Below are 144,179 nucleotides of genomic sequence, written 5' to 3'. Positions count from 1 at the left end.
TTGTATCGATTTGCACTTTTCATGCCATGTATTAGCATGCGCTCTTTGTACCAAGCATGCTAATGACATTTAGCCTATTCCCGCTTCATATTTTTCACTTTCTTCTCTCTTTGTCAATTTTTCTTTACTTTCTCGGAGTGTAAAAAAACTCGGATTAACCGTCGCAAATAACAAGGCTTTATATGCAAGATAATCAAAATTGTGTTAGGAAGGTTGAGCAGTTCGCAAGACTAGACTCACCTCGTAGACTTGTGAACTTGTAAATTTGTAGTCTTGATGGTTAGATTGATAAGCCTTGAGTTGTTCGTAGGATTCATAAACTTAATGGCCTTGCCTTGCAGAGAGAAGGGGCTTGAGCACTACGCTGGACTGGACTCACATTGGCAACTTGAAGACTTGATGGAGGTCGAGCAGTTCATTAAAATGGACTTGCCACATTGAGCCCAAAGGCGTGAGCAGTACGTCAAACTGGACTCACCCTTGGGGATTGGAGACTTGATGGAGGTCGAGCAGTGCATTAGACTAGACTCACCCTGTTGACCCCCCAGGCACGAGCAGTACATCAGACTGGACTAGCCCTGGGAAATTCGAGACTTGATGGAGGTCAAACAATGCGTTAGACTGGACTCACCCTGTTGACCCCACATGCACTAGCAGTACGTCAGCCTCGACTCGCCCTGGGGGATTGGAGACTTGATGGAGGTCGAGGAGTTTGTTAGACTGGACTGGCCGCGTTGACAGCGTAGGCGCGAGCAGTACGTCAAATTGGACTCGCTTGAGGGATTGGAGACTTGATGGAGGTTGAGCAGTGTGTTAGACTTGACTCGCCCTGTTGACACTGCAGGTAGGAACAATAAGTCAGACTGAACTCATCCTGGGATTGGATACTTGATGGAGGTAGAGTAGTGCATTAGACTGGACTCACCCCATTGACTCCGCATGCGCGAGCAGTACGTCATACTGGACTCGGCCGATAGGATTGGAGACTTGATAGAGGTCGAGGAGTGCGTTAGATTGGACTCGCCCCCTTGACCATGCAGATGCGAGCAATACGTCAAACTAGACTCACCTAGGGGGATTCGAGACTTGATGGAGGTCGAGCAGTGTGTTAGACTAGACTCGCCCTGTTGACTCTGCAGGTGCAAGCAGTTCGTCAGGCTGGACTCGCCCTAGGTGATTGGAGACCCAGAGAGAGATAGAGCAGTGCGTTAGACTTGACTAGCCCCGTTGACCCCGCAAGCGGGAGCAGTACGTCAGACTTAACTCACACTGGGGGATTTGAGACTTAATGGAGGTCAAGTAGTGTGTTAGACTAGACTCGCTCCATTGACCCCCTAAGCGCGAGGAGTACGTTAGACTAGACTCGCTCTAGGGATCGGAGACCTTATAGAGGTTGAGCAAGGCATTAAACTAGACTTGCCTCGTTGACCCCGCAGGCGCGAGCAGTATGTCAGACTGGACTCGCCCTGTGGGATTGGAGACTTGATGGAGGTCGATAAGTGCATTAGCCTTGACTCGCCCTGTTGACCCCGTAGGCGGGAACTATATATTAGACTAAACTCTCCCTGGGGGATTGGAATCTTGATGGAGGTCGAGGAGTACGTTAAACTGGACTCGCCCCGTGGACTCCGCAGGCAAGAGCAGTACATCAGACTTGACTCACCCTGGGGGTTGGAGACTTGATGGAAGTCGAACAGTACGTTAGACTGGACTCGCCCCGTTGACCCAGCAGGAGTGAGCAGTACGTCAGGCTGGACTCGCCCTGGGGGATTTGAGCAGTGTGTTAGACTTCACTCGCCCCGTTGACCGCATAGGCGCTAGGAGTACGTCAGATTGGATTCGCCCTGGGGATTGGAGACTTAATTAAGGTCGAGTAGTAAGTTAGACTTGACTCGCCTCGTTGACCCCGCAAGCATGAGAAGTACGTCATATTGGACTCGCCTAGGGGATTGGAGACTTGATGGTGGTCGAGCAGTGTGTTAGACTAGACTTGCCTCATTGACCCCGCAGGTGCAAGCAATACGTTAGACTGGACTTGCCCTGGGGATTGGAGACTTGATGGTGGTCGAGCAGTGTGTTAGACTAGACTTACCCCGTTGACCCTGTAGGCGCAAGCAATACATCAGACTGGACTCGCCTTGGGGGATTGGAGACTTGATGGAGGTAAAACAGTGCGTTAGACTTGACTAGCCCTGTTGACCCCGCATGCGGGAATATAGACTGAACTCACCCTTGGGGATAGGAGACTTGATGATGGTTGAGTAGTGTGTTAGACTGGACTCGCCCCATTGAGGCCGTAGGCGTGAGCAGTGCGTCAGACTGGACTCGCCCTGAGGGATTAGAGACTTGTTGGAGGTTGAGAAGTGCATTAGCCTTGACTCGCCCGGTTGACCCCGTAAGCGGGAACTGTACATCAGACTAAACTCACTCTGGGGATTTCATTCTTGATGGAGGTCTAAGAGTGCATTAGACTAGACTCGCCCCGTTAACCCTGCAGGAGTGAGAAGTACGTCAGACTGGACTCGCCCTAGGGGATTCGAGACTTGATAGAGGTCGCATTAGAATTCGCTCGCCCCTTTGACCTTGTAGGCACGAGCAGTACATCAGACCAAACTCACCCTAGGGGTTTGGAGACTTGATGAAGGTCGAGCAGTGTGTTAAACTGGACTCGCCATGTCGAGCCAGTAGGCGTGAGCAATATGTCAGATTGGACTCGCCTTGGGCGACTCAAGACTTGATGAAGGTCGAGTAGTGCGTCAGACTTAACTCGGCTTGTTAACCTCGTAGTCGGGACAGTACGTTAGACTGAACTTACCTTGGGGGATTGGAGACTTGATGGAGGTCAAGCAATGCGTTAGACTAGACTCGCCATGTTGACCCCTCAGGCGTGAACTGTACGTCATATTGGGCTCGCCCTGTGGTATTGGAGACTTGATGGAGGTCGAGCAGTCCATTAGACTGGACTCGCTTCGTTGACCCCGCAAGCGCGAGAAGTACGTCAGACTGAATTTGCCCTGTGGGATTAGAAACTAGATGGAGTTCGAGCAGTGTGTTAGACTGGACTCACCCCGTTGACCCCCAAGGCGCGTGCAGTACGTTAGATTGGACTCGTCCTGGGGGATTGGAGACTTGATGGAGGTCAAATTGTGCATTAGACTGGACTCACCCTGTTGACCCTATAGGTGCGAGCAGTACGCTAGACTGGACTCGCCCTTGACGAGTGGAGACTTGATGGAGGTCGAGCAGTGCGTTAGACTTGACTCGCCTCGTTGACCTCGTTGTCGGGAACAGTACGTTAGACTGAACTCACCCTGGGGGATTGGAGACTTGATGGAAGTCGAGCAATGCGTTAGACTAGACTCACCATGTTGACCTCGCAGGCATGAGTTGTACATCATACTGGGCTCGCCCTGGGGTATTGGAGACTTGATGGAGGTTGAGCAGTGCGTTAGACTGGACTCGCTCCGTTGACCCCGCAAGCGCGAGAAGTACGTCAGACTGAACTCTCCCTATGGGATTGGAGACTTGATGGAGTTTAAGCAGTGTGTTAGACCAGACTCTTCCGGTTGACCCCCAAGGCGTGTGCAGCACGTTATACTGGATTCGCCCTGGGGGATTGGAGACTTGATGTAGGTCGAGTTGTGCGTTAGAATGGACTCACCATGTTGACCCCATAGGTGCGAGCAATATGCTAGACTGGACTCGCCCTTGGCGATAGGAGACTTGATGGAGGTCGAGTAGTACATTAGATTGGACTTGCCCCATTTACGTCGCAAGCACGAGCAGTACGTTAGACTAGACTCGCCCTGGGGTTTGGAGACCTTATGAAGGCCGAGCAGTGCATTGAACTAGACTCGCCTCGTTGATCCCGCAGGCTCGAGCAGTACGTCAAACTGGACTCGCCCTGAGGGATTGGAGACCTTATGGAGGTAGAGCATTGCGTTAGACTCGATTCATCCCGTTGACACCATAGGCACGAGGAGTACATTAGACTGGATTCACCCTGGCGAATTGGAGACTTAATTAAGGTCAAGTTGTAAGTTAGACTCGACTCGCCTCTTTTTGTTGACCCCGTTGGCATGAGAAGTACGTCAGACTGGACTTGCCCTGAATTGGAGACTTGATGGAGCTCGAGCAGTGTGTTAAACTGGACTCGCCCCCGTTGACCCCAAGGCACGTGCAGTACGTCAGACTGGACTCGTCCCATTGACCCCGAAGGCGTGGACAGTGCGTTAAATCATACTCACCCTGGTGATCCCACAGGCATGAGTAGTACGTTAGATTGGAACCCCTTGGGGGATTGGAGAGTTTATGGAGGTCGAGTAGTGCGTTAGACTGAGCTCACCCCATTGACCCTGTAGGCGCAAGTAGTACGTCCGATTGGACTCACCATGGGGACTTGGATAAAAGACATTACACTCCTGGGAGACAATCACAATTTCATTTATAGTTTTCACATCATCGAAATCAAACACAACTTAAACTTTCAAATAAGAGTACTCTTACAGGTGCTTGGCCTTTCGCGGGCTTCCTGGGTCCTTCGTTCATGAGCCTTTGAGCTTATACAGGCCTAGGGAGCTTATTGGGGAGTGGCTCTTTCTTGGCTTCTCCCTCACCCTTGTCGAGCTTTTGAGGAGATGGCGGGGACCAGTCATCGTCCAGGGGCATATTAATTTTACCTCGCCCTTCGTCAGCTTCAAGTCTTGCACATAACATTCCTGTGCCAAAACATGCTTACCACAGATCTAGCCTACCCCCATTGGGGGTTAGGAAATTCACATTCAGATGCTAAGTTGATGTTATCACCTGAAGACTGTTGAGTGTAGGTTGTCCCAGTATGGCATTGTATAAGAATGGGGCCTTCACCACTATGAAGTTAATCATCGTGTAGGCAGTGTGGGGGGCCTTTCTGGCTAGGACTGAAGGAGTGAAGGTCCCTACTGGCTGAACTATGTCCCCGTGAATCACCTCAGCTGCATGGGTGCCCGTCTCAGGTGGTTGGGATCAATCCCCATCCGATAGAAGGTATCCCAAAAGAGGATGTTGGCGAAGCTACCATTGTCGATGAGGATGCTTCTGGCGAAGCATTAGCCACCTGCATTGTCACCATTAAGGCTTCACCGTGGGGGTAAAGGACCCCTTCTTCGTTGGCCTCCCCAAAAGTGATAGTTGGTGCCAGCGCGCTCCTCCTCCGCTTGGTCGAGTGATGTTTGGCCGAATACACTTCCTCAAATCCCGCCTTTATGGAGTGGGCTTTTCTATTGGAGGAAGTTGGCCCACCCCTAGCAAACCCCCAGCTATGGTCCAAATCTATCCCATAGGGGCCTTTTCACAGAGTGGCGACCGAGGACAGTTTCTCAGGGGTTCCCACTTCGCCCAACTCCTCGGACTCTCGCTTATCCTTGGCCTGGTGAACCTCCCCCGGCTCCGTTCCTATTCTTCCCGCCGCTCAATATGGTACCCAGGAGCCGGGTACACTGCTCTCCCTCTCTCCCTTGAGAGGACTTGCTGTCAGTTGTATTGTGAGTTTTGGAACGGTGGTAAGTTCAATAATGATGACCACCATCTCGATGGTTGACTTCTCTGGTAGAAAGCCTGTTCTCCTCCTGCATTTTCAATTGAACCGGTCATGTTGGGCGCTCATCCAGATAGTGGGGTGGGAGTCCTCTCGTCCTCTGGCCTTGTCTGTAGTCTTGGATTGGGCCGACTTCTTGGACTTCCTATCTGCCCGCACCAGCTCCATCTTTCTTAGCAATGTCAACGCCTGTAGCATGTCTTCAGCATTTATGAATCTGTTAACTTGGTCCATGAATTCTTGTAGTGTGGCAGAGATCTTCCTGGCCAACTCAGCCATAAATGGGTTCTCGAGCCATACGCTACCTAGGAGGGTGGCAAGGGTGATCTTCCTTCTTGATCATCTATGGTTATGCATTCCTTGTTGAATCTGGCCAAGTAGGCTTTCAAGCTCTCATCCTCTTGTTGCTTAATGGTCAAGAGGTAGGCCACCAGACGTCTTCTCCTCATGCTGGCCATAAACTATGTGATGAATAGGCAAGCTAGGTCCTCAAAGCTATAGATTAAGTTTGGTGAAAGCGATAGGAACCACGCCCACACTACGCCTTTCAAGGTCAATGGGAAGGCCTTGCACGCGATCTCACAGGGGAATCCGTGTAAGGTCATATGAGCCTTAAAGATGTCTAGATGCTCTAAGGGATCCTTAGCTCCATCGTACAGATCCATCAGGGGAACCCTGAACTTTAGTGGTAGTGGCATGGCCATCACCTCCACACTATAAGGCAAATTTGTGCTGGTGAGCATCTAGTCTATCAAGGAAGAGGCTCTCACCTTTTTGGCCATCTCCTCGTATTTGTCCATGAGGTTGTAAAGCTTGTGCTGCATCTTCTTCTTGTCTTTGTCATTAGCATCCATCCCTCCCACGGCTTGTGCCTCACCCTGTCCATTCTGCCTAGGTTCGGTATCTTTAGGTAGCTTGTTATCATCTACCTGTAGGGCTTCGTTTTCCTTCTAAAGTGTTTCCACTTGCGCGGTCAGGGTTTTTATCAACTTCTCCATCTCTACAAAACGCACTTCCATGTCTTCCAATGAGGCTTCAGGTCCTCGAGTTGTCTAAGAACGAGTCGTTGCTGGCATACAAAGGACACGTTATGCCGATAGGACGGATCCCACAGACGGCAACACTGTTAACGTCATGTTTCATATGCTTGCGACAAGGTCCTTACAACTCGAGTCGGGGTCTTCACCTGCAAACACAACGAGGAAGAAGGTGGGCTCTTGGTGGTCTAGGGAACCTCTGATGCCTAAGTTAGTCTCTTTGTCTATATATTAGGCTGGAGTATTCAAAGTTCAGAGAGACTTCTTTGTACCTGGTGTGTAACTTTTATACGAAGTCCCTAGGGAACATTATGTTTTCCCTATCAGGGTCAAGTTGTCTCGCCCGCGTCCATCTTAGCATCGGTTTTTAATGCAATGTGGTGTTCCGAGGTCTAGCTTTTAATGTGGTGTGGTTCCTAGGATGGCACTTTCAATGCGTCATGGCTTCCAAGGCACGTCCCGACGGTGGGTGAATGACACAGTCACTTCTGGTCCCATTTTTTAGAGAACAGAGGGTCGTCCGGGTCTTCCGTTTACTTGTCGACATTAGTCTTTTAATGATGGGTGCAACAAGGAATGGTAGAGTCGGCACCTCACACCTGTTTCCCCTTATTTGGCTTCCCACGTTGCATCTTCCTTGCTCTGATGCTACCTTGAGGGTTGGACCCCTTTGGAGACCCTGGGGCCATTGGAGGGAAAGGTTAGAGTTAAGGTGGGCCTCACCATCCGGCCCAAGTCCAGCAACATGGGCTATTTGGAAAATGGCCCTCCAAGTGCAACCAAATATGTGAGTAAATAGAGATTAAAAAAACAAAGACCAAAGAAAAAGGCAAATACTTTGTATTTGCTGGCCACCAATGGTGGTGGATTGGCGACTTACTCATGTGTATAGGTCGCAACTCGTGTTCATGGGCCGTGTTCATATCATGTCCAGTCATGAGTATTAGACTATATGGATTAACCCGAGCATAACCCATTTTATTTAATGGATTAAACCTTAAAACCCTAACACTACCCAAATAAATAATGGGTGATACGACACGACCCATTTTAATCCATTTCATATATACGAGTTGAACTGACCCGTGTATTTAATTTTTAACTTAATTAATATAATGTCATATATAATACAAGGATGATGTGATGGCCCGAGTTTTTGTCTAGGCTTGGCCTTTAGAATTGTTCTAGATTGCCATGGTATTTTAGGAGCCTTAGTTACTTTAAAAGGCCTTATGTAATGCCCCGATCCCAAAGGTCCGGAGAGTTAGCTCTTAATATTTAATAACAACTTTAACAACACAATTATAAAACCCAGAAAATCCCATAAAATGTTAATTCATTTAATCAACCAAAATATCTATGTTCCTTCATGAGAACAACAAAGAAATTCTCAATAACATAAATTAAAAACTCTCCAAAAACTCGAAAATATTCTTAACTCATCAAATCAAAATAACCGAAAATAAATCAGTTTACTAACTACGACTCTCAAGTAAGCACTTGTACCCTCGGACACTTATTCCACTACGATCATCACACATTGTTAAAACTTCCTACTCTTGTTCTCCAACTGAACCATCAAAATTATCTGAAAAATATTTAGAGATAAGAGGTGAGTTATCAACAACTTAGTAAGCAGATGACATATACTAGTGTGTAAACATGAGCATTTACAGAGTTCAGAATGTAGAACAAAATATTTTCTTTCAGAATGCAGAATTAGAGTATTTGTTTTCAAAATACAGCGTCAGAACATGTTATCAAAAATATCAGAGTGAAAGTTCGAAAATATTCATAACCAAAATCCCTTTGGCATAGCATAAACTGAAACATCACATCTTATCTTATCATATCAGAACAGATACCATGTTTAACCACCGTGATAGGGTTGTGCAAACCCCGGTAGCTAACCAAGCAGAAACAAAATGTGAATCTTCCCCTTATTCATTCTCGGAGCCCCAAGTGTACACATAGGAAAGACCACGCAAAAAACCACTTTGTTTCCAAAGCGGGTGCACCAGAAACAGAAAAGTTGGTACCAACCCGAACAGAGGCCACATTTTACACCCGTGGTAAGGTCAGAACATAAACATAATTTTATGCACAAAATTTCATATTCGCTCTCTTTTGCAAGGTTCAGAAACAAAACGTCAAAAATAAGCTCATGTCTATACCAGTCATAACAGAAAATACTTTTTTTCTTAAACAGAATCTCATGAGTAATGCAGAACAAATAACTGAGGTAGTTCAAATTTCTTTTCATAACCAAACATGTATATTTTATAAAAAAAATCAACCTCAGCTCATTGTATTTTATACAAAATCTAGCATAAGAATCCCACTTACCTGGACTTCTTAGCTTTTTAAGAATTTTCTCAAAATGCAGAACAATTATTAATTGTCACCTATAACATAATAACGTAATTCTCATAAATTTCCAATCGAATACATATTTCAATATTTAAGCCTAAGATGCTAAAATAACCTATTTTAATTCTTTAAAAACCTAACCTCACGTAATTCTAAAATATCGTCACATTTTTTAAATTCATCAATGTCTCAATAATCAGTCCGAACAAAACACAAAATCTAACTTATTTACTAATGAGATCAAATTATAAAATTGGGTAACATAATTATATAAAAAATATATTAAGGTATACAAAGCAAAATAACATTTAATTAAAATAGACTTAATTAATCTCTCTTTAAAGAGTTCAAAATAAAAGTCTTGCACTACATTGTACTTCTAGAAATATATTAAAAAAAATATAATAGTACTAATACCATATTACCAATCTTTGTTATTATCATTATAAAAATCATGTATTTTCTTAAGTAAAAGTTAACCAAGACCATTTATTAAAAACATAACCAAAAAAAAAAAAAAAAACCTCTCACCCGAAAACATAAATATGGGAACTTTCCCCACATATATATATTAGGTTAAAACTGGTAAGTACCCAACCGTTAGGTTAAAACTTTCCATATATATCATATATATTATGTACATATATATAACTATAAGAATAAACCAGACGAACACACATACGGGATTAACACCCAGTATGCGGCGGCAGCAACTTACCCAAGGGAAACAGAGGCACGTGTGGAGGGGTGAGGCGCGACGAGGCTGGCTGGAGGGACTGAGGTGGCGCGATAGAAGAGCGGGAGTGCGGCGGAGACTCCGTTGAGCTAGGTTGTGCACGAGCGAAAGAGAGGAAGTGGTGAGTGAGAGAGAGATGGAGAGAGAGAGAACGAAAACTCATTGTGATGCAGTGAGGCGTGTGACGGTCTGGGGCTAGGCGTCGACCAGGGTAGTGTTCGAAGGTGAAGGCTCATCCTCCGGCGTCTTCTGATGGCAATGGGGGCGAAATGGAGGGGGGCTAACGACGTGGCTCACGGTGGGGATGCTTCCCCTGTTTCGGCGTGTAAAAACAGAGTATTACGTGGGGTTTTTCCTTCCACGACTGGGCGACAGTGGTTGGCTCAAGTTGTGGCTTCCTCTGTTTCGGGGGTTGAAAATAGGGGACCTGCAGCGGCTTGAACGGTGGCTTAGGGCGGTCCCTACAGCCGCGTGGCTCTCCCTCTTTTTGTTGCACTGCTACACAGTGGGTGACAGTTTCAACGTGGCTGTTTGTGGAGGCGTGGGGCTGGGTTTCGGACGGCATGGAGTCAAGGAGGAGGTGCAACTGGGTGGCTCATGGCCGTGCCACTTGGTGGTTGTCGTGGGCATGGGTGCAGAAAGGCTATGCGAGATGGAGGCGTTGGGCTGATTTTCGGACGGTGTGAAGAAACTGAGTTACGGTGCTGCGGCTTGGTGTTTTGTAAGAAGTATGTATATATATATATATATAGGCAACGGAAAAACCCTAGAGAAATGAGGTAGACATGCGTGTGCATGGAGTGGTAAATACATTATAGACGTGTAAGCTTAGGACTAACGTAAAGAGAGGTTGGGATGAGACTTTTATATCAAGGACAAGTTTGCCCCTAGGGATTTTGGCTAGCATACCCTCTAAGTATTCCATTCGCTTGCCACTTGTCACTTAATGTATTTTGGATCAATGAAATGTGAAGGGTCACCTAAAGAATAAATATGGGAAGATGAAGCAACACCTTGGGAATGGAAAGTGGAAGGGACGACTAGGGCTATGGCAAATTTTATTTGTCGTCCATGCCAAGAGTTCCTTGATGGGAATAGGAAGAGACATGCATGGTTTTACCAAGTTACCCCTTGAGAATATATTAACTTGTTAAAGAAAAGGAAGAGCATAAAAGAGAAATGAGATTTTCGGCCAAGGAGGGAAGCCCAACACGCCACCTCCAAGAATGTCCCTTCCCAATGCAATCTAAATGGAGAACTCCAACAGGTTTGCGGTTTTTGAGAGAGGAAGAAGAAGAAACCTTGCCACTTGTCTTTCATGCAAGGGTTTTGATTCAAACAAGGAGGGAAATGAAGGGTATTTATATAAAGAGAAGGGTTCATGCTTAGGAGACTTTTCCCTTGCCATTTTTCAGATTTTGCATGAGTTTCCACTCTCTCCACACAATTCTCTCAAGTTCCCTTGAAAGCTCTCTCATTTTCTTATTCTCTCCAACCAAACAAGAAAGATCCTTGCAAGAGAAGGATTTCGGCACTACCCAAGGATTTGCAAGGTAAGGTTTGGTTTTCCTAAGTCTTTCTCATACACAAATCTTTTCTCAATCCGAAAAATGAGATTCAAATCTCATTAGACTTTGAGAAATGATAGAACACACTTTCTTCTATTTTCTTGGAAATAACCTAGGGTTTCTAAGAGAAACCCTTGAGACCGAATAGTGAAGGGGAAATTTATCCTCCATGTTTCGACCATCACATGTATTCTTGGCTACCTTAGGTTTTGTTTTACCTTATGAGTGAAATGAAGAGGGTTTTAACCTAATAACCCTAGAAGCCGAATGGTTTAAGACCAAGTAATGCCCTAGAAACACACACACGCACTCAAGAGCATGAGATAGGATTTTAGATGCTCTTTCTAATATGGTATGTTTGGATTTACAACTTGCTAGTGTTTCTTTACAAGGATTTCGTAAGTATACACTCAACCTACTCTTGGTTAATACTTGCATATGATTGTGTAAATCTTTTCATTACCATGTTTGTTTTGGTTGCTATTTCTTGATTACTTGTTTGATTATGTTAATATGATCTTATAACAATCTATGGAAGGAATTATATGCTTTGAAATTGTGATGAATATACCATGAAATACTTCTATATGTTTCAGTTTTCACATGTTTAAGAATGATGGAATATGTATCATGATATTTTGGCCATACCATGTCTTGAATGCTTCGGACCTTTGTCAAATGTTATGATTTCATGCATTTTTTCTCTATGCTTTGATCCCTATGTTATTTGCTTGAAGTTTGGAACATGTTTTTGTGCTTATAAATTTCAGCCTAAGCAAGTTCTTATGGTTCTATGCACATGATTTGATATCTAACATGGTTTATGTGATCATGCTATAAAATGAATATGTTATGCTTGGTTATTTCATGCACGGTATTTCATATGTCATATGTCAAGTATAAGTAAGCATGTTAAGTCTCATGTCACATGCATTTGGGGAAAAATGTTTTCAAAGAAGTATTTTCAAAAAAAGTGTTTTTCAAAGAAAAGAGTCTAAACGTTTTATCACGACCCCAAGTGCTAGGGCGGGAGAATGTTCTTGTGGAACTCCTCTGTCCACTTTGGAGTGCTTAAGAATGGGGTGGTAACCCCTGGGTCGACGAAGAATAGTCGACGAGCCTCGAATGGATTCTTTTTAAAGAATGCTAGAGCGAGAAAGCACCTAACGCTAGTGGGTGCATAAGGCATGTAACTCAATGAAGTAAGGTCGAGTTAATATGATTCTCTATTTATAACGTATTCATCACTGTGTACAGACCATTGATGGTGCGGTAACTAGTAGGAACACGCGGTGCAAAGAGGAGAACCTTGTTGTGTCCACCCTCTGAACAAGTATAAGAGCTCATATAATAAGGATCACTCGATGAAAATCTTGTGATATGTTCTGATAAGGCAAATTTTGAATAAGATCACGTGAATAAGAAAGTTAAGAAATTTTTATGAAACGTTTAAGTCTCTGTTACAAGTCTTTTGTAAATGGTCAAGTGCATAAGTCAAGTTTTGGTTAAGGCATAAGTCAAGTACATGTCCATGCACGCATATCATGATATACTTTTTATATGCTTGTATTAACTGTGGTATGTTGTGTGATTACTTGTTGAGATTTCTCAAAATCTCATTATGGTAGTTTCCACTACCACTCCCCAACAGGAATGGTAGAAGTTGTAACAGGTACCCCAAATACCCAGGAAACATGAACCAGGACGGTTCTCTAATAGAAGACGAGTTCACTGTTCAGGCTCGTCAAGACTACACTGCAGATGTATTAATTCATACGGCTAAGTTACTCAGGGAGATTTTACATAGTATTAGTAAGACAGAAATTGACACTACGATCTATCAACCCTCTAAGAATTTGAGGTTTTGCTGGAATATGGATCAGTTGTCTACATATTTAGAGCAAGCCTCTAAGGCTTCAGCTGACGCGAAGGCACTAGCAAAGGATTTAGGTCTATTACCGCCCGAGCCTCGGCAATCCCATGGGGTCTTTCAGTGTCTATCTCCTGATGGGACAATGGTTATGAAGAGTACTGATATTTAAGTTTTTTGTGGACTTATGTTTCTTTTGTGGGAATCCCGTGTTTTGAAAATTTTAAAATTATGCTTTATGCTTTTTGGAATATTATGCCTTTAAGGCCTATGTTTATGTTTTGGAAAATGTTTTGGGCTATGATATTAGTTTATGGTGCCATGTGCTTTGCAATTGCTTATTGCGTTGCTTAGTTTATTCGACTTTCATTAATTGTTTTCCGCTACATCGTTATTGCATATTGCTAGTGTACTTAGGTACATAGCATATTATCTGTCATGTATGAGGGGTGTGTAGTCTTGTATTACATGTCCCGGCATCTCAATCACTTTCCAATCCCGAGCAGGGGTTGGGGGCGCCACAGATAACTATATAAATCATTCATAATTATAACTGGAATCATAATAAATTTTTTATTATCAATATCCATAATAATAATATATAAGAAAATCAATAATTTCATAAAATAAATTTACATATTAACAAAAAAAAGCTTAATAGTTTGAGATATTAAGTAGTCAAATACTAATATTAATATTACATATTCTCACCCACAGCAAAAAGATTAAAGACTAAACATTTACAAATTTGAAATTGAATTTATTCGTGTTATACATGTTGATTGTGGATTTTGTAGATTGACTCATTTATTAACTGTCTTATCAGGTCAACTCATTTTGACCCAACTTATTTATATCAAATCCAAATCTACTTATTTTGTGTGTGTGTGTGTGTGTGTGCATGTGTCGAATTCATGAGCCATGTCACATATTGTCACCCTAATCATGAGGGCCACTCAAAATAGCTCAAAAAGATGACTGAATCAGGCTACCTCTGCGATCGAGTACCACTAAAGCCACCTCTATTGGTGCTAGTCATTGCAGGCCATTTGTTTTATTTTTTTAAAATATTGTTTGTAATTTATTTGGTCATTTATATTTCTTTTATTTTTTGATTCTCATTGTATTTTGTTTACTTCGTTTTTTTCTGTAGTTTTATATTTTATATTTTTGTTTTGAAATGCTATTAGTTATGTTGTTTTTTCTTAATTTTTTCTATAATTTATATTATTTTAAAAGTATTTTATAATTATTTTCTTATTTTTAATAAGGATAGCTGATGTAGAACTAAAAAGCCATGTGTCAGCTTTTAGTTGATACATGACTATGAGTCACGCAACAATTATGCTATTAGAGAAATAAATGGAAGAATTTATGTGGTGCCCTGGCCCCGACTATAGTTTAGCGAGGAATCGCGGTGCCCGAGATGCATGTCGAACGAGCTACATTCTTAACGTAAAGTTGGAACTTGTGTATTCATATGCCAAGCACATGTGTATATCAAAATCACAGCGGAAAACAGTAAGGTATTTGTCAAAACCCAATAATATTAGTACTAGAGGTTTGTGCATTACTCTCTCATCATTAATAACGACATCCATAAGTTACTTTCACTTCATCAACAAGGCAATTATAGGACCAATATATGTTCATTTCCCACCTCAAATAATATTATACCATAGGTTGTTCGTCGCCCAAATACAATAAACATCCCAAATTTACAAAAGATTACAAACTTATTGGGGATAGGCCCCCATGGCTACTCCTCGAACTCCATTGGGCCTTCCTCTTCAAGGTAACCCTCTTGAGCTATATCTGCATAAAAACCTATGGTTCCGAGGGGCGAAACTATAGTGGGACTATCAAGACAAGATTTCAATAAAACCTCAATAGGTTAAAATCCATAACAACATTAACAATGTAAAACAATGGCGATGAATATGAATCCATAAGCTTTACATAATAAAAGATGAAACTATATGTATCATAAGTATACAAAGGAATGAATCCTCCAAATAAAACAACATAGCCATGAACCATTGTAAACCTTACCGACCACCCAGTGCCAAAATACATAGTAAACATCTCATAACATATCATATCAATTTCTGAAGCCCAGGTCCAAATCAACATGTCAAATATCTCCACCATATCAACACGAGGGATCTCTCAACCTAAGTCAACATGTGGTATCTCTCCACCAAATCAACCTATGGAATCGTTCAACCAAATCAACATGTAGAATCTCTCCACCACACCAACATGGAGAATCTCTCAATCCGAGCCAACACTTGGAACCACTCCACCGCTCATGTGACACCCATAATCTCCGCCTGTGTTATAACATGGACTTGGAGTATCAAGATGTGTAACACATAGTCACATATCCCCGTTTATGACAGATAACATGCAATGCATCCTATAATTCACCTAGTATAATGTAATAATCACAGTGAAAAAAGGTAACTTGTAGAATTTTCGTACCAGAATAAATTAAAGCCATAACTTCATTAAAATAACTCATTCACGTATCATTTAATTGCCTGTAATATGAGGTGTGTACATAACACATATAAACAAATGGAGAATACATATCCTTATTTAGGTCGTGGTTAAAGGGGGTTTTAAAACGGAAAATATTTAGAGCATCACTCGGATGCACTGAATGGCTTGTAGGACCATCTCTAGGAGCATCATAATTAACTCCAACTGGCGATCTGGGTCTAACCCCTCCTCAATCATCCTCAACCAGGAGTTTGCATTTATAACCATTTCTAAGTCCTATTACAACTCCTAACCTCCCAAAGGGAATGGCAGTTAAAACTAATAAAGTGAAATTCATTGAAATCTTAGTAAGTTAACATCCAATGTACACAAAGATAATATAAACATGATAGATAATAAACATGTGATGGATGCATGAAATGCAAAAAAATTCATATTGGTTGCCATCCAAATTCCTCAACATCTTTTAGAAAAGACACATTTCCTTACAGAGGACATTTCATACTTTTCACTTTTCTTCGATTCGGTCCTCTTTTTTTTTTCCTTCTTTTTTTATATCTTTCTTAATATATGGCATCATCATGGCTCCCCTTTCTTTCTGCACCGTGAGTACCTGTTGGTTATCATAACTCAACTTTTAGTTGAGATAACATCATCAGAGTTGCACAGATAAATTTCAATGCATTGATCATAACTTTTCATAACATGGGCACCCACCAACATTAGGTGTCATAATTCGACAACTCCCTGGAGTCCTTTAAAGAGGAACCAGTCAAAGTTCGTTGACTATTATTCGTTAACCCAGAGGTTACCACTCGATTTTTAATCACTTTAGAGTGGACAGAGGAATTCCACTAGGATAATCCTCCATCCTAGCATTGGGTCGTGATAAAAATGGTTTTCATGCTTTGCTCATGAAAAAACATATTCTGTGACATGTGTGGTTCTTTGTACAAGTATCAAACTTTATGTAGAATGTCATATTTTTTTTTGCATTATGCTAAAGAGCACTTGTTTATGCAAAAATTCATAGTAACCAACACGTGTGACGACCAGGATTTTTGCTAAGCTTTTTATACATTTTATTATATATTGTTAATTTGGGCCAAGAGAGTTTGAGAACCCAATTTGAAATTTGGTTTGGTACTAGGCATCTAAGGCCTTGAGAAAGGCCCAAGCCCATGAGTAATTCGACCTCTATAAGGGAATTAGGGTTTTGAAGCCCAATAGAATTAGGGCACACGCCCAACCCAATTCCTTGGATGCCACATGTCATCCAATGAAGCCTACAGCTAGGATTTGATGAATCTAGATTGAACTGAGAGAAGAGAGGTGAGAGAGTTTAGCGTTTGGTCTTGCACACCTGCCATAGAGGATCACCCACCTTCTTGCCATGTGTCATGCATGCAAGAAGGCTTGCTTGTAAGAAGTATTGTGACACTTGCCACTATTAGAGGGAGGTTTCTAGAAAAGAAATGATAAGGCTATGGAAAGTTGGAACTTAGGGGAAGCCCAAAGGGCATGCACGGCAATCATGGGAGAAAGGTGATTTGCTTTTTGACATGGGTCATGCATGCAAAAGGGAAGAAGAGGATGTCTTGTCTTGGGAAGGGGAGAAATCTACACAGGAGATGGAGAGTCACACGCCTAGGGTTTCTAGAAGAAATCTTGGTGGGAAACTCATGAGATGGACGGCACTAAGAAATCTTGTCACTCACATTGCCCAATCATATTTCTCCAAAACTTTGGGAAGATGAAAGAACACCCTGAGAGTTGTAGTGTTTCGGCAACCACCTACACTCACACACACTTCACATGCCACTTGGCACACATGCACACTTGTAGGAGATTGAGGAAGATCATACCTAGATGAAAGACCATTTTGTCATGAGGTTCATTAAACCTAGACACAAGATAAAGGGCATTTAGGGGATGGAGGATTTCGATTTTGAGAGGGAGGCCCCACTTGTCCAAAAAGCTCCCTTGTGTTCCCAACATAATCCAATGATGGGAAAGAGGAAGAGGCTCAAGAGTGATGCGCCACTTGGCATCAATGCAAGAAAGTTTAGCTTGTTCAAGAAGCGTCTTCTGCCTATATAAGGGAGATGTGCCAAAAATCCTAAAGTTTTTTTTTAGTCACTTGGTGAATTTCTCTTGAAGCTTTCAATCACAACATTCTCTCTACTTTCCATCATTTTCTCTCCATCCACACTACACTCACTCCTTCAAACACCATTTTATGTTCAAGAAAAGCTAGAGGATACTTTCTAAGAAGGGAGTCACGCAAGGTAAGAAGCAAGAACATTCTTTTTCCTTACACTACACACACGGCCAAAGGAAGCAAGTTTCAGACTTAACTAAGTTCACCATGAACATATGCTCACACACACGCACCCACGACCAAGAAGAATATAGTTTTGGTTCTTGTGTAGTTTCTCACATGAGCATACCCATGCACACACTCGGCTAGATTAGGGTTTCTGTTTTCTTCTAAAGGGGTATAGATTCAATTTCATTGCTTTAAGCTCGTAAGCGTGATGTTTTGAGGAAAGAAGGCCACGACTTTAGTGTTTTTATGAACCAAGGTTTTGTTTTAATGCACAACACTCACTAATGCACGGTTTAGGGTTTAGAAAGAATGGACTCTTATGACCTTATTACTACATTTTTCAGCTTGCTTATTTTATTGGACGTTGGATTTTTGTAAGTAAATTTCTAACTTGTACTTGGATATTTTATGTATATGTCATGTGAACTCGTTTGTTGTTTGGTTGCATGTTGGTACTTGAAATAATGATACTTTTCCATGTGATATAATCGTTTCCTTGTATGATTATCTAATATATGGTTGAAATGGTTTATTGTTGTTAGTTCATAGGTTGAAAATGGAATGAAAAGCCACCTTTAGGGTTCGGATTGCATGATTCATGGATAATTGCTACATGACTGAATCTTTTATAGGATTAAGCCCATAAAATGCTTGCCTTTCTATAAGTATGTTCACTAGCATATTTCGGCTACACATGTATGTTCATTGATAAAAATCTATTAAACACATTAGAAGATTCTAAGTTCGTGAAAAGTTGGGGTAATGTATATTTCAAGATTGTTAGGTCTCGGCCATGACCATGGAAGAAGTATTAACATTATGTGATTGAAGTTCTAATGTTTATATGTTTCGGCCACTACATGTAAAGTTTGAATGTTTGTTTCTTGTTTGTTATTCAAATGCCTCATAATTTATGAAAAAGAACATGATCGCATGTTCTAATATTTTCAAGCCATGACGCGAAATGTACATGGATATGCATGTTTGTTTGTTATATGGTCATCATTAAGCTTCAACATTGCATATGTCCCATGTAAGTTCTAAGTTTCATAGTTCATGTCACATGCATTGGGATTGTGAATATCTTTCAAAAAGAAAATGAGTCTTTTAAAAGTTTTGTCATGACCCCAAAGGCTAGGACGGGAAAAATGTCCTAGTGGAACTCTCATGTCCACTCAGGAGTGTCTAAATGGAGTGGTAACCCCTGGGTTGACGAAATACAGTCGACGAACCTTGAATGCTTCTTAAAAGAAAGGATGCTGGAGTGGGGTTGCACCTAAAGCTAATGGGTGCCCTACAGTGAAGGCGAAAAGTGAACTGCCGTACTATGAATGATTAAAAGTAAGACGTAGTCACCTTGGTCAAAGTAGCCAATAGTTGATGCGGTAACTAGTGTGGAACACTCGGTGCATAGGGGAGCCGTGAGGTATCCATTTATAAGTTAAAAGTCAAAGAAAGGCCTTAAGCTCAAAGTTATGCTATTATGATATATGAACAAGAACCCGAGCTCACAAGTATGTTAAATGAACAAGTATGTAAATGACGAAAATATATTTTATGAAAGAAAAGAGTTATGAAAGCCATGATGTACACGATATTTTAAAAAAAGTCAAATGCATAAGTAAAGTCTCATGTCCATGCATTCAGCTCAAGTTTGCTTAGATATGCTTACGATATTTGTTACATGATATTTGTTTACTTACTAAGATTTCTTGAAATCTCACTGTTGTAATTTTTCACTACCATTCCCTTACTCGGAATTGTAGAAGTTGTGTCAGGTACACGAGACCCTTAGGTATGGATGGGATATGTGAAATAGTGGAGGATGAGTTTACTATGGAGGCTCACCATCAATCCATTCTAGATTTGCTTAAGGTCACAGCTCAGCGACTCAAGAAGATTCTAGCGTCTCTTAATGAGCCAAGTGTTAGGATTTCGTCCCTAGATCCCAAGAAGATTTTGAGATTTAAGAATGATATGAATTTTGAGTTGGGATATCTTGAACAAGCTCATAACTCTACTATAGAAGCAAAGGAAGTCACTGTTGAGTTGGGATTACTGCATTCGGATCCCCAAAAGACCAGGGGAGTTTTCTTGAGTTTAGTCGAGGATGGAGCCTTGGCTTTGATTCATAAGGCTTATTGATAAATGACCTATCTTAATAACATTTGATGTAATGGTCCTACATTTTAGGAGTCTCTTTTGGAGCCATTATGTCTTTTGATGACTCTTATGAAATTTTTGCTTTGGGATTTATGTACTTCAGTACCATGATATCTGTCTTATTTATTGATCTAAGTAGACTTTCTGTTGCGATATACTGCATACTGCTACTTATCATTAGGTGCATTGTATCTTAAATGTCATGTACGAGGGGTATGTAGTCTTGTGTTACATGTCCCGACGCTTCAGTCTCTATCAAATCCCAAGCGAGGAATGGAGGCGTCACAACATGTCATGTAATGACTGAATGCTGATAACGTAATATAAGACATTTCATGATCAAATAGCATTTGTAACATGAATGTGGCATTTACACAAAGTCTTATAAACATTATCCAAGAGTAAATTAGAAGCCAACTTACAAACTTATTGAATTATGAAGGTGGTGGTTGAAACAAGAGATATGTTACAAATTAGAATCTTAATAGTCATTAAAAACTATACACTTAACCCATTAATACCTTTTCTTGCTAAACCTCACTAATCCAAGTGATTCTATAACTTCTATGTTTTCAACTTCTATACAACTCTCAAGTATCTTGAATTAAGTGTTTACCATGATTTTTCAGGTCTAAGTCGTGGCATATACTCATGCTAAATATCATAGAAATCGATACCAATTGATCATGCTATCATCCTTGTGATGCTTTTCATCAAACTAACATTAAGGGATGTTTGGATTAAAAAACACTACCAACTCATCTCATCTCATCTAATCATTACAAGTTTTCCAAACTTTCAAACAAAATATAATAAACAATTCAACATTTTCAAATCCCAAAACTTAAATCATACTAAAAAATTATATTCTAACTATATTTTATTCAATTTTCATCTCATCTCATCTCATCTCAACTCAACTCACTATCCAAATCTCCCCTAAATCATTAACCAAATCCTTCATGTGAAACTTAAATTATACCTTAACATGATGCCTAATATATTCATAAGCAACTTAACCAAAACCATCATGATTCATCTTTAAATCACTAGTAACCCGAAGCATGCTTGATGATCAACCCAAGATGTTTGATAAAATATCTAGCATGGCATGTCAGAACCAATCATCACACTTGATCTTTTAAGACTTTTACTATGTTTATAACTTCATATCATAGCATATCATGATCATTTATCAACCATAATACAACTTATTATGCTAGCATCAAGGCCTAACCCGAGCATGCATCTCCTATCTTCTTTATATACATTTTTTAGATTAAATCCTCATGTTAACAAGAATACATTCTTAACATACTTGTTCATCAACCCATCAATATATCAAGCTAGACTACTTACCAACTTGAGGCTTTTCTTCCAAGTACACGGCTATGGCTCTCTCTCTCTCTCTCACACACACACAGAATTTTCGAAACTTTTCTATATAACTCAAGTTCTTTTGCATGTAGTGTGGAGTGAAGTAAGGGATGACGGGTGCTATTTATAGGCTCCATTTGAAGAAGGAAAACATTCAAGAAACCGTAGTTCATCCGGAAATTCACCCTTAGGTTTTACCATAGTGTAATCGGCTAAGGGTTATGATGATGTTCCTTCTTTGTTATTTTATGTGCAGCTATGAAAATATTGTCTACCCTAGGATGAAGTTGTTTTGAGTTTGTGGGGCATAAGGTGTAAGAATTTCAAAGGTTGAACAGATTTTCTTGTGAACAAAGTTAGATCATGATTGGATTCCCCATTCCTTCAAAATCTTTGCCTCAAACCATTTGTTTCTTTTAGCTAGTTCGGTTCTAATGGCTTAATAGGTGCAAGAGTGATTCCTTTCTTATGCAAGAAAGAGATAAGAGTGAGGGACACTTGTCTTCTTGGTGAAAAAGGTGGAAAAGGTGTGTGTGTGTGTGTGTCGTGTTAGTAACCGAGGAGAGCTATTTGGCTTCTTTCATTAATTTGCTCTTCCTTTAATTTCTTGAGGTCCAACCAAGAATCATGTGTCAAGTAATGGCTGAATAGTTTGCTACTACAATCTTTGCTTAGGAAACAAGGGGATGGCACAAGAATAGGAGGTGGTTTGTAAGCATGTTCATCATGGTGCTCGGCTAGATGCTAGGTGCTATAGTTGCCTCTTTGAATGTGTTTGATGGTGTAGCCTAGGTCTTCGTGCTAGGTCTTATTTTCCCCTTCAATGGTCTTCAACTAAAGTTGTTCATCTTCAAAAGTTTTCCTTCAAGTCTTGACTCAAACCACTAGCCTTACTCCAGGGGTACCCAATTGCACTCAATTGATACTTGGAGTGGGTTGCACGGGTTTGACATGTTGCTAGGGGACATGACATGAGTTGGCACTTCTTGCTTGCTTGAGATAATGTGTATGGAGTCTTGTTTGAGAGCTTGGTGGTAAGATGGAGAGAAGAAAATTCAAGATTGATGTCCAAGGTGTCTCTCGGCCGAGAAGGTGAATTTTGGCTTCCTCTATCCTTTTTCTTTCAACTCTTGACCAAATAGACTTTGTGGGGTCAAAGGGAGATCTAAATGCTTTGTAACTATTATTATTTTGTTTGGAGACAAAGCTAATATAGCCTAACGAGGGGTTGGCCTTGTTTGTTTGGAATGTGTAGGAGGTGTTAATGCCCACTTGTTTTTTAGTGACTTATTCCTCATGTGAATGTGTAAAGGTGTGCTGCCCCTTGTCTTTATTCATAGTCCAAGTCTATGGCTATGACATGTGTTATTACTTAGTCTTAGTTTTAAGTTAACTAATGCTTAATCTAATTAAAAGAGGCCAGGACTAGATTTTCAAAAAAAATTCCTTGAAGGTCGTTTGAAGTCTTGTGGCCGATTGTCCATCCCATGCTAGTTGACTTGATCTTTGTCTTGTTTTATTTGTCATACAAATTTAGAAGTTGTCCCTTTGAATTTATGAAGTGTAAAACTTGGCAGCCAAGTAGTCCTTTAGGCGCCACTTAGAGAAGTTGTAATGTACAAGGTGTTGAATTCCTAAGGTAATGGGTGGTGTGCAAGTTTCTAAAACTTGGTCTCCAAATTGGGCAAACTTTGGCCCCAAGTTTTGTAGGTTGGGCTAGGCTTTGGATTGGGCTTAATAATTTGGGCCCTGGTTCATTTGGTTGGGCTTAATCTTTAGGATTTATATTGGGCCTTGTCCCATTCGGGTTTGGGTTTGGTTAGTGGGCCTTTCATTGGTCTTGGCCCATTCGGGTTTGGGCCTAGTTGTTGGGCATCCAATTGGGCCTTGGGCCATTAGGTACTTGGGCATAAAACTTGGGCCTCTCTGTTGGACTTCACCTTGGGCCCATTCTAGGTTTTCTCCTAAAGGGTTGGAACTTTTCGCTTTTATGCTTAAGTGCACTTCCTTGTTAGCTAAGTTCCTCACAATGTTATGTGTTTTATCCTTAAGCCCACCAAGATAGTAAGTTCTTTCTTGACCTTTTCCTAGGGATTAAAAGAATGCTTTCTAAGAATTCTTAACTAAATGACGATGAAAATTACTTAACCCATATTATGGCTCTAGATGCCTCATATACTAAATCCCTTAACATGGTCAAGACTTCACAATTCTTATGGTCTCTTGGTATGATTTGGCGAGATGTTACAACTCACACCCAACAATTTGGTTTATTTACGCATGTCACTACAACTCCCCATCATTGATCGTCCACACACTCTGGCGCCCTTCACCACACTGTGGGTAACAACCACGGGAATGAATTCTTAACAAGTGATGCCCAGTTCCATGGCCGGTGCATTCATGGCCAAGCATCCTCTAGCGTCTGCCAGCAGAGAGGCTACAACGTATACCCGAGAGCGTCACCATCTCACTTGATCCCATTGTCTCCCAGCGACAACCAGGGGACGTTACTCAATTCTTAAATTCTCTTGAATAACCAAAGAAGCTCCATCAAGGTAATGCCCTATCCCGATTTAGGGTTCATGATACACACATGCACCCAAAACTCCTCTTCAAATTGATACATTAAGTACTTAAATCACATCATCAAATTAATCAATAATCAAAATGAGAAAATGTACATTTTCATGAGAGAATGAGATTGAGAAGTAGAAGATGAATAACCTAAACATACACATAAACATTTACCCACATTACTAGCATTGTTGGAGTGAACCTACTTGAATACTAAATGAACTCTAAGAGTTGTGCTGAAGTTGTTGACTTCCTTGTCGATGAAGACCTGGAGCTTAGTTTCCTCCTTGAAGTCCCAAAAAAAAGGAAGAGAGAGAATGTATTGAAATACTTAGAGATCTCAAAAGTGAAATGAAGACTGAAGGCGAATGTGGCACCTCGTTCCTCATGAAGGTCTAGGTTAAGATGCAGAATATGTTGTGGTGACAACACTAGCTATTAAGTACCAGAGAACTAAACTTCACAACAAAATAGGCTTTGCCTTTCATTAGAACTCAAGATATTGCATCATCCAAATATATATGAGGTTTATCGCCTTAAAGTAGCCAACCGATTACAAGTAGTAGACTTAACATTTTGAAACGTAACGAAAGGTACACGGTAACTATGGCAGGTATTGGGCTCTATACTTAGGACTCGGGTGGGTTTGACTCTTCTTCCTCAGACGTCGGGCTTAGATCTAGATCTGCATCAAAATCTATAGTTCCAAGCATAAAACCATAGGTAGGTTAGACGGCTATGACAAGACTACTACTGAGTGATAATGCTACTGAAGATGCTATGAACACTTTCATGAAAATACTGGACAAACACGTATATGCATAGTGAGGAATCAACTCACTCTTACCACTATGTGCATCCTCAAACATGGAAAGGTATCACCCTCTTCAGATTACGCATGTATATATAGGCATGGCGAGGAATCACCCTATTGTGACTTTACCCTTTCTTTTATGCAAAATATAGAAACACATTAGTATTAGTATGATGAGGAATGATCCATCTCCGATATAAGTATAAAACCTCGTAAAAACCAATATTCGGCTTGTTTCAGCACCAATAACATTTTTCCACCACACAGATTGTAACACCCATTTCCCTAGGGCTAGGAGTGTCACATCTTTTTCATAAAAATACAGCCCAACGACTGGGTGGGCCAACAATGGGGGAAGTCCTGTTGTCACTCTAGTGCTTGGCTACAATTGCTGGGCTTCATTATGCAAGGTTGCTCTGTTTTTGGCACCGTAAAACATAGGACGTGGGTCGGAGAGGCTTGTGTAGTGGCTTGGGGTAGTCTCATGGAGGCGTGGCTTTCAGTATCTTCCATGCGTGTACGACCGTTTGCCATCCATGGTGGCCTGAGGGGTAGCTTTTGTGAAGGACAGTAAAAGAGAGGGAAAGAAGAGATTGAGAGAGAGTTGTGTGCGCTAATGGCTGAAAGGAAAGAGAGTTACTAAGAGAGGGTCTGCAACTGGGATACAGAGAGGTTTTGACGTCAACATGGATCGGACGTGGGTCGGTCACAACGTGATGTGATAAATAGATGAAGGATAGGAGAGAGAGAGCAATGGAAGCCTAAATACATTTATCTTAATAATAATTAAAATTAATAGTGTAACAATAATGATAACCTGAATTAAAATTAAACATGTTATTAATAAAATTTGACAAAATTTATAAATAGTAATATATTAACAATATTTCTAATATTTTAAAATATAACTAAATAAATAAAATTTATTATTTGGTTTAATTTAGTTTCCACGTGATAAAAACCTCAATAAATAATAGTCCATGAGCTTATTCAAAATGATCAATTGAACCTAATTTAGGGCCCATTAAACCTAATCTAGGTCCAATAAAATTATTCATATTACATCTCTTGGGTCAAGTTGTTACACAGGTGCTCGTCACATAGATATTCGTTGCACAGACAGATGTTCATCACACAAACTGATATTCATCACACAGACTCTCACACAGAGATACTTGTTTCACTAGGGAATGCTTCTACCTGACAACCAACTCGAACATACCAACACGTGATATACAGGGGGATACTACATCTTGACTATCAGATGAGGCCAAATACAACACCGTTTCATGAGGCATTCTCCTTCTCGTGTGAAGCACATGGCAACATTTTGTGCGAATGGATCAAGGAATTCTCCATCTCTTCGCATGATTATATACTCATGCTATCGACTTTTCACCTAGAGATAGACATTTACACAAAGATAATAGGTTCCCACAGTGATTCATAGTCATGTATCGAAAATAATTAGCACATTCAAATATTCAAAAATTAGTGCATAAATATAGCATAAACATAGTGATCAAAATATTTATTCATGCTTTCAGAATGGGGAGAGAAGTTATAGAGATAATGCAATGACTCTTGCTCACAACATTCACCCCACATTACCCAACATTGTCTTAGAAGCTAACCTATCTTCCTACGTCAGAAGTCCTCTTGTCGCCTCTATGCTCCTTGCTTTTCACAGCAGTCGAATTCACAAGCTCTTGGTGAATAAAGTCTTAAAAGTGAGATCTCATTTCACGTACAGGTCCTTTAAATAGGATGGGATTGTCAGATGTCTTTTTAGACGTATCTCTGACTCCAAATGGCTAGGGCATGGTCTACACACCCCTACGGCCTACCAACTCCTTAGTCCTTCCATGAATGAGGGTTCTCCAGGTGACATCGGGCAATACTTTTGAGTCCAGATGACATGACTTGTCGTGCCTTCACCTTTCATTGCAGACTCACTCCAAATGTAACCCTCCAAATGGAGTGTAGTCATCTGTGTACGACACTCTCACCTTTTCGAGCCCTTCCATATTATCTCGAAAAGTTTCCATGTCTAGGATGGTCTGTCCTTGACTATTGCTCATCCTAGGTGAGTAATCCTAGCTCGCCTTGAGCGGGTAACTCTTATCCCATCCAAGTTCACTAGCCTCTTTAGCTCCTCGTTCTCGCCTTCACAGTAGGCAACTTTTCTAGCTTACCTATTAGGGCTAAGCAAAAATCCTAAAATCTGACTTCGCTTTGACAAAATGGAGTCGAAGTTAGATTTTTCTTTTTTAATTTTTCAGTCAGAGTTAGAGATGTCGCCAGACCAACTCCAACTCTGACTTTATACTTCGACTCTGACTCCAACTTTACTCTCCAAATCCGACTCAGAGATTGTACATATGTTATAAAAATATGTATTTATTTATATATTTATCATATATAGTAGTATAGTTATATAGTTATATAACCAGAACTTATATAGTTAAATTCAATAATATACTAGTATGAGCTAATTATTATAAAATAATATACATATACTGTAATATAATATAAATAGACTAATAATAGTTTAGTATTTGTAAACATCAAAGTATTCTACCATACATAATCAAGAATAGAAATAAGTTAGACACTAGTATTGAAATAAGCCTAGTATAATAAGTTAATAATACATAATATAATTTACTAAAGTATAATAACATATAATTAGATACTAAAAAGTCTAGTATATAATTAAGTTAGACATTAGTATAATAACTTGTAATACTAATGTATAATAACATTTAATTAGACATTATAGTATGTCTTGTATAGAAATAAATTAGACACTAGTATAGAAATAACTAATAAGTCTAGTATAATAAGTTAATAACACATAATGCTAATTTACTAAAGTATAATAACATGTAATTAGTCTAACTAGAAAGTCTAGTATATATTCCACACCTTCTACCCTTCAGCTACACTCCGTCTTAACACTCCATACCTTTCTTCCATTCCCAATCCTCAAATCCTCACCATGTCAATAGAACCAATAAATCTTGAAAAGCTAATCACCCAAGTTGAAGCCTTAACATGGAATGATTTACAGCTAGAACCAGCAAAGAACTTCTCAAATTTAGCATTGGTTGGGAAACTAATCTCCTCAAAGCCTCTCAACAAACAAACTTTTCATGTTACAATCAAGGTTGTGTGGGGCTTTGTTATAGGCCTCACCATAAAAGATATTGATATCAATACATTTCTCTTCACCTTCCCAACGAACCAAGAGAAAGACCGTGTCCTGGAAAATCGACCGTGGAATTTCAAAGGCTTTCACATGGTACTTCAGCAATGGCCTTCTGGTCACAATCTTCAAGAAATTCCTTTAAATTTCTCAATTTTCTGGATACAAATTCATGGCTTACCACTAGAAATGCTAACAAAAATGAATGCAATCAAAATAGGGCAAGTGATAGGTAATCTTATAAAGGTTGATTTTGCATCTATATTTGGAGTAGCACTGAGAAGATTCCTAAGGATTAAAGTGGAGATCAATGTCACTAAGCCTCTTCCTGGAGGTTTTGATCTTTCTTGTCCAAATAGAGATCAACAACAAGGATATTCTTCAAATATGAGCGTCTGTTAGAATTTTGCTACACATGCGGGAAGCTGGATCATATACAACAAGCATGTCTGAAATTCACCAATTCTCAAGATAGTTTGTTATATGGTCCATGGATGAGAGTTTCCAACACTAACAGTCGAAGAGGAAATCCCTTTGGAATCCAGCACCCAAGAACATGCAGTGCCACCACCATTAAGAAGGCCCAACTTACCTCCAGTAAGAATCGGAATTCCCTTGGGAAGACAGGAAGAACAAGGAATGGAAGAACAAGAATCATCCAAGAAAGATTCAAACAAATCCTCAAATCTCAAAGGGAAGGAAACAATGTATCCAAAGCAAATCATTCCAATGCAAATCACAACGGAAAAATCTCTACAAATTTTCTCTACCAACTCAAGAAGAAATCTCTCATCAAGTCCAAGTTTGCTCAACTAAGAAAGTCAAAGTTCATAGGAAAGTCAACTTTTCCAGGAACAGACGACACATGGAGAGTTTTTGTCACTTTCCAGGAACAACAAAACAGAGGTATTAAAAGATAGCAGCGGGGATATTTTTCCATCTGTCCTTTCTCCACCCTTGAGTCAAACAAATGCTACCCATCAATTCCAAACCTGTCTCCAGGCCTCCAAAACATCACAACAATCCTATTCCCACTTAATACAAACCACTCTTGACTCCCTATACAAAAAACCATCAAATTCAAATGGAAAAAATAGCAGACCCTTTTCTAGCCCATCCATCTTTAAGAGAATAATAACCCAGTTCGAAAGTTTGACCAATCTGATACATCAACAAAGCCCAACCCTTTCTCTACTGATAAACCCTTCAGGAAAAGCGTGCCTAGCACTTTGATCCACTAAAACTGACTGATCCATTTCAATAGTGGTTCCAGACCCAATTAAGCCCATTCCCACAAGGGTAAATTCAAAGCCCAATCTATCCCTTTTTTCGAAAGAAACTTCACCCTTTCCTGTTGACAACTACACATCCTTACTTCCCACCATCGCAGAGAAACCCCCATCACCAATGGTTAGAAAGAGAAATCCCACCAAAGAAAAGATGAGCATTTACCAACATTCAGCCTATTGTTCAAGATATCCAAGTGAAAGCAACGAACCAAAAACCAGTTGAAGCTCGTCACGAACCGAACGATGAAGCAGACCAAACTCTGGTAGTGTATTTGCATAAAACCAAAAAAGAAGGATCAGTTGGAAAGAACAAGAAGTACAACCGAAAATATTCTCCTTACCAGAGGCCCAAAGAAAAGGATCCAGAGGGTACACAATCTCAGAAACCTTTTGTTTACTTATCTGAGTCTGTTATTATGGCTGAGGAGGCAGGGCCAAACCTGCCCCAAAGCCAAAAATGAGGCTTCTATCTTGGAAAAGTAGAGGTTTAGCGCGATCCTCTACTAGACGGAGTCTTAGGGCTCACGGTTGGAGTCACCAAACTAATGAGGTCTTCATTTCGAAGAAAGTTTTGAATGATGTAAAAATGCCTGGTGTTGCTAATAGTTTGGAGTTTTCCTTGTATATACACGTACCATGTCATGGAAAAAGGGGTGAGCTTTTATTGATTTGGCGCCCAAGGGTTGATGTAGAACCAATATATGTTTATAGTAACATAATAGCTTTATTAGTGTATTCTGATCCCGTTTACATGCCATGGTTACTCTTGATGGTTTATTGTCCTGCTCAATATAATTCCAAGCCAATCTTTTGGGACAACCTAAATGCTATAACCACCACCTATCCTGGTCCTATACTTTAGGAGACTTTAAATCCCTTTTAAATCAATCAGAAAAAACAGGAGGAAGACCCCTGGCATCCTCTTCTTCTTCAAGAGGTCTTAAAAAATATATGGAAGAAAATGGGCTAGCTGATCTTGAATATTCTAGTCCTAAATTTACCTAGTCTAACAATCGTCATGGTACTGGTAATATCAAAGAAATATTGGACAGAGCAATTGCTAACCCTCAGTGGACTATTCGACATCCTAATGCAAAATTATTCCATCTTCCAATTCATGCATCTAACCATTCCCCTCTATTTTATACACTCAAGGAAGGGCTACCATTTGCAAAACTTTCAAGTTCGAAGAATTTTGGGTGAGAGATGATACTTGTCATTCTATGATTAAATCAGCCTGGGACCTCCACTTCAGTGGCTCCCCATTCTTTATATTCACCCTAAAACTTAAAGCAGTGAAAAAAAGCTCTTAAAAACTGGAATTTCAACCACTTTGGGCACATCTAAACTTGCATAAAATATCTGTCCAATTAGTTGTCTCTTATCCAACCCCAATCATCTTCAAACAATTTTTCTCATCAAGAGGAATCAATTAGAGAGTGTCTCAATGAACAATTAAAAAGAAAGGAAATCTTGTGGCATCAGAAATCTAGAATCCAATGATTGACCACAACTGATCTTAACACAAAATTTTTACGTCTTCCACCATGAGGAGAAGAAGAAATGAGATCAATTGTCTAAAAAATTCTTCTAATCAATGGGAGTCCAATCCCCTGAACATCCAATCAATGTTCCTAGATCATTTCAAAACCATCTTCCAATCTTCCTCACCTCACATCCAAGGGGACCTAGAAAATCTGTTCCCTGATAAGATAACAGAATCTGACAACAAATTTCTCTGTGAAGTTCCTTCAGATGATAAAATTCTTTCCACCATCAAACAAATCTCATCCTCAAAATCCCCAGGTCCAGATGGCCTTATAGGATTTTTCTATAAACAGTACTGGGACATAGTGAAAAATGATCTAAAAGAAGCCATAAAAAGCTTCTTCACTTAAGGACATCTTTTAAAAGAAATTAATCATATCTATATTGTATTAATCCCTAAGACTGATTCCCTTAGCACTGTCCATCAATTCAGACGCATCAGCCTTCTAAATGTTTGTTACAAAATCATTGCAAAAATCCTCTCCAATAGGCTAAAACAGATCATGGATAAACTCATCTCTCCTTACCAAACAACCTTTCTCCCAGGAAAAGTCATTCAAGAAAATACTATCTTAGCTTAGGAAGTCTTCCATGTTTTGAAAAATAAAAAAAGGGAGACAAGGACTTATGGCTATAAAGATAGACATGGAAAAAGCCTTTGACTTCATGGAGTGGGATTTTTTGTTTATCATATTCACTTGCCTCAGATTTCATCACATCTGGATCAATTGGATTAAGGAATGCATCACCATAGTTTCCTATTCAGTAGTCATCAATGGAACACCTTATGGTTTAGAACACCCATCTAGACCCCCTATCTCCTTTCCTCTTAATATTAGGGAGTGAAGTTCTCTAAAGGCTCATTAGTAGGTAGGAACATTTAGGAACCATCAAGGGGATCAAGATTAGCAAAAATGGAATACTTATCTCATTTGCTCTTTGTGGATGACCTTATCCTGTTTGGTTCAACAACCAACAGCCAAAATGCACAAGCATTCTCTGACTGCCTTGAAACATAATCCTCATGGTCAGGCCAATTGGGAAACAGAAGGCATAGCAAGAGATACAAGGTATCTCTTAAGAGATTTTGAAATCTAGGCAGCAGTCAAAATACATTGATTCCAAAATCGATGTGTGCATTCCATTACGCAATGGGTACATCCAACAATGTGTTTGGAAAAGTCCCCCTAATAAGAATTCCACAATGTTTGCTAGATTTTCATAGTGGAAAAGACCCCCCCCCCTTCCCACTTTTGTTGTTGACATGTATAATAAGTTTAAAACTCAATTTGTTTTTGTAACAAACAGTCTATTATTAATGAAGTTGTTGTCTTTTGCCAAGAAAAAAAAAAGTTAGAAATAAGTTAGACATTAGTATAATAACTTGTAACACTATAGTATAATAACATGTAATTAGACACTATAAAATAAGTCTAAAATAGAAATAAGTTAAACACTAGTACAAGATACATTCTACTCATGCCCCTGCAATCAAAGGTCTCTATCCTCTATCATGATTAAGACAAGAATAGTTATCAATTAAGGCTTGGTTTTTGAAAGATTAGATAGAAATAAGTCTAATATAATAATTTAATAACACATAATACCATAGCTTAATAACATGTAATTAAACACTATAGTATAAGTCTAGTATAACATTAAGTTGGATATTAGTATAGAAGTAAATCAGCAATGAATGATTTAGTTTTAATTTTTAATTTTTAGACAAACTAAAATTTGAAAGCACACAAACAATTATTTTTTAAAAATGGACTAAATATGAAACTAAAAAAAAATTCCAAATTTGACTCTACTCCGATAAGTCGGAGTTGGAGTCGGAGTCAGATCGGAGCCTACACTAGTCAGAGTTAGAAATCAGATTTGAACTCTGACAAAGTCAGAGTCATGTCTGTATTCACACTATTGCCAACCATGGTCAAGACACTCATCTCTACCTCTCTCTAGGACATGTCAGTCGAGCCTCCTACAAGGCACTTGCTAGCCCAGATGTTGGACTAGCTGCATTATGCATCACACACTGCTAATTCCTTATACTACTGGAGTGTTGCTCATGTTTTCCTTCTACTTGACTCCAAGAATGGTTTGTCCCATTTTGTGTTAGGTCTGGCCCTCAATGAAATATCTCTAATACATGTCGTGTTGTCAGTCATAGTCCCCACAATTCTTGTCTCTGATCAGTTGAAGGGAAAATCATGAATCTCGATCGTCCACACGTATGCTGGATTGAAGAATGGTAGAGAGCGAGTAGATTCATGGAACAAGACTTGCACGTCCTTTCAACTTGCCTTGGAAATAGACTCACAATCGGCCTCTAATGAAAATCGCCCACATGGTGTTAAGCCTTAATTATGTGGTCAGACGTATGGTCTACGAATTTGTATTCCTCTCTTCCTATGTGGCCTCCTGTTGAGACATTGTCATTGGAGTATAGGCCTTGATAAACTAACTGCTACTTTCCTAGCACTACTATGCTATTTCTGGGCATTGTAGTTCCCATACTATGTAGTATGTTGCTTGCCCCGAACTATTTATGTATTACACCTTGCTCGCCTAACTGCCTTTGTTTCCTTCTGCATTTGCTCACCTTATGTATCACTATTACACCTTTTGCTCGCCCGATATAACATGCATATCCCTTTGGCTACCTTGTTCGTTGCTCACCCAAGGTGACCTTCGACATGCTCAATTGTGCATCTCATCTCATGTCTTTGATAGCCATGACATATTGCTCACCTTATTGCCTTCCTCCCGTTTGCATTTGCCCATGTCATTGTCTATCTGTTACTCACCTTTTGCACTACTCGTGCTTTAGGCGAGGTCCTCACAATTTACCCAATATGCCAAAAATTAGAACAGTTTCTCAAATATTTATGTGGATAAACATTAACAATATGTTGAAATCCATTCAAATCCAAAAAAATGTACCAATATCTTCCACCAAGTTCAAACCTCAACCAAATCCTACCCTTCCACTAACAATTTCTCAAATCTTTCTAATAAGTTAGTTCATAACAAAGAACCTGATCCACACTCGGAAGGAGAAAAAAAATCATTCTCACTTCACATATTTGGAAAGCTTAGCTCCATTCTCATTCTCGTTGGGCTTTTTTTATTTTCTTTTTTATCTAAGAGAGAAAAAAATAAGAGGTGTGTAATTCCCCACCCCACCACCCCCCCCAAAGAAGCGAGCGGCTGGTGAAAATGTCTCGCCAAGTCCAAAGATGGATTGTTACTAGCAAGGGAAACACCTGGAACCGATTAGGTGTCATACCCATTTTTACACCAACAAATGAGGAGCGGTCACGTATGGATTTCAGTAAAATAGAGAATAGACCCACACGCAGATGATCACGTTTTTTGTATTCTCTTCTCTATGTGCCCGATCAATTGATCTCTCTCTCTCTCTCTCTCTCTCCCCTCTTCCTCTCTCCCTCTCTCGTACTGTGTAAAATAATGGAGAGCTCGAAAATGGCAATGATGATGCTCGGTTTTATGGCCTTGGGTTCCCATATGGTTATTGGAATGATCCATTGCATCTTGCAGAGACTTTTACTGCCATGAAACAAGAACAAGATGATGGAAAACTATTTTCTGGTACTCGGGTATCAAATTTGCTTTTGGGTTTGGTTTTCTGCATGTCTTGTTGCTTGTTTAATATAATGTGATTTTTTTTCCAACCATTATAATGGAGGAATTGGAATTCGGGTTCAAACATTATCCTACCATTTGAGTTTGCCAAAGACTTCTTCAGAGATTGTGGCCATGGAAAAGTTCCAGCAATTCCAAGATTTTGTTCCTTGTAAAACTCGAGCAAAATAGAAATTGCGTCCAACACAATCTGATCAGTTTTCGCATCCAACATGCCCAACATAAATCGACCCTAAATCGACCATAAATATGCACTAAATATTTAAATATGCAGAAGAAAATGCAAAATAAACAAAAAAAAAAAAAAAACTTAACAGGTTAATGGCTAAAATCCAGTGGGTTGCAGATCGGAGATTGGTCCGTTCCAAAGCACTTGACGGAGAGGGAGAAAAAGCAGACAGCACGGGAGAGAGGGAAAAGAGGATAAGAGAAAGGAGAGAGGACGGTGGGGGGAGGAGAGAGAAGAGAATCGAGAGGGGAGAGGAAAAGAAAAGAATCGAAAGGGGAGAGGAGAATCGGGTGGGGGAGAGCAGAGGGAAAGGAATAGAGCTGATTCAATAAGCTAGGAACTACTGTAAGACAGAAATCTCATATACTTTTGAGATTCTATTAGTCAGTGTAAAAATGGGCATGACACTCGATTGGGTCTTGAGCGTTTTCTCTACTAGTAACGCTTTGGTTTTAAGATAAAGGTTTTCTATTGCTAGGTCTTGGTATTCTAAGAGAGGCAGAGCCGAACGAGAAGAAATAATAAACAATAATGACAATATATAAATTCCTCACCGACATAGATGCTTTACACTAAGTAAACCACCATAACCAATGCAACCGGCTACATCACTTCATAACTACCGATTTCATTATTAATACAGCTCAAATTTACAACGTCCAAATCCCCACCAGCACAATCACACCCCCAATTCCCCTCTGCCTACCCTAACCATTTCCAATGGATAAACAAACCGTAACAAAAGGGAAAAAAAATCCTAGTATACAGGCAGGAATTCAGGACCAATGCCTACAAAAAGGACGTCACTGTTGTGTTTAAAAGGACATCAAATTTATAACTGCTACTATCTATAATTATAGCTAATTACATCAAATCCACGTAGGAAGAAAAATGAAGACTGTTCTTCACCTCGCCAGTCTGCTGTCCCGATTGAGGTCCTCCCAACTTATCTCCTGAGCACATTCCCCACATACTGTACTGCAACCAACTTTTGTGCCCTGGCTTCTAAGAGTCAGCAGGTGCGAAAGGTTGGTGCATTTCCGCTGTACCAAATGGTGATTCCTCTTCTCGGATTGTGAGACAGTTGCAGTCTCTGCTGCAGGAGGGGGCATGCTTGACACGGCTGGCCTTTGCTCACGTGCAGATTCATCCAAAGGAACTCGCTGCACTTCTTCCCACTCTAATGTTCTCTGATACACTTCCCAAGCCATGTCTTGCTCTTCTTTTGATAGTTTTTCTTCTTCATTCTCTTGCAAAAGGGTCTCGTGTTCATGGCAATTGGAAATCCATCTGGAATCATAGTAAATGCATTAAGAAACCCAGTAAATCCTCTTTTCTTCTTGTAATACTGAATTTTAATAAGAATACATGAAAAAAAGAAAGTGAACCCAACAATATCATGCAGTAACAGTAGTTTTAATTTAAGATGGTTTGGCTTCTGCCTGTGTCAAGCCTGGATGAAGGACGAGGACTGTGGTAGGATGACAGTAACCATATAGCTTCTGTCAAATTTAATCAATATGGATCCAATTTTTATGGATTAACTTACTAAATATATTTAAGATGATGCATCTTGGTTAATGTCCATTTTGTAATATTGTTATTAATCAAACTAGAATAAGGTAGCCAAAGTTAGAATTAATGTAACATTATGCTTCGTGATTCAAAACAAGAATGTAGCAGGGATGAGGAAACCTTTTAGAAAGATGGCCCGAGCAATGAAATTATTGGAGACCAAAATACTCGTTAGCGATGCAATATGCTACCAAGTAAATTGAGTTGTGGAGAGCCGAAGAGAGCTTCTTCAGACAAAAACCTAGAGTGCAATGGCTAAATCTTTTTTTTTTAATAAGTAAGATAACATTTTATTAATAGAAGCAAATAGGCATAACCCAAGTACACAGGAGGTATACAAGCAGCATACACCTAGTTACATAAAAAGGAGCTAGAAAGGGATACAAGAAAGTCATTGAAGCAAGTTCCATTAAGAAAACAAGAAGATGCCCAAAGAAATAAGTATGAAAGAAGAAACTTCCTAGCTCATCCGGAGGATGCTCCCTACTTTCAAAACTTCGACCATTCCTTTCAATCCATAAGCACCACTTGATACATAGAGGAATCATCCTCCACACATCCTCAATATGTGAATTGGCCTTGCATCATTGCCAACAAGCAAAAAAATCAACCACCCTCTTGGGCACTACCCAAACAATGCCCGTTCTATGAAAGATTTCTGCCCATAACATTCTTGCCACCTCACAATGAAGTAAACGATAGTCAACCGATTCTCGATTCTTCTTACACATATAACACCATTCCGTTACGACAAGACCCCTCTTTCTCAAATTATCCAATGTCAAAACTTCCCAAGAGCTGCAGTCCACCCAAAGAAGGCAATCTTAGGAGGCACCTTAGCCAAATAGGTTTCCAAGGGAACAAAGTATGATTTTGGCTCGACAAAGACTTGTAAATGACCAAACAGAAAACTTCCGATTCCAGTCTTCATCCACAGCATTCTGTCCACCTCATAATTACAAAATTGCAAGGAATATACAAGAAGTTATAAAAATCATAAATAATTCCAATTTCCCAATCATGAATAGCTCTACTAAAATAAACATTCCACGAAGGGAACCCACTAGAACGATCTAGCAACTCAGACACCGAAGCCTCCTGATTAAGGGCCATCCTAAAAAGAGAGGGAAATGTGGTCTTAAGAGCTGAATCACCACACCATAAGTCATGCCAAAAGCTGATTCTCACACCGTCACCAACCTCTAATTTAATAAACTGAGTAAAATCCTCCCATCCATTTTTAATATTCTTCCACAGACCAACACCATGCACACTTCTCACTTCATTTGAACACCAACCCCCTCGCAAACTCCCATACTTCAACTCAATAATAGTCTTCCATAAAGGTGATTCCTTCTTGGAGACCAAAACACTGCTCATCTTTTTCAGGCCATGAAAAGTCTTCACGGCAGAAGCAGAATTGTGTCCGTGTAGAGAAGATGGAATTAGAATGGAAAATCCTCACAAAGCAAAGCAAAGAACATTGTGGTTGAGTACTTCAAGAAAATTTTTTGTGCACCTCTTCCAGTACCTATTGATATGGAAACACTACAAGTGGCCCTTTCTTTAGGATTAACCAACTCACAGAGTGAGAATCTACTTTGTGAGGTCACATATCAAGTCCTCGCTAAAGGACAACAAAGCCCCGGGACCTGATGGATATAACTCTCCATCCACTCCGGGAAGCTATTGAAGGAAATAAACTCTACTGCTGTGACATTGATTCCCAAGGTAGCAAACATCCCAAATGAAGACTATCGGCCTATCTTTTCTGAAATACCATCTACAAATGTATCAGCAAGATATTGGCCAATAGAATGAAAACGCTGCTACCAAAGCTGATGGGAAAGCAACAAATGGTGTTTGTCAAAGGTAGAAGAATCAGGGACAACATTCTCATGGCATAAGAAATTCGAAATTATCATCGAAATAGAGGATCTCCCTGATGAACTCTTAAAGTGGATTTGATGAATGACTCAGTTAATTGGCATTTCCCTTTTTCAGTGCCGAGAACAATCAGCTTTCCTGAGATAGTGGTTAAGTGAATTGAGGAGTGCAACTCTTCAGTCAAATTCTCAATCAATATAAATGGTGAATTCAACGGTTACTTTCAAGGTTATAGAGGATTGATACAGGGTGACCCTCTATCACCTTACCTTTTTGTGTTAGTTATGGAAGCCTTTTTCTGGCTATTGAACAAAGCAGGGGTGGACGGGGCCTTTAAGAATCTTTGGAGATGTAAAAAAAAAAAAAAGCTCACTCATTAGTGCTTTGCAGATGATGACCTGTCATATTTAGTAAAGGTGACATTGGATTATAATTTACACAATAAAGGATGGCTTACCTAAATTCCAGAATATGTCGGGATTATCCCCAAATTGGGACAAAGGATGCATTTACACATGGAGTTCTCTTGGCGATTAAGGAACAAATAGGGAATAACCTAGGCTTTGCTTCCTGTTTGATATCTAGGCATGCCAATAATATCTTCCGTCTACGGAAATCCGATTGTGGCAAAGGCTAAGAGTTTGATTTGTAGGCACTTATCCTTTGCAGGCAGGCTTCAACTTATTAACTCCATCCTTTTTGCTATCCAAGTGTATTGGTCCTCTGTGTTCCTATTACCTAACACAGTCATCCAGAATGTGGGGCAAATCGTCAGGGCCTTCTTTTGAAAAGGAGTTAGTTTAAAACCGGGGAGGGGAAGGGGGAAAAGTCTCTAGGGACGTTATATGCATGCCCTAAAAGGATGGGGACCTTGGTGTGAAGCAAATGAATGTATGGAATCGTGTGGCTATTCTTAAGCTACTTTGGCATACATGCAAATGGAGGGAACTTCATGGGTTTGGCCATGTTACCCAAGCCCTGTATCAGAGCTCCTGAGGTACAACACTCACTTTACTCCTAATGGGACTCTTGAAGCATTGCTCAAACATCCCAATATGTCTTATACAACATTTGTGCTGAAAATCATGATAATTTGTTCTTCTATTGCTCCTTTTCAAAGGGAATTTTGTCAATTGTATGTCGCAGATGCCATATTCCTTGGGACTAGGACTGTAATCGAGTCGAGCCGTTCTTTGGCTTGCAGAGCTCGGCTCGACTCAAAATACTCGAGCTAGAGCCCGAGCTCGATATTGTTTTTTTTTTCTTTGTTCGAGCTCGACTCGGTAAGCTAAACTCTCAACTCGAGCTAGCTCAAATTGTTTATTTTTTTTTCATTTTTTGAATAAGATTTAATAATTAACAAATTAGATAAATAAAAAATCTAATATTGAATTTGTACAACTAACAAGTAGAACCTCTATTGAATTATACGATTTTAAAAATTTATAAATAATTAATATCTAACTAGTTGATATTTATCCGTAATAACAATATATTATATGCCTACATATATTATTAATACATACACATAATATGATAGCATACATCTATTTCATATATGGTTTCCACCTACTAGTATATAAAATTATTAAATTTTATCGACTAATTATTGTACAAATTATAAAATATAACTATGAAGTATATTCAATATATAGACATAAGTAATTAGGTTACATATTACATATTTAATTATAAAAGTGTTATGCTTATATTATTAGCTAATATATATATATAGATGTATGTATATATTTATCAATATATGAATGAACTTTAATCGAATCGAGCTAACAAGTCGACCTGGGCATAAACGAGTGGGCCTTAATGAGCCTTAACCGAGTCGAGTCAAGTTTTTTCGGGTATGTGTCATTTACTAATCGAGCATGTATCTGCTTTCACGGGCGAGTTTTTCTTTTTCACAAGTCGAGTTCGATTCGAGTTTAAGCAGGCGAGTACCAAGCGGGCTAGTACCGAGCGGGCTTTCGAACAGACTAATTCATTTACAGCCCTACTTTGGACCTGAAAAGCTGGCAGGAAACTATCCACCAGTTCTTGATTCTTAGATAGAAAGGACTAGGTACCTATTTGGCCAAATTGGCACTGGCAGGAACCTTTTATGAATCATGGCGGGAATGGAATAGCCATATTTATGTTAGGAAATATGGCAGAGGAGGGAACTTTATATGAGATAGCCTTTATTGTTAAACCCAAACTGAGCACTTTCACTGGTTTTCCCTCAACTAGCAAGAACAAAGATATCCTCAGGGCTTGGAGTATTTCTGATGATATTTTGGTTTAACTATATTTTGAATTGCTTTATTACATTCCTCATGATATTACCATCTGTAGTGAATATGCTTATATGCTTGGTATGTTCCTTTGGTTTATATGCCTAATCATAGCTTCTTGGTATGTGCAGTATGACTGAGATGCTGCTTGGGGAACCCATACTGATGCAGATTTTGGGCATAGGAGTTATTACTGTTGCTGACGCTTCATCAAATAGCTGTTGGTTTATGTATTTGCGGGATGCCCAAATAAACTGCTGGCCAGATGTGATGCTGTCCAAATGTGTTATTGTCTAAATGTCATTGTATTCTGTCAGTTGTGATAGTGCTGCTCATGTGTGATGGCCAAATGTGATGCTGTCAATGTCAATGTATTTTGTCTTTCAAGCATTGAGTTTCCTTGGGTGTAGTGGGTTTTGATGTGTATTTTGAGTTTTCTGGGTAGTGTCTTGGAGAGCTGATATGTACAAATCTCATTCTTTTGGTTAATGAATTTCACATTATCCAAAAAAAAAAAAACAAAAAAAAAAAAAAACAGTTCAAATGCACGAGTACTAGAAAACATAGCAGAGATTTCAATGAAGTTGATGTAGCAGAGATAAAGTGCAATGGAGGCTTACAGATGCACCAGTATTACAAACTTCCAAACTGGATTGAGTTCAATGCAACTGGTTGGCTTTTATGTAGGGAAATTGCCTACTAGCCTAATTTGTCCCTTCTATCAAACCAATCCCCAAGTTTCTAATTTTAACTATTGTAACACCCCAACCTGAAATTATTAATGGATAATTTTATTGGGCCAAGATTAAGTTTAATGGGCCATATTATATAAGCCATGAGCTATTATTTATTGAGGTTGGGAAGGAAATTTTAATTAGACCCATAGGCCCAAAAGCTTATTTTAAGGCCCGTTAAGGCTTAGTGTATAATTTTGGATGATTTTGGATGGTATTAATAGGATAATATTTTTTGAAAGCCCAGTTGAGATTTATGGGACAATTTTGAATAGGCGACGGGCCCAAAATTTATTAGGGTGGATTAATGGTTTTTATAGGGCACAATAATTGAGTTAAAAGCTTATGGAATTCAGGTGGTATGAATGGATTTATGCTTGATGATGTGCTATTCGAGTTCGTATGCATGGACCATTTCAGGTTGATCATCATTAGGTTTAAATATTGTTTGGGTTATAAGATCAATCTATGGAGTTAATGTGATTCTAGGGTTTAATTGTTGAATTATTTGCACATATGTACTTTTCTGGTGAGCTACACTATACAATTTCACACTATCTACAGAGTTTATGGTCCCAATTTGGGTAATGAGAAGCGGTTATTGTGGGAAGAGCTTGCAAGAGTGTGTGCTTGGTGGGATGCCCAGTGGTGCATTGGTGGGGATTTCAATGTGACAAGGTTCCCGCGTGAGACATCGGGGGCAGGCCATCAAAACAATGCAATGGTTGAATTTTCTGATTTCATATTTGAGATGAATCTAATGGATATCCCTCTCATTGGGGGTACATCTACATGGTCCAATAATCATGCTTTGTCTAGATTGGATTGATTTCTTATATCCCCATCTTGGGAGATGCACTTTTCCAAATGTATGTCAAAAATGACTACCACAGATATGTTCATATTACTTCCCTATACTGTTGGATTGTGGAGCCTTAAAAGGGGGACGGAGGTATTTTAAATTTGAGAATATGTGGTTAAAAGCTGAAGGGTTTGTGGATTTGGTTAGACAATAGTGGAGTTAATATCCGCTACAAGGTTTGGAGGGATTTGAAGCCTTGGAATGAACAGGTTTTTGGTAATGTAGAATCTACCAAGAAGACCTTATTACAAGAACTACAAGATTTGGAGGGCGTAGAAGTTGAGAACACTCGTAAAAGCCAAGTCACCTCAGAATTAGAAAGGGTGTTACTAATGGAGGAGATTTCTTGGAGGCAAAAGTCAAGGGCATTGTGGGTAAGGAAGGGGAACAAATGCACGAAGTTTTTTCACCGGGTAGCCAATTCACACAGGAGGAACAATGCCATTGAGTCCCTGACCATAGATGGCTTTGCTTTGTCAAGTCAACCAAGGATCAAGGATCACATAGCTGGACACTTCGAAGAGCTACTAACGGAACCTTTTGATTGGAGACCCCTGGATCAGATGGTCTAGATTTTGAGGCAATTGACCAGACAAGTATGGTTTGGCTTGAGAGACCTTTTGAAGAGGACGTACAACAAGTAGTTCGGAAAATGAATAGAGACAAAGCTCCAGGCCCAGATGGTTTTACCATGGCATTTTTTCAGATTTGTTGGGAGATGGTGAAAGAGGATGTCATGCAGGTTTTTCAAGAATTTTTCACTTTTGGGAAATTCAAGAAGAGTTTTAAATGCTACATTCATTGCTCTTGTTCCCAAAAAGGTTGGTGCAACGGAGGTGAAAGATTTCCATCCTATTAGTCTTGTGGGCAGTATGTATAAGACACTTTCAAAAGTTCTTGCCAATAGGATGAGCATAGTCATGAATAGAACCATCTCTAAGTCCCAAAATGCATTTGTTAGGGGCAGAAATATTTTGGATTCGGTTCTTATAGCTAATGAATGTTTGGACAGCAGAATAAAATCAGAAGTTTCAAGTATTTTATGCAAATAAGATATTTTATGCAAATAAGACATGGAGAAGGCTTATGACCATGTTAGTTGGGATTTCCTTATTTATTTGTTGAGGAGATGTGGTTTTGGAGAGAGATGGAGGTCATGGATGAGGCATTGTGTCAACAGTCCGATTTTCAGTTTTGGTGAATGGTGATCCAGTGGGATTCTTCAACAGCTTGCGGAAGTTGCGTCAAGGTGATCCATTGTCACCCCTTTTATTTGTTATTGTCATGGAGGCTCTAAGCAGAATGTTCTCGGCTTCAGTGGAGGGTGGATTCTTCTCAGGATACTCAGTGGGGGACACTAATCAAGGCTCTACCATTATTTCACATCTTTTGTATGCAGATCAAGCTCATATTCAATCGCTGAAGGCCATCTTGCTTTGTTTTGAAGCGGTATCCGGTCTAAAAGTAAATCTTTCAAAATCAGAGTTGGTTGCCGTGGGTGACGCTCGCAAGGTCAAGGGCTGGCCAGCATATTGGACAGTGGGGTTTCATCACTGCCTATGAAATATCTTGGCCTTCCACTAGGAGCATCTTTCGAAGCCAAGATTATTTGGGATGAGGTGTTAGAGCAGATAAGAGTGAAGGTTGGCTAGGTGGAAAAGGTTGAACCACCTTCAACCACCTCTCACCTTCCATCTGAGACGATTCCACGTCGCGCATCGTCATCCTCTAATCCCAAATCACAAGATCATCTCCCGAGATCATCTTGCGTCGTCATCTCAAGAAGAGAAAATGTTATACGAGAATAAAATGTAGACCTGATGTACGTTTAGTGCTTATTTAACTTAAACTACACCAGATCTGCGCCGACAAAACCAAAGGAATGGTTTCCTGAGAAAATCCCAGTGGTCGGACAGAGAATCGATGCCAAAGGAATCATTATAACTTTTCCAAACTTTCAAATAAAAAATAAAAAACAATTCAACTTTTTCAAATCCCAAAACAAAAATAATATTTAATTTTATAATATTTTTATTCAATTTTTTCTCTCATTTCCCAAAACCCAATAAATACTTGACTCAAACTATCTCACTACTATCCACAAACCATCTTACTACTATTCACAAAGTTCTCATCTCATCTCATTCCCCAAGCATCCCCTAAGGAGTTGGTCCACAGCTTTGCTAGTGCTCGTTGGCTTGCGAATACAGTGGAAGAATGTTCATTCTTGGAGGGAAAAAAAGAGTTTTGCAAGACGTATCACGATGGTGCCAAGGCACTGTTTGCTCACCGGCATTCTAATGATTTTGGATGATTCTTAGAAGTTACATACTATGGTTGCAGTGGGCGGCGTCGTCTTCTAGCGATCCTGGCAGGCATGGAAGGATGGGAGTGGAAGAGCCTTTCCATGGAGATGAAGCACATTTTGTCCATGCCTATCCCGGCAAACAAGACACTAGTGTTGGCTCCAAAATAGGACAGAACGACAGATAAGGGGAAGAAGATGAGTAAGCAGGTTTAGTCTTATGCAGAGGCTGCAATGGGTGGTGCAGGCATGGAGATTAAGCATTGTGGAGGGATTACATATGAGGATTTTGAAGATGAATTCATGGCATTGCTCACAGCTATTGAGGCTGGATATGCACAATCCAAATCTGATTCATCCCTTAACTTGGCTAAAAAAAGAGAAAGATAACTCAAGCGACTTATGCGGGCCATGAAAGATAAAGGTGGGAGAAGAGCTCTAACTGGGGGTGTCTCAAGGGGAGGGGCAAGATAGTTGCTTTATGAAGTCAAAAATAATATCATGGAATATAAGGGGGCTGAATAAGTATAATAAACGGCTCCAAGTCAAAAACTTACTTCGTCAATGGAAGAGTGCGATAATTTGTTTACAGGAGACCAAATTTGAATTCATCACACGGGAATTAGTTCGAAGTTTATGTAGAGGTCAACATGTAGGGTGGTCATACTTGCCGTCGAAAGGCGCATCTAGTGGCATACTAATTATGTTTGATAAAAAGGTGGTGGAAAGAGTGGAGGAATGTGTAGGTGAGTTCATTGTGGCTTGCTCTTTTATGAATGTAGAAGACATTTTCTAGTGGGCATTTGCTGGAATCTATGGCCCTAAAATTGGCAATTCTTAGTTGGTGGGAGTTACCAAGTTGCATAGGGGGTGACTTCAATGTAACTCCCTTCCCAAGTGAAAGAACGGGTGTGTCCCACATCACACCCGCCATGACGGAGTATTCTGATTTCATTTTGAAACAGGAGCTTATGAATATTCCATTAACTAGAGGTAAGTTTACTTCGACCAACAATCGAGAAATTCCATCTTGGTCGAGGATTCATAGGCTTTTGTTAACTGCTGACTAGGAGTTACATTATCCGAACGTAATTCAAAGGAGATTACCCAAGTTATGCTCTACTCACTTCTCTATCATCCTAGACTATAGAGGCATTCAAGGGGGGTAGAAAGTATTTTAAATTTGAGAATATGTGGCTTAAAACTAACGGTTTTGTAAACAGGATTAGACAATGGTGGTCTTCTTACAATTTCCAAGGCTCTCTGAGCTTTATAATGGCATGAAATTTAAAAGCACTGAAACAGGATCTAAAGCAATAGAATGAACAAGTTTTTGGCAATGTGATGCAACAAAGGTGCTCTTTCTTGGAGGAGCTACAAGGGCTAGAGGGAGAGGAGGCAAGAACTCTCCCTGAATATGAGAGAACCCTCAAGAGCCAAGTAGCCACAGAATTTGAAAGAGTAACATTGCTAGAGGAGATCTCTTGGAAGCAAAAATCAACGGCACTATGGCTTAAGAAGGGAGATAAGTGCACGAAATTCTTGCAGAGGGTGGCTAATTCTCATAGGAGGATTTTTTTTTTTTTTTTATTGGCACCAGGTATTAGAGAACAGCGTCCCGACTAATCCTAAGAGTGCAGAGGCCCTAGGCAAGGAGTTTCCCACCACAAGTGCACCTCGGGTAATTCAAGGAGAAAATCCTCCAGTCTAATGGTCCCTAAAGATTGTTTGCACCCAAAGGGGTTTGAACTTCAGACCTAAGGGAAGCATATCCCGAACTCTCATAGGAGAAATAACACTATTGATATGTTGATGGTAGATGGTGTAGTGTCCACGGATCAATTAGTCATCAAGAATCACATCACGCAGTATTACCAACACCTCCCATCTTAACAACACACTTGGCGACCGAAAGTGGATTATTTGACTTTTTCAGCATTAGATCAGTAGTGAGCAAGGAGGCTAGAGAGGCCTTTTGAGGAGGATGAAGTGGGTAAAGTAATCCATGGCACGGCTAGTGACAAGGCTCCAGGCCCTAACGGTTTTACCATGGGTTTCTTCTAAACTTGTTGGAAAGTGATCAAGGGCAACCTTAATGGGGTCTTTCAAGATTTTCATACTAACGCCAACTTTGAAAAAAGCCTTAATGCTACTTTCCTAGCACTCATTCCCAAAAAGATGGGAGTCTATGGATGTTAGAGACTATCGCCCCATTAGCCTTGTTAATGGGGTTTACAAAATCCTTGCTAAAGTGTTAGCGAATCGATTGAGTACGGTGATGGAAAAGGTAATTTCAAAGCCGCAAAACACCTTTGTCAAACGTAGACAAATCCTAGATTCAGTCATAATTGCAAATGAAGTTTTGGATGGACGACTCAAATCTAGAGAACCCAAGTTACTTTGCAAATTAGACATGGAGAACGCCTATGATCACGTCAACTTGAAGTTCCTACTTTATTTACTTGCAAGATGTGGCTTTGGGGAGAAATGGCAGAAATGGGTAGAGTTTTGCATCTCTACAGTTCGATTCTCTATCTTGGTGAATGGCTATCCGGTGGGTTTCTTTGACTTCTCCCGTGGTTTGAGAGAGGGAGACCCACTCTCTCCCTTACTTTTTTTTATTCTTCATGGAAGCTCTTAGTAAGATGATGTGAGTCTTGTAGAAGGTGGCTTTCTCTAAGGTTTTCCGGTGGGGAATGGAGATTATGGTTCCATGGATATTTCTCACATGCTTTTTGTTGACGATACTCTTATCTTCTATGGAGCAAATGCCCGGCATATCCAATTTTAGTTATTTATTTATTTATTTTTTTTTTTTTTTTGATAAATAAACAGATTTTATTAATAAAAGAATGGGTAAAATGCCAAGTACACAACTCTTATGCCCTAGCTAAGTAGACGCATTAGAAGCAAGGAAATCACGTAAGTCCATGCCATTAAAGTTCATGGCAATAGCCCAAGTACAAAGAGTTTTAAAAAATAAAACTTTTAGCTCCTCCACCGATCTCTCTTTGTCCTCGAACGTCCGCTTGTTTCACTCCTGCCACAAGCACCACATGTTGCATATAGAGATCATCTTCCAAACCGCTTTGATTTGTTGCATACCTCGGATAGTTGTTCAACACGCCATCATTGCCACCACAGTCTCCGGCATAACCAATGCTAGATCCAGTCTACTAAACACCTCGTTCCAGAGTTCTCTTGCTATCTCACAATATAAAAGAAGATGATCCACTGACTCACCCCCTCTTCTACACATGCAACACCAATCTGCTATGATTACCCTCCTTTTCCTCAGGTTGTCGGTGATGAGAATCTTACCTAGAGAAGATGTCCACACAAAAAATGAAGCTTTAGGGGGTGCCTTGTGCCTCCAGAGCCTTCTCCAAGGAAACTGAGTATCGGGCTCTTGTGTGAGAGCCTTGTAAAAGGAGCAAATAGAAAAGACGCCTTTCGTTGTAGGTATCCACCACATACCATCTTCATGCTGAATGTTCGGTCGTATGGAGTATATTAGGCTATAAAAATCTACAAAACTGCTCATTTCCCAATCTTGTGCCGCCCTACTAAAGTTAATATTCCAGTGAATCCACCCCCCCGAGATCCCCATAATTTCTGCCACTGTGACATCTTTGGCACTTGCAATCTGGAAAAGTGAAGGAAATAAATCTTGTAGGGCACTATTACCACACCAAACATCTCTCCAGAATCTAATCCTGGTTCCTACACCCACATGAAGTCTAGAGTGTCGATTGAAGACCCCCCACCCTTTTCTTGTGTTTCCACAGGCCCACTCCATAAGCCCCTCTAACTTCTCTAGTACACCATCACCCCCATAAACCGCCATATTTGTTTTCAATCACTGTTTTCCATAGGGCCTCTGGTTCCTTGTTATATCTCTACAACCATTTGCCAAGTAACGCCCGATTAAACAACCTCAAATTTCTTATGCCCAAACCACCATTAGAGATAGGACGACATACATTCTCCCACTTAACTAAATGGAACTTAAAACACCTCCCCCATTCCTCCCCCACAAAAAATCTCGTTGTAGCCTCTCGATACGGGCCGCCACTCTTGCCGGTATAGGGAATAGAGATAAGAAATAGGTTGGTAGGTTATAAAGTGTACTCTTGATCAAAGTAATCCTACCTCCTTTCGACAAGTACATTCTCTTCCACCATGCCAATCTCCTCTCTATTCTTCCGATCACCGTATCCCAAACGAAGGACGCCCTCGATGCAATCCCCAATGAAAGTCCCAGATAAGTCATAAGAAATGCAGCAATCTTACAACCTAGTGTTCTAGCCAGTTGGCACCATCTCTGATTTGTCAAAGTTCACTTTCAAACCAAAAACTACTTCAAAACATAATAGCAAGGCCTTCAACACTCGCACCTGATTTTGATCAGCTTTACACAAAATAAGCGTATTATCTGCAAACAACAAATGGGAAATATTAATAATACCCCTATCCGGGATTCCAATCGGGAAACCATCTACGAAATCATTATCCACCAAAGCCAAGATCAACCTGCTTAACGCCTCCATAACAATAACAAATAGTAAAGGTGATAACGAATCCCCTTGTCTCAAACCACGTGAACTCTGAAAGAAGCCCTCTGGACTGCCATTTATCAACACGGAAAATCTCACCGTAGACACACACCAACGGATCCATGTCCTCCACCTTTCCCCAACATCTCCCAAGTAGATAAAGAAGGAATTCTCAATTAACATGATCATAAGCCTTCTCCATATCTAACTTGCACATGATCCCTGAAGTGTCAGCCTTCAATCTGCTATCAAGACATTTATTAGCAATAAGGACCGCATCAAGAATCTGCCTACTTTTTACAAAGGCATTTTGAGTTTTAGTGATAATCTTCCCTATTACCTCGTTAAGATGATTTGCAAGCACTTTAGAAATAATCTTGTAAACCCCATTCACAAGGCTAATAGGCCGAAACTTCGTAATCTCCATAGCCCCCACATTTTTGGGTATTAATGCAAGAAAAGTGGTGCTGACTTTTCTCAAATTTCTCAGCCGAGAATAGCTCCTGAAACACCTTCATTAGGTCTTCCTTAACCACATTCCAACATTCTTGGAAGAATCCCATAGAGAACCCATCTGGACCAGGTGCCTTATCTTTGACCATTTTCCGCACTACATCAAATACCTCTACCTCCTCAAAAGCCCTCTCCAACCGAACCACATCACTCGGGCTCAAAGACAAGTCCATCAAGTGTAGGCCGCCATCCCACCTACTTACTTAGAAGCTTCTCAAAGAAATCAACTACATGATTGTGAATTACCTGATCTTCTCTACATTCTACCTCATCAATTTTCAGCACCTCTATGTTGTTGTTTCTCCTATGAGAATTTCCAATTCTATGGAAGAATTTCGTACTTCAATTGCCTTCCTTTAACCACAGAGCTCTTGATTTTTGACGCCATGACACTTCTAATAAAATCATCCTCTCAATATCTGCAACCAACAATGTCTTATGCCCTTGTTCTTCCTATGTAAGAGGCCGCCTCTCTTGCAGCCTTTCTATCTCCTGAATTTCCATCAACTTGATTTTCTTGTTTTCCCTTATATTTTCGAAAGACTGCATATTCCACAGCTTCAAATCTCTTTTTAAAGCTTTCAATTTATTTGCAAAAATGAAGCTGGGGGTACCTTGGAACTGGTAGGAAGACCACCATTGTTTGACCCTATCCACAAACCCATCCATTTTCAACCACATATTCTCAAATTTGAAATACCGTCGGCTACTCCGTAGACCTCCACAATCAAGCAAGACAAGGCAATGATCCGAAGATAAGCGAGCCAAACACTTTTGCCACACATCCGGGAAATGACTTTCCCACTCTGATGAAATTAGGAACCGGTCCAACCTAGACCGAGTTTGGTTATTCAACCATGTGGCAGGACCCTCTGCGAGTGGCAAATCCACCAAGTTCAAGTAAAAAATGTACTCTGAGAACTCCACCATTGCGGGCCTCACTCTTCTACTTCCGAAACTTTCGCTTGGGAATCTAACAACATTGAAATCTCCCCCAATACACCAAGGGAGGTCCCACCAGCTATGCACCCCTGCTAATTCTTCCCACAATAATCTTCTGCCAGAGTCTAAGTTAGGCCCATAAACACCTGCAAAAGCCCACAAAAAGTTATCCAACACACTTTTGAACAAGCATGCTACCGTATACCGCCCAATAAATTCCTCCATTTTCTCCACCACCCTCCTTTCCCACAACACCACAACCCCTCCTGACGCCCCGTAAGAGGACATAAATACCCAATCCACGTGAGAACCACTCCATAAACTGCGCATAATGTTCCTATTAATCATCTTCAACTTCGTCTCCTGTAGACACGATGCCAGCCTTCCACTCATGAATCAAGTGCCTAATCCAAAGACGCTTGTTAACCTCGTTGAGCCCACGAACATTCCACAACACAATTTTGGGTTTCATTGGGCAAAGGCCAACCCCTTCCCTTTTGGCCCTCCCCTGCTGGAACTACCCTCCAAGTTCATCAACCAAGTCAATCTTTTATGCTCCCGCAGTTTCTTTGATTCCCCTTTCCTTTTTTGTTGGTGCCCCACATCAATAGTTGTGAGCAGAGCCATGAACTGCTCTTTGTAACCTTCACACTCAATCCCCACCACTTTTTGAATCTCTTCCACCTTATGAAAAACCCAATCTGAGGCTTGAGCTGGGAAAAAGAAATTCAGTGGAGTAGGATTGCCCATCCTATTGTCCATCTGTACAGCCTATATCTCCTCTCCCAACGAAATCTCTTCCAACCCAATCTGTCCACAAACCTCAGGAATGAACATTTCATCCTCCACCAAATGCATGAGATCATCAGAGTCCTCCCCATCCTCTTCATCCAACTCAAAATCAACAAAGGGGCAAGTAGGCAAGTTTGTCAAAGTCAAACCCTCATCATCGCACCTCGTCGGCAATTTCTAGCCACCCCTCGACGGAGAAAAATCACCCATCTACGTCAGATTGCCCTTCACGAACTCCACCAACGCATTCTGATCACCCAAAGCCGGCAGTATGTCGTCGAAGGTCTCCACCACCACCATCAGCGTTGTCTGTGCACCCAGCGCCGGTACCTCCTCCATCGCCAAGCATCTCAGCACAGTCACAGGCAGCTCGCCATTGTTCCTCTCTGCACAGATGGGCCCTAGGCTGGGAAGGTTTAGGCCCGGGGACGGACTCACGCCCCCTTGACTTTGGGCCCAAAGATTTTCCTTGGACTTGGGATTCTTCTTGTGTTGTCTCTCGTGGAAATAGGAAACTATATTTGCTATATTTGCTAAGGATCAATGTCTGTAACTGAGCGTCACATTGTAGTAGAGCAAATTGAGCTAAAAATCCTGGAAGGCTAGACGAAACAAACACCCACCAAATTCACCCCTGAAACGTTGCCACATGTCGAATTGATGGACCATCCACAAATATCTTCTTGGCATCTTTGGCCCGATCATCGCTTTACCTTATCTTTGGATTTGCTATTTTTGCTCTATTTTGCCGTTCCCTTTTCTCTTCTATCAAAGAGGTATGTCCGGTTTCTGTTTAATAGTTTTATTAAATTTTAATTGCAAAATTGGCACACTAGGGTGAAGATATTCCTTGGCTATATCAAATGTTTTTTCTTCTCTTCCTCCCCGTTGATGGGTATTTTTCAAGCTTCGAGGAAATAAAATATGTACCAAATTTGTCCCTTTGAGTTTGGGTTTATTTAGTTACAAAGTTATGAACTTTAGACTCTTTTTTTGGGTATCTTGTCTCAATTGTTATAGGAGTTATTTATCTTAAGCTGTCATGCGCTACTTGCAAAGAAAATAAAAGAAAAGAAAGAGAAAGAAAGGGCCTCCTAACATGTAATGTGTTTAGACAATCAATCTTCTTTTGGAAAAAATAAAGGGCAAAAGTATTGTACTTTGTGGCTTATGCATCGAAGAATGAACACTTATTCTGCGCATGAGAGCTTCCACAATCAACATTAATACCTTATGTGATCACAGCTACTGAAAATCAAACTCAAATGTCACGCTAAACACATCTTAACATGTGTAGGAATAAATTGGGTAACAATGACAATCATCTCTAGTGTGGATGGTAATTGTGATGATCGAAGTTTAGCCAAACTCAAATCATTTCCATTTCTTAATCTGCTAGTTAGGTAATGGTGTCCTGCATAGACTTGTCTTTGATCGAATTGTGTAGTAAATGGATGTTCATGCATACTTTATTGATCTGTATACTATATTTGTAAATTGTTATAACTTTTAAGCCTTTAAATCTTTCAACTTTTTAATATTTTAGCGGTTTTTTTAGACTCTGTGGTTATAACTTTTTAAACCTTTCTGCTAATCATATAAAAGTGGTGGTTTGTTTCTGTTTCTCTTTTGATGAACTGCAGGTGGATTTGTGAGTGAAATGCTTGCTAGTGGACCTGAAGGACCCATACCATCATCTATTTCGGTTTTGGAAAAGTTAAAAGATTTGTGAGTGAAGATATTCTCGATCACTCTGTTAAATGATACATGTATTTGTATTTCTTTGTTGGTTATACTGATTGTGATTCTGTTTGTGTATTCCACACTGTTTGTGCATCCCATTTTACATTTATTTTCATAAAAAATTATTTTCCCACTGAGTTTTCTTCATTTGGTAATGATTATAAATCTTGATATTGAATTATAGGTAACTGCATGGAAAATTCAGTGCTATATAGATTTCCAATTTGCATGACTTTATTTCTTAAACTTTAATAATTTTTTATCTCAAAATGGTTATTAATGGAAACTAGGCATGCCCATTTGCACTGAACTAGATCGTTCTTACAATAACTTCTTAGAGAGTTCTATGCCACCATCATATCACAGAATTGGAAGCTACTTGTTGTAAAGCATAATCTTACTACACAAATTTCCTTGTATTCTCGACCAGAGGTGATGACAAATCAGTCTTACTTTTTCACCCAATCTGTGAAAGCACTGTCACTGTCCATTATTTGCAGCCTAGAATATTTTTATTGCATAATTTGTTGACATTATTTGCAGCCTAGAATATTTTTATTGTATAATTTGTTTGACATTATTTCCTTTTGAATGGACATGCAGGTGTGCTATGGGAAATTTCTATAGCTTGCAAAAAGACAATAGATATTTAATTTTCATGGGTCCTGCAGTAAAACAGCACCATTAGATATGTAATTTTCATCTATTGTAATTTCGTGTTTTGTAATGTAATGTATAAATACCAAATAATGTAATATGTAGTGAATTGCATTATGTGTTGCATGCATTTCACATGATAAATATTGAATTTCCTTTTTTTAGATGCATTTAGTTAACAAGGTAAATAGTTGTTTTACATAAAATTTAGTTTTCCATTTTGATATATTTTATTATTATGGACAATGTTCAACATGACTTGAAAAAAAATTAATTATATTTTGGCTTTATATATAAAAACAATTATGCTTTTCAACATTTTTCCTTGAAAAACTTGTAGTAGAATATAGGTTTGTAGAAAAAAAATAATTATGCTTTTCAACATTATCTTTTTCTTGAAAAAAGTTTAATAATATAGGCTTTTGTTAAAAATAAAAACCCAGGTGAAGCCCGGAACCCAGATTCATCCGGGTTTCAGCCCGGGTCATAACCTGGGCTAACCTTGTCTGGAACCCGGTCTGGGTTTGAAACTCAGGTTCCGAGCCAGGTATACCCGGGTATCCGGTCTGAAACCGGGATAAACGGTACTAATGGTGGGTGACGGCTCTCATGTTAGATTTTGGTATGACAAATGGTGGGGTCAACGTAGCCTCCAAGACACCTTCCTTGCCATTTTTGAGATCGCAAGAGAAAATGATGCAACGGTAGCCGATCTCTTGGTATTTTCTAGTGACTCCCCTCAATGGAATGTAGAATTCATTAGGGTAGCCTAAGACTGGGAGATGGAGACTATCACAGAGTCCTATGAGTAATTGTATTATGTAAGCATGACAGAGAATATCATAGATAAGATGAGCCAGAGCCCCTCCAAGAAAGGAAAATTCATGGTCAAATCGTTTTACCAAGTTCTAACGAGCCCTGGAATAACCACGTTTCCATGGAAGAGCATATGGCAGAAGAAATCTCCTTCAAAAGCAGCTTTTTTCGTATGGACAACATCTCTAGACAAGATCCTCAGCATTGATAATTTAAGGAAGCGTCGGGTAATAGTGTTGGACTGGTGTTTTATGTGTAAGAAGAATGGTGAATCAGTAGATCATTTGTTTTTACACTACGAGGTGGCCAGGACCATGTGGGATAATTTTTTCGCGAGAAATAGATTGTTATGGGGCATGCCTCTTAGACTGGTGGATGTCCTTGCAAGCTGGAGAGGCCTATGAGGCAATTCACAAGTGGCAACGATTTGGAGAATGGTTTCTATATATAGATGTGTTGGTGCATTTGGCAGGAAAGAAATAATAGAAGCTTCGAAGATCGTGAGAGAACAGTACATGAGCTTAGAAGTTTTCTTTTTTAAAACTTTGTTCTTATGGGTGGGGGCTATTGTTTTTAATGGGCTAAATGTCCATGATCTTCTACTTTTGATTGTAAACTCTAATTCGGTTATTCTCATGTATACTCCCTATGTACTTGGGCTTTGCATACTTCTATAAATAAAATTTCTTGATTATCTATCAAAAGAAGAAAGTCAAGATTCACCAAGAAATAAAGAAAATCAAAAACAAAAATCAAAGGCATCACTTTTAGAGAGCAGCAATAAAGCAAACAACTATGCAATCGTAACATCTTAAATTACTAAGACTAGGATCAGTAAGATGTGACCTTTCCTGCACATTGATACCAACCAACAAGTTACATACCCTAAACAAGTAACAATTGCTCTCAAAAGTTCCAGACAGCATGATCATAAAATAGTTATATAGAGAATAAATCAGGATTGGGACAAGTCACCAAACTAGACTCTTGTCAGTAGATACTAGAGAAAGAAACTACCTTGGATAATGTTTTCCAAGTAAACTTTCCATTATATTGTCTGAAGAGCAGCTTCCATGAGAAAGAGGCATTGCCTGCTTAAGAGATTTTCCAAGTTGGCCAGTCATATTGTTGTTCCTTGTATGACCAATCTCTTGGCCCAGATCAGTTAGAGTGTCCAGGTTCTCATCATCACCAAACTCAAAGAGATGCAACATCTCTTCTTTAGAAATAGTCCTACCTACCTGCTGTCTATCTAATACCCTCGCAGCCAGGCCCTCCTTTGTCACCTGTTAAAACCATTTATTTTGTTAAAGATCCAGTAAGAAACAAAAATCATATAAAAGCACTATGTTCTTCTACTACCTGGCGCTTATAAATTTTTTCTTCCATAGTTCCATGGGCCATCAGTCGGTAAGCAAACACTGGCTTTTTTTGGCCATACCTGAAAATATGGGAAATATTTTATGAGAAATAATCGATTCGAACCGTATCAAGCAAGTATTTATTTCTTGCTCCTTGAGGGAAAAAAAGGCGCAAAAAAACTCTGATTTGACTCCAACAAAACTGATAATTGTAACAACTTGGGCTTCCTCGTGGAAAGCACATCCCATGAAAAATTTGCATGGGTCTTTCATAACGAGATTTGAAAGTCATGGCTCTAAATGTAATAGTGCTAAGATTTTAATTGCAGAAATATCCCCCATTCCAGAGATTAGTTTAGAGTTTGACAATCCAGTGTCTCAGTTTGAGTAGTTTTTTCATATAATTTTATAAAAAAATCACTATTTTTCCAAACTCTGTTTCTAGTGAATTTGGCGAACTGTCCAGCTGCGGAAGCAGTTCTTTGGAAGGGCAAGCCCACGTAATCCTTGTCTTAACTATATCTCTTCTGTGACTCTGCTTATTTTTAACATACCAATCTATCAAGTACAATGCTTCTGTCATTTTAACACCCAAGAAAACAGTAAGTTTGTTATGAGTAAGGCCTGGTTTGGATAGAGAAATGCTTCCATCTCATCTCAATATCCAAACGCCACAAATACAAACAATTTTCAATTGCAAATCGTCAACTTTTTCATCTCATCATTATCTAATTGTTACAACTTTCCTAAACTTCCAAACAAAACACAAAAAATAATTCAACTTTTTGAAATCTCAAAACAAAAATTATATTCAAAAATTATATTCTAACAATATTTTAACTTTATAATAATTTTATTCAACTTTTTCTCTCTCATTTCCCAAAACCCCATAAAACAGTTTAACTCAAACCATTTCACTACTATTCACAAACTATCTCACTACTATTCACAAATCATCTCAATTCACTATCCAAACCAAGCCTAAATGAAAAGATGCCGAAACCCACCTCCAAGCCCGATATATAGCCTGAAGATCATATGTCGGATTCCAAGAGCCATCAACTATAACAACGCGGTTAGCGGCATGAAGATTAATCCCCAAAGATCCAGCTCGTGTTGAAATCAAAGTGCACTTCACCCTCCTATTCGTTGGCTCATTGAACCTCTCCACCAGCTTTTGCCTCTCAGAGCTCTCAGTTCTTCCATCTAGCCTGTGCAGAGATTCAAAGAAAAAAGAGTAACTTCAGAAATAAAACACTTGCGGAGGGCAATTCATATCCATAAAAACTTCAGTTAACCATTGTTCCATATAAAGTCATACATAAGAATCAGAGCTACACCTAAGTGACTACAAGAACCAGTGAAAAAAAAGCAGACAAACGGTGAGAATGAGTGAGAAAGAGAATCAGCAATGTCAGCATCTGCTGAATATTCCAATTGTGTGCATGCAGATATATATATTATATATATATATATAGACACGCAGGCATGCACAAACCACAAGTATTTTGGAGCTTTGTCTAAAATGGTGGTGTAAAATTATTTACATTGTTATATATATTGAACCACGATTGCCATTGCAAGAGTGGGCCGAAATATAAAGATATTTAAAAAAAAAAAAAAAAAAAGCATTAAACTTGAGTGTTTTTCTTTGTCATCCCTTACAAAAGACATCGGTTACCAATTAAATAGTCTACATCACTATAAAAAAAAACCCAAAGATATATCAAAGTGTTGGGGCCCAATCAAAATTGATCAGGTGTTGCCTGTCATGGTTTACCTTACATATAGAAGAGAACACAGTGACAGAAACCCCACCCTTTACTCGCAATCCATTCAACTATTTTGATTTTCTTTTGCAATTTATAACACCACAAAACTGCTTCATTCAAGTTAATGGCTTCAATTGTCAAGCATAGATATTCAAGAAGCTGATGAGAGAAACATCTGTCAGGTTGAAAATGTTTAGAGATATGTACCCACCTATACCAGTCTTTTCCTTTCTTCCAAAGCTTCCCACTTTTGCCACTACGGGGTAACCTTGATAGATAAAGTTCTATCAGATCTAAGGTCGGAATGCTCTGGCTAAAGACCAATACCTTATCCTCCATATCAGAAGACATGGTTAGGATTTCAAGCAACAAAACCATCTTGCCACTATAATCAAGCTCTTTAAAATTATTTTCATGAAGAAGACCATTCCACCAATCCTGAAAAGAGATAAATATCAAACATGAAACTTGAAGAAAGGTCATGAACATCACAACAATTATACACATGCATGAGCATGAGCACGTACAGATATATAAATATATAGAAATAAATACTCCTTTATGATTGTTTTTAGTTGTTATCTTTATGGTTTTTTAGTACTAACTATCCGGGTTTCTCACTTTCAATTTAGCAAATTCAACCAATTGGTTTGTAGATTAAAAAAACAAAGTTATTAATAAAGATATTCTCAATATACACATTAAAAGACGCTAGACATGTTGAATCAAATTAGAATGCAGTCAGAATTACATTACTAAGAATCAATATTACTAGGATAACATAGCTGTTTTGGTAACAATGCACTACAATTCAAAATTAGTAGATTAATCTTAGTATTCACATCTAACTTTTATATATAACTTTTTTTTGGAAGGTAACTTCCATATATACAGCTAGATGAGTTATATAGAAATATTATTAAAGAAATTTATTATTTATTGTAACTTTTATAAGTAGTAAATTTTTATTGGGCTAATTTAATCAATGACATGCAATTTAAAAGCATAATTTGAAACCGTTAATATGGTTTGTACGTCCCGCCATATTCTCTCTGTACAACCAAAATTCAGATGAGGAAAGTTTCATTTTTTTTTTTCTCTCCGATGATGGTATGTGGTATGTGACGGTGAGATTTTAGTAAGCTTGGAATCGTAGGGGTGACTAGAATGCTAGAATGGGGTTTCCTAAACACTTACTAATAGAATCGAAGGCCTTTCCATCTTCACGGGAAGGAAGTTCTTTGCTCATTACTGAGAGAAGCTGGAAGGTGATGAATAAGGTGAGAATGGAGTTGTCCACGGTGCAGTGGCTTGCCAAAGCACTAAAGAATTGTTTGAAGGATTGTTGGAAACGAGCGGTGTTTTGAAGATAGGGAGCGTACAATGGCAGAGCTTCAAAATTTTTTTGTACACACTTTAATGCTTTGGTTTTCAGCCATTGTACTTGATGGAAAGAATGCACATGACTTCTTGTCTTTAATCTCTTGATCTTAGAATGTATTTAGGTGTTCTTTTGGATACTTCATGTGTACACGGGCTATGCCTATTTCATTCGTATCAATCAATTTACTCTTATAAAAAAAAAATGATTGTTTGAAGGGTGCAACAAAGGATTTCTATACCACAATACGGGAAGGGAATCGCAGTTTCATAGCGCAAAGGTGCTCTAATATTCGCAGTCGGTACATGGCAATAGTGGAATACGGTGGTGGTAGAAGGCGCAACTTCATCTTCATACCATAGAAGGTAGAGGGGAAGGGATGGAGAAGGATGATGGAGACGTTGTGGGATTTTGTAAATGAAGGAAGACTAAACCGTAACAGGGGTAGAGCACCTATGGCGGCGGTTCCTCAACCGCAACATCGCTCCAACAGGGAGGTTCTGGAGGCAACATCAAAGCTGGTGCAACCCAATGACAAGGGTGGAGGAAGCAGTGTTATGGAAGTTCCGAGAGGAGCCTCTGCAAGTCTGGATAATGGATAGGGGTATGGCAGAGATCCTCATACCATAGGGACAGGCACTGTGCAATGGGGAGGGTGGCGGTCGCAGGCCAATTGTCGGCCTGGCAAAGGGGAGCGTACACAGTACGCTGCTGGACGTGAAGGAGCAACTTTGTCCACTTCAGGACAGAGTACACTTTTCAATACAATGTGAAGAGGAAAAAAGAGCTGTGAGTGTGGGCTTGGAGAAAAGGGGCTTCCAAATGGGATTCAGTGTTGAGGAACCTAGACAAGAGATGGGCTTGGTTACAAGAGGAAAGGATACGGGTGGCCTGGTTAAAGGAGGGCTATGCAGCAAGCTTCAAAGTACTCTGGGCCACTACAATGGGGGCAGAACAGAAGATAAAGGGAAAGGCAAAACTGGGCTTGGGTCCAGGATTTGGGCCGCAGCCCGTGAGCCAACAAAACCTCCAGAAACAAGCATGCCCTATTTGGAGGAGACAAGAACCAACCCTTGCAGGCCCATCGATAGGTGGTACCCTTCAACGGTGCCGGAGATGGTGCCACCGGTCTCGTCACAGGCAGAGGATCCAACGGAGATGGAGGATATGTTGACGGAGAGGGTTGTCTCCGCAGCAGACACAGGTTTTCAAAAACCCACATCGGTGGCAGTTATTTTCTCGGCAGAGAGTGGACAGAAGGTGCCAATAGGGAGGTGGACCTTGTGGTGGAATCTCCTCCGGCGAGCCTGTCTGTGGGATGGTCCCAGTCTTGGATAACCCACTTCTCGTATCGTTGGCCGACTGTTCTCCTGCAGAGTGTGGTCAAAATGAGTCGATGGAAAGCATAGAGGAGGGGGAATTGGAACTAGCAAGGGTTGGTGGTGTTAGGGAAGTCAATGTAGAAACCTTAAAGTTGACAGACCCTCTGCGTGAAATTACAGACTTGGAAGGTAGGTGTCCTCTTGTTGAGGAGAAGACATGGTTATTGGTGGCATCGAAATGGGCATCAAATGAAAGGGTTGAGATGGATGGGGAGCCAATGCTGTTGAAGTCTATACCTCCACGTCAGAACACTGTTTTGGACTACATTATGGATAAGGTTGTGTGGGGATTGAGTGTGAAGGCTTTGAAGAACAATTTATGGCTTTGTTAACGGCCATTGAAATTGGAAATATCCAGATCAAGAAATCTGGCGCAAAAAAACAAAGGGAACTCAAGAGATTAACTTGGTCTATCAATTATGAGGGAAACTCAAGTCTAGAAAGGTCAAAAGGGAGGGGGTCGACATTGTCTCCAAGAAGCCTAAGATTATATTATGGAATGTTTGAGGGCTTAACGAGATATATAAGCGCATGCGGATGAAAAATTTTCTCCGAGAGTGGAAGGCGGATATTGTGTGTTTGCAGAAAACCAGGATGGAAATATTTCAAGAATTATTGTTAGAGCACTGGCATTGGATTAGCCAAATGCCAATGAAAGTCATATTTTGAAAAATGTCCACTAAATTTCTGCTACATTGGATTAGCTAAACACAATTCAATTGAAAGATGAGCTACAATAACTTCATCCCTAGAGTCATATATGAAGGGAACTGTAGCATCCTCATTCGAATATTTTATTATCTTTTATGTTTTCCTTTCCTTCCCTCTAGTGTAACTTCATCCCTAGAAGGCTAGAATTACAATTCATTTTCCTATATTATTTTTTTATAAAATAATATTAATCATCTTTCTTTTATTTTTTGCATCTATCTATAACATGCAAAAATTATAATAATATGAGAAAATATGAATAAACTTTTAATTAATTATTTATAAAGTACAAAATAATGCAATAATCTTATCTTATAACAAAAATTTTTTTTTTTTTTATAAGTAAGAAGAAATTTCATTGATATAAAGAATCTTATAACAAATTATAATATAAGTAATGTTGATCTATATAATTTAATTAAAGAAATATTAATGATAAAAAATAATAATATTTTATTATTATAGAGACTATGATGGCTAATCCAATGTAGACTTTAAGTTTTGAGTGATTGGCTAAAAGTAAAAAAGTTCCATATTAGTCAAATTTTGAATATTGGGATGACTAATCCAATGTCAAAGTTATTAGAAGCTTGTGGAGCTGTCCATATGTCGATTGGGTTTTTCTGGCTTCGATTGGAGCATCAGATGGAGTACTAGTTATGAGGGATAGAAAAAAAATATAGTATATCAGGAGTACACAGTGGCTTGCTCATTTCAAAATGTGGAGAATAATTTTAGATGGGCTTTTGCTGGGGCCAACATTGGATAGCAGTAGAACCCTTTTATGGGGCAGAGTTGGCTGGGTTATACAGTTGGTGGGGCCTGCTGTGATGTACAGGTGAGGATTTTAATGTTGTTAGATTCCCAAGTGAAAGATCAGGATATAACAGGTTGCAGCCAGCAATATCGAGTTTCTCGAACTGTATTTTTTAGCTGGGATTGTTGAATTTGCCTCTTATGGGTGGTGCATTCACATGGCCCAATAACCAGTTGTGGTCAAGATTGGATAGATTTTTAGTCTCCCCGAAGTGGGAAATTCATTACCCGGAGGTATGTCAAAAAAGATTACCTCACCTATGTTCTGATCATTTCCCTATTTTGTTGGATTGTGGAGGAATTCAAAGAGGAAGAAGATACTTTAAATTTGAGAATATGTGGTTAAAGAATGAAGGCTTTGTGGAACGGGTTAGGCAATGGTGGTCCTCATATCAGATCCAAGGTACCCTTAGTTTCATTCTTGCAAGTAAATTGAAAGCTCTGAAAAAAAAAAAAATTAAGCTTTGGAATGCACAGTCATTTGATGATATAGGCAACCGCAAGAAGTCACTATTGGAGGAACATCATGAGCTAGAAAGGGCATTAGAGGGACGAGCCATTTCATTGGAGGAACTTGCTCAGAGGACGGAACTAGTCTCAGAACTAGAGAGGGTCACCATGTTGGAGGAGATTTCTTGGTAGCAGAAATCACGGGCGTTGTGGCTGAAAGGGGGTGATCATAGCACGAAGTTCTTTTATAGAGTGGCAAACTCCCATTGGCGAACTAATGCCATTGAAATGATGAATATTGATGAAGCTATTTGTACAGAGGTCCCGGTAATCCAGGACCATGTGGCTGGTTATTTTGAGCAGTTAGTTACCGAACTTGAGGAGTGGAGGCTGCAGATCGATGGGCTAGCCTTTGAATCCATTGACCAGCAGAATGTCACCTGGTTGGAGAGGCTGTTTGAGGAGGCCGAGGTTCATGAAGTAGTAAGAAATATGGTAAAAGATAAAACACCAGGGCCAGATGGATTTTCTATGGGTCTCTTCCAAACTTGTTAAGAAGTGGTGAAGGAGGAGACTTAATGAAGGAATTTCATGAATTCTTCTTGGTTAGAAAATTTGAGAAAAGCCTCAATGCTACTTTTATTGCACTTATTCCCGGGGAGATTGGGCATCGGAGCTTAAGAAGGATTACAGGCCCATTAACCTTGTGAATAAGGTGTATACGATCATTTCCAAGGTGCTCGCAAATCGACTAGGAGTAGTTTTGGGGGGATCATTACGAAACCCCTAAATGCATTTGTACGGGGAAGAAAGATCCTAGATTAATTTCTCATCGCCAACGAATGCCTTGATAGTAGAATAAAAGCAGGTAATATGAATCTCTTGTGCAAGTTAGATATGGAGAAGGCTTATGATCATGTCAACTGGGATTTTTTGTTGTATTTGCTGAAGAGATGTGGTTTTGGGGAGAGGTGGTGCACATAGATTAGATGGTGCATATCGACGGCGCGATTCTCAGTTTTGGTGAATGGCTGCCCAATTGGTTTTTTTAACAAGGGGATGGATCCCTTGTCCCCACTTCTCTTTGTCATAGTCATGGAGGCACTTAGTAGAATGATCTCAGCGATAGTTAACAGTGTGTTTTTGGCTGATATTTTGGTTGGTGACACACATCGAGGTACTATCCACATTTCTCATTTGGTTTTTGCAGATGATACCCTTATTTTTGAGAGGCAAATCTAAACCAGATTCAGGCACACCTACTTTGCTTTGAGGCAATCTATGGGCTAAAAGTGAATTTATCCAAGTCAGAATTGGTTCCAGTTGGCAACATTCGTACTATCCGATTATTGGCTAACACCCTTGGTTGTAAGATCTCTTCTTTCCCTATGAATTACCTTGGGCTTCTTCTAGGGGCCAACTTCAGGGCTAAAACTATTTGGGATGTAGTAATTGAGAAAATTGAAAGAAGATTGACAGGTTGGAAGAGATTTTTTTTTTTTTTTTTTTTTTACTAGTAAGTTGGAAGAGATTGTATTTGTCGAAAGGTGGTAGGATTACTCTAATTAAAAGCACTCTTTCCAATCTACCTACCTATTTTCTATCATTGTTCCCAATTCCTACAATTATGGCGGCACATATTGAGAAACTGCAACGTGACTTCCTTGGGAAGTCTTTGCTCCCCAATCTCTTCTAGTGGTTTGGGAGTTAGAAACCTAAAGGTGTTCAACGGGGCTTTACTTGGGAAATGGCTCTAGCGCTATAATACGAAGTTTTATGGAAGTTGGTGATTGATTATAGATATGGAGGCTTGTGGGGGGGATGGTGCTCTTAGGAGGTAAATGGGGTTTATGGTGTGGGTTTATGGAAGCACATTAGGCGAAGGTGGGGAGTCTTTGCTCGTCATACTAGAATTCTTATGGGAGATGGCTCAAGAACTAAATTTTGGCATGACATATGATGTGGGAATTGTTTATTTCGAATTTGTGTGGAAGATGCTTCATGTATGTTTTCTATGGTGCATTTGGCAGGAATGCAATGACAAGACCATTGAAGACAGGGAGCGTTCATTGGAAGACATTAGATTATTATCTGTTAGAAGTCTTTTTCTTTGGGTCAATGCTGTAGATTTCAATGGCCTCGATTTTCACGATTTCCTTGTTTCTATTTCTTCCTCCTAAATAGGTGTTATCTCTTGTATACCCCTTGTGTACTTGGGCTATATTTATTCGTATAAATATAATTTAAACGTTTACTTATCAAAAGAAAAATATTTGAAACTGTTGTTCTAAATATTACATATTAAAAGGTAAAAGATATATATATATATTTTTTGATAAGTAATATAGGTAAAAGATATATCTATTTATATAAAAACCTTATGTACTAAAATTACATTAATCACTATAGATATAGTTGATGGACAAAATTTTGAGATATATATATATATATACAAAAAATTACATTAATCAATATAGATATAATTGATGGTTCAAATTTTTTTTTTTTTTTAATAAGTAAAAGGGTAATTGATGGTTCAAATTTTAAGAAATATATATAATGATAATGTTTACAAAAAATAAATAATATTTATTATTGATGATATTTAAATTTTTTTATCATTAATTCATTAACAAATTTTTATAATCTTTTATTTGCAGATATAAGATATTCATAGGTGTTCGGAGTTGCTATTCTCAACTTTCAGGGAGAAGCCTATATCACAAAACATATATTATTATTTGGAGAATAGCCGTTACATTGAAAACATCCATAACCAAACAACTATTCCATTCCAATTTCTATCCTGCAAATCAAATAAGATCAAAATACCTGCGGTCACCTAATAAATTATAAAAACATGTTCAGTTTGATATATCTCATAGATATAAAAAATAGTAATATTACTAATAAAATCATGAATGCTAGCACTAACGGAAATGTTTTTGAATATGCCCTCATAAATGTCGACAGCACAATTTCTTCAAATTCTTACCTGTTGCAAAAAGCCACTGCCATTCTTGCTATGAAGATAATCATTTGTATTCTTCGTCTTCTCTATTTAGAGTTCAAACGTTGTCATTAGCAAGCTATTTACTCATAGGATCCAAGTACAAAGAAAAAACAAACAAGTCTGAGGTATTTTCTCCTCAAATAAAAATAATAATAATAAAAAAAAAAAATCTGAGGTATTGAAAACAAACAAAAACAAAAACGAAATGGACCCATGCATTCCAAACAAAATTACGCCAAATATAATTCCAAGTTTTCAATGCCAACTTCTAACGATTGCAGCGGAAGCATTTAGATATTTTTGACATGCCAGTATCAGTTGGCTAATCTCAATTAAGATAAGAACAGCCAAGCAAGATCCATTACTGGGAAACAATGATTTTTCTTTGAATTGAAAATAGTAATACACAAGCATAGCACCATAGCCAGTATTGATACACGGCATTAGACCTTTAACATAGTGAACAAAAGCAACCAAGAAGACAATCTCATCAGAATTGCCAAACTATGGGTGCTACCAACATAACTATTCTAGTTTCTGTAAGCATGGGAGAGGCTCAACACCAGAAAAATCAAAGTTGGCCTGCAATGATTTATATCTTTTGTGCCCAAAAATGATATAAAATACCAAGATGATCTTGCTTTCATTTGTTGAATATTTCTACAACAAATGAGAACAAACTTCTCATGGAAACCTAATTATGAGTGAAGCTTTTCGGAAAAGCTGCATCATCATTTCCAAGGCAAAAATTAAGATCCTAGGTGTATTTTTCTGTCCTTCTTGTTCGGAATGAGTAAGATAAAAAAATTTTAATAACAAAAGAGGGTGCTGGCTCAGGACACAGTAAGTATACCTGAATCCAAAGTGTATTTGATTAATTAAAAAGGGGAAATGGTAGGAATCCTACTACAAGAGTGTCAAAGTACCAGCATTACGTAGCTAAATACAAATATAGGTATTTCAAATTAAAACGAAATAAACAGACATACACAATCACGCAAAGACACCCAACTGGAATGCTTAAAGCATGTACAGGTTTTTCAAAGACAATTGTGTCACGATCTATCAGGCAATTAAATACATTTTTTTAGACATAAGATATAACAAAACAAGATAAGCAAGTGGTAGAATTTGTGTATAGAATAACTTATAACAACTTGCAGCATTAATTTGAGGGCGTGAGATAGCAAGCCAATAACTATCATAGTCAAGGACTCAAGAAACATACCAATAGACAAGTCTGGTGAATTACAGGAATCAAGAGAAGGGATAATAAATACCTTCAAGAACCATATTATAATCTATATTTTCATCACTAGAACTGCCATCCACAAGGAAATTCTCAACAGCAGCTTCACGCCTTACATAGTCTCTGTCTTCTTTTGTCAATTGCAAGATACCAGGATGGTTCCATATCTACTAAAAACAAAAGTTTTTCATTACAACAATATAAATAAACAATGCGGAAGACTTTATATACATCAAGGACCTCTGCTCTTACAGAAGATATGTTTATAACTCGCCAACATTAATTGGTTTAGAAGAATGGCAATATTTCAGGAATGATCAAACAGTTTCAGGGTGTTCATAATTATACATGAAAAATATACTTTTTTTTTTTTTTTTTTGTAGGTAAACATAAATTTTATTGACAGTATAGCATAGGCAAAGCCCAAGTACACAGGACTACAAGAGACAACACCTAGTTAAGAAATAGAAGCAGATACAAGAAAATCATGAAAGCTTAATCCATTGAAATCAATAGCTATCACCCATAGGAACAAAGTTTTGAAAAATAGGTGTTAAAGTTTTTCCAATGTCCTTCCTCAATCTTCAAAATACCAACCATTTCTTTCCATACATGAAAATAAAATACTCATAGATAGTGACTTAAAATGCTAATCCTTGATGAAAATCAATTGTGGTAAGAAAATAAAAGATGTATGGCGGAGTTAGTATACTTACGAAAAGTCCCTTTTCTTTCTGAAGTCCATCACATTACATCTCTAGGTACACTATAAAAGGGCATTTTAACTCATTGCTTATATTTTTTATAATGAGAAATCCCGGAGACCATGCAAACACGGCATTTCTTTAACCTAGCTAAACCCAGGATCTGTGTAAAGCATCCCCATCACACAAATCAAGTGAACATTAGCTTCCCACCGATGGTGGTCCCTACAAATTTTTTACACCCAAGGGTTCGAACCATCTGGAGGGAGCATATGTAATGCCCCAATGGAAGGCCCAAATCACATGGTCTATACTCCAAAAGGACTAGTCAATGATACAATTAGAGCCCCATTAAAACCTTATAAAGAGCAAGAATTTCTCCTTTCCAAGCAATGTACCTACTTACCCCCCCCCCCCCACCCCACCCCACCACCAAAAAATTCCCAACGTCCTCGTCGGACTTATCCGTTGTAGTTGGCATGGCTAAAGTCCCACATTTCTAGTTGGGATAGTCTCTGATACCATTTGTAACGCCCCAATGGAAAGCCCAAACCACATGGCCTATACTCCAAAAGGACTAGTCAATGATACAATTGGAGCCCCATTGAAAATTTAAAAAGAGTACGAACTACTTCCCAAGCAATGTGGGATCCCATACACAACCTACCCTTATCCTTATCATATGGGGTATCACAGTATACGACCAAGACTATGGCCCTTACCACTTTAGCCAACCCCTAGGGTTTACTTATATTATCCATTGAACACCAAAGAGAACAGATTGCGTGATTGACCTTCCAGCCATAAAACCAAATTAATTATCTGATGCTGTTGTTTCACATGTTAGCCAATGATCAACCACTCCCTCCCAAACTTTTTCAAGGTGAGACTCATAAACTTAATCCCAAAAATTTCAAGCAACTTTGGACGTCTTCATTGTTCTTGTAAATAGGCATTAAAGCTTTTCCTCCAAAAGCTATAGTGCTTCAAAAGTTCAGTTTCCATGGCCACTCACCCTTTTCTTCCTTCAAGTACTCCTCGTACTTATAGAAACCTCTTAATATCATCCATGCCTTTCATTCCAATTCTTTACTTCGGAATTAAAGGATTTGTTCTAACTATTAGAGTAGGTAAACCATTCCCTGTCTGTTTTTACTGCATTCTATCTCATCATATCACATTTTGTTTTGCTATATTTGGGAATCACCATTCCTCCTAATCACCATTAATTTTTTTTTTATAAGTAAGAAGATATTTTAATGATATAAGGATAGACATAACCCAAGTACACAAAAGGTATACATGTGTTTACACCTATTTAGGAACTAGAAATTGTTACAAGAAAATCATGGAAGCTGAGACCATTTAAATCTATAGCAATGGCCCACATAAATAAAGTCTTCCAGAAAAAGATCTTAAACACTTCCAATGAGCGTTCACGACCCTCAAAATGTCTATCATTTCTTTCACTCCAAATGCACCAAAATATACAAATGGGAGTCATCTTCCACACAGCTGCAATCTATAGTGTCCTTGTGATCCCTCTCCAACTTGCTAGTAGTTCAACCACCCTCCCTAGCATTACCCATCCTAATCCCACTTTGCTGAAAAGGTAATTCCATATGGCCCGAGCAAACTCACAATGTAGGAGTAAATGATCCACTATTTCACCACTATTTCTGCACATACAGCACCAGTATATGATTATAAGCCCATGTTTTCTTAGATTATCAATGGTCATAATCTTCCCCAAGGCTGTTGTCCAAACAAAGAACGCAGTCTTAGTAGGTGCTTTACTCCTCTATATGTTCTTCCAAGGAAAATTATGCCTAGCTTGAGCTGTAAGTGTCTCATAGAAAGAGCAAACCGAAAATTTTCCTTAACTTGAAAGTCTCCATTCCATCTTATCCACCACTGTAACAGCAGGAGTAAAGTTATATAGCCGGTTAAAGAATTCCACCAGAACACCTACTTCCCAATCATGCCAAAAACTAATTCTACTGCCATCCCCCATACACAGCCTAGTGTTGCTAAAAAAAGACCACCAACCTTTCCGGATATACTTCCATAACCCCACTCCATACGCCCCCCTAACTTCATTAGAACACCAACCCTTCCTTGTACTCCCATACTTCATATCAATCACCACCTTCCATAAGGCTTCCCTCTCATAATTATATCGCCACGGCCATTTCCCAAGAAAAGCCTTATTAAAAGCCCTCACATTGCGAACCCCCAATCCACCATCCCTCAAAGGAGTACACACCTTATCCCACCCAAGTAAATGAAGTTTAAACTCATCACCTAGTCCACTCCACAGAAAATCTCATTGAAGTTTCTCAATCTGAGATGCAACACTAGCTGGAAGAGGAAATAAAGACAAGAAATATGTGGGAAGGTTTGATAGAGTACTCTTAATTAGTGTAGTCTGACCCCCTTTAGATTGATACAACATTTTCCACCCAGCCAGCCTATGCTCTATTTTCTCTAACACCTCCTCCCAAATAGTCTTAGCTTTGAATGTTGCCCCCAACAGAAGACCAAGGTACTTCATCAGCAGCGAAGAGACTACACAGCCCAGTATGTTAGTCAGCCCCCTAATATTGCTGACATCACCCACCGCAACCATCTTCATCTTAGAGAGATTTATTTTTAACCCGGATACCGCTTCAAAGCAAAGTAAGATAGCCTTCAAAGATTGAATATGACCTGGATTTTCCTCACAAAATAGCAGCGTGTCGTCTGCAAACAAAAGATGTGAAATAATGGTGGAGCCATGATGATTACCTCCTGCTGAAAAACCTGAAAAAAATCTGCCCTCTACTGAAGCCGACACCATTCTGCTTAGGGCCTCCATGACAGGAACAAATAAGAGAGGTGATAGTGTATCACCTTGTCGCAACTCCCGCGAACTATTAAAGAAACCCAAGGGATCACCATTTATAATTATAAATTTTATAATCTAAAAATTTATTTTATAAATTTATTCTTAGATTAAATTTTAATCTAAGAATAAATACCTATTAATAATAAATTTATAATTATATTAAGTATTGAATATTGAAAAAATAAAGTAGCTAATTGACTAGCTTGTGAGGTTAATGAAATTACTTGTGAGGTTAATGGAGTCGGGAGCTAGCTGCTGCTTGTATAATATGCAAAGAGATCAAATTTCAATTCTCAGCAATTGGATACATTGTAATCCAATGTAATATAGTAATTACCGCTCAGTGTAAGTAAAGTTTAGAAATCAAATTAACAAAAAAAATAAATAAATAAATAAATAAGGAAGAAGAAGCAAAGTAATTAGGAAAGCTTAAATAATCTAAATTTTTACTCTTCAAACAACACTTGCTGACACCTTATTACTGTAATGTGTCCAAGTGTAAGCATACGGACAACAACATACCTGAGCTAAGGCTTGGTACCCAGCAAAAAAACTTCTCTTTATGATCCGTTCAGTAGAGACCTTGTCCTTAGTGAATCCATGCACATCAAGGAATCTCTTATATAGTTTCACTTGTATAGGAGAAAGCTTTACAGCTATTACAAAGACAGTTTTAGGTGGTAGGTCCTCCTTCACCACATTCATGTCCATTCTCTGGAGAAATCCTTTCAACTGTTCATAGAGGATATGAGACCTTTGGTTCATAATTTTCACATCATCAAGAGTAGAATTAGTATGCTGACCATTCTCTATAGGATTTTGGAAGCTGCACAGAAGGAAAAGTGTAATTAAGAGAGATGGAAATAACTAAAGATAGGCCACAAATCAGGGTAAAGGAGGTGAAGAAATCTTGCCGGTTCCTAAACTCATGGCTGCTTCCAAGAAAACCCTCTCTTACAAAATCAACCATCTGTTTCAAATAAAATTCCAGAAAGCTTGAAACACATATAATACAATGATATATAAAAATTCAGAAAATGGATGGCCATCCTGTGAACTTACACAATAATATTCCATGAGATTGTTCTGAAGAGGTGATCCAGTTAATGCAATTCTTCTCTGGCATTTCACTTGTTTCAAGGCTTGGGTTGTATCAGCCCTAGTATTCTTAATAATATGGGCTTCATCACAAACAAGAATATCCGGTCCATCCTAGTGATTGAAAAGCAATTTTGTCACATTGTACAATAAATAAAAGAACACGTGGGGAAACAAAAGCTGACCAGCTAGAAATTGATACAAAATAGCAACAATATGTTTTAAACATGAAAACTCAACTAGAAGAAACGTTCTTTATTAGAAATTTAGACAAACACATGATGCCTTCTAAGATAATGATTACTAATTAACTTTCATCATTCAATGATGCAACAGGAATGAACCATAATCTACTTGTAAAATAGAAGAGAACAATTAAACAAAAAGTAAAAAAATATATAGGAATTTTCAGTTATCAATAATTTTTTTGATATGTAATGTTCAGCTATCAATGACACAAGGAGTATGACAATATTAAGAGCCTGTAATAATAAGAGCCTGACGTAATCAGCTGAGGCCTAAAACATGAAGTAATCCGTTGTACTGGACAGAAAAAAAAACATTAAACTGTGTTTAAAATGGTGGAAATAACCTAAATTAAAATCTATCGTGATTTGAACCTATCCTCATGCTGTAAGGCTTCAGTGTCGTAAAATTATTTGGAAATTGGTAGAGTAACTGAACAATCCAAACGTACAATGGAAGAGCATCAAAATCCCAGTTTTGCTGGCTTCCAAGAAGATTAAACGACCATCTATTTCTTAGGCAACAAACAAATGGTTTGACTCAACTCAAATAAAGCAAGCCAAAATCCAAATCCATCAGGGATGCCCAGATAAGTTTGTTTGCTATTTAAGCCTGTATAAGAACATATTATCCATCACATGTATAATAAAGGCACAAAGTGAAAAATAGATACCCTGAAACAGTCTTCAATGCAATAGAGAGAGCATGTAAAGAACAGCGGAAAATAAGGAGGTGGGTTTCAAAATATATACAAACATCATATAAATCACGAAGAAAGGCTAGCAAGGACCAAAATGAAGATTCTTCCAAAGACTTGCGTGATCAGGAAAGGCCAACAAAGATATTTTCTTTTCTTTTTATTTGGAGAAAGACAAGGAAAATCAATTGGGCACATAAACCAAGTGGCTCACGGTACATCTCAATACCATGGGAAATGCACTTTAATGCACTTTTAAATACTGATGAAACAATAAAAATGGCAATCTTACTAAATACTGTAAACCAATTACTTTACATTCAACACAAGTAATAATAAAGCCAAATATTTTACCTAATCCATTTTAAGTCTGGCAAGTACAAATTTAAAACCAATGTTGCAAGATAGAATTTAAGATGTCAATAACAGTCACCTGCAAGGCGTAACAAATTTCTCTAGCCATGTGCCGATCCTTCATATTCTTTCCAAGGGATAAGTTCCGAAAGGCTGTATAGCCAATCAAGAAGACACCACCCTTTGCTCTCCACTTTGCAAATAATTCCACTCTTCTCTCCCTGTCAAAACACATTATCGAGATGAAAAGTTGCGAAGTGGCCAATGGGAGGATATGGTAAGTATATATTTGCGAGTAAGGCACTATCTTAAGTATCATAAAATGCAAGAACTTCATTTTTTTTTATTGTTTCACTAGTAATCTGATTGGACTAAAAAAAACACAACACTCACATCATAACATTTATAAAAGGACTATAATTAGATTCATGTAGTTCAAAAATGCCAATACCCACCACAGATAATATATCTATATATATATATACATTGTTTCGTAATTAGACCACAAAGAAAGATTATTAAACCTTGATACATCTTCAAGCATGAAGACACGTAGAGGTTTTAACTCTGAAGGCCTCCACTTCATGAACTCTTGCCGCCAATTATGTAGCACATTAACAGGAGTAACAATGAGTGCAGTTCTTAATCCAAGGTCAGCACTTCTCAAAGCAGTGTACAAGAAAGCTATGACCTGAAAAGACAATATGACAAAAAGGCAAACTAATTCCATCAACTAACTACAAAGCATACCAGTAAAGCAAAGTGGTGTAACGACCCAGTTCAACATTTCTAAGGTCGGTATAGGGATAAGTTTATTGAGACTAAATTATGTATTAATGGGCCAATTTTTTTGGGAAGCCCAATTGAAACTTATTGGATAATTTTGAATAGAAAAATTGGTATGGTGAATTGAGGATTTTTATTGGGCCCAATAATTGGGTTAAAACCCATTTACTATTTATGGAACAAATGGGCCTATATTTAATTGGCAATGGGCTAAAGAATTATTTTAAAAGCCTAAAAATATTTATTGTTGATGTTAAATATGGGAGTATTTGGGGAGGTTGGTGCTCATTAGGTGTGGGAGTTTGGAAATTTATCCGGAAGGGATGGGAAGATTTCTTCAGCAATTTCAGATTTAAGGTGGGAAGGGGAACACAAATCAGATTCTGGTACAATATTTGGTGTGGTGATGTTGCCTTGAAGAACACTTTCCCGTTTCTTTATAGGATTGCATTGGATAAGGATGCGTCAGTGCCTGATAACATGGACATTTCTACTGATTCTCTTCAACGGTTCGTGATGTTTATTAGAGCTGTAAAATTGGGAGGTGGGGGTTATTACTGAATTTTACAGTGCGTTATATGTGCTGAATTTAAAGGCTGAGGGGAGGACCGGTTGCTTTGGACACATTCCGGGAATAAGAATTTTTCGGCCAGATCCTTTTATAAGGTTATGCCAACCCACTCCTCCATTGCTTTCCCTTGGAGGAGCATTTGGAGAAGTAATGTTCCTCTTAAGATTGCTTTCTTAGGCTGGCTAGCCTCCCACGGGAAAAGATTGACCATCAATAAGTTGAGAAAGCGTGGTCTTTTTATAACAGATTGATTTTTATGTGTAAAAGAAAGGGAGAATCAGCAGACATCTTCTCCTTCAGACATGGTTAAGGCTTTATGGGATTAAATCTTTACTAGGCTTGGTATTGCATGGGTAATGCCAAGGAGGGTGGTAGATTTATCGACATGTTGGAGAGGAATTAAGGGCAATCGTCAAATTGCGGCTATTTGGAAGATGGTGCCTTTATGTATAATGTGGTGTACTTGGAACGAGAGGAATGGTCGCTGTTTTGATAATAGGGAACGTTCGATGGGCAGGTTTAGGGATTTTTTCTTTCATACATTGTCACTTTGGGCTTCGGCTATTGTATTGAATGGGATTAGTTTTAATTACTTTTATGCTGTTTTTCACAGCTCTTAGCTTGTAATGAGGTTCATCTCTTGTATACCTCCTGTGTACTTGGGCTTTGCCTAATTCTGTGGATTAATAAATTATTTTTACTTATCATAAAAAAAAAAAAAAAAATATTTATTGGACAAGTTAGGGCTTACTTTGGGCTCAAGATAGGCCCATTGGAATTTATTGAAAATTTGGTCCATTAAACTATGGGCAAGCCCAAGAGTTTAATTAGGTTCCTTAAAGCGGCCTTAATCCATATACTAAGCCCATAATAGGACCCAACCAAGCCCCAAATCCGATTTTAAGACCCATGACCCAGCGGTACAAATACTCCAGACCCACACTTCCCATATATTACGTGAGAAATCTTCAGTTCAACCTAGTGCTAGGGTTGCCGCACTCCAAACCGTTTCTCTCTTATGCTCAGAACCTTAGCTGCAACCTCCGCCGAAGCCACTGCTGCCCCTAGGAACAGCCCCTATTTTACCTGGAACAGAGGCTCCAAGCCATATGTACGACCTACACCACAAAAGAACCACTTGCCCAGCCTCGCCCCGCCATCAATCACCTCGCTAGCAAGCCACACAAGCCACAGTAGTTGCAGAGAGCCCACAACCAACTCACGTAGCAATTCTCTCCACCGCAACGTCACACCCCAAGTCCACCACTGCAAACCATTGGAAGACCCAGCAAAGAACCGCCACAAACAGAGGCCAACCACCATGGAAGCCTAGCCGAGAACCGTCACACATAGAGGTCAACCACCATGGAAGCCTAGCCCCTCTCAGTTGCCTCTCTCTCTCTCTCTCTCTCTCTCTCTCTCTCTCTCTCTCTCTCTCATTTTTGTGTTTCTACCGCCCTGGACAGCCACCATCACTCCTCGCCGGAAAATGCAGCCACAACCCACATCGAACAACTGCTCCATGTAAGACCACTCCTTTCCTCTCCAATGGCTGAAAAATGTCTATAATCTAAGACTTCACATAAGAATTAAGTCCCTTAGAAATCAAATTACATAAATTCCCCTTAACAGTGAGTGATCCATAGTGTTTATTATTTATGATGATATTTTTATGATAAAATCAAGAGAAATAGACGTTGGATGTGGAAGGTTTAATCGTGTAATTATTTGGAGAAATCATGTGGACATCAATTATTTGGGGAGTGATGATACTTTAGGGTCATGATGATTTTAGGCTTTAGGGAAACATAGGTTATTTAATGTATTTATGGTTTCAATAGCGAAGTATATGTTTAATTAGAAATTGATAGAAATTGACGCAAGTTACATGCCTATATTTATATGTGATCGATTAAAAGCCGGAAATATTGAATTAGTGCTACGAGGTAAGTAGCGTAATTATACCCTTCCATATATGTACTAGAAATGACATGTCTTTTATAAAAGTATTATGAATGCATGCCCTTTGTTGGAAGCCCCTTTTTACATATCAAGTGATGATGAATGACATGTTAATGTGTTTTACATGCATCATGATATGTTTTCATTTACAATTACGATAAGCTATTATGTGTTCTACATACTTCATGGTAAGAAAGATAAAAGACAAGTTGTGAAAGAAGATTTAAGAATGGCCATAAGAGATGCATGGTACCAATGCAATTATAACTAGATGGTACCAAGAGATGGATTACATCTTACATCGAATCCATCTGAGATCACGGATCACATTAAAAATTACTATGCACAACAATTTTCGGAGCAATTTTCTTGGAGACCATGTCTGGAAGGCCTTGTTTTTTAGTCAATTGACCAGCAAGAAGCAAGTTGGCTAGAGAGCCCATTTGAGGAGGAGGAGATTCGCAAGGTGGTGAGAAGTATGGTAGGTGACCAAGCTCCAAGTCCGAACGGGTTCACTATGGCCTTCTTTAAGGCATGTTGAGAGGTAGTTAAAGATGACATCATGAGCTTCTTCCATGAGTTTCATGAACAAGGTAAGTTTGAAAAAAGCCTAAATGGTACTTTCATTGCTATTATCCCAAAGAAGCCAGGGGAGGTGGAGATTAAGGACTTTCGTCCTATTAGCTTGGTGAGTGGTATGTACATAATCCTTTCGAAGGTAGTGGCTAATAGATTGAGTATGGTATTGGAGAAGATCATATCCAAGCCTCAAAATGCATTCATACAAGGTCGGCAAATTCTTAACTCGGTGCTCATCGCCAATGAATGCTTGGAGAGTCGCATCAAGCCGGGTGAACCAGGGTTATTACACAATCTTGACATGGAGAAGGCCTATGATCATGCAAACTGGAATTGTTTGTTACACACGCTTGAGAGATGTGGACTTGGAGCAAGATGGTGTTCTTGGATCAAATTTGACATCTCCACCGTATGTTTCTCTATTTTGGTGAACGGTACCCCAATGGATTTCTTCAGTAGTTCAAGGGGTTTAAGGCAAGGTGATCCCTTATCTCCATTACTATTTGTTTTCATAATGTAAGCTTTTAATAAAAAGATTGCAGGTCTCGTGGAAGGGAGATTTCTATTATTGTTGGGAATGCATGAATTGGCACACTTGAGATGACCCACCTCTTTTTTGCAAATGACACTCTTGTATTCAGTGGGGCTAGTTGTAATCACATTCAAACTTCATGGGCTCTTTTACTCCATTTTGAAGTGGTATCGGGCTTGAAAGTGAATCTTACTAAGTCAGAATTAGACCCGATTGGAAATGTTCCAACTGTTTTGGACTTGGCCAATATCCAGGGGACGCGGTGCTGGAAAAAATGGAGCGCAAACTGGTGAGTTGGAAGAGGCTTTATTGTCCAAAGGTGGTAGAGTTACGTTGATCAAAACTACTCAATCCAACTGGCCTACTTACTTTTTATCTTTATTTCCAATACCATGCAAGGTGGCTCACCGGTTAGAGAAATTGCAAAGAGATTTCCAGGAATAGACAAAGAACTCAAGTTTCGTTTGGTGAATTGGGCTACGGTTTGTACCCCCTATACGTGAAGGTGGGTTTGGAATTCGGAATTTATTGGTCTTCAACAAGGCTTTACTGGGTAAATGGTTATGGAGTTATCACGAAGAGGGGAGCTTTGTCAAGGGTGATCATAGATTTAAATGTCAACGGACAGCTTTGCTGTCCACACTTCTTTCCTTATTTTAGCCCACAATTGTTTCCTTATTTCTCCATTCATTATTCTGTACAGTTAGCATACATTATTTGACAGATTATAGTTTACATGTATAGGGCTAGAATCATGCGGGAACTTATTTGCTTTCCATGTATAGCATCCTTGTAAAGTCTATATATAATATACAGAACTCAAGGCCATTCAATTCGGCCATTCTCACAAACATGACATTAAAATATGGTGGATTGTCGGGAGGATGGTGCTCAAATGAGGTGAGACCACATGGGGTGGGGCTTTGGAAACACATAAGAAGAGGCTGGACCAATCTCCATCAATCAACACGGTTTGTAGTTGGGGATGGCTCTAGAATTAAATTCTGGAATGACTTATGGTGTGGAAATCGAATCCTCAAAGAAGCCTACCCAATACCATACAGCATTGCACAAATAGAGGCGGCTACAGTAGCAGAGCTTATGGATCTCTCTATTGGCTCTCCCCAATGGAATATTATTTTCCTTGAGCTGCCCAAAATTGAAAAATTGACACATTTACAGATTTCTTCAATCTTGTGTACAATTGTAGAGTGATTGGAGGAGCAAATAAGATGATGTGGTCACCATTCAGGAAGGTGAACTTTACTGTACAGCCATAAGTCTCTTATGACACTCTACAAGAACATTCCCATGGAAGAACATATGGAAGACTAAGCGCCCCCCCCCCCCCCCCCCCCCCCCCAAAAAAAAAAAAAAAAGCTTCTTTTTTGTATGGACAGCTTTATTAGGGAAGATTCTCACCTTAGATAAAAAGCTTCTTTTTTTGTATGGACAGCTTTATTAGGGAAGATTCTCACCTTAGATAATCTAAGGAAACACCGACTCATTGTATTGGATTGGTGTTACATATGTAAGAAAAGTGGTGAGTCTATGGATCAACTATTATTACATTGTGACGTAGCCAGGAGCTTATGAAACGATATCCTTGCGAGAGTGGGACCCTTTTGGGTAATGCCAAGAAGGGTTGCTGACTTTTTGGCCAGCTGGCAAGGCATCCGGGGTAACTCTCAAATTGCAATTATGTGGAAGATGATACCGACCTACCTATGGTGGTGCATATGGATGGAGAGGAATGGTCGGAGTTTTGAGGATCGTGAACGGACAATGGACGAGTTTAGAACTTTTTTTCTTCATGCTTTATTCCATTGGTCAATTGTAATAGATTTTAACGCATGAACGTACATGATTTTCTTGTATCTTTAGACAGTCATGCCTAGGTGTGGCTCTTGTACGTCCCGTGTACTTGGCTTCGCCTATTTTCAATAAAATTCTTATTTACTAATCAAAAAAATTTATGACTGGATGTAAAAGTCATAGACCTAAGCGTGGTCCACCATAGTATGTTATGATATGATTAGCGGTTCTCCTTGTGGCCACAAGATGTGGAACCTGTGCACAACCCTACACACGGGGATTAAGGTGTCCTGACCATTAAAGAAAGAAATATACAAGTTTAATGAGTTGTGCTTAGTAACAAGTATAAGTATTAAGTATTCACATATTTCAAAAAAACCTATGTTATTATGTTGTTTACTATATGTACTACTTATTCAACTCATTTTTCTTCTGTATGATTTTATGTTTTAACCAGGTGAGAATGTTTATGAGGATGGAGTTGCAGGACGGGACTTAGCCCATGAAAGCGAGTCAGAGACCTAGATCATGTACAGAGCTTTTAAGTTCTGATTATTACGGAATCTTTTGTATCTAGCGCCAAAAGACAAAGAAAGGGCAAAGTTAGTAGCACTCCGGTTCCCCTAAATTTTCTAAAAATGATGTCGTTCTTAACCCTAGGGGAGCGGGGTGTTACACGTGGTGTTTCTGGAGTACATGCATATAGCATTAAACTATGTATTTGAACAAGATAGTATTCCAGAACAATGCAAATTACTAAGTTACTAAGCGTACTTGGGCAAAACGATGTATCCTCCCCCATAAGCAAAGGGCAGAAGGTGAAGTAATGCATTGTAATTACCAATCAATAAAAGTTGGAAGGTTTCTGATTCTTAGGTTCACAAAAGAAAAAGCACTTAAACTAAGATCAAATAGATCATGCAAACTACCAAAGCCATTGTTAAGGTCAGATCACATCAATCTAAGGATTAATTCCAAGCAAAAGGGGTTGTCTAATGACTATCACTTTACTTATGCCATGTATGGTCAATCATAAGTCCCTCTCAGTACTTCAATTAAAAGTCACGCTTACGCGGTGCATTGATAGGTCTTTTTCATGCAAAGAAACCTCACATATTCTTCCAATAAGAATGGGCACATCTTTAAACATGTGCATGCAGATGCTTGAGTACACATTGCGCATGAGCCAAACCAAAAAAACATATATACCTGAAAAGTTTTACCAAGGCCCATGGTGTGGGCTAGAATGCAACCAAGACCTTTATCCCCAGACTTCACTTTTCTGATGGACTCTATGATATTTTCCCACATGAACCTTATCCCAGAAACCTGCCATAAAGATTAATGTAACGACATAACAACTGTTGTCAAAGACAACTCTCATTATAAAATTATCCAAGACACTTATCCGGAGCAGTAATAAATAAATTAAACCAATAAAACAAAAGCCATAACCAATCAAAGACATCCAATCCCTCCCAACCCTTTCCTCCAGACTTCAACCCCTTATTTCTGTTCAAGTCCCAGGCTCCAACTGCAATTCAATTACACAATTGGAAACATTGTTGAATAGGATTTCCTCAGAATTTAGTTTCCTCTGAATTGGCCAGACTAAAAAATGCCGACCTCATTTTTTACGTAACGGTAATCACAAGAGTTAAAAAAAATGAAGTAATAGGCAACTACATAGGACTCTTAGGCAGGATCAGGTACAAAAAGAATAAACAACGTAATTATAAATCAGATATTAAACAGGGAAGGTCAATATATTCAATTCAAAGAACAGAAAGATTCGGCCAAACAGAAATAACCCAAAAGGCATACATGGGGAAAGAAAAATGTTCGTGAGCAAGGCCAACCTGATGGGCCTTCAATTTAGCCGAGATGCTTGGAGGAATCCTCACAGCCTCTTCCCCTTTCTCCCTCACAACATTCACTATGTAACCTGTTGAAGCATCACCAAGAACTTCAACACTCGCACCTTCAGATAAATTCCCATTACAGCCAGCAGAGCTCATCATCTTAGATTTGGCAGAAAACTGTTCTTGCAAAGATTTCAATCGTTCTTGGCGTTCCTACAAGAATTCAGAACATGATATCAGATTTGTTGTCCCCCAAAAATGAAAATGATTGAACAAATCAACCAAAAATTGGGTACCTTTTCGATTGCAATTTTTCTTCTTGTCTCTTCTCCTAATTCAGCATCATCAAGGATCCTCCTAATTTTCTTTTTTTGCCTTCTCTTAGTGCTGATGTAAAAGAAGAGTAAATTGATAACTAGATACATGAAAACCTCCTTGCATATTGATGATACAAAAAACGGTTCATAGTTCACAACTGAAATCTATCATTCAAGTTGCCAAGACTGAACACCAAAGCTCATGTGCAATAGTAATAGAAAAGCTAATTCAGAAATTAACAAGATAGGCATATGAATTAGATTTTATCCTCATAAAATGTGTGCTGACATCACACTTCCATTTCTTAAATCTACATGATCATTAAAAAACTGCAAGGAAAAAGAAAGCTTCTGAAATAGCAAGTTCTAGCTCAATTGACACTTCCTCCCCACCATAAGATCAGATGAAGGATAAGATTTTGGATCTGAAAGCTAATGGGTGCGTGTGCAAAATTTTAACAGCAAAAAAAAAAAAAAAAAAAAAAGCAGCCCTATAATAAACAGTATGGAAAGCATCCTTTTCATTAAACAAAAAAATTATCAACAATATTCATCCCTGCATGCCTCAGTCATAGAATCTATATGAGTGAAGGCATCTTCAGTTAATTTCTGAGTCAATGAAAATACAGGGAGTCACATCCACATCAATTGAATATACGATGCTTGAAAAGAAAATACTGGTCTCAAAAGGTTTAGTTGCTTGAAAAGGGACATCTGGCTTGATGTGGAGCTTTTGGTTGTTGAAGAATAATGAATGTTTTTAAGGCAAAGAGAACTTCCATGGGTAAGATCAAACAAGGACCTATCTATGGTGTTTTATGCTTCTTTTGGCATTTAATTTTAGGATCTAACCCATAACTTCTCCTTCTCTCTTCCATTTTTTCCCAGAGTGCCCTTTTTGGTAATCTGTAATTGGGTTGCACCTCTTTGGCTCTACTAGTAAATCTAATTATTGTCACAAAAAGAAGAAATTACAGAATATCTGCAAAACAAAAAAAAAAATACATCCTCATTCCAATTAGGAGATTAATTTACCTGAATGCAATGTTCACACCTGCATCAGAATCATCAGACCCACTATCAGAGCTAGAAACTATAAAATATCCAGATCCCATGGCTTTCTCTAACTGCAATGATAATCTGTGGAGTAGACTTGGACGGCAGGAACAACATTTCCAGCCTGATGTCTGAATCTCAGACAAGCAATCCATACCAATATTCCTCTTTACACAACTGGTACAGAACAATGTCTTGCATGATTTGCATCTTACCAAGTCACTTGTACCTCCACACCATCCACAATAACACTCAGTGCAATCAGGGTCCTGCCACAATTAATTGAGAGAGCACATATTGCAATGTGAAACACTACAGAAAACCCATTAAATGTTTTGCTAAAGGAGACATTCAAAAGTCAGTTTAAAATCAAATCCAGGCCATCTTTGTCTGCCAAATTTATTTAGGAAAAACAAAGAACTGGGATTTATTTTATTAGTAAACATTTAGCCAAGTTAAGGATCACTTCTCATTATTCCTGGACTGATTATACTCGCGGATGCAATTGTGAAAGCTTAGGGGCCCATCTAGGAAAGAAGTGTTCAAAGTAAAATCATTTGACAATGTGTTGTGTCATGGCAAGACCCTTTCTAGCGAAAGTTTATATGGAAAAACAAAGCCCTAGAGTTGCTTTATTTTCTCAGACAACAGCTTCAGGGAAGATTCTTACCTTGAACAGTGTAAGGAAAGAGTGCGTCGTGGTGGTTAATTGGTGTTACGTGTAAGAAGAGTGTGGAATCGGTGGATGACCTTCTACACTGCGAGGTTGCTTGCCTTCTATGGAACATGGTTTTCGGCCACTTAGAATAGATTGGGTTATGCCTTTTGTGTGGTTTAACAGGTTGGAAATGGAAATTTGGTAGCAATCTAGGCAAACTAGTGTGGAGGATGACCCCATTGTCGTTATTGTGATGTCTTTGGATAGAAAGAAATGACTCTAGTTTGAGGATTGCGAAAATTTGGTATTAGATTGTGGCCCAAAATAGTGCTTCTCTATATACTTGATGTGTACTAGTTTTTTAATGTTAACAAATTTACCAGGTAAAATAATCAAAAAGTTCATAAGAGAGAAAGAGAGAAAATAATAGATGAAGTCTTGGTGGCAATCTAGGCAAACTAGTGTGGAGGATGACCCCATTGTTGTTATTGTGATGTCTTTAGATAGAAAGAAATGACCGTAGTTTGAGGATTGCAAAAAATTGGTATTAGATTGTGGCCCAAAATAGTGCTTCTCTATATACTTGATGTGTACTAGTTTTTTAATGTTAACAAATTTACCAGGAAAAATAATCAACAAGTTCATAAGAGAGAGAGAGAGAAAATAATAGATGAAGTCACATCTGGTAATGGTTTTAAATAAAAAATCGTTTTTCTTTATCGGAACACAAATTTTTTTGATGAAATTGATAGGCATAGCACAATAATCAAATAAGCAATCATTATATAGAGAGACTATTACTCTGACCAAGACCATGTCTGGATTAAAATGTTTTTCGAAGTTTCTTTTTTCATTTCAATCCAAACATCTTTTAAACACCAAAACAATTTCTTATCTCTCAAATCAATTTTCATCTAATCATTGGCATGGTTTCCCTGGCAAAGCACCTTGCACAAAAACCAACACAATGTCAATAAAACCCGACAAACGTGTCTCACTAAACTTTTCTTCCCAGCCACTTCTACAGACCCCAAAAACCCAAAGATATCAAAAACTTAATTGAAAATCGTCAGTCCAAAAATCCCTAAAATGTCTAGTTCCCTGACAAATTCATACAAAACTTACAAACCAAATATCTATTATATGCAACAAAATTCACTACATACCTTCACCTGCATCTTTTCTTCCATTAAGCATTTGCAATCCCGGCAAACAATTACTTTCAGAAGCGGATGTTGGTGCACTTCAGCAACTATTTTACTGCAAGCAGTACAGTCAAACTTCTCATTTGGACTCTGCAAAGGTAGAGAATTGACACCAGAGTCACAAATATTCTCCTTAGACTCAATTTGAGGGTCCACATTAGCCACATTGCAAGGTGAATTATCCTTCAAAGAATTAGTTTCATCTTCACTCTCTATGATAACGGTACGACTCTTCTTGGAATCAACTTTTAGCTCCTGATTCTCATTTGGACGCTTGGAACCTCTGGGTTCGGTATAATCAGTCAAAACAGACTCAGAAGTTAAGGAAGCCACATTACATATTGGTGCTTTGTCATCAACATCATTAGAAGCTTCAGAACGATCAACCACATCAGTCAGCACATTCTGGCAAGCAAAGTCATTATGATCATTAAGCACACCATTCCCATCTTCACAAGTTTTCTCATTTGATATGGGATTAGAAGTGCCAACCCAGGATGCTGGAAAAACATCTTTCGCATTCATGTCCTGACGCAAAAACAGAACAAAAGGATTTTCAATAAAGATGGAATATGATGATGTAATTTCATGCATCAACAACGACCAAAAACAAAAAGCTTTCAAAATATTCTAGACCAACACCACAAATAGAATAGAGATAAAAAGTACAAAGAACACCTGTTTACATCTCTTCCTATGTCTTCTCCGTTTCAGATGAATTTGCAGTTTACGATCAATATTTGCATCTTCTTCTTCTTTAACCTGAAAATGCACATCAATACAAACAACAATAAATTTAGTCCACACAAATTTCAATTAAAAAGTTCACAAAAAAAAAAGGCTAGTTCTACTCTGCATTACAGAATGTCTACTCTCCTCTGCATTTTCTACAAGGGATTATACGAGACGGAATATATGTGCAAGTGCAAGAAACATGAGATGCTTAAAAAATCCAAAGGCGTCTATCAAGAGGAATGACCTCAAAAATGTATGACTTGTTTCAGCAATAACATTTGAGTCTGGCGAAACAATTGACAGAAAATTTAATCGATACGATCCTGCCTAAAAAGAAGAGAGGAAAAATCTTAACCAAAAAATTCACAAAATATAGGCTTTGCAAAGCATTTATGCATAACAAATCAATATCTTTTCAAACATGACAATTTCAAGAGTACTAGTCTACATGTAAGATAGCATGCCTTCCCTCTCTGCATAAGGTACTATGATGAACCACTACTGCACAACCAGGTATTATTCCACATATCTAAAATAACAAGAGAATCAGCTGTTGCATAATAGAAGTGATTTAACAAAATATCAAGCAGTCTAAAAGTGCTGCGGAACATAATTTCTAAAGGAAAGTTTTAGGAGAAAAAAATCAAGAGCTCATCCAGGGAAAACAAAATCAGACCAATCAACGAAATGGTGGCAACCTCCAGCATAAAGCATAGACTAATTTTAATATAAACATATATTGACTACTTTAAGAAACTGAATCCCCTTTTCCAGCTTTCCTTCTTGATCATTGGCTGAAAAACAAAATCTGATTTGAGAAGACATAATCATCACAAAATGTGTTATTTGTGCAACCATAAAAAGGCTCCTGTAAAAGCAAAGAAACCATGCACTTTTTTTCTTCTTCAACATTTGCTTAAAAATCTATTTTCATTAAACAGAAATATTGGCTGCAAATAGAACCTTTCTAAAATTCTTCTTTTGTTCTTCAGAAAGATGTAGTTCTTTTTCATTTGCAATTGCGGCCGCAACAAAGGGATCATTAGAATTTCCATCAATGTCATCAATCTCCTCCACCTGAAATAAGGGAATGGTTTAAAATAAATGTGTATACAAGGCTGATAAAGACACAGAAAATATGCAAAGGAAAAAATCATGTAAATTAAATCTCATATGAGGTTGCACTAAATCATCATATTAAATCATTGCCAACCATACCATATGTCCAGTTCATATATCAGCAAATGCGCACACAGAAACAAAAGAGAGTAAACACTACTAACATATCAACAAAAAAAGTCTTTTTCTTTTCTTGTTTTAATTTTTTGGGGGAGGGGGCCTGGTTACAATAGTACTTTCTAAATTAGTAGCAAAAACAACGGTTAAATTTCCCTGTCCCAAAAAGAAGAAAGGGGTGTCAATAAGAAAGAATATCCAGAAAACCTTCCGTTTGAAACATAAATTATGAGGATAGAACGAAACTCTACCCATATATTATCTTCATGTGTATAAAAAACACAACTTATGACTTGTGTTATTTGTCAACCCCTAGGGGTTGGCTCAAGTGGTAAAAGCCTTGGTCTTGGTGGTATGCTCCCTCCAGGTCTAAACTTTGAACCTTGAGTCCAAACCACTTTTAAGGGCCATCAGAGTGAGAGAATTTCCCCTTGAATTACTCAAGGTACACGTGCGGGAAACTCCTTGCCGAGGGCTTGTGCACCCCTGGAGCTGGAACTAGTCAGGACTTTCTTCAGGACACCCGGTGCCAATAAAAAAATCACTGATATTGTTTGTCCAGTAACTCTAGTATTCCATTTTGGTTTGTACAAATACCTTTCATTCCCTGAAGTTTGATAAAATGCTCCAAAAACTGCTCCAAGAAAATCCCGTACAGACTCACTAAATTTCCAGTTGCTACAGTGGCAACCTAAATTCGTAATTATTCAATTTGAATTAAAAAATACATCTAAGGATAAGGAAGAATGATGGCGAAATTTATCCATTTGCTGATTTATTTTGCAATACCCGGATGGTTGATTGTTGCTAATATTATACTATTTGGAAAAGGGAAAAAAGGAATTCGATTATTTGTTGACAGCTTGCTATGGTTTCCTTTAAGGAATATTAGTGTTCTTATCAAAATGGAGCGCCCTTTCCTTTAGAGCAAAGTTGCCTCATCCCGACAGCTTCAACCATCAAACCATGCTCCAATCGCGCTAGCCGGGGTTTCCTTTAAGGGATATTAGTGTTATTATCAAATGGAGCGCCCTTTCCTTTAGAGCAAAGTTGCCTCATCCCGACAGCTTCAACCATCAAAACCATGCTCCGATCGCGCCTAGCCAGGCAAGGAATTCTCCCTATCTCCATCCAAGCATACGAGTTGTTTGAACAAGTAAAAGCTATGTCTCAGTCCAAGTGGGTATAGAACTTCTCTTCCACATGTCCATGGAGTTTTGAAAAATCCATACATCTCAAGGATAGATATAGAGGTAGGAATTTATCGAACGAACCACACTCCTTGCAAAGGGAAGGGAGGTTTGAAACTTTGTCCTTGCTAACCTTCCAAGAGCCTTCCCAGCTGGCATTTCAACTAGGCTTGTTAGCTTGACGGGTACTGGTCACTGCTAGTTAGTTCCATGATACTTGGATAATCTTTTTCAAATGGTCTTTCTCCAATTTCTTCTTCCTCCTCCTTGGTGCTCTTTCCAAAGGCCATTTTAACGGCTTTGTTCGACTTACTTAGAAAGATAGAAAGTGGCTGGCAAACCCCAACTTGTCAACTACAGCAGTGGAGGCACGATAAGCAAATTCTCCCGACATTGGGTCAAGATACGAAAGGGATGAGCATGGAAGTCAAAGCTCAATTCAGAAGAAGGTCGGAGGGTATAAAACCAGAACAAAGTCTTTGAAGTTTCGTATCTCAACCCAATGTCAGGAGAATTTGCTTACTGTGCCTCCATTGTTGTAGTTGACTTTATTATTGTCATGTGTATATGAATAAAGAAAGAAGATAGAAATATTAAAATAATAATCATTAAATGGTATAGAAAAATAGTTGGGAACTTACTGTTCCCAAAATATGGATTGAAATAGGGGAACAACAAAAAAAATAAATAAATAACTTGGTTCCCTAAAAATGGATTGAAATATAAGGAAGCCGCTGTGAATGCCCTATATCCCTAGAGACCTCGCAATGAAACAGGAGATGATCAATGATTTCTCCACCCTACTTACAATTACAACAACAATCTATTACTACAATTTTCCTTAACTTATCCACCGTTGACATATTTCCTGATGCTGAGTGATGACGGAAGGCCATCTTCAAGGGTTAATCCCCACACCATATTATATGCCAGAATATGATCTTAGACCCATCACCACCTCACCAAACAAGAAGGCTACATCGATGGGCATGGGGGAGCAAGACAGAAAGTTGGCAAATTGGAAAGGATACAATTAACAAGAAGGCTACATCGATGGGCATGGGGGAGCGAGACAGAAAGTTGGCAAATTGGGAAGGATACAATTAATCAAAGTGATTGACCCAACCTTGGATGAATAAAGTCGTTTTTACCCAAACTAAATAGACTCAACACATTTTTCATTTTCAAACTCAATAGACGCAAATTTTATAACTTTCATAATATGCCTTATGATTTATTGACGAGTCAATAGTTTAAATTATTTCCCTATGTTTGCTAGAACTTTGTAGAAGGGTGGTCTGGGAACTTAAAGCTCTACGCAGTTGTGAATATTTTAAGTGTTGGAAAGACCTTTGGGGCAATGTTCACATTGCTGCTGTGTGGGAGAAATGATTCTTCATTGTATTCAGTGATGCCTGTGGATGGAGAGAAATGGCAGGTGCTTTGAAGACCGGGAGCATTCCTTGGACAAGTTGAAGAGATTCTTTTTCAACACTCTTTTGTTCCAGGGATCTGTCATTGTTTGTAATGAGGATAGTCTTCATAATTTGCTTTTATCCATCACTACTGCTTAGTGGTTGCTAGGTGTATTCTATGTATACTTCTTATGTACTCGGGCTATGCCTTTTTCTATCAATAAAGTTTTACTTATCAATAAAACATCTTATCAAGAAAACTTAAATCTCTATTCTTGAAAGATAATGCACTAAATGATGCCTCCTTAAAAATTGGACTTCTAAGGTGGACAAAGAATATGAAGGATGGATGACGAGGCATGAATGATTTGTTACTATGTCCACTTCAACATTAATTATTTGTTACTGGTTTTTTATTAAGAAAAATAACTAAACTATGATAAGAGAACCATGCTTAACACCAAAATTCAACTTAAAATAGCAATAATTATGTAATGAACAGAACCGTGCACAAAATGCTTACAAAGAGTACAAGTAAAATAAACAAGCTTTCAACATTAATTGAAATTAGATATATAACAAAAGATTTCATACACCACAAAGCAAATGTAAGCCTTACTAAGAAAGCTGAACTCATCCCCTTCCAAAAAATAAAAAGAAAAAATTTAATATAACCATCAGTTTTACGTCGCTGATCTTTCACCGTGGCAGTCTTTGATGCCAAATATGAGATTCCTCTACTCTCATTCATTTCTCAAAACTTCAACTAACCATGTGATTTGGAAACTGAAACTTAGTCAGCCAAAGGACAACTCTGCTTTTAAACCACCTTATTGATGTCTCATCCACTCTATATTATAAGCATAACGTACCACTTATTTCGGCTATATTATTATTATGCATCATGTTTTCTGCAATCATATGATAATAGTATTAACAGCTGAAAAGTGCTACTCTATTACGCTCCTTTCCTGCACTGTGACTCAAGAAATTCCCCAAAAAGACAAAATTTGTTCCAGACTCATATCAGACCATCAAAGTACAAGAATTTCCTAAAAAACATACATTCAGAATGGGTTAGCCAATATACAACAAAACTTGGATTAAAAAAAGTTGACTGTCCACATGTTGTATATATGCATCACAGAGAATCGAAGTCATGAAGGTTTCCCATCTTTCACATCTTTTTTCTTATTTTTCTATGATAAAAGAAAGGGGAATGGTCATAAGGTAGCAAATTAAAAAATGAAATTCAACTTGTCACCTCATCGACTCCAGAAAAGTTAAGTCCCATCACTGCCGCTTGCTGGGGAGTACTGGCCAAGTAAACGGAGGCCCAGTGCTTGCTGCCAAATGAAGTATCATGATCAGATACACCATCAGAAAATATTTTGTTGAGAGAGCTCCAATCAACCTCTGGATTTTCTGTCACACCATCCTTGCTTCCATCATTAGCTAGTTTTTTCTGCAGAAATCCACTTGCACCCTCCTCCAATAATTTACCATGTCGTCTGAACCACAACAAAGATCCAAATAAATTCAACTTTAAAACATGCAAAATTGAAGATGCCAAAAGAGTAAAACAATACCTTCTTACAGGCCTATGGATTTGAAGAAACTTCTCACTATCAGCTATTGACTCGGTAAATTCACCGGTTACCTGAGATCCTACCCAGTGTACCCTCTTTTTCCAAGCTTCAGTACAGCAACCATTAGGAGCCTGACTTTCAATCCACTTATATAAACTTGGTAGCTCAATACCAGTTCCATCAAGTTGTTCCTGTTCAAAGCCGTCAAAAAAATAATGATATAACTACATTTTGAATGAACAATCATTGAGCATGATCAAACTGCCTTTGACACACAACAAGCTATCAAATGGATAAGCATATATTTGGAACTGTATGATCATATAACTACTAAAAAAAACATAATAATAATATAGCAGAAACCAATACGCATCATTTCATGTCAACTAACTATTGTACAAAACATAGGTTTTACATTCACTAATCTCAATCAGTATTCACATCAAGATTGTGCCTCACCAAACACCATCATTCTCAAACAAAAAGCAGTACGTTCCAAAACAAAATCAAGGGGTCTTGGCTTAAATGACACTTAAATATGGAAATCCAATTAATTCCTAATAGAATCCCTAAATTATACAAGATTAGACCATTTTCTATAGGTCAATTTTGATATACACGTAAGTCAATGAGCTGTAGCTCAAATAGCATTTCTTCCATAAAAAGATAGGGTGAAGGGTGAGGTATATAACTTGCAAAAAGAAAAATATAAAGATACTAATTTAACTAGATGAAGCCAGAAAGGATAACCTCATATAGCTCCTCGCGAAATTCTTTCGAAGTCGTCGGAAACAAACAAAAGAAACCTACAATTGTTTTTTCTTTTTTCATTCCAAAAACTTCTTTCCTTTGGTTCTACATTCCTATCCTAAAACAATTAAGCCCATACAGTCATTTTGGATGCTTCTATTGAAATAGCCCTTTTGGCTACATTTTCTACTATGGCCTAGCCGAAACCAACAGAGGGTTTAAATTGACCCTTTCAGGAGAATTAGATGGTCTTCCTGAAAGAAGCTTTTTATTTGGCAGGTAACATCAATGATTGAAGCTACGGTAAAGACTACAAACTTAACTTATGGAGAGCAAATTGAAGAAATGACCTTAAATCTTTGTGTATTGTCCCTGAATCAAATTGTTTGCGATTCCAAGGTTAAAGAAATCATTTATCTACTAATAGCGGACAAGTTGGCATTTGATCCCTTAGTTTATATGCCAAAATAAAGAGATATTTGGTAGTAAAGTGGAAGAGACTTTTGGAATCCACCTGAGGAGGGGCTCATGTTTGATTAGCTAGTTGGTCACCCCTTTCTGACTAAACTAACTCAGGAAAGGGTCAATCTACTCCGAAGCATGCTGTACAGAAACTCCTTAATCCTGACCAAATGGTAGAATCTATCTCCCAACGAGAGTTTTCTCCACTATTAATCACTTCCCAGCAAGCCCACCTGATCAATTTTGTAAGATCGGCTAATTCAAAGGGGTTAATTTGGTCCGAAGTGTTGGAATGAAATGCTTTCTTTATTGAACAAAGCTTTACTAGGGGATCTTGGTTGGCCCCCGTATTTTCAACCATTACATCAAGCATTGACCAGCTCGATACAAAAGGACACGAAGACGAATGCACGCAGAAAAAATGCAAAAAATGGGAGCAGAGATTTCCAACTCAGAGCATCTTATTGACTCTGGAGTTGGCAAAAATCCTTGAAACTCAGTTTCAGTTCCGTAAAGTGGTAAATATCCAGATTCATAGCTCATTGAATAGCCCGAAATAGCCAATGAGTCTCAATGACCACACCATAATTGACCGACATGGATAGAGAGAAGCCCAAATGAACTAGAAAATCCCATGACCACTAAAACCATGAGCAATTGAAGACCCCACAAGGATGAACCAAAGATAATGATAAATAAGGGTGGTAGAGGGAAAGCATACGAACCTCAAATGCACCAATAACATCTCTCAAAAAAACAGGTCAACATGCATGGCATCAAGTTTTAAATAGGGATTATGACAATAATTTATAAACTTGGAACTTATACAGGTTTCACAGCCATGCCAACAAGGAACAAACTGCAGGTTAAACCATAGACAAGCCCCTTGGGTTGTCTTATGATGACAACAAGGCAAGATGGCTATAATTAGATATGAGTTCAAAAAAAGCGTTATAATTTACATGGACAAAATTAAAAAATTAGTCAAAAAAAAAAAAAAAAAAAAAAAAAGAGAGAGGCTTCATTAAGCAATGGAATGAACAAAAATAGGGCATAAATATATCAAGGATAAATTCTGGGTCAAGATAAGAATAAAATGAAGCATTAGAAGCAGATCCAAAACAAAAGCTTTTATTGGAAGTGGAAGAAGCAAACCAACAAATGAGCACCCTCAGTCTCAAGCTCGTCAAGCACGGCTTCCCACTCTTCTATGAGAGTTGTCATTTCATTTGCAACAGCCGTTTCCAACTATTCAAAAGTAGAAACTCATAAGCGACACAAAGACCACAAAATCGAAAAAGAGGGGGGCAATTGCAGAAACTAACCTCGTCCCCATGGAGAGTTTGTGCCAACTCCTCTCTAACTTCACTCTCCACTTTGGCAAGAGACTCCTTTTCAAGTGCTTCTTGAGCCTCTGCAGCCTAATATGAACATTAGAGAACCCCACTAAACAAAACTAACAATTTAAAGAGTTATGTATATATGCATAAACAAGTGGACAAATAAAATCCTAGACAAAGCGTGCTCATAAATAAATGCGTAGATACTCCCTAACTTACAAATGTAATATTCCAAACAAATATATGCCTATAGAGGTGTACACACATAAATATATAACAGGGTGTGTATACGTGTGTGTGTGTGTGTGTGTGTGTGTGTGTGTACACGCGCGTGGGCGCGCTACTATACCTGGATCATTTGGACTGTGAGGGGGATTATGTATGGTAGATATGTACTAGGTCCCACATTGGACATTTACTAGATGAAACTAGGCCAGCAGCATTGGGGACCTCCAACAATGACTAATTTTTTGGGGTACAGCACAAATATAGTTAGCACAAGCAAATGTTGTGTCAAAGCCAACCTATGGGCACTGCAGCTCAACGTAAGACCCAATGAGGATGTTGAAACTTAATTGAGAAAGATTATGATACACCAGATTGTAAAGATAATTTCATAAATGTGTGGGGTCCCACAATACGCATGTGGACAGTGAAGACTTAGGGCTTGTTTGGAAAAAGTTTCCATCCCAAAATTCTCATCTCATCTCATCTCATCTCATTCCCAAACATCACCCAAATACAAATACTTTCAACTAATCATTACAATTTTCTCAAACTTTCAAACAAAAAATAAAATACAATTCAACTTTTTCAAATCCCCAAACAAAAATAACATTAAAAAACTATATTCTAACAATATTTTAACTTTATAATATTTTTTATTCAACTTTTCCTCTCCTTTCCAAAAACCCAAAATATACTTAACTCAAACTATCTCACTACTATTCACAAGCTATCGTACTAAAATTCACAAAATTCTCATCTCATCTAATTCCCCAAGCATGTCCTAGTATGGTTGTTTGCTAAGTGCTACATTCGGAGGGTACTAAGGGGAACTGCCTAACTGGGCTATATCAGTAATCATGTAGTGCACAATAGTGAATAGTCCTTTTAGAGTATAATGTAGATGTGGCTAGTGTGGCTCCCTTGGTCGTGACATATGTGCATACAAAAATGCACACATCAAGAGATTTGTTTTTTTTTATAGTTAACAAGAGAATTTATTACCATGAATTGACAAAGCCCAAGTACACAGGAAGTATACAAAGAAAATACCTAATTCACACTAGAAACAAAAAGAGACTAAAACAAATCATGAAAATGATCACCATTCAATACAAGAGCCTTGGCCCAAAAATACAAAGTACTAAAGAAAAACCCCTAAGTTCTCCCATTGAGCATTCTTTGTCTTCGAAGCACCTTCCATTCCTCTACAACCATAAGCACCACATCAAGCATAAAGGAATCATCTTCCATATAGCAGCAACACATTTTCTCCCTCAAAACCTTTCCAACATGCAAGAAGATCCACCACTTCCTTAGGCATCACCCAATCAATACCTATCTGACCGAAAATCTCATTCCACAAAGTCTTGGCCACCTCACAATGAAGAAAAAGATAGTTAATAGATTCACCATCTTTCTTGCACATGAAGCACCAATCAACTACGCACATTCCACGCTTTCTTAAGTTGCCCGTGATCATAATTTTACCAAGATACACCAACCAACAAAAAAATGCCACCTTACTAGGTACCTTCACTCTCCAAATGCTTTTCCAAGGGACTAACCGACAATGACAGGTTAGCACCTTATAATAGGAACTAACTGAAAATCTGAAATTTCCCGCAAGAACCCACAGCAAACTATCCTCCCTTCCCTGGGCAACCTTTGAATTATAAAGTCCTCCAAAAAAATCAGAAACTACATTCACTTCCCAATCATGCACATCTCTAACAAAATCTACATTCCATTGAAAATTATTATTCATACAAGAAAAAGAATCGGCACTGCAGCATCTTGATCCCTATCAATCCTAAAAAGTGAAGGGAAAGCAATCTTGAGAGTTGAATCCCCACACCAAATATCATGCCAAAAAAGTATCCTTGTCCCATCCCCCCCCCCCCCCAACTCTCTTAAATTTAAAATGATTAACAAACTCCCCCTAACCCTTCCGAATGGTCTTCCACAAACTCACCCCACACACTCCTCTTACTTCATTTGAACACCAACACCCCAACATACTCCCACACTTAACATCAACAACATTTTTCCATAAGGTATCTCTCTCGATATGACATCTCCAAAGCCATTTCCCCAGAAGTGCTTTGTTAAATAGCCTCAAATTTTGCACCCCCAAACCTCCACAAGAAACTGATTGAAAAATCTTATTCCAACTGACCAAATGAAACTTTTTTTTCCTTTCCTTTATCTCCACACAAATTCCGAAAAATCCTCTCAATCCTCTTTGCCCCGCCGCCGGCAAAGGGAGAAGAGAAAGAAAATTAGGAAGATTAGACAACGTGCTTTTAATCAAGGTTATTCTACCCCCTTTAGACAAATATAACTCTTTCCATCTAGTTAATCTCCTTTCGATCTTCTCAATCACCCCATCCCAAATAGTAACAAAATTGTGAGGAGTCCCCAAGGGGAGACCGAGACATCTCAAAGGCAACGAAGATAGCATACACCCCATAATATTGGTCAGATCTAAAATATTCGATTTTCTAAGGAACCAAATTGATGGCGGAGCTTGCTCTCAACTAGGAAACTTCACATGAAGAGATAAGTATTGAAAAGTTAAACTCAACCAAGGAAGTATAGTACCTTACTCTCAACTTCTAAGAACTCAGCAATTAGCTCTTCTATTTCTTCCTCGGTCAAAGATTCCTGCATGATGAACATCAAACCTATTGTAAGTACAATAAAAGCTAAAATGAAATTAAAAGGATAATAGCTTTAAGCTTGGAAATAAAAGAAGCTTGGGACAACCAAACTGTCTGCCCAACAACTTCTGTAATTGATTTTGTTAGGTCGTCATTCTTCTCATTAGTGTTGTTGTCCATGTCCCTCCCCCAACCCTCCAACACTCTTTCAAACTCTTTTTTAAGAGAACTCTCAATGGATCCGTTAAAATACGTTTAGAAATTTTTTGTCTAAAACCTAGACCCAATGGATCATGTTAAATTCCTCTATTTTACATCCATTTACAGTAAATCCACTACATGTAGCGGGTGCTGTTCATCCTGTAAACATTTTTTATTATCATATTTCATTTACTCCCTCATTTCCTTTTACTTTAATTTTATTTTTAATTTTTATTTGGATTGTATATATTTTTATTTTGTGTGTACAGGACTAAATTATATTACATTGTATACAAAAATATATTGCAAATTTATTGGTAGTTAGAGGAACTATTTAAAAAGAATAAAAAAAGATTATTTAAATGATATCAAGAAATAATAGATAAGTTGATGTATGATATTGTAAAAGTCAATTTGTAAAATAAAAAAAGTGGGTTTTTGTGATATATTTTAAAGGATAGGATAAAGGAACCATTGGGAATGCTTCAAGTAAAAATTTTATATATAGCATTAGGCAAATGCCCAAATATACAGAGACATATACAAGAGGGAACACCCTAGTTAGGAAGAAGAGGAAGAGATAGATACAAGGAACTCATGAACATTAAGACCATTAAGAGATAGACACAAGGAACTACACAAATTCCAATGCTGTTTCAATCTTATTCTTCTGTCCAAATCTAATTAACAAAAAAATGTTTCTCACATTTAAGATGTGATTGCTTTGCTAACTTTATTGACCTAGCAATTTAGCAAATTTCATTCACCATGACAACATAAAATTATTTTAAATATTCCTTAATAAATACAAATTAATAAAATAAACATGATTTTTTGTCCTCTCCCTTCCTCCAACACTCCTGTCACACCTGAGATCTAGATTTGTTAGGGTTAGGGCTAGTAATTTAATTAGGCCCATATGTTTAAAGTTTCCTCATATGGCCGATTGATATATTTCCTTGGATTTCAGATTAATTCATTTTGGTTCTTGGCCCACAGACAAATTGTTGTGTTTTTTTTTTTATAGGTTACAAATTGTTTCTGTAGAATTAATTGGATATCTGTCAGCCTTTATTAGTGGCTGATCTTTAGGAGATTTACAGCTAACATAGCCATTTTGGTTCCACGATTTTAGAGGATTCAGGTAGCATATTACCCGATCCTTTAGATAGTATTTTCCTATTTTACTACTTTCTGTCTTAAATAGGATTGATTCTATTTTCAGTAAGTTGTAAATATCCCGAGTAATTAGTTGAGAATTATCATCTATTTAAAGGGAATGTAATCTTTTTCAAAGGTAAGTGGAATATTCAGTTTTTTCCTTCCACAATTCCACAGTTTCTATATGCTTGTTTTATTTATTTATTTGATGAGTGTATATGCTTGTTTTATTATTAGCTGTAATGCACTGGGCTTTTTAACGAAAATTGGGATGTAGCCAGTTGGACCAGAGCTGTACATAAGAGTCTAGAATTTTTAAGCCCAGAAACCGATACACTAGGCCTGGCCCAAGATTCTTACCCTGCTGGAGGTCCAAACCTAGCCCAAGGCACTTTTCAATACTCAAACACCCCCCCCCCCCCCCAATAAGGAGACCTAGCAGCACCCAAAAACCGCCTGTGTCAAAACTCCTCAAAGAATCAAGAATCATCAAGGAAAACATGCATAGAAACTGCCACCCTTGTGTTTCCCTACAAATCTCCCATGGAGAAAAACAATCTGCCACCACTCCTTATCAGTCTCTAATCCTGAGCAGCTCGACCCAGCTGCTGACGCCTGGGACATTTAGCTGCCAATACGGCAATACCCTAGACTGGATTCTCGCCGAAAAATCTTGAAAGGCTATGATGAAATTCACCAATAGCACACAACAGAAACACCTAACCAGAATACTGTTGAGGAAGAATACAAGAAGAAATTCATGAACACTTGGTCCATTAAAACATATTTTGATTGCCCAAAGGAACAAACTGTCGAGGATGAGAACTTTAAGCTCATCCACTGTCCTCTCCCAATCTTCAAAACTTTTATCATTCCTCTCCCCCCAAATACACGGAGCCATCTTTCATATTGATGCAATTTGTGGATGGTGAGGGTGCCACATACGGGAGCCACAAAAGAGCTACTTTCGAGGGCGCCTTAGTCCTCCAAAAGTTCATCCAACAAAATGAAGCCAAATTGTGTATGGTGAGGAACTGATAAAATGATAAAACAATGAACTTCTCTTTTTTCGTGTGACGCCAAAGGATGTCTATACCTCCCACTATCATTCTTGAGGAACAAACTAGGAACTAACATTCCATTGCAAGGAACCACAGGAAGCTCCATGAGATCAGCTATAGAGGCATCTTTCTCCCATGCAATCTCATTCGCTACTAGAAATATTACTGTAAAGGACCCTATCACCACATCATAGACTATGCCAAAACTTTGTCGTAGCCATCCCCCACTTCTAATCGAGTGTCTCAAGAATGTCCTACCCTCTTCTTACATGCTTCCACAATCCCACTTCATGAGTCCACGTACCACATTCAAGCACCAACCACCCCAAGCCCCCACAAAACTTTGAATCTATTATAGTCTTCCATAGAGCCTCACTTTCTTGTTGATATTGCCACAACTATTTCTCTAATAGGGTCTGATTGAATACCAAAAATCCAAACACCCAACCCTCCCTAGAAATCGGAGTGCATACGGTTCACCCAATTTACTAGATAAAATTTGTAATTGCCACCCAACCCACTCCATAAGAAATCACGTTATAGCTTCTCTATTCTATTAGCCACCTTCATGGGAAGCGGGAATAAGGAAAAGAAATATGTAGGCAAGTTTGAAAGAGTACTTTAATCAAGGTAAGCCTTTCCACTTTCGATAAGTAAGTCCTCTTCAAACTAGCCAATCTACATTCTATCTTTTTATCACACCATCCCAAATGGTGATTATCTAGAATGAGGCACCCAAGTGGAGGCCAAGGTATTTCATAGGTATGGAAGATATCTTGTACCCCAGTATACTACCTATGATCTCCAAATTAGAAACATTTCCCACCAACACCATTTCAGACATTACTAGATTTACTTTCAATCCAGAGACAACCTTGAAGCATAGAAGAAGTTCCCTTAAGGCTTGAATGCAGCATCAATTTGCCCTACTAGATGAGCATATCATCTGCAAATAAAAGATGCGTAATATCAAGTGTACTTGGTTGCTATTCCCCATTGAGAAACTAGAAAGAAAGCCGCCAATCACAAAACGTAATATCATTTTACAGAGAGCTTCCAATGATAGAGTAGCAAAGATAGTGGATCACCCTATCTCCAACCTCGAGAACTATTGAAGAATCCAACGGGGGTGCTATTCACCAAGATAGAAATGCGAAATGTAGAGATACAGTGTGCTCTCCAAGAGCACCATTTTTCCCCAAAACCGATCTTGCCAACAAGTAAAGCACGAAATTCCAGTTCACGTAATCATAAGCTTTTTCCATATCAAACTTACAAAGTAACCCAGGTTCTCTTGATTTTAGCTTCTATCCAGATATTCATTAACAAGAAGCACCAAATCTAGAATATGTCCACTCTAACAAATGCACTTTAGGGCTTCAAGATAATCTTCTCCATAACCGTGCTCATCTTGTTCACTAAGACTTTAGATAAAATCTTGTACACCTCATTCCCAAATCCATATTTTGCATTCCTTGCCCCAGTTTTTCAGGAATAAGAGCTATGAAAGTTGCATTACTCTTGAAACACCCCCATTATATCATCTTTAACCACTTCCAAACAGGATTGAAAGAAAGCCATTGTGAAATCTTTAGGACCTAGCACTTTATCACTAGCCATGCTTCTCAACACTTTAGGAAAATCAACTTCTTCGAAAGGCCTCTCAAACCTCCTTGTTCCCTATTATTATCAGAAATACCTTTTAAACTATTTAATCAATCAAGTAATATAATGAATACACTAAATATTTGGCAGAAGGCATGACATAAAAGAAATTGAAAAAAAAAAAACCATATCAAAAAGACATGGTAGTGGGAAAACCATCTAACTTCAATCTCCATGCATGCTATTCCGATAGTAGGTGCTTGTAAAATTGTACAACATGCTCCTTGATCACTGATTGATTCTAGGGTAATAGACCATCAACGTCATCATTTCAATTGTATTGTTCCTCCTATGCAAGTTCCACTCAGTGAAAGAACTTTTTGCTTTTGTCCCCCTCCCCCAACCATAGGGCCCTTGATTTCTACCTCCAAGAGATCTCCTTCATTAATTTAACCCTTTCAAGCTCCATGACCACTTGAGTTTTGGGTGATCTTTCATCTTCTGAGAGCTCTCACCTTCTCCTCACCCTCCTAACTCTTTAGCTCCTCTAGGAGAGAATTCTTCTAACGTACCACATTTCCAAAAACTTGTTCATTCCATACCTTCTAGTCTTTCTTCAGTGCTTTTAGCTAGCAAGCCATGATGTAGCTTGTCGTTTCTTGGAAGTGATAGGAAGATCACCATTGTCTGATTTTGTCAACAAAATCTTCACTCTTTGAGCCACACCTTCTCGAACTTAAAATACCTTCGCCCCCCTTGGATGCCTCCAAGATCTAGAATAATGGGAAAAAGATCTGGACATAATCTGGGAAGCCTTTTTCAAGTCAAGTTCAGATAATGCATTTCCTAATCCAAAGATACCAAAATCTATCAATTCTTGACCAAGATGGAAACTCAATTGTAGGACCTTGTGTACATGCCTCTAACTAGAGGAATGCCCATAGGGTCTTGTTTCAAAATAAAATCTGAGAAATCTACTAGAGCTGAATTAAGATGAGGTCCCTCGATCTCTCACTTGAGAATCAAGTGAAATTAGAGTGTGCTTCTCTGCAATGCTAATTCTTCCCTTTCTGAACCTCTCATTTTGCCCCTATTTTTTTCCTGTCTCTGTTGCTTGTTCCACCCCACCCCACTACATCTTTGACTTCCTTTTTGCCTCTGAAACTACCCTTTGTGCCCCTCCTTCATGGCTATTTGTGATCTTGATGCCAGCACCGCTTCTACATACGACTTTTTTGATAAGTAAAAATTGAATGGTTAACGCTTCTACATACGACTTAACAGTCATTTCTTTGTAAAATTTTCACCGATGTCTCCTCTTACAAAATCCCCACCCCTTCCAATCCTAATATCTCATGCCGTACTAGATGGAGTGGTAAACAAAGACAAGGATTGTCATAGTTCCATTGCAAATCTTTTCTACCCCTTCCTTCCACCATTACTATAAAGCCTTGCTGCCCACCTCCACCATATTCCACCAACACCAGGCACCACCTGTAGATGTTAGAGCACCTTTGTGCTAGAGCACCTTGAGAATTCCTCTTTTTTGCCAAAAGGGAACACTTCCATCATGTCTACAAATAAATAGACACTGAAGCAACTTAGGACAAGTTTCTTCGATACCTTTCTACTCCTCACAGGAAGTTCATGACCTACTCAGCCTCTAATGATAGGTCGAAAACCGTTGTTTCTATCAGCAAGTGTTTAATGGACCCCATTTTTAGAGTATTTTTTTAAATAACACAAGACTTTCAATATTTTCCGTAAGTGCTACCTATGACTATTTTATTTAATAAAATTCAGCTTGTTTTGGTTTTATGGGACCTTTTATACCTAGCTCGTACGTAAATGTTAGTAGCATTCCCTTTTTTTTATAAGTTTTTAGTAGCATTCCTAACCCTAAAGGGAGGGGGTGTAACAACTCCATCTTTACGATTGGAGTTGGCAAGTTAGGGATAGCCGTGAGATCAAATATTGAGCAAGGGAAAAATGACAAGATAAGGGTGGTGTTCTTAATTTCACTACCTAAGAAGTAAAGTTTGGAGTCTGAGAAGCATTCCACTACCATCCATTTGAATCCATGGTTGGTTCACCTCACCACCACCACACAGCCATCTTAATTTCCACTCCCAACCACCAAACTCGAACCCTAGCCTCAAACTTCCATTGAAGCCCCAATTACCTCCAAACCTTCATTATTCATCCATAGCCAAACCACCACTTTCTCTGTAAAGAGAGAATCCACATTGAACACGTGAGGTTGCATGTTGATGATGGGAAATTCCTACAAGATCAATTCATCGAGAAACCCTACTCAAAACAATTCAAGAAACTTAAATAGAACCTCCTTCCAATAGCCAAACAAAAAATTTACAAAACAAACGTTGTAGAATGCATAAGCTGCTCCCAAATCTTGGTCGGATTCATTTGAAGGTGGAGGTGTGAAGCCATTGGAGGATAAGGATGGATTATGGATTAATGTTAAATTGGAAGTGGATTGAAAAGAACGTGGAGATACATGGAGAGTAAGAAGAGAGAAATGTTTGTTTTCTATTCCTACTTGGTTTTATAATTCACATGGCATGTGACATGTTTGCCATGTCAACAAATTCCATCATGTGAATAGTGCATGATAAGCATTTTTTTTTTATTCATACTTGTGCATGATAAACATTGTTCCCATTTTAAGGAATTTTGGATGAGGAAATGAAAATAAAACATGAAAATTGGAGGACGGTATCATTACAGTTAGATGAATATAGACTAAAAATAGAAACAGTGATAATTGTTGGCAAATCAAAATGTTCTTCACCACCGATAAAAAAAATGTTCTTCACCCAAAAAATTCTCAAACAAGAGGAGTTAAGCCCCATTTGGATTCAAAGATGAGTTAAGATGGTTTTAGATGAGTTAAATAAAATATTGTTAGAATATTATTTGTAATATTATTATTGTTTTTGGATTTGAAAATTTTGAATTGTTTATTATATTTTGTGCAAAAATTTGGAAAACTTGTAATGATGAGATGAGTTGAGATGAATTGAGGTGAGTTTCGAATCCAAACGGGGCCTTAGTATGACTGATAAATTATTACAAGAGAGTTGCAAAACAAATAATATTCTATAAGGTCACTTGCCTCAAAATGCAATCCTTCTTCTTGTCCAGATGTTGATGGTTCATCACCTTCTGAGTCGTCAATAAAAGAATTGCTAGAAATGCTCTTAGCATCTTCCACTTCCTCTAGCTTTTCTTCCATCTCCTTATGAACCACGTTGAACAAAAACTCAATACTTGAATTTAATATGTAAAAAATAAATCAAAAATAAATATGTAAAAAATAAATCAAACATAGAAGCATGTAAAGTGACAAACTTTATTTTGCCTTTGTAGAGTACAACAAACAGGTCAACCAGAAAGAATAAAGAGAAAGGATGCCATCCTATGTCAAATAATAAAACTACAACACAAAATGCCCCATTAGAAGACATAAACGTAGTCTAACACATTCACATTACTTCATGGCAATTATCTGTAGAATTAATCTTATGACATAAGATTAATAGAATTCAGAGTCCTCGTGTTGTGCCCTTGTTTTAGCTATAAAAAAATAGAATTAAGGAAAAGGTGAACTGTGAATCATATATCAAAAACACCTTTGCTCTATTCCACAAATGAGAAAAATTGAATCCTAGAAACCCTCAAAATTTTCGTATTTGGCTATTTCTTAAACAGCAGCATGTTAAATGACTCATCTATATCTTAGATCTCCCTATGTCGGCTAGAACGCTTCCCACATTCATTGAGGCAACATTTGTATATTCAATGCAACTATACATATAAACACATATATCTGTTATACGCGTATTGTTTACCAAAAACCACTTAGATCTTCATTGATTTAGATGCAATGGAGTATTCTTAGATTACTCCTAAGAAATGCCTCCAACACATTATGTGTTTTTAATGGTAAATTTTATGACTAGTATACACACAAATACTCCTACACGTTTTGTGTTTTTGTTTTGTTTTTTTTTTTTTTTTTTTTCTTCAAGGGGGTGACAATGTAGGGAGAATCAGCTACTGTAGTGGTGCTCATCTACTTTACAAGTTATAATAACACCCCAATTTAAAATCTGACTCCTTCAAATCATTAAGGATATTTAGTCGATCAAAGTTTGCCTTAAAACAACTGATGGGTCTGTTTAAATACATATCAATACACATACTTTAAGGCAATCAAAAGTATATGTATCGGTATACACATACTAAACTGATGGATCTGCTTAGTATTGGTACATATTTTAGTGAATCAAAACTATATGTATCGGTATGTATTTAGAAAGCATCAGTATTGATATTTGAATAGCACCTTTTAGCTCAGTAATATAAATATTGTATACGTATTGGTATGTATTTATGTATGCGCACGTGTGTGAGCGTGCATGTACCTTTTTTGATAGTTAAGATGATTTTATTAATGAGCAAAAAAGGTGCTATCCAAGTAAAATGGTGTATACAGTAGATAAATCTAGCTAGCAAGAGTAAACGTAAGATGCAGCTATCCAATGATAAATGGATCTGAAAAACATCCTTAAGTTCCTTCGCAATCCTCTCACAATCCTTGACATTTTGATCATTCCACTCCCTCCAAATGCAACACAATAGGCAAATTGGGAACATTTATCATAAATTTTCACCAAGTTGGTGACCGAACTGACCATTCCAACACTTAAAAACATCAATCACCCATCAAAATATAACCCAATCCAAGTCAAAAAGGCTAAAAACAGCTTGCCATAAGACATTGGATACATTATAATGTACTAACAAGCAATCCATTACCGCCTCGTTCTTATTACACATACAACATCAATTTATCACTATAACCCCTCACTTTAATAAATTATCCAGTGTATGGATTTTCCTTGATGCTGCCACCCAAGCAAGAATGCCATTCTCAAGAGAGCCACTCCATATATACTTCCATTGATCATGACTCCAAATACCCTTTTTGATGGAGCACACCACATCATGTCTTCTCTTCCTTATCTCAATCAAACAGAATACAACTAAGCATTGAATAGCGAAAAGAGATCCATCTCCCAATCTTGTGCAGCTCTAATAAATTCCACTTCCCACTGACTATGGCCCATTGAGATCTGCAAATTATATATCATCGAAGCATCCTAAAACTGTGCAATATTGAGCAAGACTAGAAAGACCCCCTTAAAAGGTTGATCTAAACACTAAGCATCATGCAAGAACTTGATCTTGGAGCCATTTCCCACCTTGTATCTGGTATTTGGACAAACTCCCCAACCTTGACAATTTTTTTGGTGGACTAACCCCATAAGCCCCATTAACTTCACTAGAGCACCAATCCTCCTAGGTGATACCATGTTTCAAGTCTACCACCGTTCTCCAAAGACTTTTTCTCTCATTAGCATATTATCATAACCACTTCCCCAATAAAATCCATTTAAAATGGATCGATTTCCAAACCCCCAACCTCCTTCGGACACACACCTTGGACCAGTTCACTAGGTGAGATTTTTACTCCTCCCCAACCTCTCACCATAAGAAGTCCCTCTATAACTTTTCAACGCAACTGGCAATGCCTACTGGAAGAGGAACTTGCATAACTTATACAAAGTTCTAAAATGTTGTGGGAATTCAAAATTGGGAGAAAATCAATTTTATGTTTCCCCAATTTTGAGTTCCCATGAAAGAAGCCTTTGTGAATACTGCCAATGGAAGATAAGTACTTTCAGATTTTAAGCGCACAAAAAAAAAAAAAACACCACAACCTCAATTACACCATGATTAAAAGATGCAGAAAATTGAAACCTTTTCAAAAGACCCATCAATCACGTAATAATTAAAAAAACATCTATTTGAATGGTCCAAAAAACAAATTTTAATGCCACCATTATCAACTTACCAAGAAAACAATATCACCATTTGAAAGCATACATTAAAACTAACTTCCAAACACTTATCTTAATTGAAACAAAATTGAATGAAGAAACCAAAATCAAACGCAAATGCACATATAACCAAGCATTGCACATACCCCAAGTACATGAATTTTACGTTAAACCATACATAAACGTAAGCCACCACCTATTCGCACTTGAAGAAAGGGGGCATTCAGCTTAAAAGAAAAGGGGGCCCCATCTATTTGCATAATTGCATTTCTATATCTTTTTTTAGCTTTCAGGCAAAAAAAATGTTTCCCACTGCACTGAAGCAATACATTAAATAATGCTTTCACAGGTAAACAAAAATGTCTTAGCAACCAAAACATTATTAAATTTGTCTCAGAACTGCGCTAGACAGCGTCATTAACACGAAGATCTTTGAGAACCCAAATTTACATATAAAATCAAGCACGAGAATCCAACAAGCGGAGGACTTTTGACTCGGAGAGACTATTCGGTACGGAAATTAAGAACCAATCGAAATGGAAGGCGTTGAAGACCCAGTGAGAGCGAGTTGGAGTAGAGGACTCACCTGAATGGAAGCGAAAGGGAACAATCGGCCCGGCTCCAATCCAGGGAGGGAAATTTCAGTTAAGGGATAAGGATGCAAGAGTGGGAGAGGAAATGAATTGGAGCAAGCAATGGGGATACGAGAGATCGTTGAGGTTTTGTTAATTTTTGGGTTTAGGTTGTCGGTCGGTACACGGATTCAGGTTCTGCATGTTTTACCTTTCTCGTTCTCGGCGCGCTCTGTCTCTCTTATATGGGTTTTAAGGGCTAATTTTGGTCGGAAGAATATACCAATTTTTATTATTTTATTATTATTATTTAATATTCTATCATTATTTTTTTGATATTATTCATAAAATATTTGATATCACCTCACTACCTAAATGCAATCTAATATATAACGATGATATTTAAATGTTTACTTGGGAACAATATATTTTTATACTATTTCATTATTACTCATCACATGTATTTTTATATTATTTTATTATTTATAAATTATTTACGAACTATTTATTAGGGCTACGTAGGAACTAAGTCGGATATAGTATAGCCTACCTCCGACTCTGACTTTGTCGGACTCTGACTTTGAGATATGCATCCTCACACCCGCTCTCGCTTCGACTTGTTGGAGTGGAGTAGGATTTTGGATTTTTTTTATTTTATTTTTTTAACTTCATATATGGGTCACTTTTTTAAAAAGAATATTTGTGCGAGCTTTCAATTTTCAATTTTTTTCAAAAATTACAATCTAAAAATAAGTTTTACCCGGACCAACTAGGTACAAAGAGTATTGCCACAAGTCCAACATTAGCCTAGTAATAATTCCACCACCCTGAAACATTTAGAATAATGTGTACAGTCTTGAAAATTACATGTTTGGTTCGGAAAGAACGTAAATCGTTCAAAACATCCCCACTAAAACAGTCTCACATGTTCAAGTTAATCGTTCAAAATATCCCCACAAAAATAACCCAAAAAATACAACACATATATATTAACTCAAATTGGGCCTATAATAAAATTATAATAACCACAGTTGTGGCTGTTTTAGTGATTTACTTTCAGTTCAATATATAAATTCAAAACAGCATCAACTTTTGCATCATATTAATATATAAATAGCCCAAACCACGACACACAAACAAAAATAGCTCATAAAACAAGTTTAATCACAGTTTAATCATTCAATACATGCCAAACAAAAACAGCCTCCAAAGCTCAAATAATAAAGATTAGATCAAATAGAAATTGGACCTACATGCCAAATCCGACAAAGTGGTGAAATCTACTAAGATTAATTTTAATTAAAACAACTATGCAAATTATAATTAATACACAAAAACATCTCCACTGATAATCCATATGATTTTCCATATCATATTTACTTAGTATGACATATCACAACTAGATTCACAAAAGATATGATAAGAATCTACCTATTTTCAAGATTCACAAAAAATATATCCATCTAGATTCTACACAGATTCACAAAACATTTGGTCTCATCTACACAGATTTACAAAGTATCTACCAATCTACATAAATTCACAAAGCATCACGAAATAGATTAATTTATCTTTTCATTTGCACGTTGAAATCAAATCAGTACACATATTCACAACATTTCAATAAACTCACCCTGATACCGTGATGACACTCCAAGAAATTTTTGACCCTTTTTAGTTGTGGTAGCTTCATTAGCCTCAAGATCTTGTAAATTTTTATGAGAAAATCAAAAATCAAAAGAAAAGAAAGATAGAGAGATAGAACACAACGGGGTCACGGGAGAAGAGATATAGACGACGAAGGGAGAAGAGAAAGATAGGGGCTTACCAAAAAAGAGAGGGAGGTTGTGCGGTGAGACTCTGAGAGAGAGGTTGTGCAGTCGTTAGTGGGATTTTGAGAGAGAGGTCGTGCTCGGGGGGGCGGGGGGAAACCACTCCTAGGGTTAGAACTGAAGAAGTGAAGAAGAAATGAAAGGTTTTGGGGAAGGGGGTGAATTCGAAAGCCTTAGGGCTTTAAATTACAACGTAAAACGTCACCATTTTACCATATAAAAACAACGTTATTTTACGTGGATTGCAGGTTGGGCTAACACTTTGGCCCTTTTGGGCCGGGCTATTCGGTTTTTTTTTTTCTAAACCCAAATTCAAACCCTAAAGGCCTAATCTAAATCTTAAATCAATTTTAATCTATGTTTTAATCCTAAATTTTTTATTTATAGTTTTTACAATTCTTTGATCACTTCATTTTAATTGTTAATATTTATTATTAACAATTATTATTTAACTAGTGTCTAATTATATGTTATTATACTATAGTATTATATATATATATTAATTAAATAGAATGTTTTATACTAATTTAACTTATATATCTAGTTTAATAATAATAATAGGTAGTATAACCAGCAATATGTATGAACAATATGACAATATGAAAGATATAAATCATAACTAATAAACTTGATTTCATTAAAAATTTAATACTTACTAGAAAATTAATTATCAGAAGGATTGATGGCAAAAGATATGAAGGAATTTTTATAAAGAGATTTTTCAAAAGTGAGGATTGAGAGAAGGGAAGAGTTTCAGATGAGATTTTCCTAATGCCTTTGTGGCGCCCCCAACCTCCATGTAAGGAGACACGGGAATCGAGACGCCATGATGGTGACAACAGGGTCACACATTCCAACGATAGTGCCAAGTGTGTATATGCAACAGTGTACAATAAACAACGCAGCGGATAATTAAGTCAACTAAGTACCAAAATGGTTAATACAATTTAAACAATCAGTAAAAAGATTTAAAAATTATACAGTCATCCAAAATAAATATTTTACAAGTCTCAAACCAAAACGAGTGATCCCAGATCACTATTCGGGCGGAGCCGAATCCTCAGGCTCACCCTTAGCCTTATCTGCATCGAAATATGTGTTACCACAAAATGGTACCGCAGGTAAGTATAGACCAAACAACTACGAGATAAAAATACATTAATGCGACCAACATGCATGCATATGATGAAATATGCATTAGATCCAAAAATATTATTTTTCCCGAAAATAGATATTTTCAACACACGCCAAAATCCCATTTTGACCCAAAAATAATACTCTGTCATTTTTCCAGAAAATGACCCAAATCAATAAAATATCATTTTTCCAGAAAATGAATCAAATAAAATTATTTTAATCAACACACGCTATTTTTCCAGAAAACAACTAATTATTCCATTAACAAATGCACCATGATCTCCCCTAAGGATCATCCGCACTTCCTGACTTCGTAGCGATGCTCAGTTCCGCGCCCAGCGTGTTCGTGGCCAAACACCCACTACGCAACAAGCGATGCCCAGTTCTGCGCCCAGCGCGTTCGTGGCCAAGCATCCTCTAGCCCCCGCCAGCAGAGGGGTCACGGAGTCGGCATGAGACCATCTCGTCCGATCCCATCGTCGCCCAGCGACAATCCAGGGGACGTCACTCAGTATATTCCGCTCCCGAGTGACCAGAGAAGCTCCACCAAAATAATGTCCTATCTCGACTTGGGGTCGTGATACACACGCACCCAAAATCCTTTAACACATGAAAATCCAGTTTTCATGAAACACATGAACATGAATGCATGTACACGAAAACCCAGTTTCGTTTTCAAACATAATCATGCGTGCAATATGCCATGTACATGAACAACACCTACCAACAACCAACATTTCATAATACCAACCAAACACACAACTCCATCCACAATCCATCCGACCCCCGAACTTCTCGGACTCAGTCCGGCATGTCCAACCAGATCACAATAATATGAGTTAGTGCAAAAATATATTTAAATCACGATAGTTCTTTGGAAAAATACTTACAGTGCTATATAATAATTTTCGAAGGATCACGGTGGTGCAAAAGGTGGTGGCTCAGCAACGAAACAATATAAAATATACTGTGGCCGTGGGTCTCAAATACCCACTTTTGAATGGGGACAAACTAAGACCCGAAATTGATAGGGTAGGGCTTAGAGAGGTCGGTGAAGCCAATGGTAGTGGTGGTTTGCCGTGAGTGGCGGCGCAAATGGTGGTTTTAGGCCAAAGATGTCCAAATCAGAAATGGAGATAGATAGGCTTCACCGGTGATGGATCGGAGCTGAGGTTGGGTCCATTGGGTTGCTAGGAGGTCGAGAATGAAGTGGTGAAGAAATGGTGGGCGGAGGTGGCGCGACGGCAGCCCGCGAGCTCAAGGAAGGCCGTGGCTTCAAGCTGTGCGTGGAGGAAAACACCGGCGATATAGGGGCTGGGATTGACGGGGAGTGGTCGCTGGCCGGTGGGGGAGCGAACGGGAGGGGCGGTGTCGCGCACGGCGGCGCAACGGCGGTGGATTGGGTGAGGAAGATGCGGATACACGGGAAAGGGAAGGGGAATGGCTGTCGCGTGGGGGAGAGCTGGGGGAAAGAAAAAGAAAAAAAAAAAAAAAGAGGAAAGAAAAGAAAAAAGGAAAAAGAAAAATGAAGGGAAAGAAATGAGGTCCAATCCTCACATATTGGGTCACAGAAAATGATCCAACGAAAATGATTTTAAAAAAGCAAATCCATTAAAATAAATTAAACGTAATGATACAATGAAAATAAAATAATTAAATCTCACAATCAATTAATTTAAAAAGAAGAACAATTTAAATGTACAACAATAAATAAATATTAAGAAAATATAACAATTTAATTTTCACAATTCAAAGATCATAAAATAAACCATTTAAAATATCCGATAATTTTAACACAAGAGAATAAATTTTTGAATTATTAAAATAATCATTCAATAAAAATATACTAAAATACGGAGTGTTACAACCTTCATTTGTTTACCAACTTCATTTTATAGACACCAAAATAGTAATTTTATATACAGTAATCTGATAATAGACATCTAAAATTTTGTCTTTATGTGTGGACGAATAATAGATGAGTGACACCAATAATGCTTTTGAGTGGAGTCAAACAATAATCTGATAATGGACGACTAAAGTTGTTTGTCTTTATGCATTGGCGGATAATGGGTGAGTGGCACCAGTAATTCTTCTTTGTCTTGTTGAAATCACATCATAAACTAAGAGTCGTACTCTGAAAGATCCAGATCGAACGAATCTTGAGAGGCCATTAGATGGATAGGATGAAGGGCTGAGTTGGCCTGAGAAGGAAAGGCATGTTAAGATGATGATGATGTGGCCTGTTGTGATAGAGATAATCTGACTTTATGTAGTGCTGAGCCTTCTTCATCATCGCTATCCGAGACTTATGACATTGTCACAGCTAATTTCTTCAAATTTTTTTTGCTGGTAATGAATGCTAATTGAGCCTGAAATCTACTCTGCTGGACTATAACTTCATTGTTTTGGTAATCTTTGAAAATACTTTTACAGCGGAATCATAATTATATTTCTCCCGCCATTTGACAAAGACTTGGCAGGTTTAGAACATAATAGTATTAAAGAAAAGAATAAGTAACGGACAGTGTTTTAATATGGTCGGATAATTATTTTGTTTTGAGAAAATCTTAAAACTTTCTTGAAGAGAAATAAGAAGAATAAGAGGTTCAGGTTCATAATAATCCCACCATAGTAAAAACCATCGTGAGAGTATTCTAATCTCCTGTAATTTGTCAAAATGAAGGAACCAAGAGTGGCGCAAATTTTTCTTTTGTTCTAAAAATATTTTTGTCCGTACCTGCTGGTAATCATAATGATCATAATATGACAGGTTATAAGAATAAGAAAATTTCCTTGTCAAATATGGATTTTTTCCCCATTATTCCAAGGTAAGCATTTGTTTAATGGTAACTTTATAAAAGACAATAATTGAGAGCAACGAATTTTAGAAAAAATAATAGAATTTTTGTCTACTAATATAACTTTGTAAAAATACTGGGTTTTTTTTAATATTTTGTAGAATGTAATATCAATCTAGCAAGAGAAAGACATCGAGTAATTTTTAGGGATCAAACAAGTACTGAATTTCAGACTTAATAGGAAAGACTGGATGCCAGTGAGTCTTAATAATAATTGAGCATGCAAAAGGTTGAGATAAGAGTGGATGACTAATAATCTGAGAAGGATTAGAAGAAGAAGGAGAAACAATTTTTGAATATGTTGGTAATTATGGAACAGCTAATTATAAAAATAAGTTGTAGGATGACCTAATCAGATGTGGTAATGTTCACAATACCATGTATGGTTTTGGGGTTGCAGAAGGACAAGGTGAAGGGTAGGGAGGAAATTGTGGCCTAGCATATTAGGATTTAGACGTTACTCTTGATTTTGAAGATGACATAATTTTCTCTCGAATTCTCAGAATAGAAAATAAAAAAGAGAATTAGATTCTCCCTTAATATGTTCAATATCAAAATAAAAAAATACTTAATATAGCTTACCATCTAGCAAATATTTGTTTTGCAACCAGATTTTTTACATCTTTAATCAAAACTTTCTTGATTGATTTTCAATATATTTTAAGTAAAAAATGTTGATTTAATAAATCATTTGGAAATTTAGAAATGCATAATACAATTACTAAAATTTATTTTTCAATAGTTTTGTAATTATTTTGGGTGGAATTCTAACATCCTGAATAAATTGAATAATCTATTTAGAATTAGTTGATAATCTCTGCTTCATAATTTCTTCATAACCAATATCAGAGGCATATGTTTCAACAATTTTAAAAGTATGAGGAGATGAGAGTCTTAAGTATGGTAATTTCTTAACATAAGACTTAATATATTTTATAATATTTGTATGTTTCACTATCCATGAAAGTGGATTTTTTTTAATCTTTTAAATAATGATTTACATAACGGTCTGAGTGACTAATAAAAATCTATAACATAATTAAGACTTCTCAAGAATCTTTGTAATTGTTGCTTATCTTTAATTTCATCAGAAAATTTATTAGCAAATTCTATTACTCTACTAATTGGTATAATTGTTCCTTAAATAATATAATGTCCAAGGAATTCAATTTTGTTTTGGAATAATTTTATTTTCAATGAGGAAATAACTAATCTATTTTGTTTAATAATTTGAACAAATGTATTTAAATGTTTCTAATGTTATTCAATAAATGTAGAAAAAATTAATACATCATCTATATAAAATATTGAAAAATGAGTGAAATGGGTAAATATTTCATTAATATTATTTTGAAATTCACCATGTGCATTTTTTATTCCAAATGACATAACGCTTAATTCATCATGTCCAAAAGGAACTATAACTGCTATTTTATACAAATCTTTTTCATCGATTTGGATTTGTCAAAATCTGCTCTTCATATCAAATTTTAAAAATATTGTAACATTATAAAGACGAGATAATAAATCTTTTTTAGTAGGAATTGGATACCGAATCTATTGTAATACTTTATTTAATAGTTTATAGTTGATTACTAAATGAGGTACCCCTCGTTTTAATTATGTCTGTTTTTTAACATAAAAGACAGCACAACTTCATGTCGATCTACTTTTCCTTAATAATCATTTTGTTGATATATCATTAATTTCTTTCTTGCAAAATTCTAATAATTCAATGTTCATTTGGATGGGTCTAGTGTAACGCCCATCCTCGTGGTAGGACTTTATAAAATAGTTTTAGAAAATAAGACAAGAATTACTAAACCTTTTGAAACTTTTTTCTTCCCTTCCCAGAATATAAAAGATTCTACAATTAAATTTTAAAACTGAAATTTGCAAATCTAGGAGAGAGTTTTGCAACGAAAATTATTAAACTAAAATATAAATTATTTTACAAAATAAGATTTCATATGCTATGAAAATGCCTAGGCTTCCATCACCTTTTCCTTGGGCCGTGTTTATCATGACGCTTCGTCCTCATTTCATTCTTGGGTAGGGCACATAAAAATAGAATGAGTTAAATACTCAGTAAGTATTATTTCATACCGTAAAAATATATGAACATAGTTTTCATCCATGCATTCTCACTCACATACATATTTTATATAAAACGTTTTATTTTCTTTAAAACATTACAATGTGGGGTTTTTCTTTTAAAAAGGGTTTCCTTTCCTCAAAATATTACCACCTTGTACTTTCTTTCATAAAACTAAATCTTTCAAGCATACAATTATTCTTATCACTTTCATTTGGCCGGCACACAGTGTTACGCCCCATGTGTTGGGGTTACCAGTCTTTTGGACCTGACTCCGCCCGTGGCCTTAGGTTGAGAATCCCTCAGTTACGGGGCAGCATTGGGTGCACTACCGGTACTGTCATGACTGTTACATAGTTTCATACATTAAAACATTCATTTCTTTTTAGTCATTTCATTTCCTTTCATTTCATTCATCAATTCATTTCATTTCATAAAACATATTTCCATAATCATAAAATATAAAACCTCATCCTTCATTTTATGCAACATATATATAATACATACTACATATAACATCCAATCACATGCGTACAACTATTTTTTAGGGTGCGTAAAAAGACGCTGCTAAAGAGGGCCAGAACATACATATACTTAAACCTTAATACCTTATCCTAGATTCATAAAACATTTTCATTCTAAGAAAATATTTATTTTATTTTCCATAAAATAACATTTTTCATAAAAGTATTTCATAAAGCATTCATTTTCATTTTTATACTTTTCATACATTTCGTCCAGTCCGTTCATGTGTATGTCAGATGGCAATTTACATGCATTCACCACCTTTTTTCATTCCCTTTTCATTACAAGAACACTAAATATAAAACTTGCATAAGAAATTATCCCTAACTTTTAGCCCTGTTTGGATTGAGAGATGAGATGAGATGGTTTGTAAATAGTTGTGAGATTTGTGAATTGAGATGAGTTTAGATAGTTTTTGAAAATTTTAGGTGTTTGGATTGGAAGTGAGATGAGATGGTTTTAAGTTGTTGGAGTATTGATAGATGTGGGTCTCACAAATGATTGCATAGTATTTGTAATGATTTTGTTTTATTTATAAATATATTTATAAATAAGTAATAATAATTTTTAAATTACATACCCAATTTTTTTATAATATAATTCATAATAATATTATAAGATGACAATATTTTTATAAAATCAAATTATATAAAAAATATCAAATAAAAATATAAATAACAACATTTTAAAATAATTATGAAATATTTATAAAATATGTTTATTTTATATTTTTATTATTATAAAAAAATTTTAGACCATTTCCTCCTTTTTTGCTAGAAAAGCTTAATAGAACCAATTCATTCTAAAAAGTACTGACTGTTTGCCCTTATTTGTCGTCTTCTGAAAGTAATTTGAAATCTAACAAGAAAACTTGTTTTGACCATTTGGTTAAGAGATGAGTTATCCATACAAGTGATCTAATCTCACTCCTGAATCTAAACCAAGGCTTAGTCCATTATCTTCCTTATGGCATTAACCTCCAATCAGTTCTTTAGTTAGACTTCTCCCACTTCTAACCATCGTCCTAGTAATCTCTTTGAACTATTTTCTCGCATACTTATTCATGACATTCCTAATTGTACAAACTTATACTTCTAGGTATTCAAAATATCCATCTCATTTCACTTATACATGACATCATCCAATCCTTGAATTATAACCTTTGCCATACATCTTAAGCCTAACTATAAATCTGAAATCCTGACTTCATTTTCTGACTAATAAAGTGAGTTTCCATGTTTCACTTTCATCTCCAGCCATTATTCATGCATTTACAGCTTAACCTCACTTCACCATAGAACCCAATTGCAGTCACAATACCAGTTTTTAAATAATACCCTTCCCCCGTACATAATCCAATCCAACACCAATCCTAAGTCCCAATTCATTTCCTCACATCCAAATGTATAATAAAAGTCAATAAAGCATACCCATACAATCCATCAAACATACATATACAATCCACCCAACATACAGGTGCCATACCCCTTGATCACCTAAGATCAACATTTAATCCAATTAAGATCAACAACCTTCATCCATACGAAATACATTCGAGACATACAGATTTGTCCATTTAAAAACTAACATCATCATCATGCCTTCCAACTCACTACAACTCTATAGTTACAACACTTCAAACAATCCACCTCAATCCAAACTTCATACATGTAGCCAACATCTCAATACAATAAAATAGGTTGCATTTTCCAAAAAAAGCATAACCATCCAATTACAACCCATTTCTATATTCTTCGATCATTAACTACAAATGAAATTAAAGATTAACTTTAAAATTTGTCCAATTCTTCAACCTCATGGTCCCCATGTAATTTAAATCCATAAACATTATATTCAAGTAAAAACAAGCAAACTCTTCAACCAAACTAATATACACACATCAATTAAACCTATTGTCCATTTAAACTCAATAAACAACAAACAACACAATCACATGGCTTTGATGTACATGAGCAGTAGACATGATTAGTAGATTTTATAATTTAGGTATATTTGGGTGTAAAGTGAGGTGTTGTAAATGGGTGCTAAGTATTGAAGTATGCCATGAATTGAATTGACTAGTGAAGATTGGAAACCACGTATATGTTAACGCTTATATCGATTTGAGATTTGTTGTATTGAATTAGTTAGTTTCAATAGACTATGAAGAATTGATGTGGTCATTGAAAACTTGTTATGGAGTATGTGTGATTATTTAGGGTTTGCTGTATATTGAGTTTAAATGGATGATGGATTGGATGTGTTGTATTCATGGTTAATAAGCTTATTGATTGAGAATAATGTTTGTGAAGGTTAAGATATTTTAGAAAGTTCATTTTCTTTATCCATTAGATTCTTTAACCTTAAATCATTACAATAGTCAAGTCAATTCTATTAATAATAGTTATAATATCACCATATGTAATATTAATAAAATCGATTATACCATATGATTTTACTAGTGATTCTCGTACTTTTTGGACGAAATAATAAGGAAGTCTGATTATGAACTTTTCTTTCTAGTATGGTTGTTGGCAGTCTTTTTTTTTTTTTCCATAACTTTAGTTAGAAATACATTTTTATACCAACGAAAATAAGATAAGTGAGGACATCTTAAATTAATTAATAAATCACTAGTTCTTTCTTTAAATTGAATAGGGTTTCCAGCAAAATATTTAGTTAATATGAATATTAAAGTATTAACAACATCTTCTAATGGTTGACCATCTTCTGTTTTAATTATTTGCATTCTTTCATCATGTTTATACTGATTTAATGTTTTATTTTTTTATTCGCTTAAAGATAATGATTTCACTAGCATTTTAGTTGGCGAGTAAAACCTGTAACAATAATGTGAGCCACTTGATGATCTATTTTTCCATTTCGTTTATAAACATTAGTAACCATAATCATATATTGAAAATGATTTAATATTTCTTATTCAGACAGTCCATATTTGTTCCATTCATATAGTACATATGGTGAAAAATAGATCTTACCATATGTTCTTTTTTCAAATTGCATATCTGGTGGGGTTAGCCAAATTTCGAGTAATGGAAACATGATGTTTAGAATCTCTAGTATAATATTCATTAACATGATCTCCTCTAATTTTATTTATTTAAAATTCTATATTTTTAAATTGACTTTCCCTATTACTAATTTCAAAATCAGATAATAAGGTAGGTGAGTATGTTTTACTTAATACATTATTATGAGATTGTTTTAATGAAGTAGAAGCAATGAAGTAGAAGTAGTATTAGAAATATTTAATTTTTCTAACTTATTAGAGATTTGTTCTAACTAACCATTTTTACTTTTGGAAAAATAGTTTTTAAATGAGAAAGAATTTCATGGGGAACAAATAAATGAGTTTCTTTTACTTCTTTAACATTAATATTAATGAGAGATAATTGGATGTCAATTCTTTATAATTGTTTATCTATAGTTTGTAAATATAAATTAGTATAATTGTTTTGTTGAATTATTTTATCTGTATTCTTATTTTTCTGATATAGAATTCTGTTTATTTATTGGTGCCACTAAAACTTGAGTGCCTCTTTAGTTATTTTTAGTGGCTTCAAATTGAGATATTTTTCATAAACAATTTGATTACTTTCTTTTTTTATCCTTTAGTTAGTAGTCTTATTTATGGTTGATAATTGATTTGATTTGCAGATTTCAAACTATGTGAAGAAAGATATATTAGCCTGTTTATCATCTAAATATTCATAACATTTCTTTTGAATATAATCTCGTTCCATTTTTGTAAAAGTTGAGAAGAATAATAATCTTTTTTGATTATTTTCTTTTTTAATATAATCTTGTTTAAAATATTTTTTTATTAATTTTGAAACATTCTTTATTTAGGGTGTATATTATTAGTCAGTTTAGTCTATATATATTATAGAATAAATAAATTATTTTATAATATTTAACCCATGCTAGTATAATATTGAATTTAACTAACTATATAAGATACATTTATATAAAATTTATATGATTCATACGTTAGTTATTATACATTAGGATTATATGTTATTATAAATTTATATATTAGTGTTTAAACACAAATTCTCTTATATACTCTTAAGCTCCATTTGGATCCAAATAAGAGGTTTGGATAGCAAGTTAAGATGAGATGAATTGAGATTAAAATTGAATAAAATATTGTTAGAATATTATATTTTAATATTATTATTGTTTTAGGATATGAAAAAGTTGAATTATTTATTATATTTTATGACAATTTGAAAAAGTTATAATGATTAGATGAGATGAGTTAGGAGAATTTTTGTATCCAAATCGGGCCTAAGATCTCAGATCATCTATGAATAATAATGAAATTGTTTATGAGTAGTAGTGAATTATTTATGAATAATAATGAATTGTTTCTGAATAATAGTGATATGTTTGTAAATAATAAGAAAGTAATCTGGAAAGGTCTAGGAATAGTCGTGCTCCCAAACACAGCCTTAGTATCCAAATGGAGCCTAAGAGTGAAATTCTTAGGTCAAAGTGTGGCTAAAAAATAAGTGCATGTTTAAACAATTGAATTATTTTAGAAATTTTGTAAATAGTAATAAAATGGTTTGTGAATAGTCGTATAATGATTTGAGTTAAGATATTTTAATGGATTTTAGAAAATGAGAGAAAAAAAAAAGTTGAATAAAAGTTGCTTGAATATAATTTTTAATATTATTTTTATTTTCAAGTTTGAAAAGGTTGTGTTGATTTTTGTGTTTTGTTTTGAAGTTATAAAAGTTGTAATGATTAGGTAATGATTAAATAAAAAAAAGTTAAAAAATTTGAGTTTGAAAAATATTTTGTATTTGAATAATGTTTTGGAAGAAAATTGTGAGAAGTTTTGATAATTTCTCATTACCCAATTCAAAAATAAATAAATAAATAAATTAGGGGAGTTAGTGTCGTCTAGATAATTTTCCTCCCAAAATTTAAACTATCTGCACTAAAAATGCTATTCAAGATTCCCAAAATTTAAAATATTCCTCTAAAAAGTATTTTAAAAGAATAACTCATTATGACCTTTGTTCATCGAGTGTCACAGTTTAGCTTACATCAACTGTAGGGCCTACAAGCCACTACATGGTTATTTCATAAATTCTATTTTATAACTTGTATTTACTTTTTAATTGGGCTTGTAGTGTAGCCCGTAATAGACTTAAGCCTTAGAGTAATATTCATTTCAATTGTTAATCTGAGTCCATGTTGGGGACAACCTGCTAAGACATCATATTATATGTACTGAGCCAGGGGCTTTACAAATATTATTCTAGAATGTTATTGAATCTTTTTTATCATTTTTTATTATTTTCTCTTTAATTTTCTTGGAGGAACTCCCCTAGAAGAGTGCAAATCAGGGTTACCTTATCAAGTCCTTGAGGTGTGTTAAAAATTGGTATCAGAAAGATACCAATCTCTGTGTTATCAATTTATGGAAAAAATTCTTATATAACTATACAAAATCATGGAGTTGGTGAAAGAAAATCAACAAACTTTTGAAGTTATCCTGTAAAAATTAAAGGAATAACAGAACAATCTTCATGAAAATTTAAGCTATCTAGAGCATGAGGCTTGTGCGATGTTAGAAGAAGAAGATGAAAACCAAGCAGCAACAGTTACTGATATAGAAAATGTCCAGATGCAGGGGATGATGGTCCCAACAATAATGGCTATGCTTAATATTCCATCAAGAAAGAGGAAGGTCGAATACCTAAGAAATCAGCTTTACCACTCTTATTCCTCAACACCCACTCAAACTGACACCACCTTCATAAGCCTTAAATTTGTAACTCCACATCTCTCTTCCTGTCCCTCTCGTGGCAACAACCATTCACGTACTGGAGCAAGGTATCACACCCTTTGTAGGACCTCCTTCTCCACCACCCAAACCCCAACATTTACTTCCAACCCCTTATATTCGAGTCTCAGTAGCCCACAGTCGACGACAAGTACATCTCGTGGAAGTCTCTTGTCCTCGATTCTCTTGAAACCAAATGAGAGTTTGACCCTGTTGGTACTATTATCACCATGGCCTTTGGTGCTACAGTCCAAGTTGCTAATTTGAGGGGTGTGGGTAACAAGAAGGTGCATGATCTGCTGGTATTGGATGTCACCTCTCTCTTCCTTGGTTTTGAAACATCTGGTGGTGTCGTAACTGAATTGATTTCTAGGTATACAGCCCAACTGTGTCGGCCATACCCACCTAAAAAATGTGATGCCCCCAAATCTCATTTGGGATTGTACAAACGGACTTTGAAATGTCGAGACATGTAACTTAAGGTTACATGTCTATGTTCATGACAATTTAACATACAATGCACCTAGCATGCATTTAGCAATATGCAATATTTGCAGTGGATAATTTTTTTTTTTTTTTTTTGCAATACTATACACCAAATGAGATATATCCCAAAACATTTAAACATAATCCGTAAACTGAAAGTGATAGATATTAAAGATTACAGCATAACTCCAAAAGGTATGTATTTACAAGAACACGAGAGACAGAGCTCCTTAAATAAAAGCATAAACTAGAGCATCTAGTAGGCCAATTCATTGAGTAGCTCATGCAATTCAGTCAAGGATGCCATAACACTATCTATAAAACGGAGCATGGAGGTAATGAGCTCCGAGCCATGCTTTTGCTGCCTAATCAACCATTACATCTCCCGGTCTTGACACATCATCTACTATTCCAAGGGGAATGGTAGTTGAGACTATCATGGTGAGATTTGATTACAAATCTCAATAAGTCAATAAAGAACTTAAATTGACAGTTTAAAGATGCATGCGTGACAGTAAAAACATGAATACATATCGTGATCATAAATAAGCATGACATGATTTGAAAATTAGGATGGCATGTGCTGACATGACTTGAACTAATATGAGAAGAACTGAACTAACGTGAAATAAACATGACATTAAGTTGATTGTGAACTGAAACATGAATTGAACTTGAGTTGAACGTGAACTGAACATGAATTAAACTTGAACTGAATGTGAAATAAACATGAGCTGAACTGAACGTTAAATAATCATGAACATAAATGTCAAATATATGAATTTGGAATCATGTTCAATAATTAAGCATGAATAATAAACGTGAATATATGGGTGCTACACGGTTCCTCTTAAGCTTTGTGTCCCTGTCGATTACAGTATTACAACACAGATATCTGCACCATCTGTGAGGGCGTTAACATACATATCAGTTCACAAGTATCTATATTTGCTATGAAAAACATAATGTACATATCCTGTGATAGGTATCTGCACTAGCACAAGTACATATAACATGAAATTGAAAGTGTGGGATACACCATCGATGTTAGTGTTTGACTTCATACCAGTGACCAGTTAATTAGGTCTCATTCGAACCCTATTAATTTTTACCTTGTCAATCTAGGAAATTTCACACTAATTTATACACTTCAGCGTGAACAAATAAGTTATACTAGGATATTACCTCATCCTAGCACTTAAGGTCGTGATAACTATAAACAGACTTGACTTGATGTGAAAAAACTCTTTTTGGGACACACTTGGTACTTGAGACATGAGGTGACATGAAATAAAAAGACAGATGACTTGACGTAATGTAACGTGACATGCACATGAGATGAATGACATGGCATGCTATGGAACAAACAAACATTTCGTGACATGGCATATCGCATGACAGATAAATATTTTATGATCATTCCCCATATAAATCTTATCCTAAATCCACATATCAAATTATACAAATTTAAAACACATCAAAACTAGGTCAAACATGCATGGGCCGAAACAAACATAGGCAAAAACCCTTAATTTTTGTTATAATTCTATCAAATCTAATTTCTCATGCTTAAATCGAAATATTGCAACATAAAAAATCATATCATATGCTCAAATAATATACTAAAACAATTAACAAAACTCACATCACAAAAATCACAAATTGTTTCAACACAAAACTTCAAGTTTTTAACCTGAAGTACAACCCTTGATAATCAAGGTTTTATTTATTTTCAAAACAACTCCAAGAATTTCAAAAGTTCAATAACATACTCTCCATAAATTCATAACACATTCTTAAGAACTATTACGTTTTGAATCATCAAGCCAAAATCACAAAAGTCACAAAATCCAACTCAAAACATTCAGCCATCACACTTTCACCAAAACCGCAATCTATGTGGTTTTGTTTTGATAAAACCACTAGATCCAAAACATATCATGAAAAAAATCACAAATAAACAACATAATATGGTTAATAATCAAGTCCTTGAATAAATCTGACCATCAAAATTAAGATCGCATGGCAAAATATGCATCAAATTATAGATGTACTTGAAAACTTCAAATATAAGACTCAAATGAACCTTTTCATGTATAAAAATTTATATATTTATAAAAAAAAATCATAAATCCTCAAAATAATATTCTAATATGTAAATCAAAGTTCTAGGAACATTATATGTAAATATTAAAACCGTTGGAGCAAGCATTCACAACAAAAAACTCAAGCTTAGTCAAAATAAAATATGTTCTTAACTTTTTAGATATTTGTAAATCTCTCGTCCAAAACTTATAACATGCAACAAAGCTTCATCAAACTTGTATAGTAGCATGTTAGCTATAATCCATGAAACCATTAGACCAAGATATTGCCAATAACTTGGTCAAAATCATCAAAACATCACACACTGTCTAGTTTATTGCATAAAATGACCTCTTCATGCTTAAACCAAATTTTCCCATATCAAATGAGCATTAAAATTTAACACAAAATAACCAACAAAAACTAGACTTGAAGAGAAACAACTTATGTGAAGGTACTTCTTGAGAAAACACCTAAATCAGCTTCAAAAAAGTTGGTCAAGGTAAGCTAGAAAAATTGTTTGATAGCTCCTCTAGTTTTTTGTCTAAGAAAAGGCTTGAAAATTGATCATATGCAAGAGGAATGGACATGGACGACTCTTAAACATTTAGAGGGGTGATGGGAGGTGTGTGAAGGACACTTTGAGTGATGAGGTGTCAGCCAAAACCTGGGGCAAAACCTGCCGATGGTTTTATGCTAGCAGCTATCGTATGAGAGGGAGGGGTAAGGTGGCTCTTGGCCTTCCCATCAACCACTATTTGGGTTCTTTGGGTAGTGAAAGTACTGTTATGGCAGAAGAGAAACTTCCTTCACAAGCATCGCCTTGGTGGCTCAATTTCATGGGCCTTAATTGGCCTTAACTGAGTGGGCTTCTTTTTAGGGTTTCAATTGGCTTTGGGTTACTATCAAGTCCAAATCTAATTTTTCTTGACCTAATAAAATTATCAAGATTTAAAAGAATAAATAAGGATGTAATAACATGAATTTGAATGGTTAGTAGCATATGGAAGTGATTTAATTAAATGATTAAATACTAGGCCAAAACCTGGTTCAATTAGAGTTTGGAAACAAACTTTGGAGTTTGGGGAAACTAATTGGGGTTTCGGTTTTCACCAAGATTTTGGTCAATTGGATTCAAAGTATTTGGGGTTTCACTTTGGTTTGTCACATATTAGATGGTTATATGGAATAACGTTTGGCTTAGGTGACATGATCACAAATTTTGATTTTCTTCACACTTCCTCTTGGTGTCAGGTGTCCAATACTATTCATCAAGTGTGGCTAAAATCTTACCAAGTGTCTAAATAAAACTTCTCTAACCTAATTTGGACATTTCACACTGTGATTTTGAAAAACATTGATCTAGGTGCTAACATTGAGGATCCTATTCACTCCAAAAAATAAAAAATAAATGTCACACTATAAAATCCTAAATAATCATACAAAACTAGGAGCATACTTTAATTCACAAAATTCATTTCCTAAGTGCATCGAACAATTCAAAATGCGTTTTCGAATAAACGTTATTTCAGAAATCAAAACTCGTGTTATTGCGCCATAAAATCCTATATATTCATCTGAGACTAACAATGCAAACTGTTTCTCATTCTCACACTCCTAAGTATCTTAAATAAATAAAATCGCGTTTCTGACATCATAGTGAGTAGTAAGACTGACAGTACTTACATACTAAAACCTACGCGATTGATTAATTCGTGAAAACAATTCGAGATTTCCATGAGATTTCTAAAACCTAGAAAAAATAACCCTTTGAATTTCTGACAGACTGTTACAATAAACCACCTCTCTTTCCCTACCACAGGCTCTTCCTTGAAATTTTGAGAATAAAACTTAATATTGAAAGGTTTTTTTAGCATTAATGATCAGTTGGGATTTGAGTTCCAACATTTGCATACTCCCTACTTTTGACACTCTGCACATTGAAAAAGTACCAAAGGTTTGTGGAATTCTATGATGGCAAAGACGGGGTCAAGGAGTGACCAACCGCTCATTTTCTTCTCAATTGGCGAGTCTCGCCTTTACATTTTAAATTTCGAATTTGTGTTTTAAATTTAGCAGATTATTTTTAAAGCAAGTCGAGTATTTTAAAATTTTTGACATATTTTAAATGTACAAAATTATTTTAAATCGGATATTTTTAGTGTTATTGGACCAAACCAAATTTTCAAATAAGCATCTTTATATTTTGGAGGTTCGAAAATAATATAGTTTTAGAAAATCATTTTATTTAAATGCATTTATTTCTTTACGAATGTTATTCAAGATTCATTATTTTATTGTATCTTAAAAACTCTACTTGATTAGATGATTTTATTTCTCTTAAAAATATTTAGTAAATTTCATCATTTTGTTTTAGGATGAAAAATATTATTTTGGGATTAAGAAAACAAATTTGAATTTCTATATATAGTCTCATTTCATTTTATTTTTATTCGTCTACTTCTTTTATTTAGTTTATTTTCATTATCTTTATGTATTTAATCTCCACCGTTGGATCTAGATTAGGGTCCCCAAGATGTAGGGCCTAACTTAATTGCCCTAAAGCTCTAATTTTTCCTCATTTCCTCTATTCTCTCTCTCCCCCTCCAGGTGTCGTCTCCTCCCCCCAGCCGAAACTCTACATCGTGCCTCCCTGCCATCCATCGCGCTATCGTCGCCATCGCCGTCAACAACATTGTTGTGTCTCGTCGATGACAACTCCTCATTTCTATATCATTAATAAGTTGGTTGATGAATTATTTGGAGCAACGGTGTTTTTCAAACTGGACTTGAGCTCAGGCTATCACCAATTAAGAGTTAAGGAAAAATAAATTTAAAAGACAACATTTAGAACTCATGAGGGCCGCTATGAGTTATTGGCTATGCCTTTTGGCTTTACAAATGCCCTAGTTACATTCCAAGGGTTGAATGATGTCTTCAAACCCTTCCTAAAGAGATTTGTTTTAGTCTTCTTCAATGACATATTGGTTTGTAGTAAGAATGTTTCTGACCATTTGATGCATCTCAAATTTATTTTGGAAGTGTTGAGGCAACATAGCTTGTATGCAAAAATGTCAAAATGCAAGTTTTGGATGATTGAGATTGAGTATTTGGGTCATATCATTTCAGGCATTGGAGTGAAGGCTGGCCTTTCCAAGGCTACTTCTATGGTGCAGTGGCTATACCAGCATCTTTAAAATCATTGCGGGGGTTTTAGGCCTCACGTGTACTATAGGAAATTCATAAAGATTTATGGATCTATAACAGCCCCATTAACTGTTTTACTAAAGGAAAATTCATTTATTTGGACTGATGAAGCTACCAAAACATTTCTCTAATTGAAACAAGCTGTTAGCTAGCCTCTTGTTTTGAGGTTACCAGACTTTTCAAAAAAATTTACCATTGAATGTGGTGCTTCTTGGGTTGGTTTAGGAGTTATGCTCATGTAAAAAGGCCAGTCTATTACATTTTATAATAAGGCTTTGAATGGTAAAACTTTATTGCTATTTACTTATGAGAATGAGCTAAACTCTTGTGTCTGCAATTAGCAAATAGAGACCTTATTTATTAGGGCAGACCTTTAAGGTCAAAATTAATCAACAGGCTTTGAAACACTTGTTGGAACAAAAGGTGGGAATTGAGACTTAGTATAAATGGATATCAAAACTAATGGGGTATAATTTCACAATTGACGAGAAAATAGGTAAGGAGAATCAAGTTGTTGATGCACTTTCAAGAAGAGTTAAGGAGGAGACAACCACTATGGCCTTAATTTCTTTTCCATCTCCACTTTGGATAGAGGAACTTAAGCAAAACTATTTGTTATGTCCAAGGCTGAGTGAGGTTCTTTTTAAGTTGCAACAAGGGTTAGAAGATCCAAAGTGTTATTTAGTACATCAGAGCTTATTGCTAAGAAAAGGGAAGTTAGTGCCAGTTCATTTTTCACCATTTAAGGCCAAGGTATTGCAACATATACATTATAACCCACAAGCAGGACATGTGAGCTACCATAAGACACTACAGAAGGAGAGAATGGATTTTTATTGGAAGGGTATGCGTAGGGATATTAAAAAGATGGTCAGCGAATGTGAGATGTGCCAAGCTAACAAGTAACAAGTATGAAACACTCCACCCACCTGGGTTACTACACCCACTACCAGTGCCTAACTCTCTGTGGTTGGACATTTCATGGACTTCATTGAAAGCTTATCTCTCTCAAATCGGTCAAGTGTGATATTCATTGTGGTAGACAGATTCAAAAAATCTGTCCATTTTTTCCCTCTTTCACACCCTAACACAGCAAGCAAAGTGGCTTATGTATTCCTTTCTGGAGTTCTCAAACTCCATGGATTACCTAAGTTCATTGTTTGAAATAAAGAACCAATATTTACCACCTTCTTTTGGAAGGAGTTACTTCACTTACAAGGAACATCATTGAATTTCAATTCAGCATATCACCCTCAATCTGATGGCCAAACTGAGCATTGAACAAATGTTTAGAGGGTTATTTGAGATGCTACAACAGTGACAAACCAAAGGAGTGGAGCATGTGGATTTCTATGGCAGAATGGTGTTATAATACAACATGTCACACTTCCATTGGAATCTTTACATTTGAGGCACTTTATGGGTACCCTCCACCCAAGCTGCTGACTTACATCCTAGAGACAACTACTAATGCTGCAGTGGATCAGCAATTGAGGTTAAGAAAGCAACTCCTGTCACTATTAAAAGAGAACTTGCATAAGACCCAACAGAAAATGAAAATGTTTGCCGATAGAAAGATGATAGAAAGAAGTTTTGAGGTGGGAGAGTGGGTCTTTTTGAGGCTCCACCCTTACAGGTAGAAGACAGTTTCCATCCACTACAACATGAAGTTAGCTCCAAGATTGTGTGGTCCCTTTCAAGTAGTGGCAAGAATAGGGACAGTGGCCTATAAATTGAATTTACCATCCACCTCTGACATATACATACTTTTTCATGTGTCTTGTTTGAAGAAAAAAGTTGGGGCAGAATATCACTCCATTACCTACATTACCTCCACTTGATCCACATGGACAGATTCAACCCAAGCCAGAGTCGATTTTAGAAAGAAGGATGAGAAAAGTTGGGAATCATGCATCTACTAAGGTGCTTTTCAAATGGGTGGGGGCACCAGTTGAGGACAACTCTTGGGAGTCTTTGTGGAAATTGAGAAATATTTACCCACACCTTGTGGGCAATGTCTTTTAGTGGTTGGGGATAGTAAAAGCCTTGAGGTTAAGGGCCTTAAATGGTAAGAGAATGTAAGAGGTGTTCTGGAAAGGGAAGTCTGGATTGATTTTATGAAAAGGGGGAAGAGTAACGGTATTAATAGTAGGAAGGGTGAAAACGGTGCGTTGGGCTTTAATGAAGCGGTGCATTTTACAAAGGAATGAAGGACAGTAGCGGCTGTGCGAAATGGTGCTTTTAAGCTTTAGCGAAACAGTGCATTACGACTTTAGTGATGTGGTGCATTTTGTTAAGGCTGAAGAGTAGTGGTTGGGCTTAAATGAAACAATGTATTTTAAGTAGTGTTCTAATAAAACGTTGCTTTTAACTTAACAATAGCCTGAGAAGCGTATAAAAGCTTAGAATCATGTGAATAGTGATTCATTCTAGTGTATGTTGAAACTAAGTGGAATTTGGAGATTACTCGAAAATCTCTTCCAAGAAATAACAATTACGTTCCTGACTTTTTTTTCTTGCATTCTTGTTTTCTTGCAATTTCATGTTTGGCCTAGTGAAAGGAGATAAACCCGTGACATGATCATATTCATCTTAATGTTTTTTGTAAATGAAAATGTCATTTTCCACTACTATGTCATAGGAAGATGTGCCTATGGGCGGGTTATTTATAGCCCATTTTATAACTACTCTTATTATCAATGTGACGCATGAAATAGCTTGAATTGTGTACTTTTGAACTACTTGTATATATGTCCCATGATATATTAAATTATTTAAAGATGAGAAAAGGAAAGGAAACATATAGATGATGAATGAATGGCTGCGTGAGGTAAATGATTCAAAAAGGCATGATAGTGAAGACAATACCAAAGGATAAGGGCAGACAGCATCGGCAAATGTCTTACTAATAGTGCACCTAGTGTTTCTTTGATAATTTGTGTGCAGGGAAGTCCCAAACAGATGTGTAGTTTAGTTTGTAATCTGGATTTTTTCCTGTATTTATCAGTCACAGTTGTAACTTCAATTTTACTGAATGAAATGAAGTCTATTTTCGATTAAAAAAAAAATAGTGCACCTAGTGATGGCCATCCTAAGGAGGATGTGGTTCTTTCCCGTTAGTCTCTAGAAGAGCCAAGACCACAAAAATTATTAACCCTAATACATAAGCATAACATAGGAGTGGGCAGCAGGGCCCCGCACAATGAGGGGGCGGGCAACCCGGCTCCGCCCATACTGGGACGAGGCCCCCCCGCCCAATATCTAAGGCCCATAGCAGAGGCAGGTGGCAGGGAAGGCCCACCATGCTTACATTTATATATATATATATATATAAACATAAAATATTTATATATATAAACATAAATATATATTTATATTTTATAAATTGTGTATGTATAAATATATATTACAATTTGTTAGACTTGTTCACAAAATATACAATGACAAATTTAAAAACTACATAGTTTAAAAACTAATACATTACAATTTACACAAAATATGCACTAGCAAATTTAAATTATAGTTATATTTACAAAATTTAAATTTATAATTTGGGTCTATAAATGTATTTTTAACTACTTTTAGATTTATAGATAATTTTTAAACCAAATAAAATATAGTATTTTTTTTTTCAAGTAGAGGAGGCGGGGTGGATTGGGAATCTACCCCGCACCTTACCCCGCACCTTACCCCCTTATCTTGGGAACGGGGAATAGGAGTGAAAACCCCACCTCCCTCCCCGTGCAAGGCGAGGTGTGGGGAATGGGTGGCCTCGCCCCGTAGGGGCAAGTAGCACCCCTAGCATAACATATGTACTGGCCATTGACAAATAAAAAGAAATGAACGCTTAAGTTTTAACTAGCCTATAATCCGTACAATGTGTGGGCTTTTATTTTTTTAACTTTAATTTATTATTTGTGACCAAATGAAAGATGATGGTTTGAGATCTTTAAATATTCATATACGTATAGTTTTATCTTTAATGTCCATAAAAATTACATAAAGCCTTCCATATAATTTAAATTTTAGTTACTTACCTAATATATAAAAAAATAAATAAATCATTAATGGCCAGACGTTGACTATAAAGTCTAAAATCATAGAACAGACAATAGCAGACCCACATTGCACTAAGGGGGCCATGGCCTCCCAAAACTTCTTGAAATCATAAAATACCCAGTAGATTTTATACATAATTCTACAAATATAGAAAATGGCTCCCTAAAAAACTTTATAATCTCCATATACTTTTTAAAATTTTTTAAAATTTCAATATACCTAGAAATGTATCTCTCCAATTTTTTTATAGTCCCAACACTTTGCTTAATTTCTATATATTATATATTTTCAAGGATGTGGCATCTTCAAAATTAAAATTAAAACTAAGTTTATGAGAAATAATAAACTTATTAATATGAATCCCAAAATCTTTTGTTATATAATATTGGATTTCTTAATATGGAATCAAAAGTAAAAATACAAGAAAAATCATTTAAGGTCAATGATCTATATGAAAAATAGTTTGTTGTTATATATATTTTTTTAATTTTTCAATCTCTTTTTAATTTACATAAGGGAAATGATGTTTGCAGTCCTAGGATCATGTGCAAGCCCTCCCACTCTCTTTGAAAAAAGTAGGTAAATTTAGGACTCACATGAAAAAAATTATTTTTTAATGGTGGACTCTAGTTTTTTTTCCCAAAGAGAGTGTGTAGAGCTTGCACATCTTACAACTGTATTTAACATTAATATTTACATAAATGTGCAATATAGTAGAAAAGTTGGCCCCTTTCTATACAATTGGTGGTTCCACCACTGAGAGCAAACACTTGTGTAAACTAAAATTATAGTGGAGGTAACGAATAAAACGATGTGATAAATTACCATTACCAAATATTTGAGCAAATTATAATCTTAAGGGAAATGCTAGGGAGCCCAAAATGGGCTCCTGTTTGATGTGTAAATGTCACTTGGCGTTTACTCTTCTTTTTTTTTCCTTTCCTGCCCTCCCCTCCTTTTTTTTTTTTCAAAATCTCACCCGTGCTGCCCCTCCTCTCCCCTCTTTTTTTTCTCTCTCACCAGTTTATAGTTCTTATTTCCATCAATTTTCGACATAAACAAATTAGAAAATGAGATCGTGATTTGAAGCCTCGAAATTACCTTAGTAAACATAACCTTGACTAAAAAACCATTGGTATATCTCTTTATGGAAAAAAAAAAAAAAAAAAACCCAACCTTAAACTGGAAGATGAAGTATTGATTTAGCTTTTATTTTTTTTTTAGTGTGCATCACATTTCCAGAAGAAAGAACCCAACCTCAAGGGAGCTTGGGGGCGGCTTCTAGAGAACCCAACGCTTCAGCCTTAGAACAGTTAGGCTTAGGATCAGCAGAGACGAGAGAGATGAGAGGGGTGGAGATGGGGAGAGAAAGAAAAGAAAAAGAGGGGAGGGGAGGGGTAGCAAAGGAAAAAGAAAAGAAAAGAAAAAGAGAGCAAGTGGCCTTTACTCGTCAAACGGTCAATCAAAACGGGAGTACAAAACGGGCTCCCTTATCATTTACCTAATCTTAAACATATCTTCAGATTTTTTTTTTTAAACAATTAAAACAATAGCAGACTTACTGTTGTAGGCATGAAGACTTGATCCATCGAAACATTGATTTACTGCTCTATTTAAAACCTACATGCATATATGTATCTAAACTCATTGAAACCCATTTATAATATATATGGTAATATACAAACATATTGAACACAATAAAATACAAAAATAATTCAAATCCATACTCAACATGACCCACTGAAGTAAGGGTGTGCAGAGTCTATTCAATGATCAATAATAAATAATAAATTATACAAAACCAAGTTAAGAAAAAAGAATGACATATTTTGATGGCTTTACAAGCTCTGCCCATTTGAAGTTCAAACTCAAGGCACCATTTCAAATATGAATACCACCTGATCAGAATGAGATGCCATCTAATAGTATTGTTTCAAATTCATACGGCAAACACAAATCTTTATTAGACATGGTTTCCAATTCGTGAAGAATGCAATTGGAAAAAAAATATTGGAACAACCTGAAAAATGGCCTCACACTGTCAAATCACCTATCTTCCAAACTATTTACCTCATAAAAATAAAACAACAGTTCTACTACGTACAAGCAATCTTGTGTACCGATTGCTGACGTGGCTTATTATATTAAGGAAAAACAAGACACGAAAGGAGAAGAAGACTTGCACCCGGAAGCTTTAGGCCAGACCAGAGATGCTCGCAGAACAAATCCAAGGCCACGCCCAAGTCTTTTGAACCCGAAGACATACACAGAAGGCCAGACTAGATTGGGGCGGCTTGCAGGCGAAAATAGGACACTCCCAACTCCTCCATTTCACCATTAGATTCACTTCGTTAGGTAAAACCAATATTCCCCTTTGCAGCAATATTTTCTGTTAAAATTTGTTGTGTTGAATGTTGAAATGGAACCCGTATATTTACTATGAACCCAAAGGAATCACTAAACTCAAACTCTCCTACATTTACTACATTCTTTGCATTTATTATGAACCTGAAAGTGGGTTCCATTCGTTTGCTTTCTTTTTTGTTTAGGAAAGATCTTTCGGGTGCTGAAAATGAAAAATGTAGTGATAGAGAAATGGAAAATCAAAGGAAAATTTCTGAGTAGCTCTTGTAAAAAAAAAAAAAAATCACCCTGACTTTTTGTTAGAGGAAAAGAATGTTTTAGTGATGGCAATCTGAGACTTTTTTGTTCGTTTATGCTTTTAAGATAAGGATTATTTAAGTTTCAATAGTTTATTTGAAGATTTTTCAGGTTTTTAGTAAAATCTGCCAATTTGAATGAGTTCATGCCAATTTGTGTGAATTAAATTACTTGTAGTCATCAGCCTCTCACTTATCTTGGTCTGTCAATGGTCCAGTTTCTAAAACAATGGTTTAGTCTGTTGGTCTCAATGTTTGGGTGCTTAATGAGTCGCTGGAAGGCAACCAAATGTGCAGGAGCATTCAATTTCTAATCATGACTTATTTCTACTCATAAAACTAGAAAATCTAAAAAATACTCAACGTGTCTTTGAATCCAGATCAATGTGAGATCAACAATCCCTCAAGCCTATTTTGAAAGCACAATGAAGATAATAGTAGATAAATAATTGATGGCAAAATGGCTGTATATTGGGAAATTTTTACTGAAAATCTCTAAACAAATCAACTCAACAAATCAACCTAAATTCAATGAAAATCACATAGAGAGAGAGATAGAGATATATATCAGTGATTGAGAAAAATAATGCTGGCTTCGATGACAAATCACTGAGAAGACGGGGTTAGGGTTCGAAAGCTTTAATGGAGACGACGGGGCACTAGACGATAGGGAGAAGAGGAGAATGGAGGAGAGAACGTCATCGTTTGAGAATGGAGGAGGGAAGTCTAAGAATGGAGGAGAGAATGAGTTTCAAGTTGCAGAGAATGGAGCGAGAGAGAATGGAGAGAGAGAGAGAGAGAGAGACAATGAAAAGGGCTAAGAAAACTCACCGTTTCAAGTTTCAGAAGTGTACATCCGAATGAAACGCACAGCTTCATTAAAGTCTTCTAAATTCCATTTGTTTTCATTTAAATTCCAAATTCCATTCGTCTTCATTTAAATTCCATCCCTTCTCGCGCGCAACACAACCCACGTCTCATTTTATTAAAACTCACCGTTTTACTAACTGACGTGGGTCTTGGTGCGCGATTGGTACATGAAGTCTGCTACATTCTGAGTTTTCCATAAAACAAATTCAAGTAGAACAAAACTATGGAAACAAGTTGATCATAGATACATTAGCAATTGACATAAAACTTGCTTTTTAGTGAGTAGAAAGAAAGCCCAAAAAAGAAATTGGTGAGTGAAAATGCCATTAAAATGCTAAAATGATTTTTGTAGAATCCAAAAAAAAAAAATGAAATGAATGAAAAACGACACTTACTTGTACTTTTACGGTGTGTTGTGCCTTTGTGCAAAGAAATATGATAAAGACAATCGACTGAGTGCAAGAAAGGAAAAGAGTGCATGGAAAAGAAAGTAAAAACCGTCAGCCGATACGAGAAAGGGACGAAAATGGTGTTTATATGTTGTTACAGTGGACAAACTTTACATATAAATTTATATTGGATCAAAACAACTTGCTGGTTTGAATGGTCATAGAAGCGCTACTTCGTGTTTATCTCTCTGATTTGCACCATTGCACCTTTTTGGCTATTTGCTTTGCCGGTTCGAAAGGTTTGTTGCTTATGGCTTAAAACTGATCGGCACAATGCATATAAAATTAGCCAAACTGGCCTAACATGAAAGTTAGCCTGGAAAAAATTGCCAACAGAAACTCCTTTCATTCCCATTCAGAGAAAGTCAGTGTCTTGATTTCCACGGTTCTTGATATGTTTGAATGTGTTTTTTTCTACAGTGGATGCCATTATTACTGTTCTTGCATCTTTGCAGGTTTGTTATATTTTCATATATTTATTTATTTAGGATTTTGCGTTTTGTTCTTGTGTTTACGAATTTGACTGTTTTATGTATTTTTTGCTGGTTTAAAAGGTCATAGAAGCACTGCTTCGCATTTGTCTCTCCGATTTGCACCATTGCACCACTTGGCAATTTGTTTTGAAGCCTGTGGACAAACTTTTGATATGAACCCGAGGGAATGAATTCCCTTGAACCCACGATCAATTTGAAAACTCCCCAAGAAAGCCAAAAATCAAGTCAAGGATGGAGAATCTGGACCCGATGAGAACCCGTTTCAAGAACCTAGATTATATTAAAATCTAGACCCGTTGAAGAACCCGTCTCAAGAACCCAGATTACAAAGGAGGAACGCCACAAAGGTTGTGATTTACCTTTGATAAGTTCAAGAGTTCAATCAAGAACAAGAGGAGAAAACTCAACTCACAAATAAAATTTAATATTGTCTAACCTTTAAATGAGGCTACAAGGAGTATTTAAACTAAACCTAATTAAAATCCTAGCCAAAATAAGGCCCATTTTTACCCAAAATGCCCTGATGAACAGTGACACGCTACAGTACCCGTGGCTACAGTACGGCTACAGTAACGCTACAGTACCTCTTGAAACCCTAATTCCTAAAAAGTAACTTTCCAAATAAGCCCTTGGCCAAAATACAAAGCCTTCTTGAAAACCCTAGTTCATTAAAAATAAGACGTGTGGGCCAGGCATCTTCAAGCCCACTTATTCTAAACTAATAAAATAAAGCATTTAACCAAATTGGAAGTCTCCAATAACAATAGGCCCTATCTCTAAGTCATGTCTTCCACAGCTTGAATTAAGTGGATCAAAGCTGGTTCTCCTTCTTTCAAGCCCATCTTGAGTGTTGGGCTCTTGCTAGCTTCATCCCAAGTGGATTGCACCAATTCTTGCATTGCTTCCTTGATCTTCTTGGCCCTTAATCTTGTAATTGGCCCATCTGGAACTTGCAAAGGATCTTTAAGAGTAGGCCCACCTTGGTTCCTATCATTCCCCCTCTCCTCAAAAGGATTCGACCTCGAATCTTCACCTACATCAAAAGGAGAAAGATCAGAAACATTGAAAGTTGCAGAAACTTTATACTCACCTGGAAGATCCACTTTATATACATTGTCATTAATTTTCTCAAGAATTTGGAAAGGTTCATCTCCTCGAGGATGCAACTTAGTCCTTCTATGGGCTGGGAATCTTTCTTTGCGCATGTGAACCCAAACCCAATCTCCTGGTTCAAAAATGACACGCCTTCGTCCTTTATTGGCTTGGGAAGCAGCCCTTTCATTCTTTTGGGCAATTTGAAGCCGTACCCTCTCATGAAGTGACTTCACCAACTCCGCCTTCTTTTGTACATCCAGACTACTCCTGTCATCAACAGGTAAAGGCATCAAATCCAAAGGAGTAAGTGGATTAAATCCATAAACAATTTCAAAAGGAGAGTATGAAGTAGTAGTATGCATCGTCCTATTATATGCAAACTCTATAAATGGCAAACAATCCTCCCAAGTTTTTAAATTCTTATGAACAACAGTGCGTAAAAGCTGAGTTAAAGTCCTATTAACTACTTCAGTCTGACTATCAGTTTGCGGATGACAAGTAGTGGAAAATAAGAGCTTAGTACCCAATTTCCCCCACAACACCTTCCAAAAGTAGTTAAGGAATTTAACATCCCTATCAGAAATAATACTCCTAGGTACACCATGGAGTCGCACTATCTCCCGGAAAAACAAGTCAGCTATGTTTGTTGCATCATCTGTTTTATGGCATGGAATGAAATGTGCCATCTTACTGAATCTATCCACAACCACAAAAATAGAATCTCTACCCCTTTTGATCCTAGGCAGCCCCAAAACAAAGTCCATAGATATGTCTACCCATGGCTCACTAGGAATGGGTAAGGGTGTATACAACTCATGTGGCAAAACCTTAGATTTGGCCTTTCTGCATGTAATGCACCTTCCACAAATACGGTTAACATCTCTCTTCATCTTAGGCCAAAAGAAATGTTCATGCAAAATGTCTAAAGTTTTCTTGACACCAAAGTGTCCCATTAATCCCCCACCATGTGCCTCACGCACCAATAACTCACGCATAGAACAATTTGGCAGACAAAGTTTGCTTTCTTTAAACAAATAACCATCATGCTTGTAAAACTTACCAAATGCCGCCTTATCACATGCCACATACACATTAGAAAAATCAGCGTCATCGGCATACATGTCTTTCACATATTTAAACCCAAGCATTTTAAAACTCATAGAAGTAAGAAGTACGTACTTCCGGGATAGAGCATCAGCAATAATGTTTTCCTCACCTTGCTTGTAACGAATGACATAGGGAAAGGTCTCAATGTATTCCATCCATCTAGCATGCCTTTTATTCAACTTACCTTGACCCTTGAGATGCTTCAATGATTCATGATCGGTGTGGATCACAAATTCTCTTGGCCATAGGTAGTGCTGCCAAGTCTCAAATGCACGAACAAGAGCGTAAAGCTCTTTGTCATAAGTAGGGTACTTCAGGGATGCCCCACTTAACTTTTCACTAAAGAAGGCTATGAGATGCCTATCCTGCATCAAAACGGCTCCAATCCCTATTCCTGAGGCATCACATTCAATCTCAAAAGCTTTGTTAAAATCAGGTAATGCTAACACAGGTGCAGAGCACAACCTTTTTTTAATAGTGACAAAAGCATTCTCTTGATTAGCCCCCCAATGAAACCCAACATTCTTTTTAATTACCTCAGTGAGTGGTGCAGTAATGGTGCTGAAGTCTTTAACAAAATGCCGATAAAAGCTTGCTAAGCCATGAAAGCTTCTTACCTCAGTGATGCTTTTTGGCGTTGGCCACTCCTTGATGGCCTTGACTTTCTCTTCATCCACCTCAATACCCTTCGTACTAATAACATAACCAAGAAAAACAACTTTTTCCATGCAAAAGGCACATTTCTTGAAATTAGCATACAACTTTTCACATCTCAACACATCAAACACATATCTCAAATGCTCAATACGTTCATTTAAGTTCTTGCTGACACTAAGATATCATCAAAGTACACAACCACAAACTTGCCTATGAATGCACGTAAGACATGGTTCATTAATCTCATGAAAGTACTGGGCGCATTTGTAAGTCCAAATGGCATAACCAACCATTCATAAAGCCCATACTTAGTCTTAAAAGCAGTTTTCCATTCATCACCCTCTTTCATTCTAATTTGATGGTACCCACTTTTAAGATCAATTTTATTGAAAATACATGAGCTATGCAATTCATCAAGCATATCATCCAATCTAGGAATGTGATGGCGATACTTTACCGTGATATTGTTGACCGCCCTGCAATCAATGCACATCCTCCACGTCCCATCCTTCTTTGGCACTAGTAGCACTGGTACTGCACAAGGGCTCATGCTCTTCCTCACGTACCCCTTGCTCATCAAATCCTCAACTTGCCTCTTAAGCTCATTTGTCTCCTCTGGATTACTCCTATAGGCTGGTCGGTTTGGAATAGCAGCCCCGGGCACAAAATCAATCTGGTGCTCAATGCCTCTAATGGGTGGCAACTCATTTGGCATCTCCTCCGGGAATACATCCTCAAACTCCTGCAACAAAGAAACAGCCAAACTAGGAAGAGACTGGTTAGTTTCTTCAAGAGTAAGATAAGACTCTTTATAGACAAGAAAAATCATAGGGCGATCTGTGAAGAAAGCCCTCTTAACCTCACTCTCTCTTGCATAGAAACTCACTTTTGCCTTTCCTTTTCTCTCAGAAGACTCTCTTTCTTTTTTCTCTCGTGGCTCTACTCTTTTTTCTTTACTCTCAGCCACCTCTCTACTTTCTTTTTCACTCTTTCTTTTATGCTCATTTTCACTCTCACTCTTTCTTTTTTGCTCAATCTCTTTTTCACTCTTCCTTTTTTGATCACTCTCATTTTCACTCTTTCTCTTCTGATTACTCTGATTTTCACTCTTTCTTTTTTGAGCAACCTCACTTTTCAATTTCAATTGGTTCTCATAGACCTGGCTTGGAGTTAAAGGAGCAAGCTTAATTGTTTTGCCCTCCTTTTCAAAGCTGTACATGTTCTTGAACCCATCATGTGTCACTCTCCTATCATACTGCCACGGCCTCCCCAACAAAATATGGCCGGCATGCATAGGCACAACATCATAAAGCACCTCATCCTGATACTTCCCAATAGAAAAAGTAACTAACACTTGTTTATCCACCCTAACCTCTCCACAATCATTCAACCACTGCAATTTTTATGGTCTAGAGTGTTTTAAGGTTGGTAAATTCAATTTCTCAACCAAAGTAGTGCTAGCCACATTAGTACAACTCCCTCCATCAATGATCATACTACATACCTTATTGTTGACATGTCATCTAGTATGGAAAATGTTCTCTCTCTGTTGCTCTGCATCATCCACCTTAATGTGTGCATTAAGAGTACGCCTGGCAACAAGAGACTCACCTGTCACAGGGTATACCACTCCATCATCATCACTAGCATCATCCAACTCGGGTACCTCATCACTATCATCCTCACTCTCAGTCATCACCTCCCCATTGTCACGCATAATCATCACCCTCCTATTTGGACATTGAAAAGCAATATGCCCTGAACCCAAACACTTAAAACATTTGATATCTCTATTCCGTGAAGGTTGGGATTCTACCTTGGGTTTGTTGCTAGTTCCCTCATCTTTTCCCTTAGGTGGTTCGGTCTTTCTCTTTGCTTCAGCTGGATCATTCCTATCCCATTTTGATTTCCAAGTAGTGCTAGAAACCGAAGTGTACCTTGCTGTCCCTTTTCTCTTTAATTGTCTCTCCACCTTCATAGCCATGTGCACCATGTCCTCTATCTCCACATAATGCTGCAATTCAATTATATTGGCTATGTCCCTATTTAACCCACTCAAAAATCTAGCCATGGTGGCCTCTCGGTCCTCCTCTACATTAGCCCGAATCATCGCCACCTCCATCTCCTTATAGTAATCCTCCACACTCCTAGACCCCTGTGTAAGATTTTGTAATTTCTGGTAAAGGTCTCTATAGTAATGGCTAGGAACAAATCTCCGCCTCATGAGAGCTTTCAACTCTCCCCATGTCTCTATAGGCCTCTCATAATTCCTGCTCCTATTGGTCACTAATTGATCCCACCAAATAATAGCATAATCAGTGAATTCAATTATCGCCAACTTCACTTTCTTCTCCTCAGAGTAATTATGGTAATCAAACACCAACTCTATTTTTTTCTCCCACTCTAGATAAACTTCAGGGTCAGTTCTACCTTGGAAATGTGGTATTTTCATTTTGATGCTACCAAGCTCTCCATCTACACCATCTCGACCCCTTAGATTCCCCTCAAATCCTCTTTCATGCCTAACTCTTCTATTTCTACCCGACCCAACGTCAGATGCTAAGTTTTCCTCATCCTCACCATCTCCTTCATTCTCATACTGATTTTTAACTCTATGTTCACGTCGCCTCCTGTCCCTCCCACCTTGTAGATTTCGAATCGCTGCTTCTTGATGATCGATCCTATCCCTCACTTCACCCAACACCAAGTTCAACCGCTCAAACTGTTATTGCATGGCTTGCAACACAAATGATGAGTTATCTGCTCTCCCCCTTGGTGATGCGCTACTCCGATGAGACATTATCAGGCGCTACACAAAAGAATGTTAGTGGCAAAAAAAAAAAAAGTAAACCTCATACACTCCCTCACGTGTTTACACTCGAATAATGACACTCCACTCGTGTTTCACTCTTAATTGGCTTTTTTCGATAATAGTCTCACACTCTCTTGCCTTTTACCTCAAGAGTTTTCCCACTCCAGTTCTTTAAGAACTAATTGACTCAATCAAGACAAAGCAACCTTGTTTTATCCCAACTAGTAATTAGGTCCAAGAAACAAGAACAAGAGAAATATGGAAGGAATGAAAAAAAATGGCACGTGAATCAAGGAAATTATACGAATGAAACAGTTAACAGTAAGACAAGATACCAACTAGAATCACCCCCTTTGATGATAAGGCTCAAGAAAAAAAATCTCGGATTTTTTTTCTCCTTTCTTTTCTTTTCTTTTCTTTTCTTTTCACCAACTGATTTGATCACAATCAATAATAAGCAGTTGAGAAAACCCTAACAATAACTCAGAAACCCTTGGGCAAGTGATATACGGCAGCCCCTAGAACAAGAGATTTCAGCCAACACAAACCCTAGAACAATGAATTTCAGCAACCTAACAATAGTGAAGAAATCTGCTAACCACCACAATTTTTTTTTTTTTTTTGTAATCAATCATAGAACAATGAAGCCCTAGAATTAAATATGCAAGAAATAAAAGATAGAATAAGACCTGATTGGAAACCTTGCTCTGAATACCAAATGATATGAACCCAAGGGAATGAATTCCCTTGAACCCACGATCAATTTGAAAACTCCCCAAGAAAGCCAAAAATCAAGTCAAGGATGGAGAATCTAGACCCGATGAGAACCCGTTTCAAGAACCTAGATTATATTAAAATCTAGACCCGTTGAAGAACCCGTCTCAAGAACCCAGATTACAAAGGAGGAACGCCACAAAGGTTGTGATTTACCTTTGATAAGTTCAAGAGTTCAATCAAGAACAAGAGGAGAAAACTCAACTCACAAATAAAATTCAATATTGTCTAACCTTCAAATGAGGCTACAAGGAGTATTTAAACTAAACCTAATTAAAACCCTAGCCAAAATAAGGCCCCTTTTTACCCAAAATGCCCTTATGAACAGTGTCACGCTACAGTACCCGCGGCTACAGTACGGCTACAGTAACGCTACAATACCTCTTGAAATCCTAATTCTTAAAAAGTAACTTTCCAAATAAGCCCTTGGCCAAAATACAAGGTCTTCTTGAAAACCCTAGTTCATTAAAAATAAGACGTGTGGGCCAGGCATCTTTAAGCCCACTTATTCTAAACTAATAAAATAAAGCATTTAACCAAATTGGAAGTCTCCAATAACAATAGGCCCTATCTCTAAGTCATGTCTTCCACAGCTTGAATTAAGTGGATCAAAGCTGGTTCTCCTTCTTTCAAGCCTATCTTGAGTGTTGGGCTCTTGCTAGCTTCATTCCAAGTGGATTGCACCAATCCTTGCATTGCTTCCTTGATCTTCTTGGCCCTTGATCTTGTAATTGGCCCATCTGGAACTTGCAAAGGATCTTTAAGAGTAGGCCCACCTTGGTTCCTATCAACTTTGCATATAAATATTGTATTGGATCAAAACGGTTTGTTGTTCGAAAGGTTTGTGGTTCTGTGATTCTGTTGTTTTTGTTGTGTTTTGTATTTTAGTTTTTGTTATTTAGTTTTTAATAAAAAATAAATAGGGTATTGGACTTGGTATTCATAGTAGTAGTGTCCCATACTCCTCCTCCTTAGAAGGACGGAGGGGCTATTCAATTATGTTTTTATAGAGCGTTTTCTCTATTAGGAAATAGTTATTGAGAAGTTAAGATAATGTTCGTCACAATGTGTGCGGAGATGCACTAGAGCAGATACATAGTTTGACTTATAATCTAGATTTTTTCTGTATTGATAAGTCACAGTTGTAAGTTCGATTTATTGAATTTAATAAAGTCTATTCCCATAAAAAAAAAAAAAATGACCAGCATAAGGTATGTTAAGCCTATTAACGTGGGATGAATGCCAAGTCAGTACGTGTAAACTTAACTTTTATATAATTATATAGATGAGATTGAATGTGATGAATATGATTATAAATGTTATTACATGATTGAAAGTCATGACAGATTAAATGAAATGAATGTATAAATATTGATGGGACTGAATGTGATGAATGTTAGTGAATTTGATTGTACGTGTGTTTGCATGTCTCACTATTTTATTATACATTTACCCAATGAGTTAATTCTTAGCAAGTATTTAAATAATTTTTATTTTAATGTGTGATTGTCCTAGATAATGATTAAAGTGAGGATGAAGTTGCAATTTAGGATTTAGCTCATGAAGAAAGGTAGAAGTTTAAAAGTCGTTTGGATAATGAGATAAGATAAGATAAGATGAATAAAATATTGTTAGAATATTATTTTTTAATATTATTATTATTTTAGAATTTGAGAAAGTTGAATTGTTTATTATATTTTGTATGAAAATTTACAAAAATTATAATAATGAGATGAGATGAGTTGAGAGTGTTTCTGTATCCAAACGGGACCTAAACATTTGTAATATCAAATACTCCACAAACCTCCAATTAAAACATTTAAATTGAAAGTATTTTGATTGGTCACACCATTTTTTTATAAAACTCCACAAAATCCATCTTTAAGACATTTTAAGAAACATAATATATCAATTATTTAAAATATACCATATAATAGAAATTACTGAAAATGACAAAATTGTGTAGGTTTGGTTTAACAAAATTTCTCAAAAAGTTTCAATTTTGTTTTAAAAAAAATTAAATCAAACATTTTAAGCCTTAAAAAAATAAAATTATTTCAACCTTTTATCCAATCATTACTCAAACATAAAAAATAATATATCTTTAAATATCTCAAAACAAATATAGTCTTAAGAAGTTAAATTCAATAAGTTGTTTTAACTCTAGCTATCCACTTTTAGAGACTTAAATATAATATTTAATTTTTAAAAAATTACTCAAAACTTTTTTCTCATTTTTTGAAACCAAATCTAAAAAAAATTCTTAGGCTTCGATGCTAAGGCCTAGTTTGGTTTCACAAACCTTTCAGATCATTTCATCTTATTTCATCTCAACATCTAAACACCATTTAAATACAAACATTTTTCAATTTTAAACATTTATTTGGGATTTTGCATTTTGGTCTTGTGTTTATAAATTTGACAGCCTTGTGTTTTTTTGATGGTTTAAAAGGTCATAAAAGCACTGATGCACATTTGTCTCTCTAATTTGCACCATTGCACTACTTGACAATTTGTTTTGAAGCCTGTGGACAAACTTTGCATATAAATATTGAATTGGATTAAAACGATTTGTTGTTTGAAAGGTTTGTTGCTGGAAGTTTAAAACCGACCGGCATAAGGTATGTTGAGTTTATTAATGCGGGATGAATGCCAAGTCAGTACATCTAAACTTAGGCTCAGTTTGGATACACAAAACCTCTCATCTCATTATTATAACTTTTTTAAACTTCCACACAAAATATAATAGATAATTTAACTTTTTCAAATTTTAAACTAAAAATATTATTAAAAAATTATATTCTAACAATATTTTATTCAACTTTTAACAAAATATCTTATCTTATATCATTTGAACTACGTAATCAAACGTAACTTTAATTTTTATATAATTAAATAGATGAGATTGAATATGATGAATATGATTATAAATGTTATTACATGATTGAAAGTCTTGACAACTTAAATGAAATGAATGTATAAATATTGATGAGGCTGACTGCGATGAATGTTAGTGAATTTGACCA

General features: G+C 37.3%; 1 protein-coding gene across 3 annotated transcripts; it reads right to left on the bottom strand.

Annotated features, from left to right (window-relative positions):
• Window positions 1–35,476: 35,476 nt before the first annotated feature.
• LOC121262366 (protein CHROMATIN REMODELING 20) lies at window positions 35,477–106,366 on the bottom strand. 3 transcript variants are annotated; one of them, XM_041164817.1, is made up of 26 exons: window positions 106,142–106,366; window positions 102,765–102,886; window positions 95,542–95,604; window positions 92,698–92,793; window positions 92,528–92,620; window positions 90,161–90,351; window positions 89,836–90,082; window positions 85,694–85,807; window positions 84,674–84,757; window positions 83,957–84,523; window positions 82,112–82,401; window positions 81,056–81,146; window positions 80,757–80,972; window positions 80,107–80,226; window positions 73,177–73,343; window positions 72,732–72,873; window positions 71,320–71,469; window positions 71,172–71,227; window positions 70,780–71,083; window positions 66,698–66,833; window positions 65,400–65,461; window positions 57,876–58,102; window positions 56,900–57,103; window positions 55,894–55,972; window positions 55,549–55,817; window positions 35,477–36,154 (listed from the first exon to the last, which is right to left on the bottom strand). In XM_041164817.1, the coding sequence occupies exons 2-26, from the start codon at window positions 102,882–102,884 to the stop codon at window positions 35,770–35,772; spliced, it is 4,473 nt and encodes a 1,490-aa protein (XP_041020751.1). In that variant the 5' UTR covers window positions 102,885–102,886; window positions 106,142–106,366; the 3' UTR covers window positions 35,477–35,769. The 3 variants fall into 3 exon arrangements, with proteins under 3 accessions (XP_041020751.1, XP_041020752.1, XP_041020753.1); XM_041164818.1 differs by lacking the exon at window positions 95,542–95,604; XM_041164819.1 differs by lacking the exons at window positions 102,765–102,886; window positions 106,142–106,366 and having other exon boundaries at window positions 92,698–92,786; window positions 95,542–95,599.
• Between the last annotated feature and the right edge of the window lie 37,813 nt (window positions 106,367–144,179).

The sequence above is a fragment of the Juglans microcarpa x Juglans regia genome, chromosome 4S (assembly GCF_004785595.1).
Source record: "Juglans microcarpa x Juglans regia isolate MS1-56 chromosome 4S, Jm3101_v1.0, whole genome shotgun sequence".
Classification (NCBI taxonomy): domain Eukaryota; kingdom Viridiplantae; phylum Streptophyta; class Magnoliopsida; order Fagales; family Juglandaceae; genus Juglans; species Juglans microcarpa x Juglans regia.
This window is presented reverse-complemented; position numbering and strand designations above follow the sequence as displayed.

Excerpts from the sequence above, each read along its gene's own strand:
- LOC121262366 (XM_041164817.1), bottom strand. The coding sequence starts at position 102,884 with ATGGAAGAAAAGCTAGAGGAAGTGGAAGATGCTAAGAGCATTTCTAGC. Across the intron at positions 92,794-95,541 it reads TCTTAGAAGTTGAGAGTAAG|GCTGCAGAGGCTCAAGAAGC; the intron begins GTACTATACTTC and ends TGTTCATATTAG. Across the intron at positions 57,104-57,875 it reads AAAGGAAAAGACTGGTATAG|GCTAGATGGAAGAACTGAGA; the intron begins GTGGGTACATAT and ends ATCTCTGCACAG.